This window comes from Artemia franciscana, unplaced genomic scaffold (assembly GCF_032884065.1).
Source record: "Artemia franciscana unplaced genomic scaffold, ASM3288406v1 Scaffold_999, whole genome shotgun sequence".
Classification (NCBI taxonomy): Eukaryota; Metazoa; Arthropoda; class Branchiopoda; order Anostraca; family Artemiidae; genus Artemia; species Artemia franciscana.
The window spans coordinates 26057-170235 of NW_027069067.1; the positions used below are offsets into that span (position 1 = coordinate 26057).

Genomic DNA, 144179 nt, shown 5'->3' on the forward strand with positions numbered 1-144179 from the left:
GTGACAACAACCCATCATTTCCTTACCGGATCGGACTTTACCGGCATAATTCTGTCAAGCCCGGTGAAAGATTCAAGATTTTCTTTGCTAGAAACGGAGTCTCTTAGTTCTGGACTTGGATATTTAAGAACGACCGTGCACGAGGTCTTGCGATTGATAGCCTTACTATCTGAGACCAAAAAACTATTTATAGACTTAGCTGGACTATTGAGATGAGCAAGAGATTTTTACCTGATCAAGGCGCTTGTTGACTTCGAGCCCCAGTACCAGTAGATATATAAGTGTTATTTGCCGAACCAAACAGAAACTAGCCTTGTTGTTGCTACTAAGACAATCGCTTACAAAGTTATATTGGCTAAACTAAGCATTCTGAACTCTCTCTTAATGCAATATATGAAGAGCCTTTATATTTTGCCGTTTTGAGACAGATGCCCGAATAGATATATACATAATATATATATATATTATATATATATATATATATATATATATATATATATATATATATATATATATATATATATATATATATATATATATATATATATATATATATCTATATATATATGCGATTCTCAGCTAAAAATTGGATTTTGAATTCCACCTAAAGGCTACAATATGATTTATCGTGAACATTAAAATTTTATTGTAAATTTTCGAAATGACCTTGGCAACTTTTTAAAGGACCTAATCAAAGTTGAATACGAGCTCTATCGTATGCAAGGTTTATTTTTCTGCCTTGCCGGTGCTTTAACTGCAATAAAAATCGTAATCTTCTTGTGAGCTTTAAGTTTCCAGCCACGTGTTTAAGATACGAAGTCTAAGAGGCTGAAGGAGGGTGCCAGAGTTTTACTAAGCTTCCTTCTTTTCACTTGTAATATAAATAAACTTTGGCTTGAACGGTGAGATCGTTCTACCCTGCAGTCCCTAATCCAAAAAAGAGACATCTTGCGGAAAATTACTTGTAAAAATCATTATTTTTTCCTTCTTACAGATCCTGGTGGACATTGTTAGACTCAGAGGAGAAAACTTACTGGTATCAACAAGTGGTAAACTTATCCTCTAATCTATTTCTCGGAACAATCTAGTGCACCTGTCACTGTTTCAGTTTCTTACTTGGGTAGTTTTCGCCCATATATGGTGTCCAGTCGAATATGCATAGTGTTTATAAGAGTAAAATCTAGAGGAAAGTTGCAAGGTGCAGTCAAATCAATCACCTTAAACAGTGTCATTTTTTACAGTTAATGGCAAATAATTACGCCGTGAAAAGTCTTATATTCCAATAGGTAAGATATCAGCTTACTGGTCAAATTATAAAAATCTTCGGATTGATTTATTTTTACAAATATTTTACGCTAATAAAATGAGCCAAGAACACACTTTCTCAGATATATTAGAAATTTGAGTATAAACTTTCTACTTTAATGTTAATCCTAAGCTAATATGGCCAAGAGAAAAAAATTACCATTCCTATTTGAGTTGAGACTATAAATAAACTATTTCTAATCAAGCGTTTCAAGTGTCAACTTATTTTTTCTGAAGATAACATGCTATTTGTTTTGATTTATTTTTGTAACTTGACATCAATACTCATTAGGATTCTACACATAAAGAGTGTCCTATTATCTCACAAAGTCTACTAGCATTTATTTTACATTAAAATTTCAATATTAAATGTTTATAATACATAAATATAACACTGTCCTTACTGTTTTAACTACAAACACCTCAAGTCACATCAAGTCGGAAACAGTCTATTTATAGTCTCAACTCGAATAGGACTGGTAATTTTTTCTTGGCCATATTAGCTTAGAATAAACATTAAAATAGAAAATTTATGCTCAAATTTCTTACATATCTGAGAAAGTCTAAGCGAATTATAAGAGGTTGAAGGAGGGTACCAGAGTTTTACTAAGCAATTTTCTTTACCTTTGCAATATAAATAAACTTTGGCTTGTACGGTCAGATCGTTTTACCTGGCAGTACCCAATCCAGAAATAGAGACATCTTGCGGAAAAACACTTGTAATCACCATTATGTTTTCGTTCTTACAGATCCTGTTGGACAGTGTTAGATTCAGAGGAGAAAACTTACTGGTATAAACGAGTGGTAATCTTATCTACAAATCTATTTCTCGGAAGAATCTAGTGCACCCGTCACTGTTTCAGTTTCTTCCTTGGGTAGTTTTCACCCATATATAGAGTCCAATCGAACATGTATAGTGTTTATAAGAGAGAAATCTAGAGGAAATTTGTAAGGTGCGGTCCAATCAATCACCTTAAACAGTGTCATTTTTGACAGCAAATGGCCATTAATTACGCTGTAAAAAATTTTATGTTCAAATAGGTAAGTTATCAGCTTACTGGTAAAATTGTAAAAATCTTTGTATTGATTAATTTTACAAGTATTTTACACTAATAAAATGAGCCAAGAACGCACTTTCTCAGATATGTCAGAAATTTGAGCATAAATTTACTATTTTAGTGTTTACCCTAAGCTAATATGGCCAAGAAAAAAATTTACTAGTCCTATTTGTGTTGAGACTATGAATAAACTGTTTCCAATTAAGCGTTTCAAGTGTCAATTTATTTCTTCAGAAGATAACATGCTATTCCATTTGATTTATTTTTATAACTTGATGTCAATACTCAATAGGATTCTGCACATAATAAACGTCCTAATATCTTACAAAGTCTACCAGCATTTATTTTTTCTTAAAAGTTCCTTTATAATATATAAATATAACACCGTCCTTACTGTACTTGACTACAAACACATCAAGTTAAAGATCCGGATATTTTTTGTTCCTCCTATAATTCTTACCTTCATTTGCAGGTTTAACATAGAAAAATAAAACATTTATTCGATTCCAAGTCTTATTTCATAGTTCAGAAAGAACACGTCTAAAATCGAATATCTTATAAACATTGTTGCACAAGTGAATTTTTCAAATGACTAAATTTAGCATTTCACAACAACAATTATCTTGGGATTATAGGCAGGTATAATCCTGTCCTATGTTTATTTATTTATTCAGTGACCTTCAGTGATCATAGACTCTCCACAAGAAAAAATACCTATTATATTATTATTAGATATTCCTGCTCATTCAATTAAAGTTCAGTAGCATCTCTTCTTAATTTTTATAGCCCCATTTTTGATTTCATATCATTAAGAAGCGTGCTGGAAACAATCAGAAGAGGGGTAGAAACCTCCATCAAGCAACGGATTGCACCCGCCAGTATTAAGTTACCCGTAACTTACGGGGAATAGTCAAGGGAGTCCTAACACTTCCCTTCTTCCTTGGTTTCTTCATTCAGTTTGCATCTAGCTGACCATCAGTCTTACCATCAACTTCACGCAGTTTGCATACTAACTCAGTACCTGTTTGGAAAAAATAACGAGTGAAATACATTTGAACTTATAACTGAAATTTATTAAATAAATTTATAAACTTGTATGTGATTACGGCTTAAGGATTATATGTATTGTGGTTTTGAGTTAGTATTCAGTACTACTATCATCTGAGTCATCCATTGAAATACTTGGATTACTTGCAAATTACTGGATTACTTGCCCCACTCATAGGTAAGCTATTATTTATTCTCATTGCATTCGTTCAGCCAGTACAGATCATTTCATAATTGTGCTTATCTAGAACTTTTCTATGGATATACCTTTTTCGCTTAATTTTTTTGGACTGATGCTGAGTCGTGAGTGAAATTCGCTTAACACGGACGATTGGAATACCCGTATGCTTTATTATAAGCCTCTTTGTAGCTTTTTTCAGCACAGTCTTGATTAGGGGTTAGACAATCAGTCGGTTATAAAATACACCAGTGATTTTTTTTTCCGTTTGAGGACGCTGGCACTAAGAAACTTTTATATAGCAATTGCTTTCTTGATGAGCCTAAAACTCGTCGGCAGAGTGCTCGTTCGGCCCCCTGTGCTAAGAATAGTTCATTTTCAGACGTAATTGCTACTCTTTCTCGCTGCTTTGCAGAAAATATTGTTATTTCAAAGTTTGTGATCAAATCCCCCTTTGAAGCCCCGACTATTCCGGTGGCAGCTTATTCTATCCTTACCACTAAAGTCAACAAGTGCCTTGATCAGGTAAAAATCACTTGCTCACCTCAAGAGTCCAGCTACGTCTATAAATAGTTTTTTGGTCTCAGATAGTAAGGCTATCAATCGCAAGACCTCGTGCACGGTCGTTTTTAAATATCCAAGTCCAGAACTATGAGACTCCGTTTCTAGCAAAGAAAAGCTTGAATCTTTCACCGGGCTTGACAGAATTATGCCGGTAAAGTCCAATCTGGTAAGTAAATGATGGGTTGTTGTCACGGAGGATAAAGTTTCCACCATTTCTTTCGCTGCATCTACTATTGCGAATTATCCAAATATTCTTGCTAAGGTTATCTATTGTAAGCCTCTCGGAGTCATTAGAAGACTTTTTAGTCGCGTTTCTAGCATTATACTCATCTCTCCTATTTGTGGTCTTGTTGAGGCCACCCAAATCGGCTATTCTTATAGATTCTGTTTAGAGATTTTTGATTCCGCTGTACTAAAATCTGCCATCGCTATAGGTCTGCACTTGGGTTTCGAGTCTTTTAAAATATCGGAATACTAAGAATTGCACATACGGTTTCTTCGGTGCCAAGTATCCATCAGTCATTAGCCCACTGCCCATGTGTCCCAAATGAGATAAAGTGCTCTAAATGTTCTGAATGCCATTCCAATACTAAGACAATATTAGCCGTAGATCCATCATGTCCTTAAGCATCACCCTTCTTCATTAATTGACATATATCCAACAGTTCACCCCTTGTTACAGGAGTAAAATATATTGATATATCTGATGAACTCGGTAAATACTTTATAAATCTATCATTACTATAAGAATTTTCTTTCTGCAATTTTTCAGTCACAACCTCTCCAATTGAAGAAAAGTGATCCTTAAGGCAATCCGCCACATCAGCAACACCTTTTATAATTTGTCCTGCTAAATTATTTATTTCTATAGGACTCTTTGAAGGTAGGTTTTGACCAAGACAAGAATTAATTGGTTGACATTTTTCTTAAGTGAATTTGAAGCATCCTGCAATGCCTCAAAATAATATCTTTTCTTAGCTCCACAAATTATTTTAATTAGACAATTCTTATACTTCTTAAATTAGATTTTATTTGATTCAAATGGGTCAGCCAAAAATAACTTAAACAACTCATTTTTTACCCGGACAGATTTGATTAGACCTGGTGATATCCACGGTTGCCTTGGGACATTAAATTTATTTTTACGAATTTAACCTCAGGGCAACTATCATCAGGAGCAAGGCGGAATAAAAAAGATTCTGTAACATCATCCACATTATCGTAATTTAGAAGATTAGACCAATCGTGAGAATCATAGTCAAACGTTAGGCAATCTTAAAAGAAAAACAAAAAAAAACTTCGGCAGGCCGCACAATGATAATTAGATCAGTCACTGTCATCAATGTCCGACACTGCTCATTTGATTCGTTGCAATACTCCAACTTAAGAACAGCACTAATTTGTCTTAGTCGTACATCCGTGTATTTTTGAGTCCTTAAAAGCCTTAGCTTTGACAAGCAGCTGCGCCCTAAAGTAACACCATATAAGCTTTTTCTTATATGATGCCACGCATAGAATAAATAAGATTGTTTAGTTTTCAATTCATCAATTATTTTTATAAGATAATGTCTGTTGGAAGGCTCAAAAAAAGAGAATGTGTTGTTGCAGTTACCTTAAATTATCATTCTTGAACCATGAGTTGCAATAACACCAATACGGGCAGCTAAAGCAAAAACTATTGCTAATGTGTCAAAATTCATAAAATTTTAAAAAATTAAAATGGAAAACAAAGTTATGGCTCGTTAGAAGGTAAAAAAACTGAAAAGAAGAGCACAGTAACACGGCGTTCAAGAGATTCATCACCGAGCAGGTGAGTAAGTCAAAATTGAAAATGAAGAGCATAAACACAAGCGGTTAGAAGAACAGCGGTGACGTGTTAAAAATAAAAATAAAAACACATGTGGTTAGACGACATGTGACAACAAGAATGTGAGAGAGTAAAAACAGAATGAAGAGCAAATACACAAGCGTTGAGAAAAACAGTGGTGGCATATCAAAAATGGAAATGAGAGCAAGGATACAGTGGAATAGAAGACCCACTAGACCAAAATAAAAATGAAAAGAAAATATATATGCGGTTGGAAAACATGGGACACGAAACAGGTGAGTGTCGTTGTTGCAATTGTCAAATCATTCTAATCCTATCTTTCTTTGTTGTTTGTTTTCGTTTATTAGTTTCGCTTCAGACATTTTTTTATACTTTTCACCCTTACTTCTTGGATTGGTTTTGTAACATTTAAGGGTCTTAGGCTATTCCCTTGTCCGTCTAGGTCATTCCTTTGTCCACTAGACATTATTAAACTACTTAAAACAAATTTTTTAAGCAAAGCCAATACGCTTGGTATTTTATATTTAGCTATTTTACTTTTGTAAAATTGCTTGCTTCACAGATACAAACAAGAACGATAAGATCACTTTTGTGAAGTATAAAGTAATTTTTTTCTCTCTTGTGTCACTTGAATCTTTTTTTTTTCAAAAATGAATTTCATATAGAATTACTGACCTATGTGGATCTTTTTTTTACCTTTGATTTTCACCCAAATTAGTTGTTCCTTTAATATAGGTTATTTGTTCAGAAATAACATTAGGATTATCAGGAATATATATAAACCTACACCTCTATACTATTTTTTTCCTGATGATATTTAAGGTTTTTATTTTTTATTTATTTTGCCCATAATATTTAAATTCTTCCTTATTGTAGATATTAAAAGTAACTGTCTTTTTTTTACTAAGACCTATAATTTTTATCGGATTGGCTTACAATCCCACGCCGTCTCTTTTTACCATTGAAAATACGTAATATTTGTGGATTATAGAGGTAGTTTTCTATCTTTCAACTTCAACTTGCGATTATTTCAATTTTCAGGAGTGTGTATACACCCCTATAGCGTAAATTATACCATTAAATAAAAACATTTTTTTTACAATTTTTTTTAACTTAAAGTAAGGATAGATATTAATTTTGGTATATGAAAAGGGCTGTCCCCTCATAAGCGCCCTGCTTTGTACGCTCAAGTTTGTCTTGTTTTTAAAAGTAGAGCTCTGAGCACGAGTCAAACTTTAGCATAAACAGCAGGGCATGGAGGAAGGGCAACCCCTTTCATTTACAAATAACTTCTGTTTATCAAAAGTTTTAATTTCACTCCTTAGTTTAAAAGAATTGCTTTTTATTTAATTTCTGATCAACGTTTTTAGTTAATGGGGGTTTTCAATTCGTCTCACCGTACATGAATAATTAACAAATATTTGCATATCAATTTTTTCGGGGGGTAAATGGCTTTTTTAAAGCTTTGATATGACGTTTTTGAGAAAAAACGGGCGGTGGAGAAGCCCTAGTTGCCTTCCAATATTTTGGTTACTGTAAAAGGTAGCTCAAACTTATAATTTTATTTAAGAACGTTTTTATTAGTAATAAGAATACCTACCTTACAAATTAGCTTACGTAACAAGCTTTTATAATCAAATATTTTTCTTAAATTAGGGAGTTGACCTTTTCATCAATACCTTGTTCTTTACATTAAAGTGTTATTTTTTTACAAATTCTTTAAAAATGACTCCTCAATCACAAAGGCCATTTTATTATAATAAATAGCTCTTTTAAAACTACTAAAAATATTTTTGAACAAAGAGTGCGTTATTGAGGAGGAGACGCACCCCATTATATACGTAATCATTTCTGTTCAATATAAGTTTCAATGATTATTCTTACTTCAAGTTGGAAAAAACATTATTTCATTTCTGATAGTTTTAAATTTGGCTCATATAACATGAATAATTAAGACAAAATTTGCAAATTAATTTTACTTTTTTGGTTAGAGCTTTTTCAATTCTTTGATCAGATGATTTGAGAAAAAAGGCTGGGAGAGAGTTCCGAGTAGCCCTAACTTTTGTTTTGTTACCTACTAAGGTCACTAGAACTTTTAATTTTATTTAGGGACATTTATATTATAAATAAATAATCTTAACTTACAAACCAAATTACGTAAAGAACTTTCATATTTATATTTCTTATCACGTATATTAAGAGGCTTGCCCCTCTTCAATAACTCGCTTTTTACATTAAACTTTGAAATTTATTCCAATTCTTCTAGAATGAATCCTGAATCACAAAGACCGCTTAATTCGAATAAATAGCTCTTTTAAAATTACTAAGAATACTTTAACGCAAAGAGAGACTGAGAATCGGATGAACCATCTCACATACGTAGTAATTTTTGTTCTTTTTAAGTTTTATTGTTGCTCCTTACTTTCAGTTTAAAAACTTTTACTTTTTTTAATTTCTCATTGTTTTTTTAAATAATGCTGGAGATTCCAGCACCTCAATCCTGCAAAACCTCCTTTTCCTTTATTATTTATCCATGAAAAGATCCTCTCACATAACTCCCTGCCTCTCCCCAAAAACAATCCCCCGGAAAACTTCAGTATACTTTCCCATAACATATATTACATGTAAACACTGGGCAAAGTTCATAACTTGCAGCCCGTCCTCCGGGGACTATGGGGGATTAAGTCGAAGTCAAAGATATAGTTATAATTTCTTAGATTATGCTGAACAAAATGACAAATTATCTCATCTCAAAATTTTGATCCAGTGAGTTTGAGAAAAATTAGGGTGAGAAGGGACATAGATGCCCTCCAATTTTTTGGTCACGTAAAACGAACACTAGAACATAATTTCCGTTAAAATATGCCCTCTTGTTAACTGCTAGGACCACTGGGTTGATACAATCACCACTAAAAAAAATAAAATGCATCCATGATCTTTCTTCTGGCAGAAAAAGTACAAAATTCTACAGTTTCGCAGATAAAAGCTTATAACCTCTACAGTAATGTTCTTTGATGCGTTATATCTGATGGAGTGATTTTAATTCAGATTTTTGGATTTTTAGAGAGTGTTTCCGCCTTTTTTCAAAATAAGTTAAATATTTTCAGACTCGTAACTTTTGATGGGTAAACTCGACAAAACTTACATATTTAAGATCAGTATAAAAATCCTATTCTTTTGATGCAAGAAATATGGAGGTTCCCTACGTAAGTAAATTCGTAAGCTACGTATATTTATTACCAACTCGATCTAGTTTCCTTTTTAAGTAACCAGAAACTAGAGAGTCACTAGGCCACCTCCCCCACCCCCTTTTTAACCAAAATCGTCTGATCAAAACTATGAGAAGACCATTTAGCAAAAAAAAATAACATACAAATCTTGTTTTAATTATATATGTACAGCGAGCCAAAATTCTAACATGCATTAATATAAAAAACTTTAAGATATTAAATAAGAAAACAAAGTTATTTCAACCGAAAATAAGGGGTGATATTAAAACTTAAAACGAACAGATCTTGTTCCGTATATGACAAAGGGTGTCCCCTCCTCAATGCCTCGATCTTTGCGCTAAAGTTTGACTCTTTCTCACAACTCGACTTTTTAAACAATAAGAAACAGAGAGGCGTTGAGGAGGAGATAACACCCTCCTTAAGACTTCCACAGTACTTAAAAACTTCTACAGTAATATTCTTTGATACGCTGAATCCGATGATGTAGTTTTTGTTAAGATTGTATGACTTTTAGGTGGTAGTTCCTCCTATTTTCGAAAATAAGGCAAATTTTCCCAGTTTCATAACTTTCTAAGGGTTTAACTAAGAATGGTGAAAGTTAGATATTAAAAATCAAAATAAAAACACGATTCTTTTGATGTAACTATTGGTATCAAAATTTTGGCTACTATTGAACCGGGTCACTCCCTACTACAGTTTGTTACCACGAACTGTGAGATAATATTTTAAAACTTTCATTCTCTATCAATTTTACATATTATATTTAAAATTATTCAATGTTAGTGATACTAACCACAAATATTCATCTTTCTAATTCAAATTTTGATGGCTTAGATTTTCAAAAACATGTGCATAAAACAAAACTCATCCTCAAGCCTGTAGCTTTAAAGTCTTTATTTTTTATATTTTTAACAGAATTTTTCATCTTTTCACCTTGAATATTGAACAGATTGGCGCAGACTCTAGACAAAACTACATCCCATAATAATCAAAAGTCCTCATTTTATAGTTTTTAATCCTTATTTTCTGTTCTAACCTTTGATTGTTCCGACTTTTAGGAATAGAGGACTTTTGTCCTACTACATGTATTTTATATTGACTTTTGTCCTACTATATATTTTATATATATATATATATATATATATATATATATATATATATATATATATATATATATATATATATATATATTTCAAATGACCATAAGAATAGATTAATGAAAAATTTACTATAAGAAAATGGTAATAGAATATAACCATCTAAGCTTAAACGCATGCTAATTTTCAGAGTCGGAGAAAAGCCTTCACATGAAAAAATATTGGAGAAAGGGTGACTGTTACCTTAAATTCGCTAAATTTAAAATTTCTTGACGTAAAGACTTCCTTTTCCTGTTTTTGAAATAATGGTCAAACTTTTAGATTCTAAAAATGAAAACTTCATTACATCCTCTTTTTGTTTTGAATTGAAGCATTTAAATGTCATATTATCTTCAAGTAGGTTTGAGATACTACTAAATGGCCCTAACAAGACCAAATCCGTCAAAAACAGACTAAGAAACTGAGATATGAACATATATCATGAAAGAAAGTGTTTAGAAGAATCGTCAAGGTGATTTTCAACTCAATTCCACTAATTTTAAAGAAAGTTAGCATGTACATACGAAAACACCATATACGTCACAATTTCATTCAAATATCATTACCCATTAAACATTAAAAGATTTTCACCCTACAGAGTTAAAATCAAATAGAACAAGTTTTTTTTTTTTTAAGTTACATTTTCCACCTCAGAAATGGTGTATTTAAGCTTGTAGGAAAGCCAATCTCTAATGCCTCTCCTTTAAGATTGGATGAGAGGTCTTCTCTTTATTGGTTTTATGTTCTCCTTTTCAAGTTTGGCTATAATTTTTAATTTACTTTTTGATTAAGATTTGTTTTATTCTTTTCTAACGTTTAATTTTAACACTTTGTTTGTCAATGTTTTCACGTAGATTAATAATTTGTCAAAATCCACTTCTAATCTTATTTTTGGGGTTTTTGCACATAATTATCCTTATCCCCAACACTCATATTATCAAACAGTAAAAACAGCAAAAAAGAGAAATACGCCATGGTCACATGGTGAAGTGCTACTACTTGAAACCATTGCAACCTCATGAAGCTTTCCAGGGGAAGTTATGCTTTTTGCATAACAAAATTTGTGTCTTGTAAAAATTCTGTTCTTTCGTTTCTGATCTCTTTAGTTTCTTTTTCACATCTATTTCATCTTTTGAATCTTTTTCAGATTAATTTTGTTTTTCCATTTCTTATCAAGTTTTTTTGACTTCCTGATAATTCTGTTTGTTTGTTTTGGATATTTTCAACTTACTGATTTGGTATCGAAATTTTCAAATTTCTGTTAGAGCGTTTTCAACCTTTTGAAAGTTCTACATGATCTGGTTATATATTTTCGATCAAATGTTTCGTTGAAAGCTGTCTTCACACTATAAATAACTATTTAAGTTATTTTAATCAAAGATGTAAGACAGGTAAGGTCTAATATAGGATAAGCAAATATTTAGTAGCATGACAATACAAACATGGTTGTATTGTCAGACAAAGTGGAGAAATCAATGTCCATTGTTAATTTAATACCCTTAGTCATTAAACATATACTGCAGAAAGATACTTCTAACAACCAAATGCTAGTATACATCCCTTTCAACAAGCCCTGAAAGATTCAACTTAATACCTTGATCAATTCCTAAGATATTTCAAATATGCTTTTTTGACAATAATACATTCTTCAAACACATTGTCTTTTGATATAGTTTAAGATTCCTGGTAATATGCACTAGAAGCACCAGCATTCCCTAGTTTTACTGGATTATCACAGATGAAACCTAGTTAAAATCTGGATGTACATAGAACCTTTTGGTTTAGATTGAAAACCCCTCATTTTTCATGGAAATCAAAACTTAATACTATAACCCATTCCTATGACACGAAAAGTGTACTGTATTCACGACTTGAATTAGGTACAAAGTATCACTATTAACAACAGTAGTGGTAATTCTTACAAAGTGCCTTTTTATTAGTTCAAGCTCCTTCTCAACGTGCCCTGAAATTTTCATGTTTATGCACAAAGTTGTACCCGATAAATTTTTAATACGCTCTTTTTGTAAACCATAATTACAAATATTTTGGTGATTCTGTTTGATTAATCCCTAAGGATCCCCTGAAAGGTATTTACTGATAACCTTAGCCTCAGTAGTAGTATTAGTTGCAGTAATATTAGTCGCACTCTTAGCAGAGTACAAATAGCAAATTTTGCTTTTTTTAAGATTTCAACAAGTCCTAAAATTTTCGTAGCAATAGTATAGTAGTTGAAATAGAACTAATAGTTTCGATAGCCGCACCAGTAATAGTGGTAAGAGTAGAAATAGCATCTATAGTATGCATTTAATTCCTGTTGTTCATTTCAACACTTTTCTTGCTATACCCAAAACAAAAAACTCTAAGCTGATGACAATATAAGGCTGATGCGCACTTTGGAAAACCTGTAAGTACACAATCTGTTTTAATTTAGTTCATCTTCCTCCCCATATTCCCAAAAATGGTCATCTCACCCCCTTAGCCCTAGTAGTGCTTAAAATAGAGGTAGTACTTATAGTAGTAGTTTTAATAGTAGTAGTAGCATTAATAGTTGTAGTAGCAGTAGAAATATTAGGGATATTACTAGTAGTAACAGTAGTAATAATGTTTGCATCAGTAGTAGAAGTAGTAGTAGTTGCTGACGTTTTTGTAGGAGTAGCGTGCATAGATTTCGTATTATGTCAGTTGATAATCATTTTCACCATTTCCTGTAAGGTTCAACAACGCACTAAGTCATTACTGAGATGCGCCACTTTGAAAGTCTGCAAGCACATAGTCTGTTTTGATTTCCTTCAAAACTCCCGTCAAAATTTCTTGAAAGCCTAATCTGAAAGTCAATGACCCTTATCAATTGCTATCTCAAAATTCTTATCAGATATTTTTCTGGAAAAATGTGTGAGAGGGGGGGGGGAATGGTTACCCTTCAGTCATTTTTGACAGTTATAAAAGACACAGGCACTTTCAAGTTCCTACTAAATAAGCCCCTTCCAAAGTTTCTAAGATAAATCTTTCCATAAGAGGAGCCTTGGTTAGACGGAAAAAATTACACGTAGAGTCGAATTTGCTTGTTTATTTAACTTCTTTACTCCTGACTTTTTTGCTTAGATAGTACTTCTGCATTGCATATGATACAGATGAAATTTGTCTAAGCCCTATCTACACTGAAATTTTAAATTCGGATCGCTCTTAAAATTTTTACTGGAAAACTGCTATTCCACAGAAAACTTTTAAAATGTCACACTTTGTTGAAAAATTGCGCTAAAAACTTTATAATTACTTCCAATTACTATACTTTCACTGTTTGATTCTTTTATTCTGTTACTACCTCACTTGGCTTGGAAAGAGCATATTTATATTTAACATTTTATTTTTTATTTTAATTTGGTTTTAGTTTATCCTTAAGACTCATTCATATATTTTTATTCTTTATTTACTTTTTTGTATTGTGGACGTTTTTGGAAACATTTTTGTTATTAGTATCCGTTTCTACTGACGCGAAAAATCTCTCTGGTTGAATTTTGAACAAAAATACAAGGACTCTATTTGACTCAGAAGTCCTCCTACGCAGCGCTTCCAATTTTAAGAAAAACAAATATCAGGGTCATTAATAATTTCCAGTGTAATTTTTTCCAGAATTCGTATCATTACCCAAAGAGTGAGGGTTTAATATTAGACATGGGTTAGTGTATCAGGCAGTGAGATGGATATCGATGATGTTTTCTCTTTGAGGAGAGTTCTAGCCGCTTGCAGTTTAAATCAAAGATGAATTTGGCTGATGATTGAATCCCACCAACTAATCTTATTTTCAAAACACATTGTTAGAATTAGCGTGTGCTGAATAAGAAAAAAATTAGAATAATTACACATATCTTCTTATTAAAAATCAAAATTTCTCCTAAAATCATAAGTGGCATCTTCCCGATTTTATTTTTCAAAATTAAAGTCTTAGAAATTACGTAAATTCTCGACCATTTTTTTGTGTCCTCAAGAACTGTCATAAAAAACTAAACAGTAAAAATGGGGTAAATATTTATTTTAAAAAAAATGTCTCAAGCAAAATTACGTCAGACCCTTACCATTTCAAAAGAAGTAAAAAAAGTAATACAATTCAGAAAAGCAGATACTATACTTGGTCTAACGTATGAACTAACGAAAAGAAAAGCAAATTTTACATTAAAATATGAACCAAACAGACTATGTCTGTGTATGAGGTATGGTGTTACTCCTTGCCTGCTTGCCTTTTATATTAAAGTAATATAGTGATTAAAAACACTTCTTATTCCCATGCCCAGCCTTTGCGTTTGATAAGCATATTTTCGGGAATAGACTAGAAAAACTGAGGTTTACTGTGTTGGCCAATGAATTATGAAGGAGGTAGCTTTTCATAGACCAAATAACTTTCGATGTCAGATATTTTCGATGTTAATTTTATTTTCTAGGAAAAATATTTTAATTTTTCTCTGGTATACCCAGTGTAACCCTAAATGTAAGTATGGCTATTGTCCCTCTAGCTTTATTCTTGAAACCTAAATTTAACTTTTTTACAGCAAGACCTTGATTAAAAGAACTATTCCTTAGTTTTTCCTTTCAAAATATAGTGTAATTATTAACATTAAGATATATCTATTATATAGTGCCCTTAGGGTACTGATACATTTTAGGCTCTGTTGTATAGTGTCCATGAAGAAGGTCATCCATTTGGGAGAGTTTAATTTTGTTGCCATAACATGTGTGAATTTCAATATGTTAATATTTTTTAATTATGACTATAAAGTCGAAACGCTTAGAATATTCAAATCCAGATTCTTGTTGTTTCATTTATTGTTATAATAATTTTTATGAATTTTAGTTTTTTTTACAGAGGTCTCTCTTCACATGTCGTTTGTTACTACAAGCTCTATGTTCTGTGGCTATCTGAATTATGTAACAAGGGCTACTACTCCCTTATTAAATAAAAAAAAACAAGTTTTTTCAACTGAAAGTAAGGAGTGACATCAAAACTTAAAACGCACAGAAATTACTTCGTATATGAAAGAGGCTGCTTCCTCATCAACGCCCCGCTCTTTACGCTAAAGTTTTTTAATGTTTTAGAAAGAAGAATTGAGAGAAAGAGTCAAACTTTAGCGTAAAGATTTTGAGCGTAAGAGTATATCATTCGTAATCAATGCTCAAAAAATTCCTGTGGACGTAAGTGAGAAACAAACACTTTCTAAAGAAGAAAAAAACATTTTGGAATAGTAAGTTTAATATACTGACATTTCAGCTTATTGAAAATAAAACTCTCGGTAAAAACTTCTGCCCCCCCCCCTTGAAAACCTTTTGGTAGCACTCATTATCTATTCTGTCACCCAGGTTTTTCAACTTTTTACTCGTAGGGATGTGAGTACAATTTTATATTATACAAAGAGGAAAGCTCACAACAATAAATTTTGCAACCCATAAAACCAATATTAAGAGCTTACTCTGAAAAATTTTATCAAGAGTCAAGAAAGAACGGATTTATCTTTACCGATTCCTTTCTGCCAATTTGATACCCCAAATATTTCTGGTAAATTACACCAAATCCTCTCTACTAATGAATAATTTTGGGTTGCTTACGTACATTCTTAAGAAAATACTCACAACCAGTTGGTAATCAGTCTCTAAAACTAGATTTCTCAAGACACAGTTCTTCAAAAAAATAAACTCGATAGTTAAATTAATTTGCTATCTCAGAGTTTAATCTTGATGACTTTGTCGAACTCTCTTGGTTAAAAGGCACTTTTCAGCCAAAAAATAGTAGAAAAAGATTCTTGATTTCGGTGCAAATTTTTTCCAACAGTTGAAAAAGTCATGAAAAATTTTCTTTTGGGCCAGCACCTCTTTCTCACTAAAATCAAATCGTGAAAAAAAACGAAACAAAGACAACATAAATAAATAAAAATAATTTTACTTTTCTCATGCAAATATCAAATATTACGCTTACAAATAAGCCCTTGCAACCTAAACTTGATCGTTAAATTTGGATAAAATCAATCTAGATTTTATAACTGTTTTTCCCCTTTCCTTGAAATAGGTTACATAGTTTTAGGCTTGTTACTTTTGGTGAATGATTTGATTAATTAAATTTATATATTCAAAAACATCATGAGGATTCTATTAATGAACATATTGTGACAAAAACTGATTTCTAGACTCTAAATTACCATTAGTACGAGGGTCTTTTTGTCTGCAGTTTTTTTCCACTCGTCTGTCCAATAAAAAAATAGAAACTTAATACAAATTATTACCATTAAATTACGGATAAATGGAAATTGTTTACTATTTAAATCAAAATATTGTACTTAATTTTTCTTTTTCTTTAGATTTTTGATGAGAGGGTAACTTTCACTCCAAAGCATCCTTGATCGGGATTAGTCTAAATAAAAGGAGGTTGGATTTTTATTTCTACTCTCATCCTCAAGATCACTCTCTGCTTATATGTGAAGAAACCAAAGATATTTAAACACTTTAAGCATAAATGTTTTGTCTGAGTAACCTGATAATCTGTCAGGCTTTGTCTGTGGAAACTGAGGAACCTGACGTAGGGGGGAGGATCCCCTTACCTACACAGTAGCTTATTGCCTCTCTTCAATATTGGCTTACGCACAATTACACGAGTTGAGTGAATCTGGAGCCTTAAAAAGTTAACAGGAGCCTTAAATAGATTCCTGTATAAGCGATATATCTTGTAAGGACTGAATGACTTTTCGGGGACGATAGTAACACCCCGTGAAATTTATTTTCATTAGAGCTTTTTTATACTTTTTGAAGTGGCTATCTGAGGATTTCTAATCAATAGCAACTTTGGCGTAGCTGGGACCAAATCAAATTTTGTGTCCCTATGTGTCAATATAAAACCTATCCCATGACCCAATCTTTTGGGCTATTTAAAAACATGTTTGAACCATTATTTTCCAGTTGAAAAGTAGTCTTCAATTTCAATATTGTCTTTACGATCACCATTTACCATTTTCACTGAAATCTAATTCTGCCGGTGTTGATGGATTGTCCCTTCGGGCTCTTAAAGTTGTTTTAGAATACATTCTTCCCTGTCCGGTTTTTATCATTAGTGTTTCCCTGAAAAGGGGAGATTTTCCGGTGCAGTTTAAAGTGGCAAAGGTAATTTAATTTCTCGTATGTGGTCGCAAGTCAGATATAGAAAACTGGAGACCCATATAAATTCCACTTTTCAAAAATACCTAAGAAAGTGGTACATGAACGGCTCTATAAAATTCTTCAAATGAATAAGCTTTTGAGTCAGACACAGTTTTGGTTTCTTAAGGGTCATTCCACGTTGCATGCCTTATAATACCTGGTTCAAAATGTTAACTGTACATTAAACTCAGGTAACGTACTTATGTCTATTTCTGTTGACAATAGAAAAGCGTTAGCGTTTGATACGGCTGACTAACAAGTATTACTTCATCGAATGAGAAGTCTTGAAATAAAGGGAGTTCGTCTAAGATGGTTTGAGATCAATTGTTATGCTAGGTTCCTTAAAGACAGTTTAAATTATGTAAGCTGATCGTCTTTTTATATGGAGTGTGGTTTATCTAAGGGATATGCGCTGGGCCCTTTACTTTATCTAGTTTATGCGGACAAGATATGCTTTTATCAGAAGGATGCATGTGTAACTTCTTTTGCAGATGACATTGTACTAACAGTATTTGAAAAACCAGTCGATCATTTAATAGTGAAAGCTAATTTTGTTCTCAAGAGATTGGGTGTCAAAGATTAGGCTCAAAAGAGGTGTTTATAAATTTAAGTTTGCTATGCCTGAATTTAAAGAAATCGTTTTAACTGACATTCTGTACAATGGGTGATTCTGTTGATGTAAGTAGTAAAGTCCTGTTAGGTGAAAAAACTAATTTGCAAGTTAAATAACTCCGGTACCTTGGCTTCCACATTGAATCTAATCTATCGTGGAAACATCATAACGACAAAATGTCTGTTGAAATTGTACATGGAGTTGGCATCCTCAGAAGACTAAAGCATATTCTTCCAGAACGTACTCTTTGCAAGATATATGTTTCTGTAATCTACCAGGATATATCACACGGATGTTTAGTTTGGAGCAGCAATTTTTACGTTAATTACAAGCGTGTATAAATTCGACAAAATAAATCAACAAGAATAATTTGGATGTACGTAAAAAGGTTAAAGAAACCAGTGTATGCCTGATGTCTCCACTGCTACCCAGTGTTGGACAGATAAGGGACTATCAAAAGGCGGAAATTTGTGTTAATTATGTGCATAACCTTGTTCGAGAAACTTTTAATGAGTATTTCGTTTTAGAAGTTCTGTTCATGAGCATGATACAACAAGAAGTGATGACTTGTTTTTGGATAATCAAAATAGTGTAAGATATGGTTTTGCTTTGAAGTATCTTGGCCTTCTGTGTGAAATGCACTTCTTTTGAGTGTTAGGAAGGCTTAGTAACACCCACAGTCTGAAAAAAATATCAAAATATAATTTTTGGGGGAATTCTGTTTTATATTTTTTTATTTGGGAGTAGGATTTGAGGAGGCAGTAGGAATGGAGCCAAGAGAGCTTTGAAGGGGTTGGAGTGGAGGGAGTTGTATTTGAAAGAGTTTTGCTACCTTGGGAGTGTTTGAAAGAAGGTGATTGTATTATTTCTTTTTTTCCTTTCATTATTATTTCAATTAGTGTAGGATTCCTCTAGGAACATTTATGTAGTTTTCATTAGATATTATTTTTTTATTTAGGATGTCATTAGGAATGTTTATGTTGTTAATCAATACGGGTTATCAAAATTAAAATTTTTCAATAGCATAATGATTTATATGTGCAAAAGTTTTTTTTTTTGTTTATTATGAAAATAAAAGTTGAAGAAGTGATGCCATTCGTAAAAACAATGAAAAAAACACAGTTTATTTTTGTATTAGAGAAATATAACACTTAGAAAATTTTGTAAATAGGAGCCTTATACCTTTATAATGAGGTTTTCTGATATGCTTAATATTTTGGTGAGCTTTCATAAAGATTATATGCCATTATGGGGGATTTTGTGTCTTTTTTGGAAATTTAGTCTAGATTTCCAGGCTTTTAGCTTTTAATGGGTAGGTCTAAGCTTCCTGAATTTTATTCATTTTGACTCTGAATAAAATGCTAATTCTATGAATGTAATAAGAGATGTCAAAATTCCTCTTTGTCATAGTTTAGGTGGTCTTTGTCTTTGTCTATTATCCATATAATATTTTATGTAAAAAAAGAAGTAATTGTTTAAATTTATAAGACAGCTTAGTATATTCAATGTTTGAAAATATAAGAGGTCGTTGAACGTATTAGTATAAGTTTTATTTATTTGAATAACACAGATGCTGCACTCTTTTTAATTGTTTACTAGTTTTGGGAAAAATATCCTATTTCTGCCCCATTACTTTCACCAGAAAAGTGCTATGTTAAGCATGTCAAGTATTTTAATAAAATAGATTGTCCTTTTTTCAGAGACAGAATGTGCAAAGTATTAACACATCAATCCTATATTGTTTCTAATTTAGTTTCACAATCTATGAGATTTATTTTGGTTTATTGAATCCCTATTCATAATCGTATGATTCTTCCAGGTCTTCCAATCCCAAAGCCGATTTTTACATTTCAATTTTGGTTATTCTTAAATGAAATAGCATAAAAGATGTTTATTTCATAAGATTGAAACATTTAAATTAGTAACAAAGAAATAATCACTATTTCTGTTCTTAATACCATAACTTTGACAAAAAAGTAATAGTAAGTAAACTTCTTTCTATGGTCATAGTAAAAATGGATTATACGTATTATAAATTGTGTTTATTGTCTTTAAAGATTGAAAAGGCTAATAATCTATGCAACTTTCAAACAGGTCCCTGAAAAGTAACGTCGAATACGAAACAGTGCCTTTCGGATATTTTACTATTATTATAAGACAATTTATCAAATGAGGACTTCTTTCCTTCTTCAAAAACTTCTTTATTACCTTTTCCTTGTCCTCTGAAGTTACTTTGCATTTAAAAAAAAGAAGCTGAAAGGAGCATATTTGATGTTTCAAAGTTCAAAGATTAAGAACAAAGTTCCAAATTTTGAATATAAATAAAAGAAAATCATAAAGGGAAATTGAAGTGGATACGGAAAGTAATTTTATTCATTTGTGTTGATAGTCTAATGATCTTTTTAAATAATATCTTGTTTGTAAGGATGTTAAAGCTAAAGTTCATTTTTTTTCATTTAATATCTGTCTAAGAAATTTTATTGCTTATTTTCTTTGCATATGTCAACATTTGAGATTGACGCTTATGCATGTAGGAAAAGACACTTCTATTATAGACATAAGGGTGTAGTAACCACCGAACTTATTAACTCGTAAAATTATGTTAATCCGTCAAGAGCATTAGTAAGATGCAGTTCTCTGAAGAAAAAAATCAAAATGGATAAATAGTATATTTTAGAAAAGTACCATTATAAGAAAAAATTCAAAAGATTTTACAGAATCCCCGATTTACTAAACCTATGGGGTAGTACAAACTATCTGAATCCATATTTTGTAACAAACTAGAAAAAAAAGATAGGTTACAACTTGTAGCCCATCTGCAAATCTACACCAAGATAGGTAAGAAGTAATTTTCAAAAGATTCAAATTCACTCTCAGGGGCTTCTTTTTTTTCCTTTCCTGTTAAAATTTTGAAATAATTTGATAAACTAAGATTTGTTAAACTAACACCTTTTTTAAGGTACTTTTCATTAAGGAAGATATCGTCACCGGGATACAATGCATTATGAAACGAATCATAATAAATATATCCTTGAGATTTCAAATAAGCGTGCGTTATTTCTTTTTGATACTTTGGTTTCCTATAAATTTCTATCAAAAGAACAGCTATGTCAATTTTTTGGAAAGGAATTGTCTTCAAAACTTCAAACTCCACACTTTTGGAGTCTAATACCATTAAGTCAATTACAGAAATATTAACTGCAAGTAGTATTGAATACAGAGGTAAGCATTGTGCTTGAACAGGTTCTCCAGTGACTAAATTCCGCAGCTTTAAAGCCATACCTCTTAAGTTATGTTTAGGAACATAACCAGGTGCATCATTGACAACTGAAAGAAAAATTGCACTATAATAATCATTAACATATAACCATAATTTTAATATTCAGTCTCTGTGTTTGAAACCAGTTCCCCTTTTCCAGATCCCTTGTCGTCAAAAACTTAAATATCAGATAGAAAACAAATCCAATCTCGAAGTTCAATTATTGGACCTAAAGTTTCACTGAGACGAAAAACTTGAAAACATACAACCCTCAAATAAACAAATTTTCAAAAGTTTCAGATTCAGAAAACCGATATTTTTCTATTATTAGACTGACAGGTAAATGCATATAATTAGCAAGTAAACCTAAATTAAATTGATATTATTTTATTATAGTAGTTTAATTTTTTCAGTTTTCATTTTGACTATTAGATCCTAATATTTCATCTTTGGCTTAGTAAATTCTCGTAGCGTTTGCATAATTTCAGAGTATGATATCCGAGTTACAACTTTCAAGACACTGGAAATTATAATTAAAAACCAATAGATATCAAGTTAGCTGTTAATGATTGTAATTCAATTATAATAAGCGAAATGCACATTCGGCCTTTCACAGTCTCATTACAGTTTAAACAAAAAAATAAATAATTTCGATTTTTTGTCAAGTTATCCAGTTTTTAAAACAATAAGACTTCAGTGTAAAGAGTGGGGTGTTGAGAAGGGGACAGCACGTTTCATATACGGAGTAATTTCTGTTTATTTCCAGTTTTAATGTAATTCTTTATTTTCAGTTAAAAAGCAACCTTTTATTTGATTTCTGAACGTTTTTGAATTAATTCAGGGTTTGAATTTGGCTTGCCATACAAGAGTAATTAAAACAAAAAAAGGCATATTAATTTTATATTTTTAAAATAATAATAACCTTATAATAATCTAAGCTTGATGATTGTTTTTATTGTTTAAGATTTAATCCTGTATAATAATGGCTAATTAATTAGAATAATAGCCTCTTTCAAAGGTTAAAAACGAAACTTTACCGTGAGAGCGAGCTACTGAGGAGAGGCAATCTATCTCATATACGTAATATTTTGTGATTGTCTTAAGTTCTAATGTTGCTTTTACTTTCAGTTGAAAAAACTTGTTTTCTTTTAATTTTCGATCGTTTTTTAAATAATGTCGGGAAATCCTGGTCATCCTCCATGGATAATTCCCTTCCCTCACGAAAGATTTCTCCATAAAAAGATTATCTTACGCAACTTAAATTAATGAAATTTACGGAACTTATTTAGTAGGGCATATTAACAAAACAGCATAAGAGGTCGAAACTATTCGTATGAAAATGAGAGTATTAAGTTAAGCAATAGTCAAATGACAGAACTGAAAAAAGAAAAGATCCCTTAAAGATCTTTATGTTCAAACTATCATATAGTTGTCTTATTCTTCTTTCATTATCTGTTATTTGCTCCACTTTTCTTTGATTTAAGTGAGTTAAAAATTAATTATTATCATTATTTTAGCCCATTTCAATTTGAATTCAGGTCTTCACACTCTACAGAACATGCAATATTAAAGCTAACCCAGTTTTTGAATGATGCCATTGATAAGGATCTACTGCAGCCGACAATATTCGTTGACATATAAAAAGCTTTCGATACTATTTCTCATAGAATTCTACTCTCTAAACTACATAAATGCGATGCTAGAGGACAAGCGAGTCTCCTAATTGATTTCTACCTCAACGAAACAAATGTTCGATGGAAACGGCTACATTTAAGAGAGGAAAACCTATTTAATGCTGTGGGGATTTCTCAAGTGTTAACACTTGGACCACTGTTGTTTCTTATCTGTGTAAGCGATCTCCCTCTAAGCATATCCTGCCATAGGACTGATATTGATCTAAGTTTACTGCTTGCTGATGATACAGCCACTCTACATTCGACACAGATCATCAATCTATAAAATCAAATCTCCAATTATTACTGAGAAAGGTAACGAATTGTAACGCATTCGTGGTCAATACTTCAGAAACTCTTTTTATTGTTTTTTCAAGAACTTATATTGCATTACAAACGTTAAAAGAGGTTGAAGTCACATTTGGAGGTCGATTAATAAAATAAATTGAGTGCAAGCAACTCAGTATCGTGGAGTCATTGTTGACCAGCATTTAAGCTGGAAACACCTTATGACTAGTTTAGGAAGTTAGGAAGGAACAAAAGTGTAATGTCTTTTCAATGTACACTTTTCCGTGTCCGTTATCTAAACAATCTCACCAGATAGTTTTAAATCATTTTTTCCAGGCCCTCCCTCAGTATGACCATATAATACTCTTTGTCCTTTAATTAAGCTTCCCGTGCCTTTCATTGTCTCCGAACGGTCTAGATTTTCGTCTAAAATAATAATACAAATTATTAGAACACATTTGAATCTTTTTTTGATCAGAGTATATCGCTAATAACCGTAAAAAATAAAATTGAAGCTCTGCTAATTAGTAAATTTTATTTCGTGAGTAGCTCCCGACCGTTCAGCTATCGGATAAATAAAGAAAACACTTTTTATAAAGATTTTTTTGGCATTTATGTTTTGGTGTGAGATAGAGTGAGAATTGTGATGACATCCGTTTCTTTTGGGTTTGTTTGCTTATACTGAAAGAATTTTCACCCTGCTTTCGAGCCTATCTCCCTGCTTGGTAGGTGATGTGAATAGTTTTAAATATGTATAGTGAATGAATAATGAAGAGCTTAAACTATTTTGTACGTGATAATTTATATTATTTCTAATATTTAATGTTACTCCTTACTTTCAGTAGGTAAAAACTTTTTTTTACTTAATGACAACACACAAGTCAAACACATATGATATCTTTGATTTATAATCACATAAAAATCATAGTTATGAAGCTGCTTAAGGTTAAATTAAATGCTAAGACTGCTGGAAAATAATACAAACAAATTGTTGCTCATATCAGCCATGATTTTACGAAATTCAAACTTTAGCACAAAGAGCAGGGTATTGACTAGGGGTCAAACATCCTCATATAAGTAATATGAAGGGGTTTGCCCCTTCGCCAATACCTCGTTCTTTTCGCTAAAGTTCAAATTTTGTTTCACTTCTTTAAGAATGACCCCTGAATCACAAAGGCCGTTTTGTTTGAACAAATAGATTTTCCAAAATTGCTAAAAATAATTTAGCGTAAACAACGAGGTATTGAAGAAGGGAGGAGCTCCCTCATATGCGTGACAAGTTTTGTTCGTTTTAATTTTTAACCCTTTCAGACCTGAACCAAGAAGTAGTTGCGTAAAAATTCTGAAAAGAGCAGAGAGTAATCCTGGAGGTTAAACTAGAACAGATTTATTTTTTTTTACTTTTTATTTCATTCCATATACAAAATGTAAATAGCTACCATATGGTCACGTCAGGTATATACATATACTAATTTAGGTGAAAGTTTGGGAAACAGTTGCGATATGAGTTCAAAAACAGTCGAGTTTTGCACTTAAAATACATTATTTGACTGGTTGCACCCATAACGTACTTCTCATACCGGCACCTTCCCTTTTCAGTCGTATCCGGACACCCTGTTGGTGGTGGATCAGCAAGGTGTTGTACACAACCATGTCAAGGAAGTAGTAGACAATCCTCATTTACCATTTCTTAGAGCAAATGTCAATCCTGTAAAGTTCCTAGAACATGTCAGCAAGATCAACGCCCCCAATTGAATTGTTGTAGTAACGGAAGATTCGAGGGCGATCAATTTCGATGTATTTTTGCATTTTACTTATAAATTGGGTGACGTACATATCAATTGGGGTGACTGCACAGCATGAAGAAGCCAAATGGACTGGTTTGTTTTCATACCATTTTACTACCGATTCTTCTGAATGTCTTTTAAAACGGAGGTCCACCGATCCACGTCAATTCTTCTTCATGTTGGCGTTGGTATTTAAAACAGCACACATCATTCTGTTACTGCGTAGCATACCACATGACTCGATCCCATATTCAACCCGGACCTTGTGAATGAGATCGATGCCAGTATAAAAGTTATCAAAGAACAACTTTAAGTTCATGAACCTTCGCAGATTTTCTACAAGCCGAAGGACAGCGTCAGTGCCTTGGCTAGGCTTAGAAATTTCAACAGCTCCTTTTCCTGTATATATCTTTGTGTCACACACTATTCCGCTGAAGCCAACTCTCATGAAAACCTTTACACCCTACGAGTTGGGCTTGTCCTTCAAGCACTGTTGAAATCCAATTCTTCTGTTTGAATGGGATCATCTGTTCGTCAATACTTTGGATCTCTTCAGGGTCTATTTTTTTCACATTCTCCCTGAATATGTCGTATAGTCTTCTGATCTTGAATAGTTCATCATGACCATCCTCCCCTGACAGTAACATTAAGGTGTCATTTCAAATGTTGAAAAACGACCTCAAGCTGATAAACCTATCTCTACTCTTGGTAACAGCCATTGGGAAATATCGTATCCCATTCTCCTATCACTATCTAATAGCTGGAAATTTGAGAATGCTCATAAGCATTTGAAATCCAAGAAATCTGCGCAGCTCATCAAGTAGCTCATCTGCACAGCTCAGCATTTCAGAGCATGATTCTTCTTTCTCATGGCATTTAATTTCGTTTGGTCCAAAATGTTTGAAGGATTGTCTTCAGTGATAAACATTTGGAAGAGATCAAGGAGCGTTTGTACCTCGTCATTGCGTGGCAGAGAGCCCTTCCATGTAATATCTCGAGGTTCGGGCTCCGTTTCTATCCACTTATATTGCTTTGCCTCCTTCACTGCCCTCTTTTTTCCTACTGGTTTTGCAATGACTTGAGGAACATCAATTGGAGCTACTAGACCAGCCACTGCTTGGGAAGGAAAATTTTTTAGCTCTTTTAAGGACAAAGGGCGCAGCAGGTGCAATAACTAGTTCTGAATGTATTGAAGAAGAAGCAGAAACTCGTGCTAATGATGTGCTTGAAGAACTGTTTGACGCTGCTGTCTCAGTCAAGCCCCGGAGAGGCAAATCGTATTGATCCTTGTCATTGCCATTGTCTAACTCAAACCTGCCAAGCACTGCTGAAGAGATGTTGTCTGTGTTGTGGATATCCTCTTCATCTTTTTCGTCTTCATTGTCATAACAGTTGAATGAACTTAAAGGCTGATATTCTTGATCTGGATTGTCTGGTGCCCAGTTTGGGTAGTCGTCTTTGTAAGGGAAATCGAGATCTGAATCACAATCAGGTATGAATAAAATCATTTTCTTGGTAGCTCTTCTACTTCTTTTCTTGATCAGTCTCTCTTCCATGGGCTTGGGACCCTGACTTCTCATGGAGGCAGAGCTCGTGCTTGGATCAGCTGAAAATAAATTTGAGGTAAGTGCATCACTTAATAATAATAATAACAGTAACATATTGCAATAAAATAGGCCATTGGCCTCAACACTTGCCTGAGACATCCCACAAAATAGCCTTTTACCCCAGTTTCAGTAAAAAGGAGAAACAGAAAGAAAAGTGTCTATTCCCTATCATAAAAAAGACTTGCTGCCTCGTTTGCTGTACTTATCACATACAATCTAGCTTGGAAAGGAAAATTAAGGTCATAGAGGATGACTATAGTTTTGGAGGGACCAATAGGAGCACTGGGTGTTATTAATATTTGGAATAAGATTATATACAGCAAAGAACATAGAAAAAAAGAGTTACTTGACATAAATATAAGGGGAAGGCGGATCATGTAGTTATTGGGTTTGGTATTAGTCTTAAAACAAAAAGAAGCAAAACTTTCAAACTGCCTAAGAAGCTTACATTGCTGAATTAAAAGTATAATAATAACAATTTATTTGTTACCCGCTTGTTTTGACAAATTAAGCGGAGTAAAAACATTAAGGAAAGAAAAACGAAATAACACAAACAATACAATTAATACAGTCTAATCAAAGGGTGGTAAGGGCCCAATAGTTGACAGGCCTCAGCACCTAATCTAGCATAGAGTTTTTTATAAACGAAAATAATATCAGTGGCACAAAACTTTCTGATAATCTTCTGATTTCTATAAGAACGTGGCAGATTCAATAAATATTTACAATAACAAAAATACATAACTCTTATGCCCTGCAAATCTTGATTATTAAACAACGGGTGCAAACCGGAAAGAAACAATATAGAATGATCGCAATATGTAGAATAAAGTCTGGATAAAGCCTTTCGTGAAAATCTGCCTCGGTTCGGGACAATTTTCGCGTACCCTTTTTTAAGTTTACTTTTAATATCATTTAGCCCACAGGATCGAAAAGCCGATAAAGATGAACAAATACTAATACCAAGCCACCGAATCGAAGAAACGAGCTTAACTGAAAAATAACCACAATCAAGATCACTACTTTGATGCTTAGCATTAAAAACTAAATATTCACATTTTTCAGTATTAAGTTTGAGGCCCATTTTCTCAAAAGACTTAGAAACAAGCTGGGTCGACTTAATTAGGTCGTATTTAATAAGAAAAGTTATCTTTGATTTTAAAAATTAAACTTATAACAAAAATTAGAATCTTAGAAGTTTATTAGAGAGAGAAGGAGCCTGGTTATGTGTGTTAGAGGTTTTGAAGGGATGGAGTATTAATATATACAGTTAAACTTGAAATAATAAATCATATAAGGTGATAAAAACGATAAGAAACCCTCCAACTCTTTGTTTTAGGATTCGTGTACATGATTCAGTATTTGTACTATTAAAAAAAAATTAATCCATGATTAAAGAAATTAAAATTAGGTCTAACCAGGTCTATTTTGTATCGCGTCTCATGAAGCAGGATTAGTTAGAAAATATGAAATTGTTTGGTGTTTGTTAATCAATCGGCGGGGTACTGTTTTGTGTTATGGCTCTGAAGTAGAGTCAAAGATTAATTACTTTTCCAAATTAAAGTCGTAATCCAAAATTAAAATTTTACTTTCTTTCAAAGAATTGGATAGAGAGAAGATGCGTAATTTTTTAGTGGCCTTTGCTAAGATGTTATTTTAGTACTATTTGAAGTCAGATGTTAAACAAAAAGACCATTCGAGAGAGCAGAATAAAGAGAACCTTTACCTTTTACTGAAAATATATTTAAAACAGATCTGTGATAGATAAAAAACACAATGATTACATTAACTGGTTTTGAGTGGAGGAGGATAGTTTTGTATTAATTTGTGGTTAGTTGACATTATTCAAATTATTAAACATAAAATCTGTAAGATATTATTTGTCTTTTTCATTACCGGAGAAACTTATTAATAATGTGAATAAGCTAATGAATTAAATCTATTTCAGAAAAGAAATATGGCTTAAAGTTGGGGAAGGCTTTGTTATATAGCACCTGAGAAGAAAACAAATGCAAAAAACAAGAGAAAGGAAATATTTAAATATCAAACAAGACTGACTTCAGAGCGGGAGGAAATACATTCTAGAAACGGGATTATTTTTAAGAACAGGGGCATGTTGGATTATCCATTCGTAGCTGCTTAAAAGGTACAGATATATTTCACTTGGTAAGAAACAAAATCATAAATTTTGTTTAAGGATTGAGGCAAACAAGGGGGTACAGTAGCTAACAGAAAAACCGTCTAGTTTCTTTTCTTGAATTAGCCTGAATTTTACATCTGTAAAATATGAGCCAATATCAAATAAAAAAATATTTTATAGTATTGAGTCCCAAGGAAATGGGTCTGAAAAAATAAAAAAAAAACATGTGGATGAAATGTATATCGTAATTTCTAACGCTAAGGAGCCTGAAAGATAAAGTATAAACAACGATGAAGACTATTCTGCCTTTTCCTAATACAAATACAGAAGAGAGAATAATGAGCACTTTTTTCCAAGGACAGTGAATGAAAAAAAAAATATTTGATACAATATATTTTGATACAAATAGGTTCTGTTCATTCACTGTCTTAAAAAAATTGTCCTCATTATTCTCTCTTTTGTATTTGTATGACAGAATATAAAATAGAAGAAATATTGCCCTTGCCACCGTCTTTTCCTACCAAAAATAGGGCCCAAAAGGCCGAATAAGCGACAATATATTGAATAGAATTTTATAATAACCATTCCGTTAAAGAAGATTAAAATGTATAGTAGGTTGATTTCTTCGGGCTAAATATTACCCACAAAGTAATCTCAGGGCTAAGAAGCTAAAGCCAAATTTACTGCTCCTTCTGTACAGAGTAAATCCCCTCTTTCAGGGTAAACCACTATATATGGAAGAATTTTTCGTAAGAACTGTAGAGGGGACTTTTTGATGAGATAGTTAAATCTAAGTTTAAGTTCTAATAGTCAATAGTGATGCAAAGGTTCTGTTTTCTGCTCTCTCTCCAAAGGCGTATAGTCAAATTTTGAGAAAGCCTTTTTCTTCTGCATAATTGAAAGGTCCAACAGCTATGCCTCTTGGGAGCAAAAAAACCGAATAGTGCTTGCTAAAACGTCTATATGTTATGCATGTAGAATTTGCTATTATGAAACAGAGCTAGGTTTGGTCCTAAGAAATAAAGAAGTCAAGGATAATAAGTTAAAGCTTTCAGGGAGCCATGTGGAGGATACTGAGCTAAAAAAAAAAAAAAAAAACTGTGTGCATGCAAGTGTCAAAAAGGTGTACCCAAGGAATGGTTAGCGTATTAATTTAAAACTTGTCGAACTTTCAAAACTTGTCACTTGGGATGACAAACCAACCAAAAGGCTATATACCAGCAAGAACTACTACTACTCTAACAACTACTAATGCTAATACCACTCTAGATGTTCTTCCTTCTGGTACTGCAACCACTATTGCGATTACTGCTACAAAGGGAAGAATGTTACGTTGAAATTTTCATTGATGATGAAGAGTAAGTTAAACTAACCGCAAGGTAAAATGTGCTGCTACTAAAACTTTTATTGCACTTACTATAACTTCTAATGTGGCTAATAGCCCTAAAAATACTACTGCTACTGCTAATACTACTACTACTACTATTACCAATGCTACTACTACTACTACTACTAAGAATACTACTACTACTGCTGCTATTACTACTACTACCAATGCTACTACTGTTACTAATATTACTACTGTTAGTGCTACTACTGCTACTATTTCTAAATCTACCACTATTAATACTACTAATAATATTACAGCTATTACTACTACTACTACTACTACTACTACTACTACTACTAATACTATGACTACTACTACCACTACTGCTCTAACAACTATTAATATTAATATCACTGTATGTGCTCCTCCTTCTACTACTACTACCACTATTGCGATTAATAGTATTAAGATTAAAAATGTTAAGGTGAAATTTTCAGTGAATGATGAAGAGGAAGTTCAATGTGCTGCATCAACAGTTAAATGTGGAGTGCCTATAGTGTTCTTAGCACTAGTAGTTATTATAGTAATAGTAGTAGTTTTTGTAGCACTAGTTGTAGCAGTCGTAGTACCGTGGTAGTAGCAGCAGTAGTGGCAGCAGTAGTAGTAGTATTAGTAGTATTAGTAGTATTAGTAGTAGTAGTAGTAGTAGTAGCAGCAGTAGTAGTGTTAGTAGTTGTAGTCAGCCTCTATTTACTTATTGCCACTTTTCTTATCTTTATTAAGAAAACAAGTATTAGTAGTAGTAGTAGTAGCAAAAAATTTACCTTTATTTACTGATTACCGCTTTGCTTATTTTCATTCAGACAACAAGGACGAAAAATTAATATTTTTTTAAATAAAGTTGTTTTCTTAAACTAAAACAAAACGATAGTTTCAGTTAAATACAACATAAGATTTACTTTTTAGTGAAATGGTAAGTTAAGATGCGCATAAATTCTTGTTTGTGTGCGAGTTGGAAGGACCAAGTGACTTCTGCTTTAATCAAAGACGAAAAAATCAACAAACTTTATATTCAATGTAATAATTATCTTCACCTACCAGGTACTCTGAATGTTTTAAAAATATCAATTACTAATATACTGCTAATCAAACATTTGACTGAACATACAAATTTTGTCAAAAAGTGTACATTAAAACCTAAAATTAATTTTTTAGGAGAAAACTTGTGAATATCATTGGTAGCTTAGTAGGACTGCACATGTAAATAAAAGAGTGCGCTTGTTTTACCAGGTCACTTTGTATGGGGGATATTATCGTAAAAGCCTAGCTTTTTGAATGATTCAAGTTGATATTGAAAATCTCAGTGCCCTGTTTCAGCAACAGTAGTGATTAGAGGGCATGAATCCCCCCGCCCCGACTATTTTTTAGAAAATAGCGAAAATTTATAATAGACAATACCCATTTGAGTCTTTGGAAAAGGGTTGTGAATTACACAAGCTGCCTTTTTTAGTATATAAAATTTTTATTCAGAAAAGGGAATTTCTTATCCTCAGCATGTCCCAAAAGACTGAGGTTGTTAAAACGAGTTCTCAAGAAATCTTGACTGGCATATTGAAGAAATTTAAAACACACTATGTATATGCACGTTGTCAATAGGATGTCTTGGCAATATCTTACGAACGGCTGAGGGTATTAATTTGAAAGATTTGCGGATGTGATTAGGAAGATATTAAACGTATCCAAATACACTTTATATCCATGGCTCGCAAAAGGACAGCAGGAATGGCTAGGCGTATTGAATTCACACTTACTCTGTACGCTTAAGAAGAACTTGAACTGAATTGAAAGGCATCATATGCTAAGCATATTAAGTTGAAACTTTCAAAATCTGTTCACGGGGGTATAGAAAAGCAGTAAGTATATCAAATCTTCGAATATTCCCTTTTTACATTATCTCAGGAACACCTAGATGTATTAAATACAAACGTTAAATGTGTATTGTGAGGACATTCTATAAAAAAACATACATTCATCTTGGTTGTTTTAAACACAAATTGGGACCTTTTCGAATTGAATAAAAATTTAGTGTGTGAATTAGGGCTGGGTTGCATGAAGGGCACATTAAAGTTTTATCTACAACGTTTCAGAAACAGTTAAGGGTATAAAGTAGGACTTTTGGGGTATGTTAAGGGAGATCTTGCGTTAAATCAAAATGAAATGTATGTTTACTAATTAAACTTGAAACTTCCATGGTTTTTTGACAGAGATAATGAACTAAATAAAGGTACAATATACAAATACATGGTGTCAAGAAAGTAAATTTAAACATTTTCAAGAATGGTTGAATATATTAAATTAAAACTCTTAGGATATGAGGAGAGTATATTCAACTCAATTTAAATTAAGTGTGTGAACCTAGGTTGATAATTTAAATATAAATTAAAAGACAGTATGAGTACCCAACGTTATAGAGATCAGCAATTACATAGGGACAGCTATGGGTATAGCTTTGAGATCATGTTGAAAGACACTACTTGAATTTCGGTTGTAAGAAGATTGATTTGTAATAACCCAGGACCCACTGAAGAGATAAGAATGAAACTTTTAGGGATATTGAATTATGCATTATTTGTATCTTATCTGTAAAATAGCATACCTGTAATATCTCAGACAAGTCTAAGGCTTGTCTTAACAGCTTACTGGACGTAGCTAAAAACTTTAAGGGATACTATGGGGAAAATCTAGAGAACTAAATGTTCGACGCTGGAGACCAAGGAGAGCTTCATAAGCTCAAAAACACTAGATAAAAAATAACTTAATTGATTCCTGGTGCAGAACATAAATGGATATATGTTTTCTGGAAACAGATCTTAAGAACCTGGAAAATTTCTAGATACATCCAAAATAGTTGCCTAAATTTAAACTGGATCATCAAATAAAGACAATGAAGTTCTTATCAACTTGATTACGTAGATAAGCCCGATATAATCTATTACACATTTTATGTGTAATTACAATTTTGATTTATTATATGATAAGAATTTAAATGAAGGATTAGTATACAAATAAACCCTATTTTTGCTCTAATTACGGAAGAAAATCCAATTCTTTAGACATTTGAAGTTTTGGGCAAATACAAAATCAGAATTAAAACTTTTAGTGTATACAGTATCCACAAATGTTCCTTGTTCTCTTGTTCCTCTAGCAAGGACAAATATTCTAGGACAAATATGCTATGCAAGTACAAGGACAAACAATTATACTTGCTCTCAGTAAGTTCCTCTAATAATTAATCTAGCTATACACTTTAGAAGCTCTTTTAGATATATATAATTCTTTGGAATATTCATATGTCAAACTGCAAGCAAATACAATAATGAATCAATAATTCTACCCGAGATTAGTCTAAAGAAACCCCTTTACACGCATCAATCTGTAGTTTTCAGATATAAAAGACTTACCTTAGACCTGAGTTTGTCCAGGACCAAGTGTGACACGTGGCCTCACTTTTAGTGACAGTTCAGCAATATAGAAATCTTGCTCGTACTTTTATTAGAGAGTAATTTGAAGGTGGTCCTCTTTTTGCCCCCCTCCCCCTCGTGTTGTCACACTAGACAGCATTCGAAAGATGGTCTCGGGGCATTCAAAGGAAATGACCAGTATATTTCCTTCATTTGTCCTGATTTAGTAAAACAGTTACTATTGGTTGACCTGTTTAACTGTGTACCAGTATGATCATGTCCCTGTTTTGCCACTAAATACTAAGAATTCTTCAAAGGCAGACATTTTCAAATGCTAGGAAATTTTGTTTTTCAGCTAAACATTCAGCTTCCAGCATTCAATTGCATAAAAAAGAGTGGACACAACATTGCTATTCAACAGAAGGAGCTTTAGAAGCAAAGAATATTTTTTGCTTCCCTACGCAAGTTTAAGTTTTTTTAATGCTGAAGCTGCTTTTCTAAATATTTCATTATCTCATTGACTATTCCTCTATCATATTTGATCCAATATCCAAGATATTTCAACTCCTTTATTTGTTCGACTACTTTGTCGTTGCATTTAAGGATCAAAGGTGAGCTTACCATGCTCTTTAATTTACCAACGTTTACTACTAGTCCCACTGCCTCTGCCTTGTTAATATGGTATCTAGTAGTATTTCCTGCTGTTGCTTTGCATCCTTTAGTAGTATTAAATAAAAAAAAATAGCTTAAAGAAAGAAGCGACATTGAAACTGAAAAGGAGTAGAAATTATTCTGCATATGAAAGAGGATTGTCCCCTCCTCAATACCCCACTCTTCACGGTAAAGCTTGATTCTTTCTCAAAACTCTACTGTTTATAACAATTAAAATAAACTTTAGCGTAAATAGCAGTGTTGAGGAGGAGACATCCCCTTTCAAATACGGAATCTGTCTTATTGAATCCCACTGCACGGCCTTTTTCAAGCCTTTTGACAGCTACTTTAACCTCTACAGCGCAAAAAGTTTTAATACTTACATCAGTTTATAAAAGCATGATATCAGTTACATTGATATCTTTAAAGTTGTCTCAGTAAACCCAACTAAAGTCTACTTGGCAAAAGAAAGTCGACCAGATAGTTGATCTGTATAAATTGATTTCTTAAATCTTCTTTTAGTTTTATTTTAAAAAAAAAACAATCAGAAATCTGTTTTATAATTCAGCAAAAAATGCACGGGTTTGAATTAAAAAGCAATTAATACGAAATTTTAATATAATAGCTTCACAATGTGAAGTTTTTAAAAAATAGTAAAGAGCAACACTAAGCCAAAGACGAGAAGAAAAAAATCTGAATGATTATTCAATCTTAAAATGAGCCAAGTTACTATCAATGGGTAAATGGGACACAAAAGTAGCAGAAGCTCCGATGAAAAGTTAAATTAAAGTTAAAAAAAAAATACTACAAACAAGAGTAGATTGAGCACCCCCAAGCCATTGAAAGGCCCTTTAAATACATTAAAAAAATTGATTTATGCAGTTTTATCATTATCAGTAAATCAAAAATTACCAATACTTTCAATAATGACAACCAATATATTTTAATTTGTCCATTAGAATTCATTAGTTTTTGTTTTAGTTGCCTTGAATATTGTGCTGATTTCATTTTTTTTTACGCATATTATGACGAAGAAGAGCAGACCAATCAAAATGCAAAATTTATTTCAGCAAAACTCTATTAACCTTATTGCTCTATTACCATTTCTAATACTTTTTGTTCGTTCAAAATTTTAATTACCCTTTAGTTTAAGAGATTTTTTCATTTATTTATTAATGATTGTTTACTCTCTTGAAACAATAGTTTTATTATTGGACTTATTTTTGCGCGTCTTTTCTTTAATATAGTTGTTAATTTTTCGTTGAAAGACTTTTGATGTAGAATAATTTGTTAATTCGTCACTTCAGACGACCGAAAATTGAACGTATACCTAACAATAAAGTATACAAAGAAAAGTAAAGAGCCATGCCAAGTTCCAAGAAAAGAAGAAAAAAAGGTCTTACAATGATTGAGACTTTGGACGAATTGACAGTAACATAAATATTTAAATAAAAGAAACAAAGATGTTAAAATGAGTAGTCATACAGAACTTAACGGTAATAGATACTACTAAAGACACAAAAATTAGTCCTAACACAAACGAAAGATCTTAAAGGAAAAAAAACAGCACAATAAAACATAAATCAAACAGAAATTGAATTGCAATTAAGCTTATTGGTGTGGCCACAAAGTTGTTTGTGGAGAAAGTTACTTGACGGAAAACTAAATATATAATAAAGTAAGTTTCTTCTGTGATAGGATCCTTGAATACCCGAGGCCACTGAAACTTCCAGCCATATATGATCATGAAAAAAAAAATCAATTTGCCTTTATTAGTGCTTTTCTTAACTACAAATATTACAGTAATTTTCTCTTGTTTTTTTTTTCATCCTTTGACCAGTGAAATAATGCTGTCTAATATACATATGGTTTTAAACATGCACAAAAGACAGAACAGTCATTCAAAGGGTTTGAAAGAGGGGAGCAAGTCCCTTCATATTTTAAACCCTCAACATGTTTTTGACCCAGTTCTTCGTTTTGTTGCTCTTGACTTTACGACAACAGAAACAAACTTTTACAAAAAAAATTAGTTTTAGTAAGTTTAAACTTACGGTTTTCGATAAGGTGAAAAAAGAACAGTGTAAGCCACAATCTCATATATCATCTTTATTTTCCAACGTTTCTCCTTTTAATTCCAGAAGGATAACAGAAAATTGTCACTTGCTTAGCAATCAACAGCTCTTACAAATTACTTTGTTAGAACCAATATTAGTCCGTCTGACTTAGAGAATTTAAATTATCATAATTGATATGATCCATCTAGTTCTGCATAACTGCAATTTTATGTATGTATCAAAGATTTTAGAATCACCATTAAATTTTTTTTACAATTAAAGTGATATCAACAGTATTTTCGTAGAAAAATCTTAGCTACCCACTAATCTATTTTTTCTAAAACACATTTGTTTTAAGAAAACTTTGGTAGACTTAGGTAATATTGATTAAACTTGCCCTGTTGAAACTTCGGATTTGGCTTTTGCCATAAGACTAAATGAATAGGTTTTACTTTGGATTACAAGATCATGAAAATTTAACTTTTTAAACCACTTTTAAATCAGCTCCAAGCAGATATTTTATTATCTTGACAAACAAATGAAAAGTTTTATCTTTACGCGATAAACTATAAAAGCCCTATATTAAATAATTAATTTAATATCGTTAAAATTGAACTTACTTATTCTGTTAATCCCATTGATTTTAAATTGAACCGGGGTAGCAATGAAGTCTTCGATTGTTGGGTGTTCTTCAATGCTTATGCAAGCTTGAACTCCATAAGCTTTCCGATGTGCAAGTTTCATTTCAGTAAAAAATTTATCATCTGATTCAATAAGCACACCAGTCCAATTAAGAAACCTTTCCATGTGAAGTGTTCTTGAGTGTTTGACTCCATCTAATGCTCCGCATTCTAAAAATGTCCTCTGACCTCTCTATAAAAATTAGAATATTAAAAATATATTTTTATATCTTGAAGACTTTTAAATGGTTTATGTCCATTAGGATCTTACAAAGAAAAATCAATTGAAAAAGATATAAATTTATCATGTCAAATCATCTTTAAATTTGAAGCAATATTAATTATTGTAAGAAAATAAAACTTCACATATTTTTTTTAATGTACAAACTTAACTGTTTAATTAAAATGTATTTCATTTAACTGTATTCAGCATACTCTTTATTTCAACCTTATACCATTTACAAAGAATACGAAAAATTATAACTATTCCTTTAAGAAAAAGAAAAACATTTATCATTACAAAATAAACAACAAATTTTTGATAGAAAATTAAGTTTTAGTATTTTTATATATATAGAATAGCAAATTAAGTTTTAGTATTTTAAAAGGATATTTTTTCAGTGTTTTTACCTATAACTATGAATTAAGCGAATACAGAAATCAGATATGGTGCCTCTGCCATTTTAAGTTTATGTAAATAATTTGTTTATATGGGAGACAATTAACACGTTTATGTCACCTTAGACTTTCCTATACAGATAATAATAATCTGTATACAATTTCTTGAGGAATCGCAAGGAGCTGGCTTATCTGAGACATGAGTGTTTTTAGTTAGCGTTCGCAGATAGAAGATAGGTAAAAGCTTTATTGGGATCACAAGTTTAAATGACATTGAGGAATCTGGGTAAGTGTGTTGATAAATGGCTGAAACATCGTGAATATTATATAATTTTGTATTTATAAATAATTTTGTGAATATTCGTACGTAAGTACGTTCTTCTTTTTAATTCATTTGTATTTTCTTGATTTGTTATGTTTATGTTCTTTTATTTCTTATGGCCCGATGGATTTTTTGGAAACACATAAATACTTTCATACAGCCCTTTTTTTGAATTCTACAAAGGTCATACCATCAATTAAGGAATATTTATTAGATTATTTTGGAGAAAAAATAAAATCTCAAAATTTCGTTTTTTACTAATTTAAGGTTTACAATTTAAGGTCAGTTAAAGAAAAGACGCTAGAGGGAGTGGGTTGCTAGAAACTTACTTTTTTTTAATAGGAGACCATAGCTTCAATTTTCGAATTGAGTGGGTTGCCAAAGAAATTTGTACTACCTTTCTCATTTGAGAAGTACGAAAAACTCAATTCGAATAACAGCACATATTTGTCACACAGCTCTTTGCTTGGACAATACTAGGTTGCCGCTTCTTATTAGATCTATACTCGCCTGCACATCAATTTATATTAGAAGTTGTAAACTCGATAAATTGAACATTTTGGGGATTCCCATTAAGAACTAAACATTTTGAGGCACATATAATTTTCTATACTTTTTACCTAGCTACAGTTAGTTTATTCTTCTAATTACATAATAAACTAATTGGGACGAACAAAAGTCCTAGGAAATTCAGGAGCTTTTTTCCAGCCGACTTCGAATAAGGTGCAAATTGAAATATCAAAGAGTCCATTCAAACACTTCACACTATTTAGAAATACTCTGTTTTGTTATATTTCTTATGTTTCTTCTTTCTATTGGCTCACTTTTTTTAAATTAGTGTAGTTCAAGTCAGTCTTTTATGAGAGAGATTTTGGTGACATTTTGGGTTAACACAATTGAGTAACAAGTATTTTCGTACTATGCAAGCTTATGTTTTCTTTATCCTTTGATTCGGTTGGTGAAGTAATTAGATTTTTAGTGCAGTAATATGGTTTTCAATTCAGGCCTTCATAGTGCTATTTATTGATATAGAGAATGTCAATGATCAAACTCAGCCAGATTAATGGGAGATTGATTCTCACTGTAATTTTTCGCTTGATTTTACACATGTGTAAGTTACCCCTTTCATCCAGCCTTAAAAGGTTAAACCAAGGAACTGGCCTCAAATCTGCCGGCTATATTTTCGTTTTTTGGTGATAGAAGATTACAAACTTTTTCTCCAAAATAATCGCCTTTCTCCGAAACAATTTATAAGTAGGGAACGTGTTAAAACCAAAATCGACCCAATAGGTATTCCTAAATAAACAATAGAATCTGTTTATGGTAATAGGTCGGGTTTTGATTTACCAGCACCGATTTTACAATAATACTGATTTTAGCAGCTCATGCATGTCATTTTCAAACAATATGCCATAATTAGGTAATAAAAGTAAGTAGGCAATAAGCCTTTAGAAATAACACAAAGTGACTAATATTACTCCAACAAGTTTAAAATTCCTGTGCATAACTACTCTGTAATAACAGACGAGTAAAATATTGAGAACGAGCCTCTATGTTCACTCACACCTCCTTGTATCTCAATGGTTTCTGATAGATATTTTAAGCCATTCCCGTAAAATTAAAGATAAAATGTTTTGAAAATCCACTAATACAAAGCTTTTAGGTAGAAATCCAGATATACAGTTCTTTTTGAAAAATTGTAGATGTCTTTTCTTAAACTTTAATGACGACTTTAATAAATTTAATATTCAAATCCTTCAATTCTTTGTTATTTTCCTATAATACTTGAAAGATTCATCTTTAACGTGAGCTGTTTACAAGATGTTTTAGTTTTGTTTTGTCAAACCTATCACTAGGATCCACAAAGGTTTGATTTTGTGACCCCGAATGATATCTCAATGATATCTCTACTTGCCCTTAAATCTCTAAAACACTCTTGAAATAATCAATTAGATACTAAGAAGCCTTCTTATGATATTGTAAACATACTTTTGTGAAACTTGGGTCCAACAAGCTGTCAAAATATCTCAAAAAAAGTTCTGTATTATTTCAAAAAGTTCTTATGTGCAAAAATTTCTCAAAAGCCTCAATGTTCACACATACCCCCTTACAATCTCAAATGTTTCGGATCAATATCCCAGGCCATTCCAGTAATATTATAGATAAAATGTTTTGAAAACCTCCCAACACAGAGCTTTTTGGTAGATATCCAGATATATAGTTACTTTTTGCAAAATTGTAGATATTTTTTTGAAATTTAAAGAGAACTGAATTAAATTTAATATTCCAATCCTGCTGTTCTTTTTTATTTTCCTAAGCAATCCAAAAGATATAACTCTAATATATGATCTATTTACAAGATTTTGTAGGTTTGTTTTGTCAATCTTATCACCAGGATCCACAAAATCCTTTTGTGATTTTGTTAATCCCAAATAATTTCTCATGATATTTTCACTGCCCATACATCTCTAAAACACTCATTGAAATATCCAAGGAGATACTAGGAACCTTTCATATGATTTTACAAACATAATTTTTGTTTATAACTCGGGAGAAAACTTTTCGTTTGATTTTCTATCACCTAATTCTTAACTGAACATATAAAGTAACAAATTTTCCAATGGCTTGGAGGCAAAATAGGCTTGGCCTCTTCCCCCTCCACCTGTGTAAACTTTTATTTAAAGTCAAAACTACATCCTCTTTTTTTCACCAATAGTGTGTAAATTTTGAATTAAATTCTAAAGTAACTTCTAAATCATTTAGATTTGCTATTTCTATGAAATTAATATATACAATTTCTTTAGATATACCTTTCGCCCTTTTCAGACTGAAATGTGATGTCTTTTTAATAATCCTACAAGCAAACACTGGAGCCATTTGGTTTAATTTGAAAAATTTGGTGCAAATATCATTTTTTAACTCAGTCAGTTACCATGATAGTATTTAGATAATAACCCTGGCTAAAGTCTTAGAACCTTGACCTTAACAACTTTTCTTAAAAGCTCCAAGCTAATAAAATACAAAGACTAGTTAAGATCAGCTTTTATATCGGATTCATCTGTGAACAAGTGGTGAGTTATATTCTTAAGGCCCCCAGGTTCTGGAAATTTTGAGTCACTGTCAATCTCGGACTGAACATTTATTGAACTTGTAGATGTCTCTACAAAGATTCTAATATCAGAGGTGTACGTCGGTGTAAGTGGCAAAATAAAGTACATTACGAAGCCTAAATGCCCTCTAGTCCCACTGAGCTATAAAAAAGCAGTAGAGGCATCAACTGTCGATAAAATTAGCTTCGGCTAAGATATTCCAGATACCTGTTTCACAGAATGTAAGTAGTATACTGTTAATAGTTACTGATTTCTTAATAGTTACTATTTCTATACTGTTGCCTTCTGTCCCGTTCCTCACATCAACAAATGCAAGCTGACCAATAATTGAATAGCTTTTTAGGAGTTCTAGAGTTATTTCAATATTTTCCAAAGACATATCGATTAATTATTTCGATCGTTTGAAATTTTGGGGTGTCTCTTATGCATATATACATGTATTTCATTTTTTAAAACCATTTATAAATATTTCTTATATAAATTAAAACTTAGGTATCAGAATTCAACTTAATTTCCTGGAATCTGTATATATAAGTAGATCATGCAATCAGTAAATTCAATTAATCACGAATTGATAAACCTTAGTTTCGCTTTACTACTTAGTCTCGTAACGAGTGCTGCCGTGCCAATACATAAATAGCTTATTTTTCCTTCTCTACATTATATCATGATGAGTACTGTTGACACCATATAGAAATTGCTTAGTTTCACTACCTCCTATAACTTTTAATGAAATTATCAGATAGTAGTACAACTTGAATTATTTCATAGTAATCAAAAACTGTTTGAAGGAGTACTAAGTATCATACTTTTAGACAGCACATAGATTCCATAAAAGGTAAGTGTTTTATATATCATATATGATCCTACATTCCCTTGCTTTTGAGAAGCTAGTGATATTCATTGATATAATATTCAATTTTCTTAGCATGAGACTAGATACATACTTTTATTATACAATTTGCCTAGATCCAGGATTAAATTCACCCCTCAATCCGGCCTCTTTTCAGGTCCTCTATAGTTCCTTATTAACCCTCAATTGTCCATATTCCCCCAGGGAATCCTATTCTACAAGGAGGCACAGCTTTCCAAACTCGTCACGACTCCTTGACCTCCATAGTCATTGGTCTTTTTCACTATTTGTGTATTTAAGTTAAAACATCACCTCCCTCTTAAGAAGCTTTGACTGTTGACGGTCATATCGTCAAATATTTTTCGTATGGTGACTAATGAAATAAATCAATAATACAATTTCATCCCCTCTTTGACCAGTCATGATCCTAACAGTCCATTCAAGGGGTTTCTAGTTTGCCATTGGCCTCAATTTTCTATGACTTTCTTTATCTAAAACAGCGATAGTGAACTTCCGACAACTGCTACATACACTTTTACTGTTTCGATAAGGGTGGATTAAATATTGACTCAGAAAACCACCCTTGAGCAAGAAATGATATTTACTGGCGACTTTGATTGGGATAAAAGCCTTCTGAGTCCCAATACACCTGAATATATGCTTTCTGGGCTACGAAATTCTAACCCTAGACCCATATCCCTAATTATCAAGTGAATAGGATGGATCAATGAAGTCAACGAAAGTGGTGCGTTTTTATCCCTAAGTTATTTATGCTCAATTTTAAGCTCTACAACGTAGCCCGAGCCACTTGAATGCTTATAGTGCAATCTTTGTGGACCCTCCCTTGAATTTTCTCATTAAGGGCAACATCTTGACCTGCTCATTTGATACATAAACCTCAATAATTGGCAAAATAATTGGTCTTTTGAAAGAGTTCTTATTGCAATAAAAATTTACATAAAATGTGATCAGTCAATGTGTTGACTGGAAGTAAAACATTTCATCTCCACTCATATGATTTTGAGGGTGGATTTTTTAGGTGGGTTGATAATATAGTCAATAAATTGAATCATTTTAATGGGCGGCAGAAAAGGTCATCTGTTTTAAATATTGAAATAATAAATTAAAATATCGTAAAATTCCAAATGCTTCTTGTTTTGATAGTGGGAGGGGGAGAGGTGAAGCAAATGCTAAAATTCAATTAGGATTCAAAGGTTTGTAAGGTTTTAAAATATTATTTTCGACACTCGTTCATAATGCTTCAAATACGCCTGTCTAATTGTAGCACACAAAACTTTTTTCAGAATAGCTAAAAAATCCACTTTGACTATTCAGCAATTATAGGACCTGAGAGGGAGTTTCCTTGAGTAGATTTTAAAGGAATAGCAAAAAGAATTCTGATGAATCTAAAAGAAATAACTGTTTGTGAGTGGGCTAAGGAAGACTTTTATATTTAGTCTGAGTTTAAGTTTCAGTTTATAAGACCTAGTAGGGAAAAGAATTGAGAAGCTCACATTTTAGAAGATTTTATCTTTCTATTCAGTCAATCAGGTCGGTAGCTACAAACAAAAGAGGATTTTGAAAACTATATAATTAACAATAACTGTATTAACTGTATAATAGTATTCCGTAATTAACAATATACTGTGCTTTACCTCGTTTCAAAATTCGAAATAATTAAAGTAGTTGCATTTTTATTAAGTTTCAAATTTTAATGTGTTTTCAATATTTTTAATCATTTTAACAATGACAATAATTTTGAAATTTAATAATGACAGGAAATCTCTTTAACCACACCATGAAAACTTTCACCTGGAAAATTCCCTTGGAAAAATTTCTTCTCCACATAAAGAATTCTCTCTTTAGAAAATTCATCTTCTCACAAAAATAACCCTCCTTCCTAAGTTTCTGCCTAGTTTCTCATAATAGTACTGTATATGAATATTTGGTCAATTATTTAACTTACATAAACTTTTTTCAAGCATGGTTGTACAGTTATTTAGGATGACAGTGAATTTGAGACAAAAGGGACGAAAAGATAAAAAAGTTTTTTTTTTAAATTTAGTTAATATTCGTCATTCGAGACCGCTAAGCACTGGGTATGAATTCTTTACAACTCCGACAAAAAGCAGCAATCAATTCACCATTCTTTCATATTGCTGATATAGGTCTATTCCGATGTTATGAGAACACATTTCGGTGACCATACTATTTTTATCAAACGCGATTATCAAGATTTCATTGTGGATTGAAATTAAAACACCATTGGAGGCCTAATGGCTATTTGTCTTTGGAAACAATTTCTGGTGATAAAAATATCCTGAGTGATCAAAATATTCAGAATATAGTTCTCCAAAGTAATATGGTAACCTTTGATTACGAAGCTAAACTTGTAGAAGGGTACCACCCATCCATTTGAAAACTTGTTAAATAACATGAAGCGGTTGCAGGCACTTTTGATCAGTCCAAGGACACCAGTCTAATACGGTGAAATATGCTCAGATTATTGAGGAATTGGGCTGGAAGGAGGTGCTCTGTTACATCCTGGTAACCACTTGTTAAAACAGCAAATAAGTTGATTTCGTCATGCAATTTAAACACTAAAAAACAATACTTTCTACCGATTTACATACACAATTCCAACTTTAAATTTCATACTAACGCGTGTGGCAAAACTATACATATGTGAAGTTGGCAGTGTGTTGTATAAAATCATTTACAAATCATCCGAAAAGATGATTTTGAACATATTTATTTTTAAATATATTGAAAACAGGAAAGAACGGTTTACCAAAAGCCTGTTTTAGATTCTTTTATATTCTTCTCAACATCCCTTAATAAATCTAGTCAAGTGGAAACAAGTCATGGTTCTTTTGGTTTCACCTTCCTTAAGCAAAGTTTTCAAGATGATTAAATGTGTTATTTACTAAAACTTAAAGGCATGTACCAATACGAATGTCACAGTTGCAACACAACCTTTAAACAAGAAAAACTATCGTCCAATAACTGACCGATCAAATGATTCTGGGAATAATTATTTTAAATTGTACCTGGCAAGTAACATATTAACATTTTTAAACATTGTTTTTAATAGCACGGATAAAATTTACAAAAAATTTGAATTTTATTTGGAGTGTTATTTTTCTAATTCTCATTTGGTGATGAATCAAACAGTTCGTGGTAACGAACTGTGTTAAGGAGCGACCCGGCTCAATAGTAACCAAAACTCAAAATAATTGAACTTTGATATAAATAGCTACATCAAAAGAATCGCATTTTAATGTTGATTTTAAATATATAAGTTTGATCAAGTTTAGTCTTACCCATCAAAAGTTACGAACCTGAGAAAATTTGCCTTATTTAGGAAAATAGGGTGAAACACCCCATAAAAGTCGTAGGATCTTAAAGAAAATGACACCATCCGATGCAGCGTATCATAGAACCTTATTGTAGAATTTTCAAGCTCCTGTCTACAAAAATGTGGAATTTCGTATTTTTTGTCAGAAGACAAATCACGAGTGCGTGTTTATTTATTTTTTTTTCTTTTCCCCAGGGGTCATTGTATTGACCAAGTGGTCCTACAATGTCGCAAAAGGGCTTATTTTAACGGAAATGAAAAGTTCTAATGCCCTTTTTATGTGACCAAAAAAATTGGAGAGCATCTAGGCCCCCTCCCACGTTCATTTTTTCCAAAATCAACGGATCAAAATTTTGAGATAGCCATTTTGTTCAGCATAGTCGAAAACCATAATAACTATGTCTTTGGGGATGACTTACTTCCCCACAATCCCTGGGGGAGGGGCTGCAAGTTACAAACTTTGACCAGTGTTTACATATAGTAATGGTTATTGGGAAGTGTACAGACGTTTTCAGGGGGATTTTATTTTGTTTGGGGGTGGGGATAAGGGGGGGGGCTATTCTGGAGGATCTTTCCTTGGAGGAATCTGTCATGATGAGGGAAGAAAAATTCAATGACAAGGGCTCAGGATTCTCTAGCATTACTATAAGAAAACAATGAAAAGTAAACATGAAAACGTTTTTTTCAAATGAAAGGAAGAAGTAGCATTGAAACTTAAAACGAACGGAGATTATTACGCATATGAGGGGTTCTAAAAATACTTTAGCATAAAGAGCGAGGTATTTAGGAGGAGATAAATACCTTGCTCTTTATGCTAAAGTATTTTTAGTAATTTCAACTATTTATTCTACGGCCTTTCTGATTCAAGGGTCATTCTTAAAGAAGTGGGACAAAATTTACGATTTATTGTAAAGAGCGAGGTATTAACGAGGCCCCCTCGTATACATAATAAAAATATAAGGTTATGAAAGTTTGTTACGTAAGTTAATTCTTAAGTTACGTATAGGTTTTACTAATAAAAACGATCATTAAAAATTATAAGTTCTAGTTGCCTTTTTAAGTAACCGAAAAATTGGAGGGCAACTAGGCCTCCTTCTCCATCCCTTATTTCTCAAAATCGTCTGATCAAAACTAAGAGAAACCCATTTAGCCAAAAAAAGAATTAATATACAAATTTTATTTTAATAATTTATGTGCGGAGGGCCAAAACAAAACATGCATTAATTCAAAAACGTTAAGAAATTAAATAAAAAAATATTTTTTTTTAACTGAAAGTAAGGAGCGACATTAAAACTTAGAACGAACAGAAATTACTCCGTATATGAAATGAGTTGTCCCCTCCACAATCCCTCGCTCTTTACGCTAAGGTTTGACTCTTTGCCACAATTCTACTTTTTAAGACAATTAAAAGCTTTAGCGTAAAGAGCGTGGGATTGCGGAGGGGACAACTCATTTCATATACGGAGTAATTTCTGTTCGTTTTAAGTTTTAATGTCGCTCCTTACTTTCAGCTAAAAAAATTAGTTTTTTTTTATTTAATTTAACACTTAAAATAAAAAAAAAAGAAAATAGGGTTGATAATGGATGTAGATGAACATCTATTTTACCAAAGATTAATGTGGATTAAATGTTTTTATGGGAGCCATATTCAGGAGACTAACCAACCTGAATTACCGGCAAAAATTTGAATGCAGATTTCCTGCATATGAACTGTTTCTACCGTCACCTATGTCTAATTAAGCTTTTCCATTTGGTAATTAAAATAGGTTGACAATTCCAATTTGATGTTTTTAATAATATGCGGCTGTCAAGGAGAATGGATCTCAGGAAAAGTCTTTTGAAGTTCTGGAGTGAAATTCCCGTATAACTCCATGACTTGGTGAACAAAATTTTTCCTCGCATAAGCAGAGAAGTTTTTAAGGTCTTTTTGAGTCTCTTTAATTTATATTAGTAGAAGATGGGCTTAAGCAGTAGACAACTTCAAAATTTATTTCCTATTTCCAACCAAAAAAATCATTATTGCACAACATGTCCTTTTAAAATAGATATTTTCGAATGAATATAAATTCGCAAACATTTAAAAAATGTTATTGATCTCCAATTTGATCAAAAACTAGGATAAAAATTCTTAAAGATACTCTTGTGAAGAACTTCTAGGGAACCAAATAAAAAAACAAATTAAAAGTCATTTAGTATCAGTCTTTGGTAAAACTTTTAAGGGTTCTTACAATCGCAGTCATTGTAACGTTGTTTGCAATTTGAAAAAAAATGTGCTGGAACTATTGTCCATCCAAATTTTACATCTTCACCAACATACACTTTATGGCGTTCATACAGAGAAGAAAAAGAAACATTCTTTATTTTTCTGTATCAGTCATTAAAATATAAGCTTGATTTGTTTTTTTCCTTAATAAATTGCCTTGATTAATGTTATGTCAGTTCTGGATGGTCCTACATCATTGGAACACTGCTCCTGCTATTTATGACATTTATGATAAAAATACTCATGGTTATCAGACCGGGTCCTGGTTTTTTGTGACTCCTGGTTATCAGAGATATTAAAGAAATTTTATTGCACTAAATATATAATGCTTATTTTAGCTGAGATGAAGGTAAAAGCTGTCTATAAGTCAGTGTCTTTGATTTTTCCTCGCTTTTAGTGATGATCTATATTGCGCTTTCAAATCTATACTGCTTTAGTTCTATCAAATTAAATACCATGAATTTGAATTTTTTTTTCAAATAATTTCTTAATGAAATTGGAAAATAGAAGAAAAATTCTCTTGGTGATAAATTCGAATCAGTGTAATTTCAAAGATTTTAAAAAGGGTAATTATTTATGGTCCGGGTCCAATATTGTGTGCGCCGACAACCTGCTACTTTCAAATTGGAACAAGTTTATTTTAGCTTTATGTGTGAAACGTATTTCAATGATGTTTTGCAATTATGGTTAATTTTTAAACATTGACTGAAGCAAATATTTAGTTTTCAGTCCCAAATCATGAGCTCTTTTGTTTCCTCAATAGTTCTTGTTGTTGTGAGTTTGCGGTCTTTAGGGATTAGTATTTGTTTTACACTCCCTTTTTTGTGACTCCTGGTTCTCAGAGATATTAAAGAAATTTGATTGTAACAAATCTATATTGCTTATTTTAACTGAGATGAAGGTTTAAGCTGTCTATGAGTCTGTGTCTTTGATTTTCCCTCCCTTTTAGTGCAATTATAACGCTTGCTCTTTTGTTAAAGTGAGCTACGAAAAATGTTTTTATTTTGCTGGATTTCAGTCAAAATACAGTAGAGTATTTCAGTGTAGTTGCATATTTTTTTTCATTTTTACCATATACTTTCCAATGAAGAATAAAAAACGGCTTTAGTAGACATAATAACTCTGAAAAAAACTAAAAAAAAATACAGAATTGTTTGCCATCCAATATAACTTCAAACATGCACTTTGGAAAGCAATACTAAAATTATGATATCGACAATGAAGTCGTTAATTTCAATTCAAAGCTCCGTTCAAATCTAACCAATGTCAAAGCACAAAATTTTAGATGCATCTTATCAATTAACAAATTAACCTCCATCAATTTTCGGTTCCCTGGCAGTAAACAAAAGGGAAGAAATAGTCTAAAACTAAAGTCTCTTCTCTGAGTGGGTGGAAGGTTCTTTACACTTTGACTAGCAGGCTATTTCAGGAGCCGTAAACAGTTTAACTTAGTAGTACAGAAAAAGGGGAACCCACTAAGCCCTAATAGTTGACTTCATTAGACCTAACTCTTTCACCAGAAAAAGCTTTTGAGTACAATCTCAGCAATTAGAGTACCAATGATCAAAAACTACTTTAATTCAAAATTTTCTTTGCTGGGTTGAAAGGCAAAAACATTATCGAAATAGGCTGATACACATTATTGTAATTGGCAAAAAATATAATACAAGATAACCATTGCGATACACCAACAACGTTATAACCACCATCATCAACAACAACAACAAATAGAAGAAGATACAATTTCAACGCTTGCCAAAGTTTTCTAAAAGTAGTATTTATTGCCAAAGTCTAGTGAGCAAGGTCAAACACCTATAGAATGTACCGTAGAAAACTAACAAGTTAAAATATATGGTAAAAGGGTGTAAATTTTAATTCAGGGGGCACTTGCAATCTTTTTAATTTAATTAAGAGTTTTGTTAAGGATTGTGAAAGACCACCACCATTTGACAATCCGCTTCACCTCTTATAGTAATTAGACTCTATAAAGGTAAAGGTAAAGGTAAAGGATACGGCATTAGACTTTACAGTCCCTACCGGCGGTGCTGATCTCCGTTTCATGGCCCTTCAGCCAGGAAGTGCAATGGGGGGTTGGGGGCCAGCCATCCTGTGCTTTCGCACAAAAAAAAATTAGACTCTATAACCATTACAAAAAACTCATATTGCCTTGAAAAATATTTAAAAGGCGTAATGAACCATGTAACAAATCGCAATTGAGTGTAAAAAAAATGACGGAGATTTTAAATCAATATTGGAAAATACTAGTATGTCTAACAGCAGTAGTGTAATTAGTAACCACAATTATGATGATGTTATAAACAATTTAAACCCGACACTGGTAGATAGGGACAATGAAAAATGTCTTCAAATGAAACTACACTCAAAACCAGTGTGAAAATGGGCATTGGGCATATCAGAACGATTTAGTGTTCAAAACGGTAGATTTATTAAAACGTATCTATGAAAATATCTGAGAAGTGGAAAATATAAGGTCCTCAAGGAAACTGGCTCAAGTGATGGCAATATAAAAGTACCCTGAAAAATAATATATTCAGAATAAAGTATGTTAAACTATTAAACAAATTACAAAACTTGTAGGAGTCACTGCTAAAACCTACACTTTCCCCATTGTAAATTATGCAAGCTTGTCTTTTGACTTCAGACGAGATTCAAAGCCATGACAATGGATTAAAAAAGTACATTTTCCTTGCATTTAGAAAATTAGGAAATTAGAAATTTACTTGCAATATACCAAAACAAGCTTTGCTTACGGTTTGCTATTTTTTACTAAGAAATAAAAAATTGTTAGTATATGATACTTATAAATATGCAAATTTAGATTACAATGAAAAAAACATGGCTAAATTCATTCAAAATTTGATGTAAGTAACATGTCCTACTTGTTTTCCCTAGAATGTTATTTCCCCTAGAATATGTTGTCCCTCAATTTCTCTAAAATGTTACGGAATTTAATATTGAATTGTGTTGAATTATACAATCACTAGAATGCAGAATTTTTACTTTTCAAGAGATGATATAAAAACTGAAAATTTTATTTGGTAAGAAAATGTACTTATATTATTAGATTTGCAGATTCTGGCAAAGACAGCAAAAGTTGAAATTATCATGAGCCAGATAAGATTAATTTCACTCATTAGTTTCTATAAATGATGCTTCATATTTGGATAAACTTTTTGAGTTGACACTTCCTAAAAGAGTGAAAAAACTAAATTTTAGGTCTCAGAAACTATTTAGAGAAGTAATTATTGAAATAAATTCACATGATTTATTGAGTTTTAACTCTCACTGAAAGGTAAAGAACAATATCGGAGTTTGAAATAGACAATTTTATACTTTGAAGAAGGCATAAACTCAATATTTCTAATAATAAAAATAAACGGTAAATAAATTCTTTGGCAGATTTCATCAGAAAACTTTATTGAAAATGTCAGAAAACCTACTCAACACAACACTTGATCTAAAAACTGAATCAGAAACTTTACTTAAAATCTTAATTTTCAGTGTGAAGCAAGGACACTATCTGCTACTAGTCGTTCAAAATAGAATACCAGAATTATTGTTGGAATGGCTTTAGCTTAGAAAAAAATATTTCATCTCGAATTTCCCTACGCGTTTAAACACATTTAAACTATTATTAATTTACTGCAATGTGGTAGAGAGTATTTAGGCCAAAAAAATTCTATAGATATCACACCAAATGCTACGCCCATAAAAAGCCATAAGAAATCTTATGGTCGAAATTGTCTATAATACTAAGTAGGATTAAGGGTAAAATATTGTGTGATCAAACCATTTCCTTAGCCATAATACTTTAAAGTACACATATAGGAAAATAACTTAAACTCTAGAAGTAAAGTCACTTGCACCTGGGGTGACTTCTTTCCTGGATGATATTAAATAAAAAAAAACTAATTTTTTTAGCTGAAAGTAAGGAGCGACATTAAAACTTAAAACGAACAGAAACTACTCCTTATATGAAATGGGTTGTCCCCTCCACAATCCCTCGCTCTTTACGCTAAAGCTTTTAATTGTTTTAAAAAGTAGAATTGTAGCAAAGAGTCAAACTTTAGCGTAAAGAGCGAAGGATTGCGGAGGGGACAACCCATTTCATATACGGAATAATTTCTGTTCGTTTTAAGTTTTAATGTCGCTCCTCACTTTCAGCTAAAAAAATTAGTTTTTTTATTTAATTTCTGAACGTTTTTGAATTAATGCATGTTTGGTTTTGGCTCTCCGCACATAAATTACTAAAATGAAATTTGTATATTAATTCTTTTTTTGGCTAAATGGCTTTCTCTTAGTTTTGATCAGACGATTTTGAGAAATAAGGGGTGGAGAAGAAGGCCTAGTTGCCCTCTAATTTTTTGGTTACTTAAAAAGGCAACTAGATCTTTTAATTTTTAACGAACGTTCTTATTAGTAAAAATATACGTAACTTAAGAATTAACTTACGTAACAAACTATCATAACCTTATATTTTTATTCTGTATACGAGGGGGTTTTTACCCTCTTTAATACCTCGCTCTTTACACTAAATCTTTAGTTTTTTCCCAATTCTTTAAGAATGACCCCTGAATCAGAAAGGCCGTAGAATAAATAGTTGAAATTACTAAAAATACTTTAGCATAAAGAGCAGGGTATTTATCTCCTCCTAAATACCTCGCTCTTTATGCTAAAGTATTTTTAGAACCCCTCATATGCTTAATAATCTCTGTTCGTTTTAAGTTTCAATGCTACTTCTTTCTTTCATTTGAAAAAAGTTTTCATGTTTATTTTTCATTGTTTTCTTATAGTAATGCTAGAGAATCCTGTGCCCTTTTCATTAAATTTTTCTTCCCCCCTGACAGATTCATCCAACGAAAGATCCTCCAACATAGCCCCCTCTCCTCAGCCCCACCCCCAAACAAAATAAAATCCCCCTGAAAACGTCTGTACACTTCCCAATAACCATTACTATATGTAAACACTAGTCAAAGTTTGTAACTTGCAACCCCTCTCCCAGGGATTGTGGGGGAGTAAGTCATCCCCAAAGACATAGTTATTATGGTTTTCGACCATGGTGAACAAAATGGTTATCTCAAAATTTTGATCCGTTGACTTTGGGGAAAAAATGAGCGTGGGAGGGGGCCTAGATGCCCTCCAATTTTTTTGTCACTTAAAAAGGGCACTAGAACTTTTCATTTCCGTTAGAATGAGCCCTCTTGCGACATGCTAGGACTACTTGGTCGATACGATGACCCCTGTAAAAAAGAAAAAAAAAGAAAAAAAAAATAAACACGCACCCGTGATTTGTCTTCTGGCAGAAAATACAAAATTCCACATTTTTCTAGATAGGAGCTTGAAACTTCTACAGTAGGATTCTCTGATACGCTAAATCTGATGGTGTCATTTTCGTTAAGATCCTACGACTTTTAGGGGGTGTTCACCCCTATTTTCCTAAATACGGCAAATATTCTCAGGCTCTTAACTTTTGATGGGTAAAACTAAACTTGATGAAAATTATATATTTAAGATCAGCATTAAAATGTGATTCTTTTGATGTAGCTATTGATATCAAAATTCAATTTTTTAGAGTTTTGGTTACTATTGAGCCGGGTCGCTCCTTACTACAGTTCGTTACCACGAAATGTTTGATACAGCTTATGTGTAGGAATTGTCGCCCTAGAATTATTGGCTTATGTTAAAATTTTATCAATGAAAAAAACCATCTACATATGGATATACCTGGTTATAATTCAATATTTTCAAACAGAAGGACAAAAAAGGGGGGCTAGGACCTTATGTATTGCCTAATGTGGCAGTTGTAGGAAGAGATGATCCGTCTGTAAACGTTGAACAGGTATTTGAATCTCTGTTTATAGAATTGGCTACTAAATCTAAAGAAAATATAATAATTACTGAAATATATAAATCTCCATGTGGATCAACAAAACAATTTACGGAAATGTTAGACACTGTTCTTGGGAAAGTATTGTTTGAAAAGTCAGAAATAATTTTAATGGGTGATTTTAAGGCTTATATGATGGATATATCATCGAGTCAGGCTTGTGATATACTGCAACTAGTTGTCTCGTCCGGGTTAAATCCGTGTATAAATATCCTTACACGATTTTCGAGCCAATCTGCAACCTTAATTGACAATTTGTTCTCATTTATACATTCTCTAAGAAATGATATAACTGTGATATTTCCTCGGTAGTTTTTTCCTCATTTTACCATTAAATAATCGTTTTTAGACTCTTACTTCTATATGTCTCTTGCTACCAAGAATTTTATTGTGTTTTCTGGTTGTTGCAATCTTTTAAAGAAATAAATGTTCTTTTTTTCAGAATATTTGAAAGTCTTCAAAGAACTTAATGATTATCCTTTACTTATTATTTGTATCAATTTCAAAGAAATTTCGATTTCCTAATTTTTTTTTAGGTTAAATCTGAAGATTTAGTGTCTAAAATATATGAATACAACATGTTTTGAGATATTCAATCTTATAAGAAATCGATTCGTTTGAATCTTCACAAAATATTCAAGATCAAATTATTTTGAAAATTCACTGAAGGACTTTTTGTAAAAATTTGTTACGCCACACTTTCAACCTTCCCAAATAGTTTAATTTTTCCTGGTAAATGAATTCTACTTTGGCTCTAAAAAGCTCCATCGAGCAAGAAAATGTGTCCAGTTGGAACTTCAATTTCATTGGGCACCAACTAAGTTCAAATAAACTTAAGGGAATGCTTGCTGGGCTTGAAAATTATATCCCTCTATCCATTTCTCTTACTTTTGATAGAAAAGGTGATGGATTTAAAGTCTCAAAATATGGCACTGATTCAACCCCAGAATTTTTATTCCTAATATATATTTCGAAAGAATAGGCCATTTAAATGGTTATAAGGCTATATTAGAGCACTTCATAAATTATTTCATTGAGGATAGCTTTCAGACCAATCTAGATGACAAACTACATTCTTATGTTGGGAAAGAATGAGCCGGTCTAGAAATGTAAATTTATATTTTTGCTGAAGAGATCAGGTGAATCACTGAAAGTCACTTATTTTAGTAAAGAGTCAAGTCACATGTTATAAGGCTACATGTCAACTGTTTTCTTAACCCCGAGTCACGTAATATATAGGTGAATTTTAGGACTAGTTTAGTAATATATTCACTAAATTGGATAATTCTAACGAGTGAGAAAATTTGTCAACTGTTATTCATTTCAAAACTTGAATTTTTCAGAACCTTTGGAAGGAAAAAAAAAGACCAAATAAGGCCAAGTTAGAAGCATTTAAGTTGTACCGTAATTTTCTGAAATCAATTATTCGCAGAGCTAAAACAGTATATTTTACAAAAAGATTTGTTGATTGCGGGAAAAATATAAAAAAGATGTGGGACGTGATTAAGGAAGTTAGTCGGCCGTCTATAAAACCAGAAGGTCTCCCTAAGTCTCTCAATGTAGACGATCAACTTGTATAAGAAAAAGGCCAAATTCGACATCATATGAATAAATTCTTTGCGAAGATAGGGAAAAAAACTGCTAATAGCGTGTCCTCTGTGTCACAGTCTTGGAAGCAGTTCTTAGGTCCCTCATGCTTCAAATCAATGGTTCTTGGGGAGGTTACTGTGCAGGAAATTAGAAATATTGTTCTGTCTTTAAAGAATTCTTCAGCAGGTTTCGACCAAATTTCTGCTAAAGTAATTAAACATATTCTTCCATCGATTATCATCCCAATTTACCACTGGATTAATAGGTCATTTGAACCAGGAGTATTTCCCCAACGTCTCAAACTTGCTCGTGTTACAGTTCTCTTTAAAGGAGGTGACCGAAAGGGAACTACAGACCGATCTCTCTTCTGTCAGTGTTCTCTAAGATATTTGAAAGAGCAATGCTCAAACGTCTGGTGAGATTTCTTGAAGCTAATTTTTTTTTTCCATCAGCTTCAGTTTGGGTTTCGTGCAAAGTATTATACAGAACATGCTTGTAATAGGCTTCTTCAATTTATACGACGATCTTTAGATTCTAATCTTATTCCTGCAGCCATTTTTCTTGATGTAAAGAAAGCTTTTGACAGCCTTACAATTAAGATTCTCATTGGTAAACTTTATCATTTTGGTGTCCGTTGGGTAGCATTGTCTTGGTTCTTGTCATACCTAACTGACAGATCTATCGCCACAGAAGTTACAGACGAAAAAGTTCTAATTGAATACGGAGTACCCCAAGGTTCTATTCTTGGGCCAACCCTCTTCCTCATATATGTGAACGATCTCTACTGACTTTTTAACACCCCAATTAACAATGTTTGCTGTGGATTGTGTCACAAATCTTACTCTCAGAGTACGTTGGTGTTCACACATAATAGTCAAGAAGAATTAATAGCATTTGCAGATGACACTACATTAGGTGCTGCAGCTCCGGATGAATCATCCCTTATTCTAAGGCTTCAAGCAATGACTGAGAAAATACTCTTTTGGTTTGACATAAATCAACTAACTTTAAATGTAAAAAAGTCCTACCTTCTTATTTTTTCTCGTAAAGGTGTGAGCTGCCCCACAATTACTGAGTTTCATACACCAAGAGGCTCCATAAGTCGTCCCCCGGATGGATATGTGCGATTCCTGGGAGTTCTTTTGGATGAAAATTTATCATTTAAGTGGCATATTAAAATAATAAAAGTGAAAATTTCCCGTGGACTTAGGATCATCCGAAAATTAAAACGTCTATTCCCTTTCCCTATCCTCCATCTTTTATACTTTTCTCTGATTTACCCTTATAGATGTTACTGTTCGTATGTGTAGATGTCCACATTTTCCTCGGTACTAGCTCCTATTCACAATCTTTATGAGAAAGCGGCAAGAATTCTCCAGTCGGCTACAGACACTCCTTTTGACCTCCTCAAAATTAAAGATATTTATGTTTTATCTCTATCTTCATTGGCATATCAATATTTCCAGGGAGATCTCCCATGTTGTTTTTCGGGACTGCTTAAACTAGTAGGGGAAGTAAATTTATATATCATTCGTAACCGAGAAGATGTGATGATTCCAGCTAGTCCCTTGGTTCGTTCAGACTTCGGCCTGGCTGTGACTGTGGGACGTGCTTGGAACTTGGTTCCCGCTGAGATACGGCAGTCACAAACACTTGGCTCCTTTAAGAGACAAATGAAAAGTTTCTTATTAAAGGCTTCTTATTAAATGTTTCTTATGGTTTATTTATTATTTTTTTCCTTTTTTCGGGTTGTTGTTTTGTTGGTGTTATATCCTCGATGACGCGAGAATTCTAATTTGTATTTTATTATCGGGTGATGTGAGGGTCACTGTTTCGTGGGGACCACCGGTGGGTTGATTTCTTTTCCTTACATATTTATATTTAGATGTTGTTTAGTATGTTTATGACATGTTCTTGTGATTCTTTATTTAGTGTATGCCTTTTCCCAAATAACGGGCCATTGAGCCCTTTGGGATATTGTTTTTGTTACTGTTATTTTATGAAAATAAATAGAACTTGAACTTGTATTAAAAACTATTCACATAACACCCCCGGCAGGGAGAATGGCTCGGATGCCGGGTGACAATACAAACAATATAAGCAAACAAACCCAGAAGAAACGGATGTCATCACAATTTTCACTCTATCTTACACCAAAAATAAGCGCCAAAAAACTCTTATTAAAGTTGTTTTCATTATTTATTCGATACCTGAAGAGCCGGGAGCTACTCAGAAATTAATATTTACTAATTAGCAGAGCTTTGATTTAAATTTTTAATATTAATAGCGATAGACTCATTAATATCAAAAACAGATTTATATGTGTTCCAATAACTTGCAATAATATTTTAGGCGAAAATCTAGACCGTTCGGAGACAATGACAGGCACAGGAAGCTTTCTTAAAGGACAAGGAGTATAGTACGGTTGGACTAAGGGAGGGCCTTGAAAAATGGTTTAAAACAATCTGGTTGGAGATCATATAGATAACGGACACGAAAAAGTATACATTGAAAAGCTAAAATTGGTCTAACCGGAATGATATTAATTAATTGTAAAGACTCTTAGTTGGAGATTTACCAGGAAGAGAAACTGGGAAATGAAATAACATCTTAAGGATTCTTATTGCTTTGTTTCGTAACTTCACAATAGGAGAAATATGTGACTCATATATACTCAAATAATAATCGAAAAATATGTAATATAAGATTGAACAAGAGAAAAATATTTTGATTTTAAAGCATAAAAAGGAAGGAAAAATTTAAGATGATGGATTACACCTATGTTTCTTCCTAAGCTAAGCCTTAGGCTAGTGCTTTGAGTTTCCTGCTTAAATTTTTGTCAACAATGACACCAAGATTCTGGTCAACAAATAGTCGATGAAATTAAGAAAACAACAATTTTTTGACCAGGCTTATCAAAATTTGGAAAATAAACTAACAGTCTACTGTGCGTACTGCTCCTGAAAAAATATTTAATTGTGTATGCAGAAAAAATATAAAATGGACATTCTTATTAATTAAAAGCTCTGGCAATTGAACAGATTAAACTTTGGGTGTGGCATTTTTACAAGATTGCCAAAGAATAAGAAACAGTTGCTGTTTTCTGCTATTACCAACATCAGTCGAATATTAAAAAGTGGTAAAAAGGGGATTAACGGGAAGCCTGCTATTACTAAGGGACCCCTTATAAAAGGGAGCCTATGTCTCTATCAAGATTAAAGTCTTATAAACAAAGTTTTGAATTAAATTAGTTTTGACGTTATTTGAGATATTACAAGTGACATTCTATCAATCTGTGAAATAGCTATCCTAAGGCGTAAATATTTTCATATTTTAGTTCTTAAAAGTTTTAAGTTAGGTCGAGAATTCGGGGCTAAACTTAAATATTTGGGTCCTTTGTTAATTTTAAAACCTTTTTTTAACATTTATGAAAAAACAAATAAGTTAATTTTCAGTCTGGTTAGTAAGTGCTATCATAAGTTCATTTCACCAAAGATCAAAACAAGTGTTCAAATGAGCAGTGGGCATATTGGAATGATTTAGTGTTCAAAAAGGTAGATGAATTGAAACGTATATATGAAAATATTTTTGAAGTGGAAAATATAAGCTCCTCTCGGAAACTCACCCAAGTGATGGCAATACAAAAGTGTCTAGAAAAACAATATTTTCAGGATGAACTATGTTATACTATTCCGCAAAATCTAAAAACTTGTAGGATTAACCACTGGAAGCTACACTTCCCCCTCTTGAAAATTATGAAAGCTTGTCTTTTGATTTCCTACAAGATTCACAGCCATGATAATGGACTAAAAAGGTATATTTTCCTTGCAATTACCGTGTTCAGTTGCTATGGGTATGTTACTCATCTATAATCAGGGGAAGGTGCTAGGGACATAGAAAAGTTTAAAAAAATAATATTAAAATAGGATTCTACTGGATTTAAGAAGTAAATTTGTTAAGTCTTATGCACAGAAAGTATTACTTTAATATAACAAGATGCATGATCACTGTTTTTTCCAATGAAATATCAAATGGGAAAGCAATTGATTGTAACCATTCGGCCTTCTTATTTCACGAGTTCATACAATCAAGAAAACAATTTCTTTTATTCAGGACTAGGAATAAGAATCTACAATCGATGTCCTTTTGCTCTATTTAAAACTTTATCCATCTTTAACTTCATCAGAGCAAAGACAACACAATTGAACTTTTCCTAAGACAACATTTAAATTAAGGAAGAATAAAAGAAAGGAGGAAGACCTTAGTTGGTGACAGATTTAAATCAATGCAATAACTAAAGAATTTTAAAGCAATAGCTATTTATGCTCACCTGATATTTTTGAAACGTCAAAGGTCCTAGAGACTAAACTTCTTTTCATATAGTCTACAAGATATCTAAGATTAACAGATTCTCGTTTTGTGTTATGAATATGATCTTCAAAGTGTTTTAAACGATAGTAGTGTCTGTGAGATCATAAATTTATTAATGGTTAAATTTTACAGAGGCAAGAGACAGCTGCTAGTTTATTTTCTTGGATAAAGCTGGGATTTTTTCTCGGATACAGATCGAAGACCTATGAAATTTTCAAGCATAAGGGCTTCTAAATTGAATTTATGTCCAGTATCTCCAACCTTTGTAAAATAATATATATATATAAATATATATATATATATATATATATATATATATATATATATACATATATATATATATATATATATATATATATATATATATATATATATATATATATATATATACATATATATAAAGTGAATTTTTAAATCAACCCTCTCCTACCGTCAAATTTTATTGAAGATGCCAAACACGTAATCAATAGGGATAAAAATATTCTTTTTATCTTCAGATTAGACAAACACACTTTTCTGAAACTTCAGGTGGTTTTTAAAGTGCTGTATGTTATATTAAACTCCAGAAAAGTATGTAAACTTTCTCCGGAAAAGTAAAGAGTACTATGAAAACCTAAATGTATTCATTTAACATTTAAAATGTATGAGTTAAATGCTTAAATGCATTCAAAAATTTAATTTATACATTTAGAGTTAAAATAGGTATTATAATATCTCAAATAATGTTAGAAATTAAACATATCTAATGATATAATCACATGGTTTCATATTCTAATTATCAGATTCAATCAAAAACTTCAAATTTGAATTATCATTAACCAAACAAGGATATGTCAATTAAAAACTAAACTTAATAGATGCGTTCAATTTGAATGTAATGATATAGATAAAGAATTCTGCAACTGTTTTGCTTTTTGAATTTTGCGTTAAATCCAAAGATTTTTCAGGGTAAATATTCAATTGAAATCAAATAGAAATATCAGAACTTAAAACGAGTATTTCGACATCTTGTAAGTTGTCAGCAGCAAAAAATTTCTAATGGAAAAATGAGATAGTCCAAAGCAATAATTACCAGATTCCAAGTAAGAACTTCCAAAGTTAAAATATGATGGGCCAAAACATGAAAATATTAATGAAAAGATTACGGAATTATTGTCGCTAGTTTGAGTGTATTAGCCTGGATTAAGATTTCTGATATTTTTTTAACTTAAATGTTGAACAAAATCAATGGAATTTTTACATTTTAAGTTCACAGAAAAGTAAAGATAAATGTCAAAATTTAATGCGTGCTTTTTAATATCTCATTATGTATTATTAACCCAAAATTTATAATGATAAAGTGGGTTATTTCAATATTCACGTTAGATGATTTGGAAGAAAAACTTCTAAATTTTCATTACCATGAGCCAAAGATGGATACATCCAGAAAATAAATTACGTAATTGAAATTCTTATTTGAATATGCTTTACAAGATGAATTTTTGAAGATTATTCAGTGAATTAGTGTCACATTAAATACATAGATTTTTTTCAATTAAGGAAAGTAAAAAGGATAACAAAATTTAAATTATGGATTTTGATATCTCCATCGTTAAAGGTTAATAGAATTAGCATTTCTAGTATAACTTTAAGACAGCCCAGTGTATATATTAGCATATTCCGAGGAAAAAAATAGTTTAGATCACCATGAGCCAAGAAGGATATATTAATTAAGAACCTGACGTAATTCTCCTCTGCTATTTCCATTGACAACTAAAACAAATTTTCCCGATATTGTTACAAGGATCATTTTTGAATAAATTCCATCAATTTTTTCGATTTTAAGAGCTCACTTGAAATTGAATAGCAATACCAAAGCCTAGAATATACTTTTAAATAAACGAAAAAAGATTACATAGTGAACAAGTCTAATGGATATTTTCTTTGCCTATTAAATTAATCAGATTCCAAGACTTTCGGGGAGATGGGCTGATGATGGAAGGAAACAATAGTTTCTTATATGATTTTTTGTTATTTATTGTTTTATTTTTAGGGGGTAATTTTCGTCAACCATCTTAGTCTTATATTTAGGCCCAGTGTGGTGATTATATACCAAAATAAGCTTTGCTTACGATTTTGCTTTTTTTATTAACAATTAAAAAATTGCTAGCACACACTAATTTTCAACATCCAAATTTGGGTTGAGATGAACAAACATGGATAAGGACATTCAAAATATACTTTAATTAGTAACAAAATATAACATTTTCGATAATGAAAACAAAATTGTTAAGCACAATCATTGGCAGATTTTGAACAAAAAATTCATTTAAAATGTGATTAAAGGTTTTCGAACTAACTCTTTACCATAAGACATATCAAAAACTTGACCTAAAATCTTAAACTTGAAAGAAGTTCTACAAAACGTGTGAAGAGAACGTACAAAAAAAAATTAAATTACGCGACAAATTTTTTCAAAAAATTAGAATAATGTGAACAAGACTTGAAAAGGTTAAAGCACATCAAGAAAACTCTTAAAAGTTAGAGACACGAGCATAGAATTTCCAAATCATTAGAGGAGTCTTAAAAAAAAAAACTTGAAAAAGTCAGTAACACGAATCAAACTTTTCAAAAAGTATTAAGCTTTCGAGATGAGCTTTTAAACAATAAACAATACGATGGAAGAAAATTGAAAGGCTGAAGAAAATAATAACAGAATATACCAAAACTCTGAAACATGAGAAGCGAAAATCCAACAATTGAGGTACGCTTAAACAGGAATTTGAAACAGACAGAAGTTTGCAAATGTATTTTTAAAAAAACGGTAAACAGGTGAAGATAATTTGAATAGTTTAGCAACGCATAAATAGAATTTACAAGAAGTAAGAAACATTCAAACAGAATTCTCAACAAGTCACAAGCAAACTAAAAGAATAAAATAGTAAAAAAAAGCATGGACAGAAGCTTTTTAATGTCAGATACACGCAAAGAAAATTACCAAAAAGTTAAAACAAGCAACAAAAATTTAAAAAAGACCTGAGACACTTGAACGGTTTTATTGAGGGCACAAAGGTGGAGCTCCTTGCCACTGAAATCTCTAATTGACAACATTTTAGTGGAAATCACCTTTATTTTTAGTTTCTTTCGAGTAATTCCAAATTTGAAATTTTCTTCGTAAGTTTCTGACTTTGTGAAAATGTTAACAGTAAATTGGTAAAGCTTTCAGCTAGTATTAAGCGAAGACTGGCATTGATGGAGAGTAAATTTTAATCCAAGGTGAATCCGCAACCAGGTTTTAAAAATATATTGTCTTCAATATCTCATGAATGTCATTAAAGTGAGGCAGGTAACTTTTGGCAGTTTGAAAAACGGAGTTGGAAAAAATTATCGACACTCCAAAAGATATATTAGGGGAAGAATAGATTTCTTTTGTCAGTATTTTTTCTATTGTTTTCACAAAATAAGTTACTTTGGACCTAGAATCAATTCAGAATTAATTATCAGTTTGAAAAAAAAAGACACTACATGCTACTATGCTTTCAAAATAGAATAGCGGAATAATTGTTGGAATGGCCTTTGTGAAGAGAAAACACAGTTTGTCTCAAATTTTCCTACACGTTTAAACACTTTTAAACTATAATTAATTCCCTACAAAGTGGTAGAGAGCATCAAGGCTATAACGAATACTACAGTTACTCATAACAAATACTACACCTATAAAAAACCATTAGAAGTCTTATGGTGGAAGTTGTCTATACTATTAAAAAATACTGTGATCATCCCTTTTTCATCGTTACAATACTTCCAAGTATGCCTATAGGAAAATCGATTAAAATGTACAAGACAAGTCACTTTAGTAGCTTAATAGGATATATGGACCGATTTTCTTAATAGTGTGAAATTTTCACGCTTGTACTATCAAATTATTCTTGTCTTTCTTTAACATTTTGGAATTTCTTATAGCTTCTTACAAATAGAATTGAGTTACTGGAACTAAATTTGGCTATTTGAAATTTGCTCGCATAAATACAACCTTACAGAGCAAGTATAACGTACATAAATAGATGCTAAGAGATGATAAGTCTTAGTAGGTCCTTGTTCAATATGCTAGGGTGATATTTTGTAACACAGTGCCCATCTAGTAGCATGAGTGATTGCAAACACATCATGTCTTCAAAGTACAGAAAGGTATAAAAACATCAAATATTTCACATTAATTATATGCTGTTAAAAGAAATCAAAATCTTCTTCAATAGTTGTAGAAAAATGGATTTCATAAAGGTAAGAGCACATTTATTTTATTAATGTGTACAAGGTGAATTTTCCTCTTTCTTATGAGAATCTATGACCATTCATAGTAAACTCTCTAAATTTATTAGCAAGGTGACTAGTGAAACCATTTCATATTATAATATGGTTCCTCATATCCAAAAATTTATGTTCCTAACCGTTTCCCATCCTTCCTTTGCTAGGGTTTCTTAGTCCACATTTGGCCTTCAATTATACCTGAACTTTTATGGAACCCAGTCCCAGGTACCACTTGATTCCTGACCCTTGATACTTCCCTCCTAAAAAACAAAAACAAACTGAATGTTTGTATATCATAGAAGCAGAGGTATGTTCAAGAAACTAGCAAAATATATTTTAGGTTGAATTTTATTGCTAGAGTTGACGGGAAAGCTACAAGATCCATTTATATCTTTAGGTTTGCCCCATATGGGTTGTTTATTTTCTCAATAATACTTTATTGATAGGTTACAATACAATGATAAAAAAGTGATATTTTCTTTCTAATGTTCATTCATTTTACAATTGAGGGTGGAATAGCCCCTTCCATATAGGATGTAATAAATGTTCATTTTACGTTTGAATGTCGTTCCTTACTTCCAATCAAAAAATAAACTTGTTTTCCATTTAATTTCTGAATGTTTTTGAATTTATATATGTTTTGATTTTGGTTCTCTGCACATGAATAACGAAAATTAAATTTGCATATTAATTTATTCTTTTAGCTAAATGGGTTTTTTGTAGTTTTGATCGAACGATTTTGAGAAAAAAGGAGCAGGGGAGAAGGCCTAGTTACCCTTCAATTCTGTGGTTACTTAGAAAGGGAACTACAACTTTTAATTTTAATATAAATTTCGAATAGTAATAATATATGTAACTTGCGAATCAACTTACGAAACGATTTTCTAAATTCCTATGTTTCTTATCACCTATATGAGGGGTTCACCCCCTCGGTGATACCTCGCTCTTTACACTAAAGCTTAAATTTTCTTCCAATTCTTCAAGAATGACCCCTGAATCACAAAGGCCCTAGAACAAATTGAAATTAATCAAATTACTTTAGCTTAAAGAACAAGGTATTTGGTGGAGGTGAACCCCTTATATGTGTAATAATTTTTATTCGTTGTAAGTTTTAATGCTGCTCCTTACTTTCAGTTGTAGAAAATTTTTCATATCTATTTTTCGATTGCTCTTTAAAAAAGGCTAAGACATCCTGTGCCCCTTCATGGAAAATCTCTTCCCCCATGACAAATTCCTCCATGGAAAGTTAACTCCGCATAGTCCCCTCCCCTCAACCCATCCCCCCACCAAAAAAATCCCCCTGAAAAAGTCTGGAAACTTTCCAATAACCATTACTATGTGTAAACACTGGTCAAAAATTTTAACTTACAGCCCCTCCTATGGGGACTGTGGGGGAGTCAGTCGTCCCAACAGACATAAGTTATAGGCTTTTGTATTATGCTGCATAAAATGGGTATCTCAAAGTTTTGATCTGCTGACTTTGGGAAAAATGAGCATGGGAGGAAGCCTAGGTGCCCTCCAATTTTTTGGGTCACTTAAAAAGGGCACTAGAGCTTTTAATTTTCATAAGAATAAGCCCTCTCGTGACATCCTAAGACCACTGGGTCGAAATGATCGCCTCTGGAAAAAAAAAAACAAAAAAGAAAAAATCAGTCCTTGACCTATCTTGTGGCAAAAAATACAAAATTCCACATTTTTGTAGATAGGAACTTGAACCTTCTATTGTATGGTTCTCTGATACATCGAATCTAATGATGTAATTTTCGTTAAGATTCTTTGACTTTTAAGGGGTGTTTTTCCATATTTTTTAAAATTAGTCAAATTTTCTAAGGCCCGTAACATTTGATGGATACGATTAAACTTGATTAAATTCATATATTTAAAATCAACATTAAAATTCAATTCTTTTTATGTAGCTATTACTATCAAAATTTTGTTTTTTAGAGTTTCGGTTACTATTGAGCCTGGTCACTCCTTACTGTAGTTCGTTACCACGAAGTGTTTGACAAGCACGCTTAGCAATTATAGTAGTAGCAACGATCTTGATGACACTAAAGAAAACTTTACTACGATTTGAAGAAAGCGTAAGTGAGAACATTTCGATATGACCTTAAAGTCACCACCATCAACACTTACCAGTATGTAAAGAGTCGTGTGGCAAATTAGTATGAGTGGTATTCAAGATGGCCAAAATTTTGAAACATGTTCATGAAACAATGATGAAAACGGATGTATAATTCTCCTAAGTGCAATCACTTAAGTGACAAAAAGATATAAAATACCTACAGAATAAATGAGCTTACACTCTTCCTCGCCCTCATAGGGTTTGACATAGCCACAATTGAAAAAATAAAAATGATTCCGATTGTAGACTGTAAGACCAAATCTTGTCATTCTAGACGATAGTCAAAAGCGTCACAATGGACAATGCAAGCCTTTTTTACTTGTAATTAGCATATTTAGTCGCATGGCATAAGCTATTCCATCTGCAAACCAAGAGAGGTAAAACGATTGCAAAACCTCAAGAAACTACACTTGGTCTATACTGCTATTAAAAGCGCAAGTGAATCGAGGAATTGATTTGATTAATATTAACATAACGAAAGTTTCGAGAAATATTAAACAACTTGTCATCACATTAATAGTTCCTTTAAGGGCTGCAATTCAAGATGGATTGATAAGAGCTATTGCCTATCTAATTCATGAATTTGTATTTTCAGAACACTACAAATTTTATTGGGAACTTTGATAAAATTATATGAATTGCAGATGAACAACGACATCATTCTCTTTTCAAGCTTTTTCCTGGTCAGGTTCATTGTCAAGACAACAATGCAATTGATATTTTTATAAGACAATATTCTAATGAAATAGGAACTCTAAAATGAGAAAGAAATGGGGAAGAAATGAGCAATTCTCTGTCGGGGATACTGTTTGAATCAATCAAATTCTTAACAATTTGGAAAGAGTAACTATATTTGCTGCACTGAGCGTTTTAAAGGGTCTCAAGTCTTACAAACTTAATAAGCTGCCCATCATCTTTATTTGACCAAAGGTGAACATATTCTTGGTAGTTAGTATGATTATAAATGCTTAGGGTCAACAATAATTGAGTCTATTAAATTGAATGTTATTAAAGACTCGAACTTTCAAAGATATTAGACAGTTGATAATTTGGTATCTTGGATACGATTCTTATCTTGAATCCTGGTTAGCCTATTAAGACATAATTAATGTCCAATCCTGATGGGATCCAGCCAGAATTTATGTCAAGTGTCTTTGACCTCTTGTATATTTTATTTGATCAAAACAAATGACTTTTAAACTAAAGTGTCTCCCCTCATAAGCTTTAAATGAAACCCTGAAGTTTCCCCCGTGGATTTTAATCACAAGAAAACCGACGATATCTTTGGAAAGGCTTAGATATATTATATTGAACTTACACCAAGAGATCGACCATACCTCAGTGAAAAGTTGTTGGACCATTTTGTTTCCATTGAATGCCCCAGGGACCCCCATCCTACAAAAAATATACTATATGAATTATTTTTGTAGTACAATCAATAGAAAAGTCTCTTCTAATAATAATAGTGCCTTGAATTTAACTATTTCAGTGAAACAGAAAAAGATGTGCATTAGCTATCATTACGAATGAGAATATTATTCAAAGCAATAAGTTGAGATATGTTCTTGGGATTAAAACGAACATAATAAATGACAATAATGTTAACAGTAGTAGCAAAATGGATTTTTAAGTTCAATTGTACATTTGTTTACGATTCATTCGCTGAGACACGAGTTAGAAAAAGCAGCGCTCCTGTCTTAAGAGTTTTTAAACAGAAAACAATTCAAGATAACATTTACTATTGTATTTTTGTAAAAGCTGCATGTTTTTAAATATGTCATTTAACATAAAAAAAGGATTTGGTCACAATTTAGGAATAAAAAAATATTTATCTGTGATTACATGTTTTTTTTCAGAGCATTTTAGAGGGCTATGAAAAAAAATTGCATTTGTTTCTTCTGATATGGTCGCTATAATGCTGTTCTTAGAAGACAAAACTCGAGCCACGGACTGGACTAATAAAAGGGTAAACATTAATATCAGACTATGGTCTTGGCAGTTGTTTTGCTAATTTATTTCAATTTACAGTATCTTTGGCTGAAGAGTGCATTGTACCGGCTGCTACAGAGTTTTCTATCTTTCTGCTTCACTGCTGGGGCTCTGGAAACGATGTTAAGGAAAACAATTCAGAATATGAGTCAGAGTTAAAGTAGAGTGTTGTTACTATCAACTTTTCTTTCCACAATAGCCGCTCTTAACATGTACATTTTTGATTTTGTTACCACGAAGATTATTTGATATATTTGCCTTCATTTGTGTGTTGAAATCAAGAAATCTACCAATGGAATACCAACTATTACTAGGAGTTTCATACACAAATGATTTTTCACACAGGCAACGGTCTATCAAACAAATCTATTTGCACACAGGTAATGTCGATAACGTCCATATCAGAAATTAAAAGGCTTACAGAAACCAATTAAAACAATAAAATATATCTAAAGCTCCAATTAATGCTCTAAAGCTCTAAAAAATGTAATTCTGGTTAGAAACTAGTCAGAATACGCCTGATTTTTGAAAAAAAACCATTGGAACATATGAAAAAAAAAAGATCAGATTCAGTGGATCAAAGAACTCTGATCTCGAATTTTTCAAGTTCCCATCTGTAATAATGTGGAATTTTTTAGTTTTTCCATAAGATAGATCACATATGCATGTTTATTTTGTTCTAAAGATTCATTTGAGCGTAAATTAATAGTTCTAGCGTCCCCTTTAAGTCACCAAAAAGATTAGAGAGCCATCTTTCATGCCTTCTTTTCCCAAAGCTGTCCAATCAAAATTATGACACAAAATTTTTTTTCATCGTGGTTAAGAGTTTCAATCAATATGTCTTTGGAGATAACATGACCCCAAGAAACCCATAGAAAAGGGTTTTAAGTTTTTAAATTTTCTCTTATTCTAAGTAGAGTGTTTCTTATCGTTTGCACATTTTTTCATCTGAAAGTAAGAAGCAACTGCCAAATTTAAGATGATCAAAGACTATTAAGTACACGAGGGGTCACCTGCTCCTCACTACCACACTCTTTACATCAAGATGGAAATTTAATCCCAATTCCTTATCAATCTGGAAACACAATAGTCGTTCAAATAGAACAATAAGAAGCTCTTTAAAAAGTATTAAAAAACATTAGCTTGAAGAAGTTGGTAGTGAGGAAGTTACATCCCTCGTTATATGACTGACACTTTCTTTTGCTTTTAAGTTTCGATGTTAGTTCTTGCTTTTATCGGGAAAAACGTGATTTTTTAGTCAATACACTTAAAGATGCAACAAATGGCAATTTACAGTACGTGAGGTTAATATTTAATGCATCTGAATAGTTATGGCCAAATGTTATGGTGGTCATGGAGCAAAAACTCACTTCATCCAGTACTGCTTTGCAAAAAGTACTTTGGGACGCACCTTATGTATCACTCACTTTCACTTTTACTAAACATCACGTTCAAAAATGACATGGTATGAGCTTTCTTGCCTAAAAATTGAACAATTGAAAGCTATTAGAACCAGTGTCTAACTGCTAAATTCTTATATTACAACCAGCCAACAACATATTGCCATGGGATCCCTTATCTGGACTAATTATTCATTTGTAAATGTGAATGTACTGGACTGAAAGTCTTCCATTATATTATCAATACCATTGCAGACAAATCTGGGACTCCCTCCCCCAAAAATTTTTAACCATTTGTAGTTTCTAGTCTTGTATAAAAAGTTATTTGAAATCCACTACATAATCTATCCTTCGATAATTCCCAAGAGACCCTACACGAGTTATCAATACACACCGTGATTCGAAATTCAAGACTGTTTGGAAATACAATATTCATTTCACTTTTTTCACACAATTCATGGTGCAATCGTGTAGACATGCAGGGCAAACCAGGTATGAGCTATTAATGAATAACTAGTGTACTTTTAAAGGAAATTTTTGAGCCATTGAAAGCGATTATTGCGGAAATCTGACTAAACCAATTTATAATTTACTGGAAACTACCCATTTAAGAGTGTTCTGCTAGATTTGGTGCCACGAATAGACTTCAAATTGCCAACGTATTTTGCAAGGAACCATATTAAATATGTCCAAAATTAATCCTATTATTTAATCTTTGACTTCCCCAAGGAAATCCAAAGCAACGACGATACCATAATCTGTGTTACCTGTAGTCCATCAGACAGTTCGTGGTAATGAACTGTAGTAAGGAGTGACCCGGCTCAATAGTAGCTGAAACTCTAAGAAATGGAGCGACATTGAAATTTAAAACAAACAGAAATTACTCGTATATGAAATGAGTTGTCTTCTCCGCAATCTCTCGCTCTTTACGCTGAATTTTGACTCTTTGCCACAATTCTAATATTTAAAACAATTAAAACCTTTAGCGCAGAGAGCGAGGGATTGCGGAAGAGACAACTCATTTTATATACAGAGTAATTTCTTTTCGTTTTAAGTTTCAATGTCGCTCCTTACTTTCAGTTAAAAAAATAGTTCTTTTTATTTAATTCTTAGTAAAGCTAATCAAAGTGTTTTAGCTCAAAGTTACAATATCCATTGTTTTCAGAGCAATAACCTATGAATATTTTTATGTTGTTCAAATAGTTGAAGTGCAGATTAGCGTTTTCCTATTAAAACAATTTCAAACCTAACGGATACCAATTTCTTAGAATTGAACTAAAATTCTCTTTAGTATTTCTAATAATTATTCTGAGTGCGACTGAGTCATATACTCAGAAACAACCACCTCCAGGCCACTCATCACGTCACCATGTAGCTTATAGGGGGTAACCCTACATATATTTAAGGCATATCCAATTATAGGATACGCAGAGCAAGGGGGACCTAGTCCTTGAGGGTCCATAAGTTGAAACCAAGACACCTCATTGAGGACCATCAATACATGTCAAAGAGCAAGAAGGCCTTTCTGATGCAGACTGAGCTACGCTCACCAAGGTGTGGATACGTCCTGTCAGATCTATTCCTTGTCCCACAAGGAGGAAATTGCATGGTGCTGGTAGGCCACCATCAAGGGAGGATCTTGTTCAGGACTTTAGCTGTGAAGAAGTTGAAAGCAAAAATTAAGGTAGCAATGGCCCCTGATAGAAGCAAAGAGGATTAGTTTGCCGTTGCTTCGAGAATTAGCCAAGGAACTTCTCACTTTTATTAATTATGATTTGGCGTTTAATGAGATTACAAAATAGGACTAACGCGTCTGGGAAAACTTAGGAACTAAGTAGTGTTTCCAAAATAACTGACGAACAAGCTGCAACGTTCCGAAAAACCGATGGGACAATTACCACATTCGGGGCAAAAATTCATTTACAGCCAACATGGTAGGATACCAACCTAGAGAATATTTGGGTAGTCCGTCTCAAGAAGATAATAGAAAAATGTATGTAGAAGACTTAAAACTGGAATCGGAATTTTAAACTTACGAATACTTTCAAAACCAAAAACGAAGGACCTGCTCTTCCACAAAGTAAACCAATACAACTAAAATATCATTGGTCCCTCAGAAACTCATTTAACAGGTTACAGTGAAAAATGGATAGTCTCTGGCAGACAAGATAGAATACAAAGGCAAGGAGTTGACTTTTTGCTGGCGAAAACAGAAAGAAATTCTCTAGTATCAGTTGTGTCTGTCACAATCGATGATGATCCAAATCAAAAGCGTGTTCAGCAACCTCCTTGTCTTGGTTCCTTACCCTTTTGATTTGTCAAGGGCAGATGAGGAGTCTGAAGATTTCGCTTTGAGCTTCAGAGTCTTGTCAACACCATTCCAATGAAAGACTTCACTAAAGTCCCTTGAAAGCAGGAATAGGTTCCAGCAACTGAAATGTGAAATCGAAAAGAAAACTGGTCATTTACTTAGAGACATGATAACCAAAAAGTGTCAGCAGATTACCGACAACTTCCAAAGAGGTAATTCACGCCACATGTTCAAACGTGCTAATGAGCTATCAAATCACAAGGTCAAAGTTCATGTATATTTTGCATAAATGTGGGTACAAGATTACCTCTTGCACTGACATCCAAGATCACTGGATAGATTATTTCTGGTGAAAATTAAATATCACAGTAAATCCATATCCTGAAGACCTTCAGAAGTTTTTAGTATAAATCAATGAGGGACCACCCCTAGCACCTATGAGGTCAGATGTAGAGACCTCACTAAAATCCTTCCAATCAAATATACACCTGGAATGGACGGTATACAAGCAAAATTGCTCAGAGTAGAATCCGAAGTTAAAATTGATCTGAAGCATGGAAAAGTAACAGCTATTTGAGAAACAAAATACTACTCCAAGCTTTTGTCAACAACTTTCATAGTCCCTTTGTGCAAGAAAGGATCCAAAAGCCATTCTCAAAACTACTGACCCAAATCGCTTTCCTGCCAACCTACCAAAGTACTCATAAAAATATTTCTTGCCCGAAACATGACAAGACATGTTTTAACAAAGTATCAAGCTTGATTCTATCAGAATAGATTCATTTTTAACCAAATATTGGTTATTAAATAAATCATAGAACAAGATTTGCAATTTAATAAAAATTATACCCTCTATCGGCAAGCCTTTAACCTAATCTAGAGATAGGGTCTGTGCTACACTTTGACTAACTTTGGCCTCTGATATATCGATACTATAAGAAGTATTTACGAGAAAGCGAGAAAATTGGTGCAGACTAGTGATGGAATCACTGAGGAATATTATACCCCTACAGGGGTTCTCCAAGAATGCATTTTTAAACCCGCATCTGTCTCTGATAACATGGGAATAGTATTAGGAAGATAATTTTTGACCTATTTTCATTTGCTGATGAAGTTCGTCGTCTCAATAAGAAAAATAGAGAAGATTTAAGCCATTACAAACACTATTGACGAAGTTGCTTTTGAATGAATATAAACGCATTCAAAACTAAGGTCATGAAAGTAACAAGTTATGCAGAAATTGGCCTACCCCCCCCCCCCCCAACCTAAAGTCCCTATTTAGGCTGGCGAAACCGAATGAGTCGAACAATTTTTTTTTGCCTTTGAAGTGTGCTGACACCCATAATGACTCCTCAAAAATCTTAAAATGACGCCAGGCTCTTCACTCCACATGCTTCAAGTCACTGTGGTCTATAGGAAAAATTAAATAACTCTTTAAAACTAAAGATTTTTCGAATCTTCCTAGCCCTAGTGATCTCAATTGCAAGTCATGGAGTAGAGGCATGGACTCTAAAGGCAATAACAAGCACCGACTAGCGGCATTAGAAATTAAATCACTCTTAAATCTGTGTGGTATCACTTACCTTGACCAATTATTAAATGAACAACTGCTGTCCTCCATGGATTACCCTCAAACCACCATGCAGACTATCAAGATCCTAGAGCTTCCGTGGTTAGGATAAGTTCACTGTGTGCCATCAGCCCAACTGCCTAAGATAGCCTTTGAAGGAAGAATAAATGCCTTTCGCCCGAGGGAATGACCTCCTAAGGGCTAGTGGGAAAACTTTTCCAACTTTTGAGGACTACAAAAAACACGGAGGCTTACCGATTATATTATTATGATACCCTTACAGGAGAAGTCCCGAATCCGCCAACCCAGCTGGATGGGAATTTTGTAAAAAGTAAGGTATTTTCCAATAGTTCAAACTTTTCATAGTGGTAACTAAGATATAGGAATCTTCTTGTATGAGAGTCATAGCAAGATCTAAATTCCTCCATAAATTCATCTCAAATAGGGCTGTTCTCACAGTACCAGTATTCTAATTTGTAGAAATACGAGGACATGATCGTAATACTTTTTTCCCTAATCAAACTCCCAATGCTGTTTATAAGGTAACTAGTGCCACCTAGAAAGATATTCTTTTAAACTAAATAGAACCATAAGAAAATTTATTATTTACTCCCTATACAAAAACTAGGGAAACACTAAGATGATTGATAACCAGCTAGAATCTATATCCAGATAAAAATTCGTGACACAAAGAAAATTTGTATTTAAAATTGTTAAAAAAGAATAGAAATGATTTCACTTTTCTTAAAAACTACCCAAATCATAGTCTTCAATGTTCTTCAAAATGATATCCAAAGTGTAGAGTAGCATATATGTATTATGTTCAAATTCGCTGCAAAGTATAATTTTTTCTCCAGCTTGAATGAGCTCACTGAAAGTATACATCTACCAAAAATTTCATCCGTGAAAAAATTCGTCCACATTTTACTATTTCTATTGCAAAATTGGGGACCATTACTTTCCTGTCATCGCAATCCACTCCATCAACCTCCAAAGGTGTTAAAATACTGTATTCAATAATATTTTGTCTACCAAATAAAGACTTAAAAACAAACTATGATTGTACACATATTTATCTACGCTATACTTCTGGTCTAGGACAGCTTCCATATGCACTAGGATTTGCAAGATTGGAAGCATTACAGAAAAGGCTATATCTATTTCGGTACTAGCTATTTTGATTTTGGCAGTGCAGTATTTCCTATGCAATACGGCAATCAAGTGACAAAAATCTTCATTCTCATGGGATTGATGGAATTTAATGGTAGCACAATTTATTCATATATTCAATTTCAAGTAATTAAACTAAGTTCCAATATCTTAGTTTTAGCTTAAATAGAAATATTTGTATACATACTTCAAAAGAGACAATAAAAAGCAGGGGAATATAATCGATAAAACTTCAGATCATCAAAATAATGTGATCCATTTGTCTTTCTAGACTACTAAAACAAGATTTGAACTACCATAAAACTATTTTTCCTATGGGCTGAATTTTAGTTATTGAGGTATATGGGAGAAAAGATGGCAACAGCAGGGGACGAGATATGTATCAATTCATAGCTAACTACTGAGACAGCCTGAGAAAAAGATTCTGACTTTTCAAGTCCCATTTTGGCCCCATTATGAGAGAAAATTATTTTTGTATTTTTTCTCTTCTCTGTAATGATCCTATTTGCAAACGGACCTACATTTACAAGTTCTGAATCCATGAAGGAAAAAAAATTGTTCTATTTTGGATCCTTTTTATGACGGGGAGTATTTTCAGGTTTATTAATGCATTTGTTTATTAGACTGTTTTCAAAACAAATATTTACAGATTAGAGTTCAAAACTGACTAGAAACAAACATTTTGTGAACCACCTCCAGGCCTTTTAGCCACCCCCCTCCTGATACAAATTGCTTTATCCTCTTGAAGAACGAAAGGCCTCCTGATCATGATGCTTTATTTGTTGTTTGTTTACCAGGGTTGAGTAGCAAAAACACATTTGATGGTGCTGCTCGCTCTGAAATTGTTTTCGACTGTTAAAAGCTTTATTTTAAAATTTGAGGCGAAAAAGTCCCGAAGTAAATTAATACGACTAAATGATACAAAGTGAATGAAGATACAATAAAAACATTAAAAACATGTATTTCTTTGCTAAGGCGAAACTTGAGTGTTACTTATGATTTTAAAAAAAATTCGCAGGCTCACGAATCTTGTTTGGAAATTTTGAATTGAATACAATCCCTATGTTTGGAAATACCAATCGAAAGCAAAATTAGTTTTATGCACACATAATTTTCAATGTTACTTTTATATAGTTTTTGTAATGGTTACCAGTCCCAAGACATCCAACTATTCTTCTCAATAATATCTGCTTATTTTTATAAATTCAATTTTCCCTTCTCTATCATATAAGTTCCTCTCACTTAGATTTTTGTCATTGCATAGCTCAAATTGTGTTGAATATACAAGTTATGGATAATTTTGCAGGTTCTCATACAACAGATGTACGAATGATGGTTTGAATACTAAGGAATCTACTCAAGTTATTCCTCCAGTTTCTCCATTCCATTTGTCAAAAGAGTTCTAAATGTAGGTCAGTTAGAGTCATTTTCTTATGAATGTTTATTTTTTAAAGGTTAAAACGCCGCCTTTTAAGTCCTTTTCACTTCGAGAGGGCTCAAATTTACCTTATCGTATGGTTAGAATGTAACAATATTTAACTTTAAATTGGAGAAATCTAGGGATGTGGTTCCCGGGTTTTACTATATTTATCCTTTAATACAAGAGAAACCGACATACCTCCTATCTTAAACAGGTTTTCAGAGTCTTAGGTTCAAGTCCTGGATACAGGTTAAACAGTTTTTTTTCTTGGTGTAACTTTCCAATTTACGTATGGCTCCATGAAATCTATTTCTATTGCGATAGCCTGTAGCAACATTAAATTCCACTTAAGTGTAATAGTATATATTGGGTAGGCTTCTGATTCCGAACATACCCAGGTGGCTTTAATTCAACAAATTTAAAATTATGTTGGTTTAATGCTCAAAGCCTGGTAATACATTATCTACATACATGTATAAATCATCAGGTAATACATGGTAATACATATATATATATATATATATATATATATATATATATATATATATATATATATATATATATATATATATATATATATATATATATATATATATATATATATATATATCATTTCCTAATGAAGTTTCACTAAGGATGATTTTTGGACAATTACCGGTATTAATATTTCTTAAGTAGAGGGCTAGGAAGTTAGTCCTTTTAAAATTGTTTAAAAGCTGTTTTTGGAAAAGTTCTCCTAAATAACCCCACCTGGCATTTCAAGAATTTTATTGAGTCTCAATGATCTTATACGATCCAGCTGTGTTCAGGCTGGGGTTGACGGGTGGGGGGTTGTTCTTAAGAATATTTTATTCATTTGTTATCCTAAAAAATGTAGATGATTTTGTAGTACTTAGCTTTTAGTTTGATGAAACAAGATGTATATAGTGAAATTGCATTTGTCATCCTTAGCAATGTTAAATGATTTCGAGACACTTAGCTTTTAGTTTGAGAAACAAAAATGTATGTGGTTTAATTGCATATGTTATCGTTAGCAATGTTAGATGATTAATTTTGGGTATACAGCTTTTAGTTTTTTGAAACAAGGAGGCATATGCTCAAATTGTATTTGTAATTCTTATCAATGTTAAATTATTTTAAGGTACTTAGCTCTCAGTTTGAGAAATAAAGATAAATATGGTGAGAAAATAGAATAACAAGGATAAAAAAGATAATAAGGTGGGGTGAGATGAAAAACAATGATAAATATGGATAAATGAATTACTTCTTTTCTGCTTTGCATATTAGATGATATTTTGAGTTACTTAGCTATTAGATTTCTGAAACATGATACATATAGTCAAATTGATTCTGTTATTCTTAGGATTTCTAGATGATTTTGAGGTTTATTCTCACTTTATTCTCAGAAAAATAGGCCTCCCCAGGCGAATCAGCGTGTCCCAAAGTGCCAAAAGGCGACTCCCTACAAAATAGTTGGGTACTTCCATGGGAGGCATGGACAAAGGGAAGACCTAGTCTCTAATGGTCCTGATCAGAAACTTGGACACCCTTAGGCTATAAATAAGAGTGGAGGAGGAAGAAGACCCCTTAAATTAAAACTCCACTTGTCCCTCCTTCGTGTCTAAGCGTCCCGTGAGTTAAAGCCTACTATCAATAATGGGTTAAATTGTACATTGACGTAGAACACCATCGTCAGAGGATCCTCTATAGGAGGAAAAGTACGGCAAGATGTAAGATCTAGATCTATGGACAGTAGCCTCTGCAAAGGGCTGCCTCAACCCTATCGGGATACTTGTAAGACTGGAGAGCTTGCGGTGAACTCTATTCCCACTTGAGGAATGGTACCTCTCAAGAAATAATAATCTAGTAAACGAATCACCCTTTTCATGTGATTCTGTTTAATGGATTATTCTTCTGGAATTGATCTGTTTTGACGGGCATTTTTGGGCTGAAAAAGGTCTTCTTCGATAATTTATCTACTATGGGTTGCCTCCAAATAGTAGTATAATTTTTTAGGCATGAATATATAACTAATCAGAAGTAATAGACTTGGGACCGTCTGTCCAGGATCAAAATGCATCACCAAGGGCTGAAAACCATGCATTGGCCAAGCTGATCCCAAGCAGGCAAAAAGCCCACATTCATACTGAAGGTCCCGGGGACTTCTTGCCATCCAGTTCTAAGCTGGCTTAAGCGATTCACTGAAGACTTGAGACGTAACATTGATTCTTGTCCTGCACTTGTATCTTAGATCATTGCTTTTCCTGAGGCCAAAAAAAAATTTAATAATTTAAAGAATATGAATATTGGAACTTGGAATGCGACGATAAAATGGACTACTGTAGAGACATTTTGACTGAAGAATTCAGAAGATTTGAGCTAGACTTATTTAGAGTTTAAGAAACTCATATCCACGGAATGGAATGCTTAAAATTAGGTAAAATATAATTTTTTTATTCAAGTAGGAAGGATTGGGCACATCAACTGGGAGTAGGGTTTAAGATCTATAAGGAAGCTGCCAAGACTTGTGTAGGCCAGGAAGGTATTAATACTAGAATACTAATTGCTCATTTTATGACTAAAATCCTTAGGGTGTCAGTTATAGTTGTACATGCCCCTTTAGAACTGACTGGCAGAGAAAAAACTGACTCGGATGAACTTTACTTACATTTATAAGAGCAAATAGACCATGTACCAGGTATAAATATGGTGATTGTAATAGAAAAACTCTAACACCTAGGTCGCTGAAAATAAGGATATATGGTATTCTAGCTTAGTTAAATTTAGTGTAATTAAAAGAACCAAAAAACGAACTTTTGAAATTTTGTAGCTATAGCAATCTACTTAGAACCAAAACGGTGCTTGGTCTTAAAATGTTTGGCCAATAAGTTGACATGGTATTTACATAATGGTAAGACAGCGAATCTTATTATTTTTTTTTTAAGTAAACCGAAGACTTGCAGGATCAATACAATATATTAGGGTATAGATAGAAGGAAAAAGGATAGATGGATTGATATTAATTGCAACAGAAGCCACTTAGAGGTCATGGCAAAAAACCATCAAATAATACAAAATAATACCACAAGATAATAACTCAAATAACAGGGTATGTAATAATAACTATAAAAAAGCATAGCAATGAAAAAAACAATAGCAAACAGGCACATAATACCATAAAACTCACATAATTACGCAAAATATCACACACATGATCAATATATTTTAAAGCTACATGGATCATGGTTACAAAAAAGAAAAAGGCAATGCGTCAAGCTCACCATATAAATATTTTACATTATTATATAATTTTTTAACTTTATTATATATTTTTTTTTTAATTTTTATATATTATTATGCAAATATTATAATTATTTTATACCAGTACTGAACTAGCTTTCAAAGTGAGAAAATCTCAAATAACTGGATTATATTGATTCAGAGTTCAAAGTAAAAGGATTTAGTTTGAGTTGGATATTTGTGAACTGTGAGTAAAACCAGTCTACTTTAGTGTGACTAAATTTATATAACTATATGAGCAGATTAGTGTATCTGATTTGATCTGAATTAAATAAATTCATTTTTCGCTCTACTAACTGAAAATCTTAGTGAGATTTTTTGATGCAGATTTAAAAACTAAACTGAACTGATTGTTTGGCTCATAATTAAGGAAGACGATTTGGCACGAGATTACAACTAAACGGTCTGATTTCGGATTTTAATTATCGGAAGAGGAGTTGGAGTATTGTCGGGCCGACAAGAACAATCTTTGGTGGTCTCCCACAATATGGTGGGGGAAGACGCACCACAGTCACTGCTTGATCAGATTAACGCAAAACTCGGCTTATTGCCAAAAGTGATGACAGACATAAGCTTCATTAAAGGACATTAGACACAAATTAATGCAGAAAACCAAAGGCTTAGTCAAGAACTTGTAGTAACGAGGAAAGAGCTTAGTGAAGCAAACCGCTGTAAGCGGTATATAGAAACCGAAGCAAAGAGAAAAAACTTGAGGGAGCGAAACTTTGTGACGATGCTCGGAAAAGAATTAAGCGGCCTCCCAAAATAGTTCAGTCGGAAATTACAGTACAAAATCAGCTGGTTTTTAATGCTTGTAGCATAAGTGAAGTGAGTACAATTATCAGTAGAATCCAATCAAACTCAAGTGGCGTAGACAGGATTTCTCTTAAGATTATTAAATCAGTTATAACACCAGTTGTATGTAATTTGATTAATAAGTCTATGGAAAAAGGAATTTTCCCGGAAGTTTTGAAGGTGGCTAAAATAATACCATTGCACAAAGGAGGTAAGAGAGACGACCCTTCAAACAAAAGACCCATTTCTATCCTCCCTTTTTTTTCAAAAATATATGAAAAGGTGATAGGATCCAGGCTAACTGATTACGTTGAAAATAATACAATTCTTATATATACTCAATTTGGTTTTAGAAAAAAAAATGTCCACAGAAATGGCAACCCTTAAACTTGTTGACTGGGTAAATACGTCGTTTGAAGCGGGTCTGATTCCAGCTGCTTTATTCCTGGATTTGAAAAAGGCTTTTGATACGATTGACCATAAACAGTTATTACTTGAGCTGGAAAAAATCGGTGTTACCGGAAAGAGTTTGTCTTGGTTTGAATCTTATTTAAGTGACCGAAAGCAGGTTGTGGTGAATGGGTGTTTTACTTCTGAAGCTAGTACGATAACTTGCGGAGTACCCCAGGGCTCTATACTAGGTCCTCTTTTATTTTAATATTTATTGATCGGATTAAGTATTATTTGTCAGAGGCTGGTATAATCCTTTTTGCAGACGATAATCTTTTACTTGTAGCTGCTCCATATGTTGATCTACTTTTTGATAAAATGATAAAGGCACTGACCGAGTTTATTGAGTGGGCAGATTTCAATCTTTTAACATTAAATTATAGTAAAACTAACTACATTCTATTTTCTCGGATATCTAGTATTGAAACTAATTTAGAATTAATAATAAACGGAATTCAAATAAAAAGAGTAAAGGTAACAAAGTATTTAGGTTTTATGATTGATGAAAATCTATCATGGAAAACACATTCAAATATTATAGCTTCAAAGTTGTCCACATCTCTGGGTGTGCTTCGCCGAGTTAAAAACCTAGTATCCTATAAAATTCTTCGGTTACTTTATTTTGCTATTTTTTTACCCGTATATTTGCTATGGTTGCTCTTTATGGGCTAGTAATTTTGTTTCATGCTATAAAAAAATCCAAAAAATCCAAAATAAAGCCATTAAACTTTTATCACCTAAAACTTTATTTACTCATAATATTAATGAACTTTATACTAAGAATTAACTTTTTGATATTTCAAAAACAAGAGACTACCAAGTTAGTATTTTCACATATAAATTTATTAATAATATACTTCCCTCTTCTTTCGAAAATTTTTTCTCCATTAATTGTGATCTTCATAGCCACAATACGCGAGGGGCATCAAATCTGGTACACCCATTTAGAAATGCGGCTAGAGCTTCTTTAGTGATTAGAAATTTTGCCCCCTCTGTATGGGATATTATTCCAATTGAAATAAGAAATTCGAGTCATTTGGCTTCCTTCAAGGCTGTTGTTAAGAGATTCTTCCTTGCAAAAGAATAGTATGGTAATGATGCAAAATTAAAGTAATAATGCGTGAGTGTCATAAGTAGAATCTTTGTATGTAGTAATATGTAAAGTAGAGATGACTGCCACCTTCTGCCAACAAGCCCAAAGGGGCTTTCTTAGCAGGTGCAACAAAATGTTTTGTATACATATTTTGAAATAAATTAATCTAATCTAATCTAATATTTACAACTTAGGACAGAGAGACCCACCATTACCTACGCTTAAAGAAGAAGTGTTGTTGTATCCGAATTTTGTCTTTGGAGCTCCATCGAAGCGAGGTAAAGGATGTTTTCTGGATGAGGTATGGAGCGATTTTGCTGAAATTACAGTGCACTGACAAACGAAACTTTATTCTGAAAAGTGGCCGTGCCTCCGTCGGAATGACGGAGTGGCTATGACCCCGGACTACACTTTGGAGGAAAGGAATGCGCGAAGCCACTTAAAAATAGTCATGAACCAAGCAATTGAAGATGGAAAATCTGTCAGATTAAGGGGGACAAAACTTTTTGTCGATGGAACTCTCTTGGCTTATGATGAAGACAGTAAAAAAGTGAAAGAGGTTACCCGAAAAATAATACAAGGCCTAGGTTCCCCCGTGGTCGAAGTGACTCTCAGAGCTCAATGGATAGTGCTTCCTTAGCCCAGACAGTAATAAACGCGGCGATCACCGCCAAAATTCAGCCGGAACTGAAAAGTCAAACTAGTGCTACAGAAGTAACTGACGGACAAACTGGGTTGAATCTGAGGCTTAGGCCCGCTAGGAAAGCGCATCAGATGATCATCCCAGAAGAATGCAATAGGCTGAATAATCGAGCACAAAGACCACAGAAAGAGTCAATTTGGAAAGCGCATGAAAAAGAGGAGGTCTAAGATACGACACCACCAATATGAAAAGAAGCAGAAGCACAGCAGACAACTACAAGATCAATTATCCGGACCCAACCAGGGACCGGTAAGATGAAAATATATAAGACCCGAACTAGCATGCCGACGGCCATGCCCAAACTATGAAAATGATCACTTGGAATGTCCAGGGGCTAAAGAACAAATATAAGCAAGTATCGGATGACGTGAGTGCATTTGATGTTGTGTGTTTGGTGGAAACTTGGCATGACCCCAACGAAACGGTGCTGTTTGACATATTTTATGTAGAAAAAGTGTCAAGAAGAGAGTCGTCGAACAGAAGATATTACGGGGGTGTTCTTGTCCTGCTAAATTGTAAAAAAGTTTTGAAATGCCAGAGATTAACTAGTAAGTCGGCAAAATATAATTTAGGTCAAAGTTCTTTTTTCTGACATACAGCAAATAGCGATCAGATCAGTTTACTTACCGCCACAGAACAGTTTCTACACAAATGAAGATACTTGGAAAATTCTGGAAAAAGAGATTGAAGAAATGAAATTTATATTCCATGGCCATAGTTGAACGCTATTGGGAAAATTTAACGCGTACACCGGCGTGAAAAAAGAAGTAGCGGATACAGTGATTTGTGAGGAAGTGGTTCCAGCTCTCGTCTTACGGGATTAAAAGAAGTAGCATGGATAAAGGAAGGAAGTTGAATATTTGGGGAAAAAGGCTTTTGGATCTTTGTGGAGAAAATGGGCTAGTTATAGGGAATGGGAGGTTTGAGAAGGATAAGGGTAAGGGGGATAAGAAGGATAACGTGTTTTACGGGTGCGAAAGGGAGTGTTATTGATTATGTACTGGTGGCCGTTTCCCTCGCGATAGATGTTAGAAATGTAGAAGTTCTCCCCTTTGTAGGTTCAGATAATTTCAAAGTTTTAATAGAAATCTTGCAAAAGATTCCGACGAATGTTCTACAAACACAGCATAGAGGAAATCCCCAGAGAAAACAAATTTTAAAAAGAAATTTTCAAAATACAATATGTTTGTTCGCCGCCAGAGGGAATCCCACAAAGAGAAGGTAAAGATGGACGGAAGTCAGATGCCGCTTAACCCCCTTTTCGAGTCTTCATTAGAGAAATGGCGGGCCGTCTCTTTGTATGAAATGCGCCTTTTGGCATGGTTTGCTGCTGATAATTTACCTTTTAAGAAAGCTGATTCCTTAACACCAGTTCTAAAGATGTCTGCTCCATATTCAAGTCAGGTGAGGCTTAAAAGAACGAAAGTAAAGCGAGTGATTTATGACCGTATGTGTTCGCATGAATGTCAGACGTTAGCGGACCTTCTTACTAGAGCCCATTATTCGTTCATAGTAGACGAGACAACAGACAAGAGTTTGGCGAAAGCGCTTGTCATGATCGCGAAGTACAAGCATCATGCAACTCTTTTAGTGAAAGAGGAGTTCTTAGGCCTGGTAGAAGTGACAGATGCCTCAAGTGAGGGACAGAAAAAGTTAATACAAACTTACCTTAAAGACAGTGGAGTTCCCGTCTCCAGTCTCATAGGGATTGCATATTACAATGTATATGTAAACACCGGGGTTCACGGTGGAGTAGGTGCGTTGTTTCAGGAATTTTTACCACAAATTTTCATGCTTGGATGCACAAGCCATTCACTTGCATTATGTGCTAGCTATGCAACCAAGTTTCTTCCGGGCGGATTGGAGCTCTTCCTGAAAGATCTTATAAACTATGTTGCTGGGAGCCCAAAAGGAATCGCATAGCTCAACAAGATACAGGAATTCTTCCAGTCTACGCATTAAAATTTTTGGCAGATTGCCCATACCCGATGGCTTTCTCTAGAGGCAGATATAAGCCGAGTTTTGGAAATATGGTCACCCCTGGAACAATTTTGTGAAACAGTCGAAAGAACCCTCTGCAGACAAGGCTTCAAAAGATAGTGCATCCAAGATTCTAGCCTACATAAAATAACCTACAACGAAGGCATATCTTTACTTTCTGGCTTTTTTACTTGTTAAGGTAAACACCTTGAACGTACAGTTCCAGTCTGGGGACACAATGGTCCACACTTTGATAACAAGCTTCCAATCGACAGTGAAAGCGATCATAAGATGCTTCGTGAAACTAAAAATCTTGAACGGAAGTAATCCTTTAGAGTTGCCTCTTGAGCTCCAAAACTACAAAGATGTGAAAGATGTGTTGTACGGTCCTAACACAGAAGCTTATCTGAATGAAGAAGGAGCATCAGGGAAAGCTGTTGAACAGTTTAGGCTGACGTGCCTGGGATTGAAGCATATGAGAAAGCGGGTAAATCATAAAGATAAGATGTTACAAGCTCCATTCAATTGTTTGAACAGTTCCATTCACGGCAACTTTCGGGTCTAAGTATTTGAGAGCTTGTGACATCTTATCTTTATGATTGACCCGCTTTCTCATAGGATTAAAATTTTCTCATCAGGATCAAAATACCATAGATGACACTCTATTAAATTTACGAAACTACCTCGTTGTATTACGTGATCGTTTGTGCCCGTTGCATTAAACACTTAATTCTAGGCTACACTGAGTATGGGTAGGCTATACCGACTAGCAAAAGTTACAAACCCCTCTTCACTGAAGATTATTGTAGCCTAACAGATGATTATTACTTACAAGTCCCGCACATGTCTTACCACTGGAACCAACTTGGTATTACCATCAAATACACTGAAAACAAATAACAGGTACAGCAAATAGCAAAATTTTCAAACCCATCATTGCCGAAGATGATTATGAGCTAACAGTCAACTTTTCCTTACAAGTCCCTTACGTGTCTTACAATTGGTATCGGCCTATTTTTGGTTTCAGTGTGTACCCTACTAATGAAGTTGTCAACCCCTTGAAATTCTCAAACTGGTATATCTCATGAAGGAATTTTTGTAACAGAAAATGGATGGCATAACTTTTGGTCAGCTCATCACGAGCTATAATACTGAAAGAAGGGACTACATTGACTTTGCAGCCAGTTCAATTTTAAAAGAAATTTTAAAAGGAGAAATGTCGAAATCACAAATACACAGAATGGAAGAAAGATTACTTGATAAGAAGCGTAAAAGAGGAATTGAAGGTCTTGAAAGAAGGTAAATTACAAGTCGATCAGAGGATCGACGGGCTAAATGGAATTATTCATGAAATAACGCCTAAAGTGTCCCCTGAGAGCGACCAAAAGGAATTTTTTGATGATGAATGCTTAAAAAGGAAAAAAGAATTGATTCAAATAGTAGAAAAAGTGAAGGCCCTCAAAGAGAGCCCCCTAAAATTGACAGTAGTTCTCAAGATGAAAGTTATCCAGCGGGATTATAAACAGTTATTGAAACAGAAAAAAAGAGAAGCGGAAATAAGGGATATGAAACAATTATCGGAGAGTTTTTAAACGATTGACATGAAAGTATTTTGGAGAAAAATTCAAGACCCTGAGAAAAGAAAATCTACCCAAAAAAAATGCCCGGAACCAGAAACAAGGCCACCATATTCTGAAATAGGAAACGATACAGCCCCTCTTGGAATGCAAAATTCTATCAAGAAGGAGGGAACTTGTTTCCCACTCCAAGAGCATGACTACAGTTTGTTGGAGGAAACAATAGAGGAGGAAATAAAAAAAAACATTTTGAAGAATCAGAAAGGTGGCATAGCGCCGGGGCTGGGTGGAATCCCTATTATGGTTTATAAGAAGTTCGCACTGTCATTCGTTCCCACAATGGTCCTCATCTTCAATGCAATTCTTAGCACATTTAAATGGCCCGAAGCATGGAAGACGTCAGTAGTTTGGCCGCTTTTCAAAAAGAGAAATGTGGAGGAACACTCCAACTATAGACCCATATCCCTAATACCAACCATGAGTAAAATATTTGAGAAAATTATTGATGTGAGACTGTCAAAATGGCTTGAAGTGTACAAGAAAATTAAAGAAGAGCAAGGAGGCTTCCGGGCCGGATATAATACAGCGGACAAAATGTTTGTACTGCATGCCCTTTCTGAAAAATATGGAAGAGGAAAAAAATAAATTTTACGTGCCTTTTGTAGACCTCCAAACAGCTTTCAATAGCGTGGATAGGGAATTACTGATAATGGAATTAATTAAAATTGGACTACTAGGTCATTTTGCACAGCTGGTAGCTAATATGTATGGAAGTACAAAAGCAGTCGTTAGAGTGTTTGGGAAAGGAGAATCAAGGATATTTGAACAGACAAGAAGTATTAAACAAGGAATCGCCCTGTCACCTCGGCTATTCGGAAAATTCGTAAATGACATTGTAGAATTACTGGAGAAAAGATGGGCCCCAACCGTTAAGCTCGGCAACAGAACGATTTCGGTTCTGCTGTTCGCCGACAACATGGCATTAGTATCGAGAACAGGTCGTGAACTACAATTCTTAATTGACCTTATTACAAAATACTTTGAATCGAAGAAACTACGTCTAAACTTCGGGAAGAAGGAGATAATGATCTTCAATAAATGAGAGAGAAAAATTTAGTCGAGAACGAGAAATTTCGGTTCAAAGGACATGAGATTAAGGTAGTGTAAAAGGCAAAATATCTGGGATTTACCCTGACACCTAACTGCAGTTGGAAGGAACATGTGAGTGAAATGTCAAAGCGAGGAAAAGCAGCAGTGGGTGCAATATTACGTAATGACCTAGTGAAAAAGTCGAAGTCATTAAAAATGATTAAGCAAATATTTGATTCGAAAATTAAACCGGCAATCCATTACGAAACTGAGCTCTGGGGCCTGGAGGCCGCAGAGAAGCTAGAATCAGTCCAGTTTAGATTCTACAAAAGACTTTTCGGGCTGCACCAGACAACATATAACCAGCTAATCAAAGGAGACTTTGGCATCTTCTCACTGAAATTGCACCAGCTTTATCAAGTATTTGAGTTTTGGCTGATATTAACCCAACTTCCTGAGGACCGATTGGCTAAACAAGCTTATAATGATTTGCTTCAAATTAATGGGAAAACTACTTGGACTCAACAAATCAAGAAATCTCTTGACTAGCTAGGCTTCTCTTATTTGTAGATGGAAGGAAACGGACCCAGAAACACATAATGCCTTCCAGAAATTATGCAGGGATTGAAAGACCAAGAGATACAATAGTGGGGTTGTTTAGTACGTTCGTCGGAAACAATGAAGGATTATAGTAAAGTAAAATAAATTTTTGGGAAAGAATATTATTTCAAGGTAAATTTACCTTTTAGATATTTAAAATCATGGATCCAATTGAGGGGAAATTGCCGTCCAGTACATAGGGGATACATTAAAAAAAATAAGCGTACAAATGGTAAGTGTGGGTATGACGGAATAGAGGATAATAATTTAGCCCATTTCCTCATGGAGTTCCAGGAGCTTAAAATTCTTAGGGATGAAATTTAGGGGGACCATCGGTTGGTGCTGCCTTCTGATATCATGAGGTCTTTGATGCCTGGAACCATATGCAAAAGGGCACGATATGTGGAAAAGGTGGGAGAGGCTCAGTCGACCTCGAGTGAATAAGTATTGTTTATATTGAGTGTGTCTTCTGTGCAGTGTTGTATTATTAAATCATGTGGTGTGTGGCCGTAGGGCTCAAATAAACTTTCATTTTTTCTTTCTTTCTTTATAATATAAAATATGTGTTTGTCCCGCCAATTGGCAACCTTGCAAAAATCTGTCTCTCTGCTGCTTGGCTACACGTATATACCTCCCAACATTCTTAATATCCACTTTTTACTTACTCCTCAAAGTTGTAACCATTAAATCTTTCCAATTTACCCCAATTCTAAGAATATCTGCCCTCAAATTCTCTATGTCCTTACAATTGCACATAAAGTGCTCTAAGTCCTCATTTTTTACACACATCTGGCAAAAAAGTGGGTCCCTCTGTGACCGAAATCTCCCAAAAAAATTCCTTTTTTTCCCCCAAAGGCACACAATCACCTCCTATTGAAATGACCCACTTAATATCATTCCCCTGAAGTCCGTCTTTAAAATAGTATTCCTCTCCCCATACCTCCTTGACCTCCATGCACACACATAGACGTTGCCGTGGTCTGAGTTTCTTTATATAACAGGATCACCTGCTCTTGCAGTATAATCTGTACTTCTCTTGCTACAGATATTACTTCTCCTCTCGTGCCTACACCCTGATTTCAAATTTATCACATCCCAAAACTATTCAAAAATTTCCTCGTTTGATTGGGGGTTGAATCGTTTCTATTATTTTTTATCATTTTTCTGTATGCTGCCTTAACTAATTTATCCTCAGGAAATGATCTTATTCTTTCCGGAAACTTAACAATTTACTAGTCTTTTATTCCTAAGGGTGTCAAGGCCTAAGTCTCCTCTTATTACTATACTATTAAACCCATCATTTAAACCTAACAGTCTCTTAAAAAACCAAAGCTGAATCCATTCTAACCCCATTCCTTTTGCAAACACCCACAATTCAGATCCAAATTACTTTTTTCTATATACTATTGAAATCAGCCTTCCCTTAAAAATTCTCTTCTGCACCTTAACATCATTTAGACTAATACTTCATTGCTACGTCTAAGGAACATATCCTTTTGCTTATTCCCTTTAATTACCATATTCTCTATATAATAATATTAATAATAATTTATTTCTTACCCACAACAACACTATAAAAGCATTAAAATGTTGAGTACAAACAATTAAATACACACAAAAAAGCAAAACATACAGAAAATGAAAAGTAATGACAATAGAAATTTTTTACGTTAATACAAAAAATTGAATAATACACACAAAAAATGAAATTCAAAAAACACAAAGAAAAAAACAAATACACACACAAAGTCAACGAAAAAAACGGATAAGACGGTGGTGAGGGGATAGGCGCGCAGAATCTGTACTGGGGATTTTTCTGTGAAGAATCTCCAACTTTAAAATTATATCAGGAACTGAAAATTTTTTAACAAGAGTCCAGTTTTATGTCCAAGGTGGAAGATACAGAAGAAATTCGCAAAATTTGAAATAATTTATCCGATTTTTTTTTAAATTACCATTATTAAGAAAGGGGAAAAGACCTGAAGCATAAAGGAAAGAATGATCACAGAAAGTAGAATAAAGTTTCGCCAGCACACATCTATTACACTTCCCTCTATTTGCAACAATTTTTGCATAACCAATGTGAATCATTTTACTTATATAACAAACAGTACGCTGACGTAAGCTCAAAAGATTGTTAGTAATAGAGTTAGATAATTTTCCATTAACTTCATTGCTAAATAATTAAATTCTTCAACTATTTTCTTATCTTGCCCTCTACAGCTAAATATTAGCCCCTATTGTAAGGCTAGTTCTAAATATCATAACTACCGACTAAACTACATTCAAAGCTGGCCGCTTTTCCTTAAAATACTCTAAAGCTAAGTCCGGGAGTTTTCAAAGATTTCCCTTACTATCTGCAAGTAGCGCTATGTCATCTGGGAATAGTAACAAAATCATAGTAGCTGTAATCAACTTGACACTTGTTGGCACTTTCTGCCTTAAATATTCATCTATATTATTAATATATAGAGAGAGCAGCCTAGGAGACATAAAGCATCCTTGTTTCACTCCTATCCTCCTTTGTATTATTCTCTATATACATCTACCAACCCTCAGAACTACTCTAATTGCCATGTGCATATTATCTATAATTATTACAAATGGTCTGGGCAGGCCTGTTTCTAATAAATTTTTTATTTATAATTCTCTATCAAACGCCCCTCTAAGGTCAAGAAACGGTAAAAAAAAAATGCTCATTACTCTTTTTCCTGGTATATTTTGTAATTAAACTATGTAAAATAAATACCCGGTCTATTGTGTTATAATTTTTTCTAAATCCTGCTTGAACCTCAGCCAGTCTTTATCTTCTTTCCAACCATTTATGTAGCCTTCTGCACAAAATCTTAGGGAGTAGCTTAATTAATATGTTACCTAATGTTATAATCCTATAATTACCATGGTCTCCTGGGTTTTCTTTTTTTAGCGATGTACCACTATTGACGTAAACCATTGTTCTGGCCCTTGGGGAACCTCTATAAATTTTTGAAAAAATAATCATGATCATTGGAACCTCTATCAACTTCAAAAAATAATCACTATCATTTTTATTGCCCAAACCAGTTTCTACTTCTAAATTATTGCTGGTATTTCATCTGTTCTTGGTAATGATCGACCTCTAATAATTCTTAGAGATTCCAATGGCTCATCATAGGTTACAGGCTAAGAAGGCTCTATATATTCTTCTGTTAGAGGTCCATCTTACCACTGTCTTTCTAAGCCTGCGATGTTCCTAATATCTACATTTTCATCAAATCCGCTATTTCCTTGCCTTTCCGTTTCCTCTTAATAATCTGACTCCACTTTCAGGTGGTGGACTCCTTTCTTTATTCTCCTTTATTCTTTTCATTAACTTTAAAAATTCTCTATTATCGCTACCTCTAATTGCATCTCTAGTCTTTTTACTCCTCGTATATTCAAATGACCACTTTTTCCCCATTATAGACCTTTTCTACTCTCTCCTCTCTATTTTATATTCCTCATAATACTGATACTCAAGCTCTCTGGTCCCTCTATAAATTCTTACTAATATAATTAAATTATTCAATATTTTTCTCCGAGATCGACACTCGCTGTAAAAATAACTCTCCTTAGACTTATCTCTCCAGTTTGCAACCCTCTCCCTTGCTGGATATACTACTTGGCTCAATAGGTCTACAAAATCTTAAGCTTTCCCACATTCGACTTATTTCAGTCTTCTCTCCCAGCTTTCTCACTTATTTTCTTCCATTATTTTCTACTGTATTGATTTTTCACCTCAAGAGACACATAAAGCGGATTCTTCATATCTATAGATTCCTCTTTTTTCCTTCTTTCTATTGCCCTACTCATAGCAATTACCCTAAATCCTTTTTCTATTGGTCTTTGTTTTTTTTCTCTAAATTTAATTCTGTCTTGTCTCTAATTGGCATATGATCAAACCCCATCAGCACCAGAATCTCAAAATCAACACATGAAGTTCAAAGAGAGAAATCCACCATAATAAAATCAAACACACTTGGAGATCTCCCACTTTAACAAGTAAATTATCTCTTACCCTTATCCATTCCTTCTCTATCATTCAAAATTACCTAATTATTAACAATTCCAAATCATACTTCTTCAATTATTCTTTTTTGTGGATTTGGTCCCTATTTGCTCTCTGCGAAAAAATTAATTCAGTATCATCCCAATTTCTTCCCACTGGTACATGTTTGCAGTCAGGAAAAAACCAAAGCCATTCCCGTGTCGATCCAACATAAGCGTTGAAATCTCGTAGAAAGCAAAAACAATTAACAGGATATAATTTTGAAAATACATATTTTTCTCTCTCAAGAGCTGTTCAAGTATCGTCTAAAGAACAGAATATAATATTTACTTTTGAAAAAAACTGTAATCCACAGTAGATTACATGACGCACATTTCAGGTTTGAATCATTACTCTGCAAAAAATTTTCTTTGATGATAAAATAAAATTTCTTTTATAATAGAAGAGTAAAACTTCAATGCATTCTTCCCATTTCTTCCATTATTTTTGTTCTATAGACACCAAAATACAGGTATTTTTGTGTAAATATAGGACTTTCCAACCAAGTCTCAACCACTGATATCAAGTCCCACTTGTATCCACTTAAACTCAATAGATCATGTATTTTGTCTTTTGCAAACCCATGAATGTACCAATACACAATATTTTTATATTTTTTTTCATGGCCTGTTAATTCCTTGTTCCAGTTTTCTTTTTTACTGTTTTTAGTCTGATTAAATCCCAGATTTCTCTGTGCAAAATCTTACTTTACATTACGAAGTAAGTTTATATGGTCGCGAAAAAAGGTCGCGGTCTCTAGTATGATATATTGGGTCGTTAGGCATAATAACTTCCACATTTGACCTTTAAGAGGCCTGACTGGAAGCAATCGGCATATTTTTGGCACCTTGCAACGAAGGGGATCGAAACATTTATACTGTCGCAAATGCTCTGCGCACTACTAAACGACATTTGCGAATTAGCATTCTCCAGAAACACATTGGAAGCGCTTCTCTATCTAGCTACATTATCTATCATTTCACTTTCAAAATTACCTCCTGGCCGTTGTCCTTTACTTTTTGCCTTTTTCTCCCAGAGACTAACAGTTCTTTAATTCTGCAGTTCTTCCTGTTGCAAAATCATAACGATACCATTTATTGTTGGAAATCAATTTCAAACTGGGTAGCTTCATTTATGATTGACCATCGTTTCTCATTTTTTTAAATCTCGATTTTTAGTTGGCTTTGTGGCAACAAGTCTCGTTCTATCTTTTACGGGCTAACTGATAATGTTTGCTGACGCACATAAACGTCAGATTTCCATACTAAGTTTCTGGCAGATACATTACTGAATTTTGTTAAGATAGGGAGAATAGTAGGGGTTAATCTTAAGTGAAAGGCATCTCTGACATCACTAGGACGAATTTGTTTGTTTGGGATAAGACTTTGAAAAGCAAAAATCATATGATCAAAAAGTGAACGAGCTCTTCTAATTGGACCAAAGCTATATTAAATGAAGTAAAGGCGCTCACCATCAGTTTCAGGCTACTGTAACTTTGGTTTAGTTAGCTCAGGTTCTCTATATGGGCAAGCTACTTCAGACGGAAATATAGAACTTTTCTATTTAAATTCATGCAGTGATGATACCTGCTGAGCTATTGGATCAGTCTCATTTTTATATAGGCTTTTATCATTAATCACTGATAGCATATCTGACAATTTTTTGGCTTGATTCCTTGCCATTATTCCTTTCCTACTAAAAAAGTGTTTTAACATTTAAGGTGCTTAACTTTCTATGGGTGTCCCTATGTGCTTTCTTCCACCGTAACCGGACATCCCATTCAGATGCTATCTAATCCAAATTTGAACTCGTAGAGTCCGTATTATACAAGCAGTTTGATATCAGTCGAAATGTCAGTTCGTTCACTGCTATACGTCAAACTTAGTCTATTCCACTTATGGAATAGACAATGCACAAAGTCAATATAACCAAAAACTGTTTTTACCATGTAATCCTCTAAGCAAACAAGAGGTGTTCAATGAATGAATGCCTAAGTTGAACTATATAGGAGTGAATTTATTGATGTTACAAGTAAAGATCGCCATCTCATTGTGTCAATGGTTAATTTAAAGCTGAAAGTTCGGAAAGATAACTACTTCCCAAGAAGTTATGATGTTTGTAGACAGGATGAGAATGTGAGAGAAACATTCAATGAAGAATGGAATACTAAAATAGAAAGTTTAAAGTTTGAAATGTGGAAGATGCTTGGAATAATCTTAGAAAAATAATTTGTGAAATTGCTGATGGTATCTTATAGAAGAAATTTAAGACTGGAGCTAATATTAATAATGGAAAAGCTTTATTTTTAAAACAGTTGAGAAGTTTTTTGTACAAGAATAATCTGAGTGATAGATCATATGAGAACAAAAGAAGTATAACGAAAGAGGAGAAAGCATGAACATATAAACTAAGGAAGTGCGAAGTGGAGGCCATGGATAAAATTGGCACGGATCTGGAAGATGCAAATGGACGCCATAATAGAAAAATATTGTTCTGGTATTTAATAAACTAAGAAGGAGAAGCCAATATGGACTTATCCCAGTTAAAGATAGGAACAGGGTCACAATTAGTAATAATGAAAGAGTTAAAGAGAGATAGGTTGAAATTTTTCAATCTGCTAAACCGAGATGCATTTGTAGGAAAAGCTATAGAGGAGACTGGAAAAGTTGATGTTAATAATATCTTCGATCTGAAAGAAGACTTGTTTTGTGTAGAAGAATTAGCGACAGTATTAAAAGGAATAAAAAAGTATATGACTCCAGGTGCTGATAGTGTGGTAACAGAGTTTAATACATAAGGTGGCTCTCAACTTAGAAATCAGTTACTGAATATTAATGAATATATTTTCTGAAAAAGGTGAAGTACCTAACGATTATAGGAAAACCTTAATTAAACCACTGAATGAGAACGGTGATAACTGAGTATTTTAATTATCAAGGCATTGGTCTGGTTTCTGCAAGAAGGAAATTCGTGAGAAATATTATAGTTTTTAGACTGAGAGATTCTGTAAACAAGGTGTTACGGTAAAAAGAGTGCGGTCTTAGAAAAGGGTAGAGGATGTTTAAATCAAATTTTCACTCTTAGGTTAATGATTCAGATTTGCCTTAGTTGTCAAAGACCTTTAGTTTTCAGTCTTATAGATTATAACCATGTGTTCGATTCTATTGATAGAGTAGCGTTAGCAACGGTCTTTTCCTTGTATGGTATAGTAGACAAATACATTAAAGTGATTAGTGCTATGTAGAAAAATAGCAATACTGTGACTTAGGAAATGAGGTTAGCAGTTAGTTTCGTGTTAAGCCAGAAGTTAAGCAGTGTTATGTTTTATCCCCTTTACGTCGATCATTTTGATGGAATTTGTCTTATTGGGCACTGAAAAGGGAATGGGACGCCACAAAATCAAAACGGGAGGAAGAAACCTTTTGGAGTTAGATTAAGCTGATGATTTAAGCATCCTAGATGAAAGTGTGAGCGAAATGAAAAAAACTCTTAGATATTTTTTTAGTTCAGGGTGCTAGGATAAGTTTAAAAATTTTAGTTAAGAAAACTCAGTCAGTAAGGTCAGGAATAAGTAAAGATGAAAGGGTGACATTTTGTAATGAAAAGATTGATTGGTGAGACAGCTCAGAGCAGTAAAATAAGAACAGTAAAAAAAAGTCTCCAAAATAATATTAATTTATTGAAAGGTACAAGGATGACAGTGGTTACATTTGGTTCTGAAGCATGGGTGCTCCGAAAAGCGAATGAATGCACACTAGATATTTTCCTGACAAATTGCCTAAGAATTGTTCTGAGTACCCGGTTGACTAACTATAAATCAAACATTAGGGTATAAGAAATGTCGTTAAAAAAAACTTTCTTAGGCTATCATGAAAAGAATCTGTAGATTGCTAGGGCATGTTCGGTGGATGAAGGATGATAGATTGTCGTTGATTGTCCTTTTTGACCAACAGTCTAAGGATAAGAGGGGTGGGTGGATGCCCCAAAGAGAGAATTCAAGAAAATGGTAAGCTCCTTGGTGTATGTAAAGACGGAGGCTTGGTGCAGAACGGACTGGATGATAAGCTTGCGTAGCTGTGTGCTAAGGTGCTCCTGTTGCAAATACCTACGCATATAGCGTAGCTACGGAATTGCCGTAGCTCAATGGCTTGGTACTACGGTGAAATTTTAGTAGAAGCATTAGCAGTAAGAAAGCTAAGCCTCGGAATGGTTTACTTCTGATTGAACTTTAACAGAGTTTATAACCAGAAATATGCTTATTCATGCCATCTAGTGAATTTTTGGTATTTATCACTAAGAAATAATACTATATAATATCCAAACTCTTAAGAAAATATTATAGAGTTTAAGAAAGTATATTAGGTTCAGTACTTTCTGAATAAGGTTAGATTTCAATTTTAGACATTTGAACTCAATAGAATGTTACTTTTAATATTCAGGTTAGGATGTTATATAAGGCTATTGAAAATTATTGAGAATCTGCCTCGGGTTTGCCTTGGGAACCCGTCTTATTTAATTATTATTATTTAAAAAATTATTTAACAACTTATTTAAGTTGTAGCTTATTTTTTTATACTTCAGATTGTAGATTACAACACAGATATTTAATAAGAATTGGACCCTGATCTGTGTATGGAGGTTCGTCTGCCTATACTTTTATTTGTGATCTCTTAGGTCAAAAATTACAGTAAAGCGCTTTGGTAAGACCCTGTAATGCTTATGTAATTATTGTGCGAGGAGTAGACATTTAACTAAGCAAGGCATCTGTCTCATTTGATTTCTAGAATTGCGCCTACAAGAGACATTTACTGTTGGTTCAATGAGTTTACTTTCGTTATATCAGATATTGCCTTCACAAGGTAATGCTTGGGAAATCTATTTTAAGTAAATTTAAATTTTAGTTGATTTGCTATTTTATAGCCTATCCTATTTGTCATAATCAGCAGGTGTGGTAATTAAATTAATATAAATTTTCCAATATTTGATTTAGTTGTGGAATTAACAATAAGACGAGTTGATATTAGATTTAACCAGATATTAATTAAGTGAGATATTAGTTATGTGTTGTGACAAGTTTGATTTCTTCATATCAAGTATAACGTTCATCGTGTTGTTCTTGAGATGCTTAAGGTTAAATATTTGATTTATCTACAATTCCTTGTAGTAGCTTAAAGAAAAAAGACAATATGTCGTGGATTATGGTCTTGATTATTTCTTGTATTCATGCTAAGTATGTTGTATTCTATCTTTACATTCTAGAAGTTCTAAATATTAGCTTCAGTCTCAAAAATCTCAAAAATTTTTAGACAATAATTTGTTCAAAAACTGGTCAAAGGATCCTAAGCAGCGCAAGAGTGCTTTTTAAGTAAAGAGTAATGTGGGCAGAATTGCCCATATCGCTCTTGGACTTGAGAATTGCCCACAATTTACTCTTACAATTTACAATTTACAATTTAATCAGAATTGCCCACAATTTACTCTTGGACTTGATTTACGTTTGCTTTTATTTAATTTATTTCTCAGAGCCAATTTGAGCTATTTTGATACACCTGAAGTTATATGATTAAACTATAACTATTTTGTATTTTTAAAGTGTTGTAAACCAAAAGAAATTGATAGAATCAGACAAAACCACACTTCTGACTTAAAAAATAAAAAATTATCGACTACTTTAATGAATCAAAAAAGCATCATGGGTTCTTACTAATTGATTCGAAAACAAATCATAGCTGTTTCAAGTCCAGAAAGAGCTTAGATATTCACTTAATAAAATTTGTTCATACTAAATGACAAGTTTGGACGCTTACAAAGTAAATATCGAAAGAATATAAATAACAGAAGCAGTTAACTTTTTGACGATGCTAATATTGATTTAAAATTTAAATGGTTCTCTAATTTAGGCTATCCTAAATTAAAGATTGATTTTAAGAATTTACAAAATGTTAAAATAATTTTAAACGATTTCAAGGGTGAAGTTGTTAACCAACAAATTTTTACAAATCAGTATTTAAGTGAGGCTAATAATAGATAAACCAAGATTTAAATCACGAAGGACAATTAGTAAAAAAAACCTCGAAAGTAACATAAGAAGATATTAGTACAGAAAATAGAAGAAATAGAAATTTCTTAAACCAAAAAATAGTGCAGATACAATTAGCGTTTCAACAAAATGGTATATTCGATGGACTTTGTGAAGTTATATGAACATTTAGACTCTGTCCAAAGTAGGACAAGTCACTTTCTAACATATTTGGCTATTTTGCAGGGGGTTTTTATCAAGCGTGTAATATGGGTTGGATACCTAGCACGGAGATACCATAGGGAGCTTATGGTAGGCCCACCAATTTCCCTGGGTAGGGATTTTAAAGCAATAAAACCCTATACGCAAGTGTTAATTCTTCTTGTAAGCCCATGTGTTGGGTGGTCACCTTTGAACTATTTATATGATTTATAGTTTTAAATGTTCGGTGTGTGACGACTTATACTTATTTACAACACGACTGCCTGTCCATAGATAATTCTTTTTGTTAGAATATGTATGGCTATACTCTTTGACATATGTAATTTGATGGATGGGTTGGTTTAAGGCCTCTATAAATTACTATTCTATATTAATTATTAAAGTAGGTAAGAGTCTCCTATTCTCCTTCTCTCTTTCTTTTTGGTTGTTATTTCTTATGTTCGGTTGTGTGATATGCGTTTGTATCTCTGTTTATCCTGTTACATTTGTGATTTCTTTTTTCACTTTAATTAAAAAAAAATAAATTAATACTTATTTTGATGCAAAACAAAATGTAAAGTGTGAGTACAGTATAAAAAGTGAATGAATGATAACCTGTTTGACTTTTACGTTACAAAAGACAGATGACTAAGATTGAAATAAAATAAAAATGAAAATAAAGGATGCAAATTTTTTTAATTTAAAAGCAACTACTTCAAAATCATACCATATTTATCATTCTTATCTCTTTTTTATAAATTTGACATCAATAAAAAAGCTGACTTTATTGAATACAAAATTTATTTATCTCCTTTTCAAGTTGTGAAAATAGACAGATGTCTTCAGAAAAAAAGGCAATTGCCAAATACGAATAGAAGATGGTAATATTGGTAAGAAACATGTCAAATTATTTTTTAAAATATAAAAAATTGAATAGATTGAGCAACAAAAATTTGAAGTGGTCAAAAGGTTCCCAAAGCTGAGATTATATAAAGCCAGAGCTTGTAAATATATAAATATATATATATATATATATATATATATATATATATATATATATATATATATATATATATATATATATATATATATATATATATATATATATATATATATATATATATATATATATATATATATATATATATATATATATATATATCTGGAACTTTAGCATTCTGAACTGATACAGAGCATCTAGCTCTACTTGTGGTAGCTCCCAATCAAGCAAAAATAAATTATAATACTTATCAAGATCTGGAAAGTAAAAAATACACATCTAGAAGAAGAGAAAAAGGACAGAATAGCTGCAGAGAGGCAGTCAAAATGTCTAAAGAAATAAGTAAACAGGCCAAGGGAAACTATAGAGAAAAACTTAATATGCTTGTCTTATATTTAAAACCAAAGTTTGAAGCCTTCTTATATTCAAAACTAAACATATTTTGGTCATTTTCAAAAGCTCAGAGAGGGCGTTTATTTGAAAGGTGGCCTTTGAGACAGATCACTTAGTCTTCCAGACAAAAATTAGAAAAATTTATTTTACGTGATTTTCCTCACAAAGTTCAATCTGAAAAGCCAAATGTTTTGATCAAATTACCATTTAAAAAAGATTTCTTTGCTGCATAAGCAAACGAAAAAAAATAAAAGGAAGAAATTTATTGAACTAAACTACAATAAACAAATGCAGTTAAATAGTTTGAGTCCAATTCACATGTATCAATGACTTATTTCGTGTGATCGAAAAATCTAGAAAAATAGAAAGAAAAGAAACGCATAAATGAGAAAAAACTCGCAGGTTCAGTCTGCAAAAGTTGAGGATAATATTTTGAGAGGACTCAAAACCCTATAAAAAAAGAGCATAGGGGAATGACGATGTCTCAGAATCCTTTGGGATTAAAATAAGACGGCTTATAAAATAGAATTCAATGAGCTAAAATATGCTGTGGAAAAGTCGGGAAGCATTGAATTTCGGGTTGGATTGAAGGGTTTGGTCCTTTCAACTCAAAGGAAAATTTAGTCTTTCTTAGGAGAAAGAACACCTCCAGGAGGGGGCAATGAATAATGGACTGTCTGTTAAACAGACAATTGATGAGCTAGTTTTGACTTCTTTACCGAGAATTTGCTTTACTAATCTGGAATTCTTGGGATGTACCCTCTACCTGTCACTTTATTTTTGACCTAAAATTTTACCCAGTAGCGACTTTTCCTGTTCTTACTCCTAATTGGAATCGACAAAATTTTCTAAGCACACTATCCCTTGAGCCACGTATCAAAGGATATTTTTTATTTGGCATGGAAATGTATTAGTCATTCGAATATTCCAGTGGAGGGGGTGTCAAAAAAATCAATCCCGGCTCTATTTGTTTTACTTTATTTTCCTGTACCACATATAATTTTTGGGACCCTTGTATTCTCGGCCGTGGATGATTCCAGACTATACCAATGGAAAATTAACGTTTCAATTAAGATATTGATTTTTTCATTGCTGGATATGAAAGGGCTAGTTAATACAGTAATTTTTTGTTTGCTATTATCCTAGAATATCCCATAACCTGACTCTCCAGTTTTCTTGTGCACACTGCTGCAAACATTCTGATTGAGGCAGACTCAAACCTATAAGATTACTTTCGGTTTTGATAAGTTTCTATTATTCTAGGCGATTGGAAGGTTTAATTACACTCTGATTAGGCCAGAACACTGCTTGATTAGATTGCTACGATTATTTTTGGCTAGTCTTGAAGAATTCGATTCGCAAAAATCTCAAACCACGTGCTGATGCCCGTTATTCTAGACCATGGTTGTTCTGCAATGGAAACCTATGGATAGTTACAGACTTGGAGCCACACTCTAGAATTAGCAACATAGGTATTGCTCAGATAAGGGAGAAAGAAGGCACATGAAACTGTAAAGTTGACGTTTATTGTCTTATATTTCTTAAGGTGGGCCAACGTGGCACATGGATCATCTTTTTTCTTCTGGACAAGGTGTTTATGATATGCCCTTTTTTTGGGGAAAATAATATATTTCTTGTTTTATTTGATATGCTTGTGGTATCATTTGAAAGTAAAAAAGAAATTCTCGTTGCTAAGGCGGTCCTTTCACAATAGCTAAAGTTCCAAATTAAAATTTGTGTCAGGCTGATCTTGGGAATTGAAAGACAATGTTATGCTAAAAATTCATTGTATTTAAACTCCAATTTATTAAATTTTTACTTGCCATTCCGGGGTGTACTCTGACACAAATTCTTCTTATATAAAGATAGGTATTTTGCTTTTAATTCGTTTTCAGACCTCGGAGATCGCTTATAGACTTCAGAGTTAATTGTTTATGTTAATGAGGAGTTTTTTTGGAGTTAAAATTGGAAAATATTCAGTTATTTTCTTCAGCTCTACAATATTTTTCCTTGTATAATTGTCAACTCTACACGACTTCAGAATGACAAATGGCAAATTTGGACTATGTTTGAGGACGTAGGCCTTCTGCATGATTGACATTCGAGACTTTTTCCTTTGGGATCTTTCTTTTACTCTTCATTGTTAATCGAGTCTACATAAGTGATTCAGTCAGTGAATTTGTTTTGCTCTTCTAATGTGTATAACTCTTAATCGATGTGGTTGCCAATCAATCTATCTATCTATATAACTATTTGCTTGTTGTAAATTTTAAATTATTTAAATTTAAATAGTTTAAGTAAAGATGTACAACTATATATACACTTCTATTAAACTTCTTTTCAGGTTGTCTTCTTTTACTTACTCAGCAACAGGACATGGCCTTATGCGCTCAGCGGATAGACCGGTCAAATTAAAACATATGTGAGCAATCTTTTAAACGATTTTAGGATAATTAGTAAGGCTTACATTCATTTCTCATTGCGATACAGGTTTCAATGTCTCATCTGAAAGCGAGAACACAAACTAGGCACAAGTCAATCAGACCAAAATCAGATGAATGACATTCAGAGAACAATCGGATCAGATCAACAATTTAAGTCTCTACCATCTCTCACTTGTTATTATGACGTGGAAAGAAGTGACAAAACGCTATCAACCGCAAAGACAAAATCCGTTAATTAGTCCTTGGAAGGGTTAGGATAAAGATTGTCAAAGACATGGATATATTTAATTAATATATCTCAGAATAAAATAATGTAACACCATAAAACAGCCCATTGAATTATATCAGTAACAATAGTAGCAAACACTAGTAAAACCAGCAACAGTTAATGCACTCGGTCTGTAAGAAAAAAACAGCAACAAATAATGCATTAGGTTTGCCTCTTATTCTTACAAGACCTAAAAGTACTGCCCCATCCCATGTAATAGCAGATTTAATCACATTAAAAATTCTCCACAGATCACAACGAAACAAGTAACAAAAAAATATTGCAAAAAAAAAAAAAAAAAACAGGATTAGTGATTAAAACTGGAACCAGAAGACGAGGCGTTACATGAAATGTTCTGATTAGCTCTACAAGGCGATAAGACATCCCATCATTAGTTTTTAGTTTTAAGTGTTTATTAGAGAAGACAATCCTGCCCAAAGCTTGGAAAAATAACACCTGATTGATTCTAGAAAAAAGAGTAAGGCTTTGAAATATTCCCTGGAAGAGAATTCAAATGCCTGTGGGCACTATCAATCTTTTGGCTACGAAAATTTACTTGTAGAGGAGAAAACAATATTTCTAGTGACTGATACCATAACTAGAGACAGGTTTATCAGGTTTTCATCTCTTATCAATATTAGCGACAATATTTGAAGAAGCTCAATTTTGGAGCTTGGTCTAAGTAAGCTTTTTAAAATACAGGTTATGTACATAGATTCAAGATATATCTAAGAAAATAGACCAAAAAGAAACCTGAACTAAAGAAAAGAAATTACACTATTTGAATCAAGACTTAGATTCCAAAAATATTTGAAGAGCAAGTCCCCATTGTTGTGTTTAAGGATGTTATTGAGAGGCGTTATTAGCGGAATACTTTATAACATAGAGATATACAAATACTACTACTACTACTAATAACTCACTGCAGCACCAAGCCACCTGAGGCCAACACAGCTACACACGTTCCTCCTCCAACCTAATCTATTTAAAACCTCCCTCTTTACACCCTCCCAGGAAGTTCCCATTTTCTTTAAACCTTTATTTATGACATCCTCCCAACCCACACAAGGACGACCTGCTTTCCGTGTAGCCCCAGCTGGTTGGCCGAAAAGGAAAATCTTCGGAAATCTATCATCCTTCATCCGTAGAACTTGGCCTAGCCATCTCAACCTTTATTTCATTGTAGCCCCAGAAAGCGGGATTGAACCACACTTTTCGTAAGACCTACTGTTTTAAATGCGGTCAGTCAGCCAGGTACCCAGAACAATCCGTAGTTAATTTCTCTGGGAAACATCTAGTAAATTTTCATCTTCTATTCGGAGTTTCCATGCTTCTGAGCCATATTTGAGCACTGTCATCATTGTAGCTTCCAATATTCGAATCTTGGTTTGTAGACTTATCTTTCTATTCTTCCAAACTTTTTTTAACTGTAAAAAAACACCCTGAGTATTAGCTATTCTACTTTTAACATCTTCACTGCTCCCACCATCTTTACTAATAATACTACCAAGGTAACTGAAGCTCCCAACCTGATCAATCTTTTCGTTACCTAATGTCACCTGTTCATCTTCACCTATTCCTAGCCTTAGTGACTTAGTCTTTTTAACATTAATTTTCAGGCCTATTTTAGCACCCTGAACTCACAAAACCTCTAAAAATTCATTTATTTTGATCAAACTTTCATTTAATATGCTTAAATCATCAGCATAATCTAAGCCCAGGAGCGTTCTTCCTCCCCATTTGATTCCATGGTTTCCAATTGCCCTTTCTGTGCTCCTTAAGACGAAGTCCATCAAAATAATTCATATGAAGGGGGATAGAATACAACCCTGCTTAACTCCTTATTTTATACAGAACCAGCTGTCAACCTCATTTCCTACCTAAACCGCAGCAGTGTTATTCTCGCATATAGCGCAGATCACTTTAATGTATTTTTCTGGTATACCATATAATGATAAGACCTTTGTTAACGCTTTTCTATCAACAGAATCGAAAGCTTGCTCATAATCGATAAAACTAAGGACCAAAGGTGTTTGAGAATGAAGGCAGTTCTCAGTTATTAACTAAAGAGTGAAAATATGGTCGACATATCCTCTGCCTTTTCTAAAATCGCGTTGTTCTTCCCTTTAAACTTTGTCTACAGCATGTCTCAGTCTAAAAAGTATCATATTACTCAGTAATTTGCTACCTACAAGACCAGAATAATGCCTCGATAGTTACGACACTCACTCTTGTCACCTTTCTTATACAGTGGTTTAATTAAGGCTTTCCTAAAATCCTTGGGTTCCCTTTTTTCAAAAATCTTGTTCAGAATCTTCAGTAGCTTATTCCTAACCTCACAGCCACCATATTTAAAAAACTCATTAATCATACTATCAACACCTCTGACCTTATTATTTTTTAATCCTTTTAGTACTGTCGGTAATTCTTCCTCACTAAACAAATCTTCCTTCACATCCAAGGTATCAAAAACCTTTTCATTTTCATCTACATCTTTTCCTGCAACTGTATCTCGGTTTAGGACATTCTCAAAATGTGCCACCCATCTTTCTTTAACTTTTTCCTTATCACTAATTGTCGCCCCATTTCTATCTTTAACTGGGACTAGTCCAGATTGGCTACTCCCTTTCAATTTATCACATGCCAGTATAATATTTTACTATTATACCGTCTAGCCGCATCTTCCAGATCCTCAGCAATTTTATCCATGGATTCCACTTCACATCTGCTTAGTTCATATTATAATGCTTTCTCCACTTTCTTTACATTCCTTATGTTTTCATATGACGAATCACTCAGATAATTCTTATACGAACCCCTTCTACTCTCCATTAAACCTAAAGCTTTTTCACTAATATTCCTAGTTGGAGTCTTAGCACTCTTCCCTAGGACACCATCAGCAACTTCACAAATTGTTTTTCTGAAATTGTATATGTATACAAATACACAATTCAATATACAATACTTGACTACTGAAGTATTGACGTCAGCTATTAAGTGTGTTTTTTAAGCTAAGTTAGAATTTTGGGTCCCATATAGTAGTGATATTAAGGTAAGGGGACAGGAGAGGCATTCTTCCGGGTACAAATTTTATGGGGGTGAATAATTTTCAAATGAAAAATCCAGTGGTCAAAACTGTTTTGCAATTTTAGAAAGTTTATTCTTATGAAAATCAAGTAGAGGGTACAGTTAATAAATAAAATTAATTAGTAAACTATTAATTAATTAGTAAACTAAAATGAAAATAATTCATTAATTAGTTCAATAAAAATAAAGCAGAAAAATAAAGATAATTAAATGGTAAGGCTAATTGAATTAAAATAATTAACGAATATAAACATATGATTGAATATAATGTGAAAACTGATAAAAGCTAGATTTTTTGCTGCAAGTTTTGATTTACAAGAGAGGCTGCAGCCGCTACAGGTCGAGCATTATGAAATTGAGGTTGAACCCACTGTGCCAGCACAGACAATACTTATGTGTTGATCTAGAATGAAATCTTACTTTGGCTCAAAACAAGGCTCTAGGCACAAATTAAGGCCGTTCAATTTTCGAAATTCTATGTATGCTTCACTCTCTAAGTTTATATTGGAACTTTCTGGGTTTCGCTATGTATTTTGTGAAAAGAAAAGATTTTTTCTCAGACCAAGAGCAGTAAAATAAGCGAGCTCCAATTTGAGCTATATTGTAAACCTTTCTAATTATGTTTTTTAAGGGATCTATAGCAAACCTCATTCCATTTACAGCTGTATTGCGGACCTGTACTACATCCCATTTCTGAGTTACAACTGTTACCCACTGTTAATAATAAAAACTGTTTATTATGTATAATTGATTTTAGTCCTAAATATTTATGAATACACCAAACTCCAATTTAAAAAATGTTTCATCTCTCCATAAAAGTTTGATTTACTTGCTCACAATAACATATCCGGGATTTTTTTTCCGGAATGGGATGAAAGGTAACAAAAGTTTTTTTTAGAAATTCATCAATAATTTGTATTTATTAATTTTTTTCGATGGGACGAGGTTAACACCCACTAGTTCCCTTCCTTTGATAGGGCCTTGCACACGCTGCTTAAAAAATTTTAGTACTCCAATTAACTGAGAAAAATGGTCGCTATGTACGCTACAAAAGTGGAAGTGGTACTCTTGAATTCTAAAAAATCGTTTCACGACAATTTGTTTCACCAGAAAAGTGCTTTGTCGGTGTAGCTGACAAAGGATTTTTCAGCACATTAAGTAGCCTAGGCAATGTAAATCAAGTTGTTTCTCAATATTTTATATAACTAGCTTCAAATATTTGTAGAAATTTTAATGTTTACGTTTATTAAATTAGAATAGATTAGAGAAATATTCCAAATAGGAATATTTTCCATTTTTAAAGCAAGCCTAAATCACTCTCTAAGAATCACTGAGTAATATTATCATTCAGACCTGCTGATCTAATCTGACACTAGCAAATTCAGAAATGTAAATATGATTTTTTCTATCTACAAAACCATGTTGCATTATTGAATAGGATACATAAGTGATGAATCAGGAATATTTGTATGTCTTCAAAAAGAAAACAAAAAATGAGAAATTAAATGGAAAAATTAGCGAAAGGATATAGTTTTAGTTTTTCACTTACGTTTTCAAATAAAAGTATAACAGTTTAAAATAGAGATGAAAAAATCTAATCGACAGTGAATTCCTCCTACCAACTATTGAACTTTTTCCAGACTGAGGTGCCGACTATACTCTACACATACGTTTCGATCTGAAGTAAGATAATGACCGTGTTTTAGTACCTTCACACTGCACGAGCATGCTCAGATTTTATCTGATATGGTCAATATAACATTTTTCTCTACTCAAACTGTATATATTTTTGTTTATTTCTGAGAGTGAATGGGTATGACACTCTCTTTTAGCACTAAATAATTTTTGCGAAATTTCAACAAATACTCACATAAAAATTGTCCTGTAAAGAGTTTGGTGACACTCCCCTGCTCCCTATTTCATATCTCTATTGTGTGTTTGTACATAGTATACCTTCATACCTGCTAGCACGCTTTGGGCAATCTATTTCCAATTTAAGATTTTAAAAATAACAACGTATTTGGAACCTGTCACTTTACAACCTCTGGATAAATAGACTGTTCATGTTGGTTTAGTTTATTTGAAGGCTCATGTGCTCACCATTGTCAAAATCGTCGCTCAAGGGCGAAGCTCAAGTTAATTATGGGGACACTGATATATTATTATTAAAAGTTAAGACTGGAAATTGATAAGACGATTTTGACAATGGTGAGCACATGAGCCTCCAAATAAACTAAACCAACATGAACAGTCTATTTATCCAGAGGTTGTAAAGTGACAGGTTCCAAATACGTTGTTATTTTTAAAATCTTAAATTGGAAATAGATTGCCCAAAGCGTGCTAGCAGGTATGAAGGTATACTATGTACAAACACACAATAGAGATATGAAATAGGGAGCAGGGGGTGTCACCAAACTCGTTACAGGACAATGTGGGAACGCCCTCCCCCCAGCCATTGGAGCTCACAAATATTGTAATATAATTCAAAAATGATTCATTTTTGAAATTTTCTTCATAGCACTGCCACCGGCAAGGTTTTATTTGCTTATTATAATTTTTTCTCTTATAAAAGTATCATATTGAAGTCTACGATCATTTCACAATTAATATGTGAAATATTAATCTGCAATGATTGGAGCATGTAACTGTAGGGTCGATCCCAAAGTCATAATAACTCCTATTGTGCAAATACTACCACATTTTTCCAAAGCCCGAATAGAAAATGAGTTTAAAGGTCTCTTTTTCAACCTTTGTTATTGCCTCAGAACGTTTCTTAAGAAAGTCTCAGTAAACGGCTTCAGGAACGGCTTTTGGTTGAATTAGAGGGCTTTATGAATCTTTAAGACATGGAAAATGTTGGCACGAATTCAGCGCAACAGAATAATATGTACAACAATGCTCACTCACAGTCTCGCTTCGACAGACTTCGGCAAAATGATTTGGCTTCCTACCCTGTGAGCATCTTTCACATTTTGCTGGGCAAACAAGTTTAAGAGAGGATGTTCCACCACAGAAGTAGCATTCTTCATTTTTTGGAACATTACTTGCCAACTCTCCCCGACTTCTCCCCATCTCCTGGGTTCTGCATCTTAAAATAGCATTTTCTATTGTCAATGAGTCACCTTCAGCCAGTAGTTTCTCCCTGACTGCCTGGTTTTTGATTCCACAAAAATTCCATCTCGAATCATCTCGTGCCGTCCCTTATACAGACATGATTTACCTAATGTCTTTAAGTCTGTAATGTACTATTCGACACTTTCACCTTCTGACTGGTCCCATACTTGGAAGAGAAAACTTGCAAAGACAGTCTTTTTCTTTGGACTGGCGTATTTCCAGAAGTGTTTTAGGAGAATTTCTATTTTTTGAGCTTCACCATCCTTAAGCTCAAAGGTATTGAATATTTCTCTGCCTTTTTCCCCATTCCAGATCAGAAGATATGCGCAAACAAACTTTTTAGTTTTTTCTGCAAGAAGTCTGATGAACATCAGCTCGAAATGCTGTGACTCCATTCTTCAGCAAGGTAGCTACCATCCCAGTTTATGCTTGGCTGCTGGTCCTTCATAGTGATTTAGGGATCGCACTTCTGACACCATTCAATGTTTGTAATACTAAGGTATATTGACCCAGGCTACCTATAAAATAAAGCAACGTATCAGCGCAACACAAGTATTACGTAAGCAAAGCATATTACAGGCACATCAGGGAAATAAGCACAAGCATGGCGGAATGCTACACAGGGAACGTTATTATGCTGAACAGAAATATAAATCTAAGGAAAATAAAATCTTCTCTTCGAAAAATTTTAAGCACTAGAATGCATTATTTTTAGTTGTTAACCTGAAGAAAATGTCTTATTTCTTAATTATTTCCCTAGAGTACCCTTCATATTGAGGGCCTCTTGATTCTCTCTCATTATTAATCTTGGGATTAAGCCTCTAACCCTCCCCCCCCCCCAAAAAAAAAAACTTCTTCTTAGAGGTAATAGTGGAATAGCAGATGTCAAAATACCTCATTTTCAAAGGAGTACTAATAGCGAAAAGCATGGTGAAAAGTTCACATCTTTTAGCACCAAATGGGCACAAAAGCAGCTTGAAAATTTTGAAACGTCCTTAATAGTCTGTAAACCTTAGATTAGTCTTAGATCCTCAGTGTTTTAATAGTCCAACAAATTTATCTCACATAAAAGTTTAGTTTTTGCCTTTAAAGTATGATGAAAAGTTCATTTTCCAGAAGTTCCCCCACCCTGATATTTCCTTCCATTATTAAGTTGACAAAAGAAACATATTTGTGGCAATGCACTCAATTTCTTCTCCCTAAAAAAGTTCCCCCTAAATAGTAAAAGAATAAGTTTTCAACATGCTTGATTGGTCAAGAAAAAACACTACTTATTACTAGGATAATGGATTACTTTAAGATATTTTGGGGGGAGACTGAAGGGATATGTCCTCAAAACTACTGAAAGAGGCCCCATTCTCTAATAGTCAACTAAAAGAAATGAAAATTAGCCAGAAAAATATTAACTTTTTAGGTCTAAAAAATAAGCTTTATATGAAATACTACTAAATTTTACTTACTTTAAGTCTAGCAGCTCCACCTTGGTTGGAGGGTGTAGAGAGCCTTACAATATCTTAATAATTGGGAGGGGGTGAAAGAAGGACACGAATCTTCACTATACATAGTGGCCATAGAGAGCCTGGGAATTTCACAGTATATAGGCCCAACAGATCATAAGGGTCAAGCATGCATGGTGACTGAAGGTCTTTTTGGAGACACAGAGGGGCTGCCGGTATCACCATGTATAGGGACCGCGGTCTCATTGCTTTGCATAATCCTGAGTTGTTATGATAAGGGAGAGCATTGGTCAACGTAAAAAAAAAAAATTTTATTGTTTCATGTTGCGAATTTTATTTTATTATTATTATATTATTCTGTTTTTTAATTTATGGTAATTTTTCTTATAAAAAGAAACGTACTCTGTTAAAATATATTTTTTCTCATATAAATTTATCAGCTCTTTAAAAGTTTGTAGTTTACTTTTCATAAATATCTCACACTCATTGTTTCCAATCCACCTTAAAGGGGGGATAATTATACCGATTCGAAAATTTCGATGCGTAAACCATTGCTCTATGAGAGATTTAAACTTTCCTAACTTTAGTTAGGGAACAAAAAGATTCGATTTAACGAATATCATAGGTCCTATATAGTAAGGAAAACATTTTCTCGACATTCTTTTCTTGAATTTATTCTAGTGCTTATGCATAGCTGCTCATGCCCTCAAGTATTTAAATAAAATTCTTGTAATAAAATGTTTTTTTTTTTAAATAACTTGAGCCTAAATTCAGCATGACCCCACTTAACTCATTCTTTCCTCCTTTCTATATTCATGTATGAAACCATAGCGTTCACATCGAGCGAGGATAAAACCTTTTCAAAGTAAAGTAAAGAATTCGATCTACCTCAGTATTTTCTTTTATCATCCCCGATTAAATTTGATTTTATTCTTGTTACAAATGTTTCATTCAATGTCAATAGTTAAATATGCCCCTTTTCTTTATCATTGTCAGAAATCCTCCGTCTCCAGCTTATAATGTCAACCTTATATACAATTATTGAAGGTAAGAAATAGTTTTCATTCCCTGCAAGGATAAAAGAAGCTTTTTTCAAAGGAAAGCTTTAAAAATTTACCATAACTCAGCCATCTGAGAAATTTAGTGCTTATTCAAATGGCGATAAAAAAGGTCTTGTACGGACTTCAAAATCGCTTTTCAGGGTAAGCGTGTAGAACCCTGTTTTATTTTTCTAAGCTTTTTTTCAAGATAACTAAATTAGAATCATATGAGATATACACATTATAGACAAAACTAGACAATCACTAAACCTTACGGTTACAACTAGGGCAGATTTCAAATTACTTTAAATTATTGTCAAAAAGGAGGCTTGTTTGCTGTTTTTTAGTATAAGGAATCTAGTCCTTTCATTGATAAAATACACTTTTTTAAGCTTTTTTCGCTAGAAATCGAGGGTGAAGTAGAGCCATAACACACCAATTTTCGATTCTAATATAATAACACAGTGTTCAAATCTGATTACTGGTAAGTACCCTTTCATGCAAATATTAGAAGAGCTACTGTAGATAAGAAATAGGCCATATAGATCATTAAGGGTTTAACTTAGTGTATCTGTTTGTACCTTTTTAGCAGGCTACTTCGATTAACAGGAAAGTGCTTTAAAATAAAAACATAAAAGGTTTATATTTTAAGAAAAAACAAGATTATTCTATCAGCAATAAAACCTATCATGGGTGGAAGGGATTTTGATGTTAATTCAATAAAGACAGATATCGTACCTAAATTTTGTGTAGGGGGTGGGGTATAACAAGATGGAGTCACAAGTATAATAGCAGCTGTTTTCAAAAAAACTTGGTTTACACTATTAATGGTTTAACACACCTTACGCCTTTGTACCACCCAGCTTGAAAGCGATTTTAATAAATATACGGAAAAATAAGATTACTTTTTAGTGAGGGAAGGGTGATGGGTCCTAGATGTTTATTCCATATAAGGAATTTTAGTACCTCAAATTTTTTTGGTAGGGGTATATATATAAGAAAAGGTTTACCTGTTGGCATTTTTTAGCGATATTGTTTTTTTTTATATTGAGATATGTCACTTTCAGAATATAAGAAAAGCTTGATGTAAATTCCATTCTAATAGCTAATTTGTGCCCCCTCCCCCAGAGACAAAGAAATCACTTGGCTTCCACGTTAGAATAGCAGCAGATGTATTCTAGGAAATAACGGGGATTCTTTGTTCTATAGAATCCTTAGTCTCTCCCACTGCTTTATTCATATAAAAGGGCCAAAAATTTGCCTTAATAAATGTCAAATATGTTGGGATGATGTAAGAACAATGTCCTTGTTTGGTTGGAATAGGGCCTCCTGATAGTTTTTAAAAGGAAATCTTAGAAATCTTTAATTATAGTGGCTTTAAAAAAGCATTGAAGTATTTTTAAAGAATATTCAAAGACATTCTGAAGTAAAAAAGCCCAAGCCCGTGCAGTTTTTTTTAAAAAGGAAATTATTAGGAAAAAAGGAAGGAAATCCTAGGATGAAGAAGCCCCGATGAATTTTTAAAGAAAAATTTTAGAAATCCTGAAGTAAACATGTCCTTAGAGCTTTTGAAAGAGAAATTTTGGAAGTATTGGGTGTAAAATCCTGGGGGCCTCATCCTCATAGGTTTTTAATTATAACACCATAAAATTATAACACCCTAAGATTTTTAAAAGGGAAAACTCCTGCATCTCTTAGAAAACATGCCCTCTGACGTAACAACCACAGTAATCGTGAAAATTCTCCCCCTGGCTTTGGTAGGTATTCTTAAAAGAAACTATTAAGCAAAATCCTAGGAAATCATGAAGAATAGAAGCTCTGAACGTTTTAAAAAAGAGCATACTCGGTAACACCAGAAAAAATTTTGATTTAGTGGTTCCCCTGAAGGTTTAAAAAAACAATGGGGTTAAAAAGATTCTTGAATGTTTTTCCCGAACCCTTAGTTTATTAAGAATAACAACTATATGACTATATAATACTGAAGCAACTGAAGCATGATTGCGTCAAACTCATCCCCTAATGCGTAACAGATACCTGAGTTTTTTTTACCTATGATATAACATGCACCTGGTGGCTCTCATGGAATAAGGATGATACTGGCCACTTGACGTGCTGTCCCCTTCACAACCTCCACTCACCTTGGTAGTAATATTATTAATAACGGTGGTACCAGTGGAAATGTTAAAAGTATAATTGCCGGGATTTATGGTGTTTTTTTTAAAGTTAAGAATGTGTAAAAATAAGAAATTAAGATTGTAAGCCAAGATTGAAATTTGGTAAAATAAAGTGATGACGGGGGCCTTTTTTCCTTCGTCATAATATGAAGTCAATCCCCTTGATAATTTTTTGATATTTGATTTTACTACCAGGAAAAATGTCGAACTTGTGACTTCGACAAATTTATCTTATGTGACTAAGAAAATAAATAAGTGGTGATATGTCTTGCCAATGTGCTTCTTGAAATTTATCATGATTAATATTTCCTCTAGAAAATGGTGTGTGAGCATACTGTATTAATTTCTTACATTACTATAGACCACATATGGCTGATACACCATCAACCATGGAACGTTGGTGGTATAGCAAACGTTAATCATATGTCTTCTGTACCTTTAAAAGGACATATACTCGAAGGGTGAACTTTTAATAGTTTAGATCAAAGTCTTAAGATAGGGATACCATCCAAATTAGTGTTTAAGTGAAATACATTTTCCTTACGGGAAAAAATACCTTTGGTATCTATGAGGATTAACCAGATCTCTGATTTTCAAGATACGATTGAAGAGTAATGATGTAACTATTAAAGATATTCTGCAGCTTAAACCATGTCGAATAACTTGTTCTAAATGCGAAGTAAAACTTGAATTCAGCTCGCCACTATTTTTAAAATATTGACCTAAAATAGAATCCAAACATATTTAACGTGCAACATGTTGACCCTTTGCAATCTGATATGGTAATAAATATTTTTTGAAAGAATTGTTCTAGTGGAGCCATCAGGTCTACTCTCTGATATTTTCCATATTACCTAGAGGGCTAATTTAACCTACGGCTCATATTATTCTTAAATAAATAGATTAACTTATTTTGCTAAATCTCTGAATCAGAATATGCATCAAACTCAGAGACAAGATAATCAATAACTATTATCGTATCTCGTGCCTTTTTTTACGTGAAATGCAATACCTTATGTAAATCTGGTCTATCTATCGTTCATCATCATGTAAAATAGTTGATGTGTTTTCTTACACACATGGATAGTAACGACTAATGAAAAACACAGAAAACACAACGAAAATATTCCTTTTAAGACGTCTAGAGAACAGTTATCGTTGTACACCAAAACATTATAGATGCAAATAAAAATCAACAGGAAGATATAAAAGACAAGCCATAAAATAAATACTACAATTAAAAACATATCTTAGTGTTTGTTCTTGAGTTTTATTTCTTCTATTATTATTTGAACTTTTTCCTATATTTTAATTTAAATTTTCAATATTAATTCTATCTTAAATAGAATAGATGGATAGATAGAATTCTATCTTAATTCTATCTCTATAATCTTCCATTTTATCATGATTAGTGAGTGTGGTTCATTGTTTATTTACGAAAAGATGTATTTACGTCAAATTTCATATGGTTATTTCTATTTTAAGTACTTGTTTTTGTTTAAACAATACGCTAGTCTAGTAGTTAATCATTAATTTTCACAACAGTTCTATGCAAGGAGAGTAATTCCCATTTTTTATCGTTTCCACCTTAGTCTTTGTGTAAAAACTAGAAGCAAAATGTCTCATCTAAAGAGTGAAAAATAGGCTCTCCTCAATAACAAATCAATTTCTCATATATAGTCTCCAGTGTAGAAGAGGTAAGATTTTGCTCTAGTCGTATGATGAAAATTCATTGTCGTTTCAATGAGGGATGGTTAAGGCATATCTTATTTTATTCCGTATTCCACAACTTCAAAAATTAGTGTTGAAAAAAAATACCAGATTTAAGAAATTGCCACCCGATCAAGCATGGTCTTGAAGTTTGGGCATTTTGGACAGACGGCAGAAAATTTGCCAGATATTTTCCAAAAGATATTGACAACAGATTTTTTGGTGCCCGGATGGCTGCCCATATTTTAAATAGTAGTTTTTGGGAAAATGCTGTTCCATTCCACTTTCTTTGTCTAATTAAATAAAAAAACAAGTTTTTTTAACTGGAAGTAAGGAGCGACATTAAAACTTAAAACGCACAGAAATCACTTCGTATATGAAAGAGGCTGCTACCTCATCAACGCCCCGTTCTTTACGCTAAAGTTTGACTTTTTCTCTCAATTCTTCTTTTTAAAACAGTAAAAAATTTTAGCGTAAAGAGCGGGGCGTTGATGAGGTAGCAGCCTCTTTCATATACGAAGTGATTTCTGTGCGTTTTAAGTTTTAATGTCGCTCCTTACTTCCAGTTAAAAAAACTTGTTTTTTTATTTAATTTCTGAAAGTTTTTGAATCAATGCATGTTTTGATTTTGGCTCTCCGCAGAGGAATAATCAAAACGAAATTTGTATATATATATTTTTTTTGGCTAAATAGCTTTCTCATAATTTTGATCGAATGATTTTGAGAAAAAACGAGCGGGAGACGAAGCCTAGTTGCCCTCCAATTTACTGGTTAATTAAAAAGGCAACTATAACTTTTAATTTCTTACGAATATTTTTATTGGTAAAAGATTTACGTAAATTATAAATTAGCTTACGTAAAGAACTTTTGTATTCTCATGTTTTTATTACATATATGAGGGGATTCGCCCCATCTTCAGTACCTCGCTTTTTACACTAAAGCTTAAATTTTATCCCAATTCATTAAGAATGACCCCAGAATCACAAAAGCCGTAGAATAAATAGTTGAAATTACTAAAAATACTTTAGCGTAAAGAGCGAGGTATTCGAAGGAGGTGAGCCCCTCATATGGGTAATAATTTCTGTTTGTTTTAAGTTTTATTGCTGTTCCTAACTTCCAGCTGAAAAAGCTTTTTCATATTTATTTTTTAATTGTTTTTTTTTTAATAATGCTAGTAAATCCTGCTCTCCCTTCATGGAAATTTTCTTGTCCCATGACAAATTCTCGATGGAAAGTTCCCCCAGCATATCCCTCTCTTCTCAACCCCTCCCCCCAACCAAAAAAATCCTCCTGAAAACGCCTGTATACTTCCCAATAACCATTACTATATGTAAGCACAGGTCAAAGTTTGTAACTTGTTGCCCCTCCCACGGGGACTGTGGGGGAGTAATTCGTCCCCAACGACATAGTTAAAAGGTTTTTCGACTACATTGAATAAAATGGCCATCTCAGAATTTTGATCCGTTGATTTTGGGAAAATAATTAGCGTGGGAGGGGGCCTAGGTGCCCTCCAATTTTTTTGGTCACTTAAAATGGGCACTAGAACTTTTCATTTCCGTTAGAATGAGCCCACTTGCAACACTCTAGGACAACTGGGTCGATACGATCACCCCTGGGGAAAAAAAAAACAAAACAAAAAAACAAATAAACACGCATCCGTGATCTGCCTTGTGGCAAAAAATGCAAAATTCCACATTTTTGTAGATTGGAGCTCAAAACTTCTACAGTAGGGTTCTCTGATACGCTGAATCTGATGGTGTGATTTCTGTTAAGATTCTATGACTTTTAGGGGGTGTTTTCCCCTATTTTCTAAAATAACGCAAATTTTCTCAGGCTCGTAACTTTTGATGGGTATAACTAAACTTGATTAAACTCATATATTTAAGACCAGCATTAAAATAAGATTCTTTTGATGTAGCTATTGGTATCAAAATTCAATTTTTTAGAGTTTTGGTTACTATTGAGCCGGGTCGCTCCTTCCTACAGTTCGTTACCACGAACTGTTTAAAATATCGGAGTCTTGAGAGTCAATTTTTCAGTGCATTTGATTTTGTAGCACAATAATCCATAAAGGTTCAGAAGAACCCTGAAGACGAAACCTCCCGTTCTGAAGCTTAAGATCTAAATAATGTATGAAAAATATTTTAATTTTTCGACAATTAGCAGTTCTTTGAAATCTTTCACTTAAACATATCTCAGAATTAACTCCAACTGATTTGTTTTTTTTTTTAATCACGTTCAGATCAATAACCCCTGAATCCCTTTGAAAAAATACATTTGATTGATTAGATACCATAAACAGAACTCATAGTTAGCCAATTAAAGATTTAATTAATAGTTTTAGCCTAATGAGTTAAAAAACTACAACGGCTTTTCTGCTGACAGAAAAAAATGGTACTTCTCTGTAATTAAGGAATGAAGTGATAGATTCTACAGAGAACTTTTTCTTATAATGAACACAAAATTAATAATAAAGTGGCGAAAAAAAACTTTCAAGAAGAATTAAAACTATAATTTTCTACAGGATTGAGCTTTGTGGTATGTTGAGGGTTTATTCAATAGTGATAAAATATATTTCTTAGCTGTCACCTTTTTTTCCAAATCTTTTGTGCTTTTTATTTTTGTTGGATCCAGGAACAAATAAGAAAAGAAAGAAAGCTTTAAGGTCAAGCCTTCTCCAGCATATTCAGATTTGTAAAGTCGTGCTCTTTATATGCTTTTTGACAAAGTTTACCTTTTTTCTTCTGTTAACTGATCCCTTAACACAACATATTTCTGCTTACGTGGTTAGTTTTTGTAAGTGAATTTATTACCCAATGAGCCCAAAATCTGTCAATGAAAACATTTCAAGTTATTAGTTATAAAGTACAATATAATGTTTCTTCTTAAAATGAATGGTTAACACAGAAAAACTCTGACAGTTCGTTCAATGATATAATTGTTTTACTTTTTTAGAAGGCAAAAGAAATAATAACACATTTGGATAAGATAAAAAAAAACCTTTAGCTTTTTGATTAAAGACAAAACTTATGAGATTGTTTTAAATGAAATAACAAATTATAAGACAGAAAAAAGAAGCTGGTGTAAAAATGGTAACAAATAGTGAACTTCGACAGTTTTTTCAGAGTCTGGATTTTATCAGGCACAATATATCAAAAGTTATTATCAAAACGAATATATCTTTGAAGGTAAGATTTAAACTCATAAGTATTTATTCACATTAAATAATTATTCAAAAAGAATTTGGTACAAACAAAATAATGATTATGAAAGTCTAGTACCTTTGGTACAAATGTTTCCACTGCTATAAGAGCTTGAACCCAGGGGGCATCTATTTCCTTCTTCAAGCTTTGAATTGATTCTGAAGTATCAGAACTAGAAAGATGACTATCGATCCTCTTGGCAAGATTATATGGCTCCGATGATGGAGCAAGAACTTTTGAAGACCTTATATGTCTGATTAAACATTCACTGTCCATATTCACTTTTTCCAAAACCATCTGTTCAAAAGACAAGCACATTTTTGTATCCTTAAATCTTATGCAAAAAAATAATAAAATACAGAAGGCAAGAATTATATGAAACTTTAATTGTCGAATTTTCCCAAGCATTTGCTTATAGTTACAATACAAAATACCTTTAGGGTATTTATGATTATTAGCCATGGACTTGGTAATTCTAGAGTTACGAAGCTATACTAACAAGTTATGTGCAAAACTGAGCAAAAGCATTGAAATCAGAAGGAGCTACCATTGAATTTAGCTTAATAAGACATCCGGGCTGACAACTTTTCAAAACAGGTTGAAGGCAATAAATAAAAAAGTATATATATTTCCAATGTATGTTTTCATTGAGTAGCAAATAGTTTTTTTGCTCCTGAGCTTGTAGCCAGAATATTTATAAGTCAGTTGGAACTATTCGAGAAGAATTAGTAAAAAAAAATATGAAAATAAACTGTGAATAATTCCAATGGCTTATAAAGTGAGACGTTTCTCATGTTTCAAAATAATAATTGGCTTATAAAATATTACATTAACAATGGCTTCAACTGATGACCAGCACTCATTCAAGTGCTGGTCTATATTAATCACTAATTTAGGAAAACAGTCTTCCTTTTCGCCTTCTGTCTCTTTTTTTTTTTTTTTTTTTTTGTGTGTGTTTGTGCTATTGCATTGGTGATTTCTCTTTTCATGATATATTTGATATGTAAAAGAGACAATTTTTAAAATAAACTTAAAGAAATGGATTAGGACTCAAACAAAACAGGTTTTAAGTATTTATTCGTCTTCTTCACTGCAACATTCACTTGTGACATCATAATTCCATCCCCCCAGAAAAGTACTCATGATAAAAAACGAATTAGTTCATGAAATTTATGACAAATAATTGAATTCCAATGTTATGTGACCATCTGTTGGTATCTGAAAAGAATTTATTATCATAATTTCGGAGGGATACGGAGAAAAGTGAAAATAGTGTGAAATAATCATGAAGGACTGTATTAGCTCTCAATGTTTAGTTTAGACTGAAAAATACTGAGCTACAGTTGTATTGAAGTTTAAGAGAAAGTAAAATAAACAACAAGTCCACGAAACCTATTCAAATCCCAGTATAATTTTGTTTTATGATTTTGATGGTCTGATTTTTAAGAAACATAAAGTAACTTGCCAGTTCATGTTCCTAAAATACAAATAAAATAATTATGATAAAATTTTGTGAAAATAAATTTTAGCAAGAAATTTGAAAATATCAAATATATATCACACAGATATCATATTTATGGGTATTTTAATCCACTGACAACTGTTTACTATTTCTTTAATGCAAATGTAAATTTAGAATAAAAATTCCAAAAACAATGATTTTAATGCTTCTTGTGTGGTGTTTAAATTTAGTCACATCAATTGGAACATAAACATTTTGAGCACTAAATTAGAACGTAATCGTTGTAAAAATATCAATTGGTATGATACCATTGTTACGACATCAATTAGAAGCTCTTAGATAATATTTGGTGCTATAAGATGGTGGTCATTTGTAGGACTTCTAATGTCTCTGTTTATCTGACTCCCAGACCACTTAACCCTGAAAATGTCCTATGATGTGCACAGAAACATCTGGATTTTCTTCTAACCCTGGAATTTTATTTCAACGATGCTAGAAATATTTAAATAGAACACCTGTTATCTGCTGAACCGTATATGAGAATTTTGTTTGTGTCGAAACATTTCATAATTAATTTTGTTCAGGAAGATGTCTTATATATCGCATAGCAACCTCGTCAAGAGAGCACTGGTAGTGGGAACCCGGAAATCGAAAAATATTATTTTAGGCTTCATTTAATAGTTTTAATGGTCTCCCCTCTATTGAATCCCTCAAATTCCTCCCCCTCTATTTATTATATATTTTCCAAGTTACATTTTCATTTAAATAGAAAAAGATTAATATATGCCAGGAACCCACTCACATACTTTTATTATTTTCTCGCCTCATTCTTATTTCAAAACTAATTCTACCTTGCTTCCTCACAAGAAATGGGTAAAAATACTTTTTTTTCCATACTTTTACAATTCCATTTGATTTTTTTTTAGCTTTTTTGTGACCATGTAATAATTACTTTCATGCTCTGGAAAAAACTTGGGGATATAACATGTTTCATCCCAAAAACCTTATATTTTAATTGCATTTTTCAGCTTATACTGTGTTCTTTCAGCCCAAAATCTTTTTATCGCCTAAACTACTATTTGACTCCCGCAAAATCTATTGTAGTCTTAAGCATGAACAATAATAACATTAAAAATTGCAACCTTCAAGAACAAAATATAATTTTTCATACATTATTTGTTTATATGTTTATTTGGGAAGTCAGTTTTGACTATCTTATGAAGGTGGACACTCTCTCCAGTAGCTTTTCTATGTAATTCCAGAGATTTTTTCACTTTCTAACAATTTTCACAAATTTATTTTTTGATTATCCAAGTGGGAGGATGAAATAACCTTATAGTGGTTGTTTAATCATGATAACCTGGATGCTAGAACAGGATTTTTAGTTCGAAAAATCTTGCAGACCTGGTTGCCAGCACCCAATTCTTAAGTTTCTACCATTACAGTTTTTTTGCAAAAACGACTCCTCTCCTACTCAACAGGGTAGATTATTTTCTTTTCCCGTATTATTTAATGATATATGGTTTCCTCTCTTACAGGGGGTAAAAGCCTTTCTGCAAATGATTTGTCCTTTCGTTTTGTACTTTCAATTCTATTTTAAATTTCTTCTCGAAGACTTTTCATTATTTTATATTTTTCCGACAAAAATCCTAGTATCCTTTGTTTAGACTTTTTAAACTAATGGTAGTTAAGCTCTTGCACTTGCAAATGTATTACAATTGTGAATTTGTTCAAAAATTCTTTTAAAAAGGATATTTTATTAACTCTAAGCAAAAAAGCTGTGGCTAGCATTTAAAAATCTCCAAAAACTTGTTAAATCACATAGAAATATTTTTATGGAACTTATGGAAATAATCTTGAAAAGTGTCAAAAAACTTGGATTACTTTTTATTAAAAGTTGTAGGCTATTTTTTCAATCTCGATTTAAATTTAAAATCATTTCAAAAATAGCTAGCAGTTGCATACACTCGACGATAAGAACTTCAATTGTAGGTATAGACATAAAAAAATATAATGATATAATTAATCTGTCTCGCTCCAAACTATCCCTTCTAAGTCTTCCAAATTTTCTATTTGATTAAAATAATACTGGTTATTTTCTTAGCCTTTTTCTGTCTTTCTTTAAGGCCTAGTTTTACTCAAATTATAATGAAAAAGACTCATAGTGGTAAGAACATTAGATCTCCAAACAATCAAACTACTTTTAAGTCATCTGTTATGTTTTATGTATTCTTTCAAGGTTATTTATCTTTTAAACTTCACATTAATATCTGTTATTTAACTAAACATTTTGTCAAAATCAACTATTCGAAATTATTCATTTCAGATCTCTTTTTGATACTCATTACATTACGATCCTTCAGGATTCTTAACTACATGTTTGCCCATCTCTTACTCTTTAGTTATCATTAATTATACATGATAGGCCATCGCATCACGCCTCCTCTTAGAAATGTTCATAATCAAATCTAAACGGCTTAGAGATACTCAGAACTATTAGATATCTAACTTTGTCACTGCAATAAACCTAACCGAATATTATCTCAGAGAAGACCAATATAGCTTCGGCTTTAATTTATTGGAAAATATTCAATGTTTTATATATTTGGTAACAGATAGGTTTTATATTAAGTCCATCTGATCTGCAAGGAATGAAAAACTCTTACTTGCTAATTTTCAAAATTAATTTATTGACAACATTTTCGCTTATGAGGAAGAGGCTTTACTTAAGAAAATAAAAACTCAAAAGCAAGAAGTTTACCAGATATAGATGTAATATCAACGAAATATAAGCAGGAAAAACCTAATCTTTAACCACCACTAGTGAATAAAACAAAATTCCACCGGAAGAAGACAATTTTTAATTTTTTAAAATATAACTTTTTCAGACATAAATAAATGAGAAGTTCTAAAAAAGTTTGACAAAGAAAAATAGCCTTAAACTGTTTTAATACCAATTGTAAAATACATTAGTTTCGAGAAATTTTCATTTATTCGGACATATGCGATCTCATTTTGGTGAAAAACATTAAATATAATATACATATACTAAAGTCGCAAACAGTGTAATAGCGTTGCCTAAGTAAAGAGCCATATTGAGACAATTTATAAATGATTTTAATTTTTAACAGGGCAGTTCAGATAAAAGGAATTGTTGGAAGAACATCAGAAGGACCTCTTTCAATCGTTAATTTAAATTTATAGTTCCCCTTTTATGAGTCAAAAGATATTTTAAAGGCAACCAGCCCCTAGCCTCTACGCAATTCTTTTCCCCAAAAAGTTCAAATCGAAAATTGATATATCTATTTTACCCTTTTTTCTATGTTTGGGGCTACAGCTCTCAGTGCTAGGACTAAATTACCGATAGTTCCCCATTGTTAACTAATAAGTTTGTTACAGGAAGGGGTGGACCTCTTAATTTCGGAAAGGGTTGACCTAACTAAAAATTGAATGTATTAGTGCCTCTTTAAAAATTTAATAGTAATCAGTGTGCAACTAGCCATTCACATCCTTTTTACCCTAAAAAGTAATGAAAAGTAATGAAAGGGCAACTAGTCATCCACATCCTCCTTACCTCAAATGCATGTGATATAGATTTAAAGATAGCCAATTTATTATAAAAAGTCCAAGAGTTCATTACAATACGTCCAAGATCGACAAAACCCCCCAAATTTTGAAGATGAGGCATTTAACTTGCGTTATAGAGGTAAAGAGGCTCGTTTAAATAAAATTTTAAAGTTCTTTTCCCTTTTTAAGAGTCAAAATAAAGATTAAAATGGATTCTCCACTTATCTCTTTTTTAAAATGCATTCGTTCAAGATTTTTAAATGGTCATTTTGTTCAAAAAGGTTTGTAGATCTTAGAAAAATGCTTCTAATTCTAACAACAGCCTTCTTAGCCCAGGACAAGAATTGTAAGTTTCAACTTGCGGGCATATAAAGATTAAATTGAAATAAAGCGTTCTATTGCATTATCCAAGAGTTAAAATTAATTAAAAAGCAACATTTAGCCTGAACCTTCAAGAACCCTATTAGAAATGTTCATGATCAGCTCTAATCAGTTTCGAGACGTCACAATTACTTAAACATTTCGATTTTGTCTCTGCACTAAACCTAACCGGATATTACCTCAGAGAAGAATAATATAGGTTTAGTTTTAAATCTATTAGAAAATATTCAATATTTTATATATTCACTAACAAATAAACTTTCTGTTATGCTCATTAAGTCAGAAATGAATTAATACATCCCAGTTCCCAATTTTCAAAATGAATGGATCGACAACATTTACACTTATAAGGAACAGGCTAAGCTCCAGAAAATAAAAACTCAGGAGCAAAAAATATTACAAGCAATAAATGAAAAATTTAACAAATTAAGGCAGAAGCAACCCAGCCTTTTCCCACCACTAGTGAATGAAATAACATTCTACTGCAAGTAGGCAATTTTGAATTAGCAAATCATAGCTTGTTTATATCTATTTAAATGAGAAGTTCTGAGAAAAATGTTGATAAAGGAAAATAAACTTTAGCTATTTGTATACAAAGTGTAGAATAAAACAGTTTCCTTAAATTTACATTTATCAAGACATATGTGAATTAATGTTAATGAAAAACCTTGTAAATTTTAGATAAACACTAGAGTCACAAACAGTGCAATAGCGCTGCCTAAGTAAAATGTGATGTTGGTACAATGTGTAATAATAATAATAATAATAATAATAATAATAATAATATTAATAATAATAATAATAATAATAATAATATATTCCAGAAAAAGCCCATGGGCCATGGGAAATTTGCATAACAAAAAACAAACAACAAATTAACTAAATTAAATTAATACTATTTAATGAAAACGCTCCCGATATGTCGCTGCAATCCTTACAAATCTTGCTATCCTTTTAATACTCAGGAAATTTGTCTCTTTCATTCTATCTACCATCCATATTTCATTCAATTTTTCTTTACCGTACATCTCTCGCCTCCAATCATTCAATTCGACAAATTCACACAAAAAATGTGTTAAACTTTCATCCTGAGATCCACACATAGGACAAGAATAGATTCTACGTTCTCCCCTTTTCTCCCTTCATTTTTTTTCTCCCCAATCAAAAATCCATTTCCCCTCTAATCCAAATAAGCCTTAAAATCCACTCTACTTAACCCAGCCTTCCAAAATACCTCCTCCCCTCAACTACCCTTTATCTGTCTATACAGTTTTAACAACCCTGAACGATCCAGACTTGCCCACCAAATCTGTATTTCTTGGTTCTTCAACCTCTCTTGTACCTCCCTTATTACTATTTCCTCCATACCCATAATCCCCTTTCTTTCATTCCCCCATTCCCCTAATCCACACTTATCTAAGATATCCTTATTCTCCACGGGCCACCCTGTTTTACTATTCTGTCTCAACGCCTCTAAGTATGCTACCTTTGTGGCCGTAAATCTCTGCATACCCAGTATCCTAACCAAATATCTCACCATGGTCACTAGCCTCATAGATCACAGCGATACTAGCCCTAAATCCCCCTGGATTACTAAATTATTAAACGAATCCCATAGTCCTAACATCCTCTTATAATATTTCATCATAAACACCTCAAGTTTTGGACCTTTCCAATAGCCCCAGGTCTCTGCTCCATAATATATCGCCGGTACTATCTTACTTGTCCAAATCCTCTTATGTACTCTAATATCTCTCATCCGTCTAAGACTACTCTTCGCTATTCCATCGCTAATATACCTCCCCCTTGCATTTGCTACATCCAGATGCCCACTGAATTTCCCAATACCGGTAAACTTTACCCCAAGATAAACAAATTCATTATTCACAGGTATGGTTTCACCTTTAAAGAAAAAATTCATATCTTCACTATCCATGGCTTTACGACCAAATACCATCACCACTGACTTCGATGTGCTCCGGATTAACTTGTTCTGTTCCAAATGAACCACCGTAATCTCTAAAAATTGTTGCAGTTTCTCCTTTGTTTCAGCCAGTAATACGATGTCGTCAGCAAATAGTAGTAAGCACAGTCTAAGCAAATCTATCGATATCATTGGTGCATTGTTCTTACCGAAAAATTCATTGGCATCATTTAAGTAAAGGCTAAACAATTTTGGTGACAGCAAACATCCCTGCTTTAGTCCCAATAAAGATTGCACCGGAGTTGATCACTTTCCCGTCACTCTCACTACTAACTTCACGTATTTATACATTTTGCACAACAACGATACAAAATAGTGAGGTAGTCCTAAAGATAACAGGTTTAACATTAACAGGCTCCTATCCACATTATCATATGCTCCTTTTAGGTCTAAGAAAGCTGCAAATAACCTTCCCCCTTTTACTTTCCTATACTTCTCTACCAAAATTCTCAAAGTAAAGTATGATCTACTACACTATGGTTTTTTCTAATCCCTAACTGAAAAGGAGATAACAGTTTCCAACCACTTCCCTAATTTTTTTTTCTATAGCCCTGCAGAAAATCTTACTCATCAAAATTCCTAAGCTATTTATTCTATAATTACTATGATCCTGCCTGTTACCTTTTTTAAAAATTGGTATTCCCACTGACACATTCCACTGATCAGGCCATTTCCTTTTTTCAGTAAAAAAACCGAAAACTACTGCTAAAACAGGTAATAGAACTGTTTTCCCTATTTTACAAATCTTTGCTGGTATTCCATCCACCCCCGACACCAAAGATCCCTTCATTACTTTTAGGGTTGCCCAAACTTCCTCTACCTTGATCGGTTCTAATAGACTATAATCCTCTTGTCCTAAGGGGAAACCATTCTGCTCTCGTTGCTCCTCTGCTAACCTCCCTATACCGTCTCCATATTGCTCCATTTTGCTAGTTTCCTGTTCCAGGTATGTTTTCCATGACTCAGCTGGAGGTCTGTGTTTGTCGTTGGCCTTGAATTCCCGCCTTACGTCATTCCAAAACTGTTTTTGATCTTTTGACAAGTATTCTTTGCTGATCTTTATGGCCCTAATCTCTTCTACTTGTTTTTTTTTCACTTTTTTATTAGCCTCTTGTAGACTTTTCTCTCTGCTCGGTACTCCGATAAGTGTTTATTCATTTCCTGGTCATTTAGTGCTCGTTCCACTTTCCTGAGAAGTTGAACAAGGTTTACTTTCAGCCTCCGACAATCCTCATCAAAGATTTCGCTTGTATTTCTCACCATCTCCTTCTTATTGGATATTCCACATTATTTCTTATATACTTCCTCTGATATTTCTTCCATGACTTTTTCTAAATTCCCTTCTCCCAGTATATATATGCATTTGTCCGCCATTTTCTGCATCTGTTCACTTTCAAACAATTTTTTTCAACGGTTTTCCTCCATACAATCTACCCAAATCTGCTGCTTTATTACCTTCCTACCGTTATCTTTCATCTTTCCCTCATTCCTCCATCTATATATGTCACCCTCTATCTCATTCATCCATTTCTTCGCCTGTCCTTTCTTCATGACTACCTGTATTGGCTGATGGTCTGATCTTACAACAACCATAACATAAAAATCCAAACATTTTCCCCATAACCTCCTATCAACCATAATATAATCAATCACGCTAGACTTCCCCGAACCAAAGTACGTAAAATCTCCCCTTTCATGATCTTTTCCAACCCTTCCATTCAAAATTATCAACCAACTCTTACTACAAACATTTTTCAACTTATGACCCAACCTATTTTTCCTCCTAGATTCATTTTTGCTTGTCCTACCTTTCGAACATCCATTTCTTCCATACCATTCAACCATACTCTCCATTCCTGATAAACAAGGGTTGCAAAGATCCACTTGTGTGTCTTCAACCTCCGTACTCGTACCCGTGTAGGCATTGAAATCACCTAGTAATACAAAAAAATGGTCACAAAACAGCTCAACATAATTAACATACTCCCCTGTCTTATGATGGCGCAGCGGATTTGACCTTAACTTGGTAATACGGGACACAGAGATCGAATCACGCTGCCGTAATGCATTGCAGGGCAGACGCAGGGACCTTAGTATTCAAAAAGCGTCGTTCATTCTTAAATAATAAAAGTAACATACTTCTTAATTAATATGTCCCATGTATATTCATCCATATAAGAACTATTTTGAAGGGGTATATATACACAGCCTATAACATACCTGTTATCCTACATGGACATTTTGCAACCAAACTATATTTTCTGACGCACTTAATAGCCTATGAATGCTACCAAATATATCGTCTCGGATCAATATCGCTATCCCCCTATAATATCGACCATTACTCGATTTATTTCTCACTCTTTCAAAAACATTATACCCTTCAACACTTAATGGGTTTTTCCCATCACTCCATGTTTCTACTATTCCAAGTATGTCTTTCTTATCATTATCAATACACACTTCCTTCAACAGACCACTTAGTTTTGTTGATGAAAACCCTTGTAAATTCCAATGCACCACACGTACTACCTTTTCACTAGAATTTTCACTATGGCCCTCCGTTTCCTACTCATCACTAATAGTTACTATAGTCCCTTGACTCAGCTGTTCTCTTGACACGCTTTCACCATCTCTTGCCCTCACCTCAAGACCACTGCCCTCAATTGGTTCTTCCAGGTTGAGCACTGCAACTAGTCGTGAATTTCTGATAGGCTGATTTTGATCGTTTCTGGGACTTATTATCCCAGCATCGTCACGTTTGGCCCGTGGTTTAGGCATCATGTGCATCTTCAAAGCAACCGTATTTTTCAGTGTAATAAATGCCGTTATGGTTCGAACTTTCGTGTTTGGATCGTCCAATTCATTTTCATTGACTGAAAAATATCCTTGCAAGCTACCTGTAGCTGCTGACCTGCTACGGGTTGAAGTCTCATGGTCAAGGGACTGACGGCTCTGAATTTGAAACTTTTCCAGAACCATCGGAACCATATCTCTAACAGTTGGACCTCTTATTTCAATATTTTCTCATCCTCAAAACCATACGTCAAGATCTTGTCCTGTAACATTAGTCTCGCCCCCTTTATTTAGCAGGCATATTTTTTTACCTAGCATCCGCTAGAGGTGGTTTTAGCTTATCTCGAGCCATACGCTCTCTTTCCGTGTAATAAAGGGGTGATATTCAACTTATGACGGCTTAATAGCCCAGAAGATCTCAACACTAAATGTCTTAAAGGCTTGCTAATAAATTTAATGACAAAAGGGTCAAGCCATTTTTAGAACGAATCCGGAAAATATCCTTTATGTCTCGCCTCTCTATATCCAAATTCGGGACAATTTCATTTAAGTATGACAAAATATCTGACGCTAGACTGGGTCCTCGATGTTTCGGGTCAAAATTGTATATAATTAAATTCATGTTTTTCAATTCTTTTTCAAGTAAATCTATCTTGGACTGGGTTTTCCGCAAATCTTCATTAACAGTCGAGCAGCTTAATGCCAGTCCAGCTATCTCCGATTTAATTGCTCTATAGATTTCCTCTACCTTGCAAGAAAATTTCAAAAAAATCGTCTTTAGCCCTTCAATTCCCTCAGACAAAACCTCTATTTTATTTACTGAGGCTCTTAGACTTTACATCTCCTTTATCAGTTGTTTTATACCTTCGTCGTTCATCTTAGTGTATTAAATATTATGCCAAAAGCTTACCTTCGATATGCCTTTCTTAGTATGTTATGTAATTATGCTTTTCTTATTATGTATTATGTAATATATTTTCTGTTTTTATGAGGAAATTTGAATAGAAGAAATTATTGTCAAAACTTCCCAAAGAGCTCGTTCAATCGGTACTATAGAATTCAAGTGCCCTTTTTAAGAGTCAAAGGTAATTTAAGGGCAACCAACTCCAGGGCAAACACCAATAATTTTCCTAAATAGGTCATATCCAAAGTGTAATGTATTCATTTTGTTCGTCATTGTTAAAATGTTTAGTAGTTATGTCTTTAAGGAATTGCCCCCCTCCACAGTCGTCAGGACTAGGGCTTTGAATTGAGATATTTCCAATTATAACTTATGAGGTTCTCATGGAAGGTGTGGACTTAATAACTTTGAAAAAGGTTGATCTGACTAAAAATTGGATCTGTTAGTGCTTCATTAAAAAGTCAAAAGAAATCAGATTGTAACTAGAAATTCCCACTCTTTTTACTTCAAATGCATCTGATCTACTGGAAATCAACTTTTCGAGTGGAAATATGATTTTTTAGTGCCTTTTTAAAAAAGCAAAAGTAATATAAGGACAACTAGCCATCCACACTCTTTTCCTCAAATGTAACCGATATAGACCTAAAGATAGACATTTTATTCAAAATAGTCTAGAAATCATATGACGATACCTCCTGGATTGACACGAACCTCTAAAGCATGGAGATGAGACTTTTAAATTGCTTTGTTCAGGTATACAAGGATTTTATAAGAGGATGGGATGTATAAAATTTGAAGGTGGCGCATTTGAGTAAAATCCAAGAGTTCTTTTATTCTTCTTAAAAGTACAAATAGAGTTATTTCCATTTATTAGAATAAATAGAATAAAAAAGAAAAAATAGACTATTTATTCTATTTATAAATAGTCATTTTGTTCAAAATCGTCCAAAGATCATAAAACAATGCTTTCAATTTTGACAAAACTCCTCTCCGCCTAGGGGAAGCATTAGAAGTTTCAACGTGGGATGATAATAGATTTAAATTGAAATAGAGCGTTCTACTACATTTTCTAAGAGTCAAAGCAATCAAAGTAAAACATTTCAAAATAAAGATGAAACCTTTTTTATTGACAGTGAACAGATATAAAAATTTTCTGGATATTTTGAACACATACACAGTGTTCATCATCAGCAGTAAAAATTTCATCATAGTTTTTACTGCTGATGATGAACACCGTACATGTGTTCGAAATATCCAGTTAAATTTTATCTGTTCACTGTCAATAAAAAGGTTTCATCCCCATTTTGAACTGTTTTACTTTCATCACGGAAAGGCAGTGTAGTCTTTGAATTTATCTACGTCAAAAGTGACTAGAGTCCAGCCATTCCCTCAACGCATGAATTCTCAAGAACCACCTGTAGAAATTTTCATGATCAGCTGCAATGAAATTTGAGTTCGTCAGAATTAATAAAAACTTAGATTTTGTCTCTGCGATAAACCTAAGCGAATATTACCTTCGAGAAGTCTAATATAGATCAAGTTTTAAATTGACTAGAAAATACTCAATATTTTTTATGTTCACAAATAGGAAAATTTTCTATTGAGCCCGTCAAATCTGCAAGGACTAAAGAACTCCTACTTGCTAATATTCAAGATGAATGGATTGACAACATTTTCACTTATAAGGAAGAGGCTATGCTCCAGAAAATAATTCTTAGCAGCAAGAAACATTACAAGCAATAGATGAAACACTTACTGAATTTAGGCTAAATCAGCCCAACGTCGCCCCGCCACTAGTGATTGAATGTACATCCAATTGTACCTGACTTTAACTAAGGAAAATATGCCAACATTCATTTTGCAACAGGATGTGGCAGCCATGGAATGGCCTTCCACCTGAAACATTTCTAACAGATGATATAAACAAATTCACAACAAAATCATAAATTTTCACAGTAAATCATTTTTAAATCATTTATAGTATTAATTGTCAGTGTTTGTTGTACTTGTTATTTTCATAGATTTGTATGTGTGTATTATGTTGTCAGCATTGTCATAACTTGTTTTTATTATGTTTAGTGTGGAAAGCTTGAAAGCTTACCATATTTGGCATTAATAAATAATAATAAATAAAGGGCTTAAAATGGAATTTCCAAATAAAGAAATTATTGTATTTAAAAAGAGGAATTTTAGGCATTGAGTGGTATGTTCCCCTTATTTGTAGGTCACTAATATAAACTATCCCAAAATTACCGTGTTCATTCAGAGTTCATGGTTTGAGGACCTTTTTTGGATATCAACTATTACTAAAGGATTATAGTCTCTACCTGACCTACAGCTAATATTTAATTCAGTGACCAAGGGATTATAATTTGAATAAGCGGATTATTTTCTTCTTGAGTGAAAATTCCCTTGGGAACTATGGATTTTCTCATTGATATTCTCATGATCAGTGACCTGCATAATATATATAATTAAGGCTATCCGATATTCATAGACTATCCGATATTTATTGGCATTTGACAATTAATTGAGTGGGAGGAGAAAAGTAAGCAGAAGAGGGGTGAGTGAGTTGTTTGCAAGAGCCGTGGTACCCACCGGGCTTGCCGCTTAAATTGCGGGCACAAGGTAGACAGCCTCCAACACTTCCCTTGCGATTGCTTCCCTTATCCCAGTTTCAAAATGGGTCAAAATGTACCTGTCAACACCAAACCAGGGGATCTCTTTCTAGCTAGGTTCGCAGGCTACCCATTATGGCCAGTTCAGATTCTGGAGTCTGTCCCTACTTCGAAAGGGCCTAAAAAGTATCATATTTTCTGCTATGGAAAAAAACATGATCGTCAATTAGTTACTTCTGAGCAGCTTGTCAGTTATAAAGATAATGTAACGGAAGCTTCAGCCATGAAAACAAGAGGAGTAGATGCTGCATTTGATGAATTACGTGATTATCCGGGTGTTTATAAACAGTATCTGAAGGGTTCAAATACTGCTGCTGATTGTGCAGCAGCATTGCGAAATCTTGGTAATGCTACCAAGTAGGATTTGCTCGCTACAAAGAAAAATTTATCAGAGACAATTGAAAAGAAAATAGCCGAAAAACTGATATAGACCGGGTCAACTCCAGCGGCTAGTACTGCCAAGTTTGCGACAGAGACTATGGTTTCAGAAATACACGATGCGATCATTATAGAATTTAGTCCAAAGTTTAACATCATTGAAAAACAGCTCAAAAGTTACTTGCATGCTATTGAAATCCTTAAGAACAGGGTAACTCAACTAGAGGCGAAATTTGACGATTATGAGCAGAAAGCTAAGCTAGATTCTCTCTTATTTAACGGTGTGAAACAGAACCCATCGCAAAATCTAAATCCAGCTACTAATCATATCATACGTGACCAAATGGGCCTGTCTGGTATCGCAAATTCTGATGTTGCGAGTGTTCATCGGTTCCGTCTGGGTTCTAGTAACTCACAAAGACCGGACAAGGTGGATCCCGTGCTCGTGAAATTTCGTTCTAAGGACATTGCTAGCGCCGTTTTCAAAGCAAAGAAGAATCTTGCAAATAGTGGAATTTTGGTATCTGAAAATCTCACAAAGAAAAAGCGCGAGTTACTGAATCAGGCCAGAGATAAATTTGGAAACAGATGTGTATGGTCAGATCAGGGGAGAGTTTTTGTGCGACAGTCTAGTGTTAGTCCCATTCAGCGTATTTGGGGTATCGATGATCTTCTGTAATATCAGTAATAGTGATAATCGTTTTCATTTCCGTTCATTTTTTTCTTTGTCTTGTTGGAGTTTAGAATATTTTTTGTTTTTTTGTCATCCCTCTTCTGTATATTTCCTTACCGTCAAATGCGGTCTGTACTATATTATGAACGGCTGTTCAAGTAAATAATGATATGTAGCAGTCCCGTTTGGACTTGATTGCAAAGTTCGCCGTTTTGTATTGAAGATGTTTCGTCGTTATCGGTAGCGAATGATTTTGTGGGTCATCCATTTAAGCCGCTGCGGAGTAGCAAATATTTTCGGTTAAGTGATATTGAAATGCCTGGGCAATCTGAGTCTTTGACTTTTGCTCAGTGGAATTGTCATCTGAATTCTAACCACCATGAGGCCGCCCGTCTGCTGGATCTTTATAAGATTAAGGTAGAAATATTGGAGATTTGCGAGTCGTTCGTAACTGAAGACACTTTCCTCTCGTTACATTTTTTTCCAGGCTATAAACTTTTATCAAAATCATGGAGTTCAATGAGAGGAGGAAGTTTGACTTTTCTGCTAGAAAATTCTTTGGATTACGTAATTCGAGATGATTTAACTCTCTTGAATGAAGGTAAGCTCTAAACTTTATCAATAGAAATAGAGTTAGAGAAAAATAGAAAGTTCATCATTTCTTTGGTTAACTGGCCGCCCAGCGCAAACCCAGATGATTTTTTTGGAAAATTCGATGGATTCCTTCAAAGAATGTCAAGTACTAAATTCCAATGTATTTTTTTAGGCGATTTTAACCTTGATCTTTTAAATCTAGAAGGAGTAAACCTTGATTTTTTTAACATTATGCTTTCAGATAACCTTTATCCCGCAGTTTCAATCTCAACTAGGATAACAGATCATTCGGCAACCCTGATTGACAATATTTTGCTTGCTTCGGATGCAATTGTGGAGTGCTGTGCTGACGTTGTCTTACATCCTGGGTCGGACCATCTACCATTATTTTGCACCATTAAAAGATTTGGCTGTAAACATAAGACATCTACTAAGTTTCAATTCAGAATGATGAAATCTGAAAATCTCAGGAAATTTAAAGAAGAAATCAGCACAGTATCATGGCAAAAATGCATGGCGGAGAAATAAGATCCCTCGACTGCTTTTGATAAATTTATGAGTATTTTGTCTCCCATCTATGATCATTGTTGCCCATTAAAAACTGCAACTAAGAAGAAAAAACCAACCGCAGAAGCCATGGATTACGGAAGAAATACTGGAAATGATGAAGAAGAGAGACCAACTATTCACAGATTATCTCACTTGTGAGAGTGATGACAGTTGGGAAGAGTACAGAAAGGCAAGAAATAGGGTGAATTCTGCACGTCGAGCTGCAATGAGGGAGTATTTCGGAAAGAAATTAAAATCGCAGAAAGAAGACATTAGAGGGACCTAGCTGACTATTAAAAGTGTTCTCGGCAATGATAAGGATTCAGCATCAACTGAACAGTTAGCCATAGGTGAAAAAACTGTGAGTGGGAGGCAAGAAGTTAATGAAGAGTTTTGTAAGTTTTTTTTTTACCAAAATAGGATCGCAAATAAATCAAGAGGCAAAAGATCAAAGCGGACAGCTAGATACTGAGGAGTTTGACGATAACCGTGGTCTTCATCACTCATTTTACTTTACCGAATGTACTATGGATGACAGTACCCAAGCAGTGAAATCAATCAAATCTAATGCAACTGGTGTTGGTGGCCTAAACATTAAAGCATTTAAAGCAGTTGCTGCGTATTTCTTACCTGTGATATTATATCTAGTCAATTTATCTATTCAAAAAGGTGTTTTTCCTGACGAACTAAAGCGGGCAAAAGTTATACCCTTTCATAAAAGAGGTGATAAAAGAGATATTCCCAACTGGAGACCCATATCCATTCTACCGCTCTTCTCAAAAATTTATGAAAAAGTAGTTTATAAGAAAATATTTGAGTATATGAATTCGCTCGGGTTTTTGTCAGATTCGCAGTTTGGTTTTAAAAAAGGTCATTCTAAAGTGCATGCCGTTCATCACCTTTTAGATTGTGTAAATAGTGCGTTAGAAAATAATTTGATCCCTCTAACTATTTATATTGATTTGAAGAAGGCGTTTGACACTGTGGATTTTGAAGTTCTACTGAAAAGACTGCGGAACCTTGGAATTAAAGATACAGCATTAAGTTGGTTTCGGTCTTATCTGTGTGGAACGTCTATGAAGGTGGTGAAGAGTGATATATCTAGTGCAGCTATGCCTATAAATTGTGGTGTTCCCCAAGGATCAGTCCTTGGCACGTTACTCTTCTTGGTATATGTGGATACTCTTTGATTTTATCTAAATGATTCAGTTTTAACCTCCTTCGCCGATGATACAGCTATCACAGTGTTTGCCCGGACTTCAAAAGAGGTTGTGCAAAAAGCAAACCACGTCCTTAGTCGGCTTCATGTTTGTACAGCTCTAAGCTCACTTTCAGTAAATCCAAGAAAAACAAATTTTATGGTGTTTAGTAGAACTGGTGTACCTGAACTTCTTGAAAATGTGCTTTATAACGGTGTTGGCATAACACAGATATTTTTTTGTAAATATCTCGGATTTTATATTGATTGTCATTTGTCTTGGAAGAAGCATGGAGAAATAGTGTCGGCAAAAGCAGCTAGTGGATTGGGAGTGATGAGGAGGCTGAAAGAAGTGTTTCCGGTAGCAGTTGTCAAATTGTTATACAGTGCTATTGTGCACCCCTACATCACGTACGGTTGTTCTGTTTCGGCAAGCAATTTCGTGATGCATTATAAAAGAACTCAAATAATACAAAACAAAGCACTGCGTCTGATAGGAGAATTTCAAACCTGTCAAAATACTGCAAAGTGTGTTAGAAAGAACGATATTTTGAACATAGGCGAGCTATGTGATTACCAGCTAGCGATTTTTGTTTTTCTAAGTGTAAATAAGGTAAGCCCTGAGTACTTTTATGATTTTTTAAAACTAACTCGTTTTATCACCCTTATTTTACTCGGAATTCAGAGGATTTGACTCACGAGAGAAGAAATACAACGAGAGCAGGATTTGTTCTCAGGAACATAGGTGTCAGCGTCTGGAGTGACCTTCCAGAATCGGTCAAGGCGGCAGTAAGTCTGGCATCATTCAAGAGAATGGTGAAATTCCATTTTTTAAAAAGGAGAGAAGTGTGATAAGAGGAAAGAGTATTTATTTATTTAGTATTTAATATTAATTATTTTGTTCCCCCCCCCCAAGGATTTTTTTTCTTCAAAATCATTTGAGGAAATGATTTAGCAGATCATGGTGGTTAGAATTGCGGCCACAGTCAGGACTCTTCTGTCTTAAGAGTGGCCGTTAATGGTAAATTCTTTGTTTAATTTATACGTTTTGGATGAAAATAAAAAATGTCTATGTCTATGTCTAGGCTTAAAAAATTCTTGCTACATAATATTCACAGTAATAGTCATTAACAGGTTTCTGTGTGGAAACCACTTTCATTTACTTTTAGAAATTATTTTTAGTAAAGGTCGAGATCTTTTGATCACTTAGCTACAAATAAGGTTAACATAGGTAACCACTGGATGCCTTATTATTCACAAACTAGTTTGTGATAAAATCACAAACTAGAAAACACATGGGAAATATATAGTTCAGGCTTCAGTGGAAGTGAGGATTTGTGAGAACAGGGACTTATAAAATTGTCTCTGAGCACCTGGAGTTTAGGAAACATTGCCCCTATTGGGTTCAAAAACTTCTACCAGGGGACCACAAAAACCAAAGATTTGAGTGTGCAGTGAAGTTCTTGATTCATTATCCTGAAGAAGGTGATGGCTTCTTGAGTCATATTATAATTGGAGATGAAATATAGGTTTGCATCCGAGCACAGAATGGAGACACACATCCTTGCCCATAAGGCTGAAGGCCAAACAGCATCTGTCCAAGTGCAAAATCATGGTCTTGGCGTTTTGGGATAGGCATGGCGTTTTGTTGGTCAACTTCATTCCATAAGGAATGACTATCAATGCAGAGCCTTACTGCCAAACCCTGAAAAAGCTATGCACTGAAAAAGCTGAAAAAGCAATTCAAAATAAAAGACACAAAATGCTGACAAAGGAAACTTTCCTTTTCCATGGCAATGCAATACCTCACACTGGAGGTCAGACCCACAATTTGTTGGATGGTTTTGGCTTGGAAATTTTAGACCACCCACTCTCCAGTCATGATCTTGTGCCAAGCAATAACCATCTGTTCCTCCACCTCAAACAACACCTCAGTGACAACTGATTCAATGATAATGACAATGTGAAAATAGCAGTGAACTTTTGGTTACCAGAGCAAGTGACAAGTCTTTGTGAAGAGGGCATTAAACTTGGCAACTATGTCAAAAAATAAAGTAAAGTGTGCACTTTCTAAACATAAATTTAGTTTTCTTAAATAATCTTTTATTTTTTGCATATTTTCAATTAGACTTCACTTAAAGAACAGGTCTTGTATATAGACCAAATTATAGATTCTCCACAAATTTTCCTAATGCTTAATGCTGTTGATTGCTTCTTTGTCATTAAATTAATTAGAAGAAAAGAATAACACCTGTAAAATGCAAGGGGAATTTATAATTTGAGCTACATACATTATGGGGGGATAATGAAGTGATAGTGTTTCTAGGAATCCTATTAGTAAGAACTTTAGAATTTCTTCTAAAGTAAAGTAAAGACTTTTCTAAAGTAAATTAAAGATATTTTTAAAGTAAGATCTTTAGAATTTAGAACTTTAGAATACATAGTGTTTCCTTCTGTGGAGTTCAACATATAAACTAAAAATGAAAAAAAAAAAATAGGAAAAGGTGAATGAAAGTTGAAGTATGTAGAATATATTTTAACTACAATTTTAATGTATGTTCTGCAAAAAAGAATTGTATAACCAACATCCAACCACAAAATATGGTGAATATAAAGATATTTCCATTACTGAGCTATGAATACCACTCAATGCCTTTTTTTATGCTTTTTCCAAATATGGATTATTAATAAAGCTAATAATGGGAATAATGTTGTTGTATTGTATTCAGATGATTACGACAAGAAAGTCAGCGAAATTTTTAATGATTCTAAGACCTATTAGAAACACACACACACACACACACACACACACACACAAACACACACATACACACACACACAGCTAATTAATATATTGATTTGTAAATTTAACTGCTTTTCATCTTCCATTACAAAATTTTAACCTTGGTTCAATCTCGTACTTCAAGACGTCTAAAAAAATTGTAAATTAATATGAGAAGGGAATGTACCATACAGCAGAAAATATAAGGGTAATTTCAATTTGATTCGACCATTCATTGCCAGAGGTCTAGAACCAGACGCTTACCTACATGCAATAAGTGACATACCAGGTATTTGTGTAAGTTTAAATGAAATTGGCCAGAATAAATTGCAAAAACCATGTAAAGTCACTCAAGGTCATTAATTGACTCTAGCAGCACCACTGGTGGCGATACTGATGGTGCTAGAAATACAAAAGCCTTGTAGTCTATAGGCTATTTTATCAAACAGTGATGACTTTTTGGCCTCGATATACTAAAATAAGTAGGCAAAAATAAATACACACTATACACTTCGGAAACAGGGAGCGCGCCACTAAGTCTCCGAAATTGGACAAGTATGAAACCAGGAAGACCACCCAATTCTACCTTTGTTTAATGTGTGGCTATTATTCTGTATGAATCTTTAAGTATTTTGATTGATTAACAGAGTAGTGTCTGGGATTGACACTATAGTGGAGGCTAACCAAAAACCTCCCGTTTCTTTGAAAACCGTTCACTACTCCCCAAACCATGGACATGAACCCACCTCCCTGCAACTTGCTGGGATCCTTGTCTTGCTTATCAGATAAATATCTTTTTCATTACTTAGCTTTTATTCTCTTCCTACATCAAACACTTCAATTATGACATTAGCTTTCAATCAAATGTCTTTCTTTTATGCTTCCTTATAGCTGCCTTTTACGCCTTTTATTATGGGCTGAAATGATTAAACCTCTCCGCTGACGATCAGTTGGTTGATGATGAGTCATTGGACCTTCCAAACTGAGAAATTTATTACTGCTGAAGATCGTGGGGTTAGAGGGAAAAACAGCTTTTTAATCTGCTGATAATTGAGCTGGTTCAGCCCCATCATCCTTATCAATTCATTCACAACCCATCGGGTGGTCTTACTGTGTATTTTGTATTCTTGCACATTTAGGGGAGTTCAATTTTATTTTCAAAACAATCAAATAGAAAAATTTTATCCTTTTCAAGTTTCTTGGCTTTATCTTCGCCTAGGCTATGGCTTTTGGGAGGTTTCATATGATCTAGTTATGAAAAGGTACTCTAATTCAGTTGAAAAATCTTTTATAAAAAATGATATTGTGAGGTACGGTATCATCAATTGAGCAAACTTTCTCATTGTAGGAATGATTACTAGCTCCACTATACCAGAAAGTTTCTTCCTTTTGTCTAGTACCAAGTGCAATTATCTTAGGTGACTTATAAGTAGAGATGTCAAATGGAAATATTCAAGAGACATATGTTCTTCCGGAGACTATTGTGTCAGCCAAAAGGATTTGGCTACTAAATTTATGATTTATGTTGTTGTTGTTTCTTACTCAGACGGAGGAACGTTTTTTACGAACGTTTTTTAATGTTTTTTCGATGAATTATTTAAAATTTACCGTGAGTCTTTCAAGGAATGTATGAAGACTCTATTCTGATTATTATCGGCCGGCTTGGCCTCAGCATTAACTAGCATATTTACACTCAACTGCTAAACGTGTAACCTCCAAACAGGTAAATTGTCTCTAAAGGACAAGCGTTTTACCTCCCAACACAACTAATAACGTAATTACCAAGGGATAGATACCAGTCAGAGAACAACTTTCATACCTTCACAAGTAAACTCATGGTAAATTCTAAATAATTTGTCAAAAAATGTATTTCTGAAGATTATTCTATACGTTAGGCTTACTCTATGTATTTACAGAGATATATTCCATCTTTTGTCAACACATGGGGCGTTTTTAGTTGTATATAATTTTCCTAGCATTTACCATGCAGATGAATCATTTCACGCGTTTTTTACCTAAGAAAAAACAGAAATGTTATTCCCAAAAATATTCTTTATGAAGCTAAAAAAGTCTGATTCTGTGTACGTCATTTCGGGGTAGTCGGACCCTTTTTCCCAGTTCCTATAAATTTTCCTTTTTTGTCAAAAAAGCTGTAGTTGTTGTGATTGGTAAGTATTCGAGACTTTGGTTAAGCTCTCAAAAATAAAAAAAGTGGTATTTCACTTTGTGAGTATTTTTGTTATTCCTATAGGCTGTCTTAATATACTAAAATAATTTGTATTTTTAGATGAACTGTTTCATATTACTGTCAGCAGTAGTGTGTGGTGAACAAGGAGATCAAAGAAATGCTGAAGTAATACTGGAAAATTACAAATTGAGTGGCCAAGCCAGTAATCTCCACAAAATAGCGACAAAGACCACACTTCCTTGCCATTACAAACAAATACAAAGGTGAAACAACAGGAAGAATCGTTTCACGACAGTGGAAATCAATTCTGCGAATATTTTGGCCTTATGTCCAAGGGCTGTCTTCAGCACAATACGAAAAAGGGAGAGAAAAAAAATATGCATATATAAATAAACTTACATTAAAATGCGAGAATTAAAACAAATAATGGTTTTTTCTAACTTTTTTAAAACAGTCCTATCATCCTTACTTCAACAAAGTTCAGCCAGAACTGACAACAAGAGTGAAGTGAAATGATAAATTCATTCGAACAATACAGAACAAAATGATTAAATGCAATTTTTCAGAGCCGACCTTGCATTTTCTAGCAGCCTGCCTCAAAGCTCTTTTCGTAACTGATTCAATTATATTATAAATTGGTTTTAGTAAAATATTTTGTTAGATAATTTTTGATTAAATTTGATTATAAAGAATTTAGTGAGAACTCTCCCAAGTCTTTGTTCTAAGAAATATTATTAATTGTTTGGAGAATAATTTCGATTGATTCCCAAACCAACTGTTTTATCTCCAAATCATTACTGATGAGTGAAGATTTTAAAAAATTGTCACGTGGAAGGGATTAATAAATATATGCTAACCTAAAGCAAAATTAAGGGACTTGTTGGAACTAGGTTCAAGGTTCAAGGTTCATGGTTCTTTTATTATAACCAATATATACAAAATATTAGGTAACTCAAGGCTGAGACTATAGCTCGAATGCAATTGAGCTACCTTTAAGAAACACTAAATATGCAAAAAAAATAAAAATAAATACTTCTCTTAACCAATCTTGGCAGAAATAAATAAAAAACAAATCCCATGCCGTATGATACCACTTCCATCCTCCTCGCACCATCCTCGGACACAATTAAATTACAACTTAAAACCAAGTGAGTCATAAGACATCTGGAGGCCTCATGGGAGAACCCCGAAGACCAACCCAATACTTAAAAAAAATAATAAACATCCTTAGAAAAAAAAATCATATTATTTAGATCTATAACTTTCAATCAGCACTCTTTTCAACTTCCGTCTTATAGCATCTAAGCTTACATTAAAATCAATCTCATTTTTCAATGTTTCCCAATGTAGAGGAATCAAATACCTCAGGCAAAAATGCGACCTCTCTGTACCTACCTTAGGAGTCCGCAGATTATATTTACCACGGGTTTCAACTTGTGAAGATGAAGGAGAAGAAATAAGACCCATCGATGCAAAATATCTGGGGAGCTTTTCTCGTTCAAGCTTAATCTTAATCATAACACTTAAAAATTGGATACTTTGCCGAACAGGAAGAATATTATGAAGTGAAAAAAGGGTCTCTGTTGTTGATTTTAAGGGGAAGTTTGATGGCGATGGCAGAAAAGGTTTAAGGATACGAACTGCTTTATTTTGGATAATATGTAAAGGGGTAACATTACTTTTAAAAGTGTTAAAAAAAATAATAGATGCATAATCAAAATGGGATTGCAAAAGGGAAAAGTAAATGGATTTAAGAGCGCAATATGGAAGAAGGTTTTTCAGTCTGCACATTATACCAACTCCACGGGCAGACTTTGCTCTAACCTGATTAATTTGCTCTTTCCATGACAAGTTCTCATCAAACACAACTCCCAAATATATATCAATACAACCCTTTCAATAACAGACTCAGGTTCCTTCGCAGAAAGGAAAACTGATATGTTTTAAAAGTATGTTTGAATTAGGAAGTGATATTCATACACCTTCTACGAGACAGTCCGATATAATACGTCGTCCGCTTGCTATTACCCGTAGATCTCAATTTTCTATTCGGCATCTAAGACCCCATGCATGGAATTGTTTACCTACGACTTTGAGAAACATGGATAGTTTTTTTTTTGATTTTCGGCAGGAATTAAAGCTATTTTGCTTTAATATTTATGGTTTTGATAGTTGAGTGGACCTCAAGTGGAGCCAAGAAGTTGGTTTTGATTTTGGCGATACTGGTAAAGTGGTTTTAGGTTCTTTTTGTTTTGTCTCTTTTGAAGTGTAAATCCGTTTCGATTGAAATGCAGGGTAATTGATTTTTTTCTTCTTCTTTCTTTCTTTTTTCTTTTCCTTTTCTTTTCTTTTTATTTTTTCTTCTTTTTCCTATTGTTTTATTTGTATGTGTATTGGGGTTGTAAGCCCAAACAAGATTTGCTTCGGGCCATTTGCTTGTTTTGTTTTGTTATTTATATTAATAAACCCATCTTTCTCTCTCTCTCTATATCTGGAAACTTGTGACCCGTCCTGCTGTAAACAGTAGACTTCTTCTTCTTTCTGTTCAGAAGTAGTCTATTATCAGAGAGCCAAGTAGACAATCTATAATATGTGGATGTTAAATTGACCACTAGCTCTTCACGAGATTTACCAGAAACGGTTGCTGCAGTGTCGTCAGCAAACATAGGGTCTATAGAAGAAACTCCAGTAGCTGAGCACAAATCATTAATGTAAACTAGGAAAAGCAGAGGTCCTAATACGGATCCCTGGGGAACACCAACCTTATCTGACAGCTGTAAAGAATCAGATCTAATATCATTATAAATAAGTATCTGCTGCCTCCCATGAAGATACGATTCAAGTAACCTAAGGCAATTACCACGAATACCAGCATTCGAAAGCTTATAAAAAATAATTTCATGAGAAATGGAATCAAAAGCTTTATGTATGTCTAAAAATATAGTTGCAGGCGTTTCGCCACGAACAAGACAATCCCTAATATGTTGAACAATAAAAGCCATAGGATGATCAGTGTAGTGCTCATTTCTAAATCCAAACATTTCATTCGGAAATGAAAATTTCTGAGACCTTCCCAACAGAGAGTTATTTAGTCTCCAAGTATGTTTTTGATCCCCACGAGCTTCTAAAAATGATTTTTCAAAATATCTACCTTTTGCTTTCCGAATTAACTGTGTCAGGACATTTTTATACTTTTTAAACTCTTCTTTATTTTTAGTAGATGGGAATGACATAGAAATTTTAAATAGCTTATTTTTTATTGAAATAGAGTGTAGAAGCCCGTGTGAGATCCATGGTTTCTTAGGGAGTGTGTATTTTTTTATTTTAATGCGTCTCAATGGAGATGCTTCATCCAAGCACTCACGGAAATATTTTAAAAACAGAGCCGTAGAAATCTCAGGGCATTCACATTCTAGAATAGCAGTCCATTCATTTAAATACAAAAGGTTCCTAAATTTGTCCATTCCTTCTTTATCATTTTTTGAGTTTGTTTAAATTCCGAAAATTTTGTTCTGTGATTAATTCCAACATTCGCAAATACCACACAGTGGTCAGATACAACTGTAAATATAATATGAGAAAGAGTAACGGGGATAGAAGAAAAATGCTTTCAATGAGAGTAGCCGTATCTTTTATAACCCGGGTCGCAGACCTGCATGATGGTAAAAGTGATTTTGATAGGTTCATGCACAGAGACTCAAGCGATTTTTCATGCAAATGATTAGAAATTCCCGGTCTATTTGTCTGAGCTAACAATAAGTTAATATTAAAATCACCCATTACCAGAACTTGCTCAGAATTCAAATTGGTCACATCTTCAATGAAGCATCCATAAATTCGCAAAAGTCTTGTAACGAAGCCGATGGTGATCGATAAACAACACAAACAAGAACTGTCCTATTATCAATCACACACTCAATGCAAAGGCTCTCAAAAGTCATATCTTGGTCATGTTTAGATAGTTGCTTCTTCACAACAAATGGAATACCATACCGAACAAAAAGTCCAACTCCGCCACCCTGTCTATTTTCCCTATTATTAAATATAAATTTAAACCCATCACAATTCATGAATTCTGCATTTTCATTTCTTAAAAATGTTTCACATAGGCCTAAGATACTTACTCTGTGGTTACAAAGTAACTGCGAAACAAACTCGTGGCTACTAGCCAAACCTCTGCAGTTAAAAAGTGCTGATCTTAAGTTCCCATCAATTACAGGTGTTCCTAAATCCCCTTCAAATAAAAAATCAATAGCAGGAAGGCTAGCTAAATGATCATCATAAACACCTTTAGCAAAAGGGCAAAAATCATATTAAATATTTTTTAGATCAAGCTGATCACCGAGGCAGCTCCCCACTACTCACATGTTATATATAAATTTCATCTTTACCTTATGTCCCAGGCAGACACGACGGAAAAATGGAAATGGCATCGCACCACTAATCAGTTAAATTGGATAAAAAAGTGGCAGAGAACAAACAAGACCTCGAAACCTGATTTTTTTCACTAGACCTACTAACACTAGAAAACTAAAAAAAAGATCATACGCAAAAAACG

At 33.3% G+C, this 144179-nt stretch overlaps 1 protein-coding gene across 2 annotated transcripts; it reads right to left on the minus strand.

Moving 5' to 3' along the window:
- Positions 1-19979: 19979 nt before the first annotated feature.
- Positions 19980-117992, minus strand: LOC136043788 (uncharacterized). 2 transcript variants are annotated; one of them, XM_065728704.1, is made up of 3 exons: positions 56113-57024; positions 37003-37255; positions 19980-21459 (listed from the first exon to the last, which is right to left on the minus strand). In XM_065728704.1, the coding sequence occupies exons 1-3, from the start codon at positions 56164-56166 to the stop codon at positions 20957-20959; spliced, it is 810 nt and encodes a 269-aa protein (XP_065584776.1). In that variant the 5' UTR covers positions 56167-57024; the 3' UTR covers positions 19980-20956. The 2 variants fall into 2 exon arrangements, with proteins under 2 accessions (XP_065584776.1, XP_065584775.1); XM_065728703.1 differs by lacking the exon at positions 56113-57024 and adding an exon at positions 117569-117992 and having other exon boundaries at positions 19993-21459.
- Between the last annotated feature and the right edge of the window lie 26187 nt (positions 117993-144179).

Excerpts from the sequence above, each read along its gene's own strand:
- LOC136043788 (XM_065728703.1), bottom strand. The coding sequence starts at position 117,952 with ATGGCTAATAATCATAAATACCCTAAAGGTATTTTGTATTGTAACTAT. Across the intron at positions 37,256-117,568 it reads TGGAAACATTTGTACCAAAG|AGAGGTCAGAGGACATTTTT; the intron begins GTACTAGACTTT and ends TAATTTTTATAG. Across the intron at positions 21,460-37,002 it reads CAATGGGATTAACAGAATAA|TTGTCAATGATGCACCTGGT; the intron begins GTAAGTTCAATT and ends TTTTTCTTTCAG.